Source organism: Sinohyriopsis cumingii, chromosome 10, assembly GCF_028554795.1.
Source record: "Sinohyriopsis cumingii isolate HCF-2022 chromosome 10, ASM2855479v2, whole genome shotgun sequence".
In the NCBI taxonomy this organism is placed as follows: Eukaryota; Metazoa; Mollusca; class Bivalvia; order Unionida; family Unionidae; genus Sinohyriopsis; species Sinohyriopsis cumingii.
The window spans coordinates 24,044,901-24,189,079 of NC_142970.1; the positions used below are offsets into that span (position 1 = coordinate 24,044,901).

Genomic DNA, 144,179 nt, shown 5'->3' on the forward strand with positions numbered 1-144,179 from the left:
AGGACCTACAAACCATTGATGCACGAAGATCGTAATGAAATTTTATTTTAATTATTCATTTGAATTGTGATGTGCTCGTTAATTGCATGATAAAAGAACAAGTTTGGAATTAATGTGAATTGAAATACGTTTTGGATTATATCGTTGTTGGAGTGGAATCTGATGGTTCACATGAAGCGACATACTGGACAAAAACGATTTAGGTGCAAAGTTTGTGATAAAAGGTTTAAACGCAGTGAAAGTCTAAAAAATCACTTGGGATACATACCGGAGAAAAACCATTTACGTGTGAAGTATGAGATGAAATGTTTAGTAAGAATGGAAGTCTGAAGGTGCATAAAAGGATATATACTGGAGAAAAACCATTCAAGTGTGACGTATGTGAACAAAAGTTTAGTCAGAGTGGAATTTTGAAGAACCACGTGAGGATTCATACTGGAGAAAAACCATTTAAGTGTAAACTATGTGATGAAAGCTTCAGTCGGTTAGAAAATCTGAAGATACACACAGGGATGCATACTGGAGAAAAATATTTAAATGTGAAGTATGTCATAAAATGTTTAGTCACAGCGCAATTCTGAAAAGCCATTTTAGAATACTTACTTGAAAAGCGCCATTTAAGTGTGAAGTATGCCATAACAGGTTTAGTCTCAGTGCAAGACTGAAAAACCACATTAGGATACATGCAGGAGAGAAACTATTTAAGTGTGAAATATGTAATGAAAGGTTTATTCGCAGTGCAAGTCTGTAGAAACACATAAGGATACACGCTAGAGAACAGCCATATAAGTGTGAAGTGTGTGATGAAAGATTTAGCCAGAGTCAAACCCTGAAGAATCACATGGGGATATATGCTGGAGAATAAACCATGTAAGTGTGAAGTGTGTGATGAAAGGTTTCATTACCTTGGATATTCGAAGGTACACATAAGGAGACACCGTAAAATAACCATTAAAGGTTCTAAGTAACACAGCAGCTACGGTACAAGACATGTAAGGACGTGGGCGCATGCGATTATTTCAACTAACATTATTTGTAATATTGAATCTTGATTCAAAATTTTAAAAAATAAATATGCAAAATTTGTAAATGTACGTATTGTCTATGTGTAAAGGTATGGAATTATAGAATGATACAAATCACATATTTAAATGTATTTATGCATCATTATGCAAATGATGAACAGTAATTATTGCCAGTGACAACGTAATTCAATAGATGATTAATTGTTTTTCTGATTAATATAAACCTGAAAACTGTAAATGTTCTTGTTGTTATGGGTTTAAGACCAGTTTGCAGCACGTGATAGGCTAGACACGGTGTCCAGTATAATGCTTCAATGGTTTTTAGGTCCTATGCAATATTTACACAGAATTTTGCACCGTCATTTGCATACCAATGAGAATACTTGACATTTGAATGGGTATGTCTCTAGTATTATTGTTATACACTTGCATTTGTCCTAACTTCAGATTATAATGTTTATTAGTTCTTATTTACAACACATTTCTTTACTCCATGATTTCGAAACTTTTTTTCAGCAAAAAATTAAGGCATGCTTGACTTTCTTCCAGGATGTATTCTCATCTCAAATTTCGGATGACCGTACGCTCAATGTTTAATTTACAAAGTTCACATTATCCTGCCCATATCAACTTGGGAATGTCATTAGAAAAGAGTAGTCCTACATGTAAATCTCGATATTTGTTTTGGGCTTTTCGGTCTTATTGTGCTGTGTAGCGTGTTTTGATGTTAACTAACATTGTATCGAAAGTCAAATTTTCAGAATATCTCACACAAATGGTTGCCATAGCAACGCTTTTCTACAAAGTAAAGTTCTAATGTGTTATTCAGATTTAACTTACTCTGATGTATTTTTCTCTAATAAATTCAAATTCTCACAAAAGAATTTTACTTGATTTTCAAATTTCGTTGTCCAACATTTCAGTTGGCTGGAATGCAATGGAAGTTGGAAATGCTGAAATCGGGTTAAGTTAAATTATACTTCTTTAACGAAATGAATAAAACATATATTAATATTGAAAAAAGTGCTTAGATAACTTCATTTGGTTCAAGATTCTTAACATCCTTTTAACCGATTTCGGTATTCTCGGCTTCCATTGCATTCCAGCCATCTGAAACGAAGGCCAATGAAATTTCAAAACATGTCCATTTGCTTGTGTGAGAATTTGAATTTAGTAGGAAATAGTAAGTAAAGCCTGACTAAAACATTATAACTATAATTTGTAGAAAAGCGCCGATATGGGCGCCGATATGGGCTACCAAGCGTGTGAGATAGTCATCAAAATATGACTTGTCTTTCCTATGTTAAACGACATTGGAACACGCTATACAGCGCTGTTATTTGGACAGTAACACCCAGATGCCCAAAACATAAATATCAGCGTCGAGGTCTTAGTGTAGGACATGGGGGGGAAAAAAAAAAAAAAAAAAAAAGAGTTGCAGATGAAGGGAGATGACTCAGTTTCATGGTCATGATTAAACCTTTCCAAGTTGTTTCCCTTTCTTAATTATGTAACTGAGTGAATTCCCTTGGTGGAACTCGTAAAACAAGAAACTGCCAACAACAAGAATGTATAAAGGGGTATGCAACATTTATTTTGAGTTCTGAGAAACTGGAAGGTGTAGGATGAAGTTGTTAACACGAGCAACATGCAATGTTGGTTTAACTTTAAGTTTCTTTCACGTACTGTGGTTGAAATTTCTATCGATGTTGTACTTGTGAAAATTGTACTTACCCTGTGCTAACTAAAATGACTGCTCCTTTAAGCTCATAAAATCAGCATCAGTTAGTCTAAAGTACATTATGTTTAGCAGTTATTAAATACAGAGAATGAATTTTACCAGGCTATAAACACCAGCCTCGGTGTTTCCCAGGAAAGAAATACCAAATATATAAAATAAAAAAATTAAAAGAACAGAAAAGCATCAACAGCAACACAAAACGGTAACTGCTCTTTTTTGTTATTGTTTTTAATAAATTACCTCTGATGTCTCGGAAGCAAAAATGACCAAGCAGAGCTAGTAGCTTTTTTAAAGGAGCACAACTGAAGTAAGGTCAAGCTGTATACTCAATAACACATATTACATGCATCAATCATCCACCAATATAAAAGGAATTAAAATGTTATGAACAATACCTAAGATACACAAAGACTGACAGACAGATAGATAGATAGATAGATAGATAGATAATGACTGTCTACAGTTTCGTATTATCAATGCAGTTAGATTTTTAAAGAAAACAAATTTCCCCGTTTTTCTTGCTGGTTATACTATTTGAAAAACATTGTATATCTTAGGTATTGATCAAAGAACTTTTAATTCCTTTGTGCATCATTGATGTGTTTGATATGGGTCATAGATTAGAGATCTTGGCCTTATACCCGATGTGTACCTTTAAACAAAAAATGCTAGCTCCACTTGGTCCAAAGACTTCTAAAAATGGTACATACAGCTACCTCGCTTGGCGCTTAGCATTAAGAGGTTAGTGTTAGGACTGGTCGGCCTGATGTCAGGATAATGTGACCGGGTGGGACATCATGTTACATGTCTGCGGCATGATGCCCCAGTGCTAGACATCACTATAAATTGCCACACTGCAGACATCCTAGCGATATGACTGAAAAATTGTTAACGCTACGTTAAAAATTCACACACACACACACACACACGCACACACGAGAATTCGGTATGCGTTTTGCTTCAGTATTGGAGACGAAAACCTTAGGTGCGCAGAAATGCCTCACATCATTGTATAGATTACGCACAGGCTTTTATATCCAAGGTTTATGTCACCAATATTCGCACAAAACACATACCACAACAGAATTCAACAGATTGACAAAAATAAAGTACCGCAATGCTTGCCATTCAAAAAGCGGCAGTTGTCACCTGAACATTCTGTTCAAACTGACGCTAATTTTGGGCACACGAGATACGGGAACAGGTCAAAACGTATCCAGACCGAAACGTAACCAAAACGTACTCAAGTCAAAACGTATCCAAATTAAAACATGACGCACACTTGCTTTAAATAATGATATTATTTTAGTGCATTGTGTTTCATATGACAGTAACCGGCCTGATGAGCTTTTGAACTCGGCAGACGCAGAGGAACTATCTTAACCTATGGGGATGCATACTGGGGAAGAAACCCTCATTTGAATTTGAAGTTTGTAGTGTAGTGTTTATTGACAGTGGAAATCCGAAAAATCACATGGGTACGCAAACTGGAGAAAAACCATTTTAGTGTGAAGAATGTCATGAAAGGTTTCATTACCTAGGACATCTGAAGTTACACACGAGGAGACATACCGGGCAGTAGCCGTTTAAGAGGTCATGTAATATATAAAAAAAAGAGTGTCAAAGAAATGCAAAGACAAGGCAGATAGGTGCAGATAGGTTCAAGGAGATGCAAAGATGTGCAGAGACAGTTTCAACTGACAATTGTAGTGAAAGGCGCCACTTTAGCAACAATGACCCCCTGGGCCACTATAGCGACAACAATTTTAAAATCACCCTGGGTTACTACAGCGACTTGACATACGGTTGGGTTCTATATGAATGGAACAGGTGGATGAGGTAATATTACTGGAGATTGGTAACAATGTAACAAAACAACAGTGTTGCAAGTGGCTGATCTAAATACGCGCTACTCTAGGTAGAGACAAATACACGAGAGATAATGGACATATATAACACACTGACATAGGTTGATACTGTAGGGCAAATGAGAACATTAAAGAAAAACAAGCTGGGAACGTACAGGGAGGGACAAGGGGAGTTTAACATGGTTGGGACTATAGCGCGACAAGGGAAAGTTTAGTATAAGTTGTTACTGTATAGGTTCAAGGCGAATTTAACATGGGGAAGTTTAACATGGGTTGGAAATGTATAAAGACAATGGGTGGTAGAGGGCCAAACACAACAGAGACAGAGACAGACATGAACTGTTACAAACCCGAGATTTATATATAAAGCGTTACCTAGACCTGAAATTATGTTGGTGGTGTTCAAACATTTGCATAGTTGTAATGATGCTATAAATAGCTATATCACGATATGACCAACGCAAAAATAGATGTGACTAAAAGTAACGCTAAAATGGCGAAATTCTCTCAGAATTTGAAGGAGACTAAACATATCCTGGAGCATTAGATTACATTGGTTTTGACTAAAATTGACAAACCTAGTAAATAATTATAGTCTCAACGTGTGTGACGGTCGTGGGTAAACACCCTTGTATCTATTTAAAGCTATAACCTGTGGAAATTCCTATGAAATCCCACTATTTATAGCTACAACTTTTGGAAATTCCTTTGGGAAAACCCACTGCCTATTTATAGCCTCAACTTGTGTGTGACATTCCTGTTTAACAACTCTAGAATATATTTATAGCTATCACCTGTGGAAAAAACCAAGTCTATATTTATAGTCTCATAGTTTCCAGCATCAATGACGTCACTGTACTAGACACTAGTGGAATAATGGCAACAATGTTGCAAGTGGCTGACATGAGTACGCGTTGCTGTAGGTATGTAGATAGGTAGAATGTATTTGATACGGATAAAGTGAGTCTTATAACGATACAAACAATGACCAATACGTAAAACCAAACAAACGTACGCGCGCACAGATACACACAAACACACAAACCAAACGTACGTTTGCACACAAATACATACACACAAAAAACGTACAAGTGCACACACACACACACGCGCACACAGATAAGAAGAAAAACAAACCCCAAATATACTATCCACACACGGGAAGGAGCAAAAATCAAGCCCCAAATATAATATTCACACAAACATACGCGCACAAATACAAATACACACACTACTATCCACACAGATGGGAAGGGTAAACATCAATATCTTCTATCAAACATACCACAATATTTACTATAAAAAAACTAATATCAACTATCCACATAAATGTACGCGCTCATATACGAACACAGTATCTATTATTCACACAAACGTATGCAAACGCATACCAACATATTCTCTACTATCCACACAGAAAGTAAGGGGAAAAAAACTACTATCCACACAAACGTACGCGAACTCATACAAACGCACACACACACACACACACACACACACGCACACACACACACATACACACACACACACACACAGGTGGAAAAAGAAAAAACAAACCAAAAATATACTATCCACACAGAAGGGAAGGGGAAGTATCCACAATATCTATTATCCACACATGAGAAAGAGAAAAAAACAAAAACAAAAAAACAACACACTATATGCTATTCATACACGGGAAGAAAACAAAAACAAACCTAAATATACTATCCAAACAAACGTACGCGAACGCATACAAACCCAAAAATATACTATCCTATCCACACATACGTACGAGAACACATACGCACACTATACTATCCAAACAAATATACGCGAACGCACACACACACACACACACACACACACCACAGATGGAAGAAGAAAAAAGAATGGTCTAAATATCTGAGAGGACCTACCTCTGAAGAATTAGCCAGAGCAGGATTTCTCTTCTTGGGCAAAGGGGATAAAGTCAGTTGCTTCAGTTGCGGTGTGTCACTTCACGAGTGGGAGCAGACAGATTCGGCTAACCTGTAACATGCTCGATGGTCTCCGCATTGTAACACCTAACTTTAGTGGGACGACCTCAGTAATCTCTGGATGGATACTTTACAAGAGAACATTTAGGATTTTCCTGTGGAGTTGAGAGAACGCATCTACCGAGAGTTGGTCAAAATACAAGTGAAACGTAAACTCAGAATCATTTCTCCATTTTTAAACTATTATCTTTTCCAAAGAAAACGAAGGATGATTATGGGAGGACACTAAGAGACTGTAAGAACATTACATACTGTCCATAGGACACCTTTGTTACCAAAAACGTGCTGTACAGTGACTTATTTTTATTCCACTCTGTTGTTTTTTATGTGTATTTTATCGCTGTACTTAACCATTTGGCTTTTATATATATTTGTCTTTCGTGTTGTTCAATTTAAACATGTGTTGAAACAAACGTGTTCTGAAAAAGTATAAAAACTCGTGTCTTGTTTATATTCGTGTCAAACGTGATATTCCCTGCACTTTGGATACATCTGCTGTCTCTGCACCCTCTTCCTCTACTTTCAAAGTCATCACGAACACTTAGATCGTGCCAGTTGGGAGGCCTTGTATCTTCGCCATCCCTTTATCATATTAATTGTCGGACCTAGCGGTTCAGGCGAAACCGAATTTATCAAACGAACATAAACATCATTTGATCGATCATCCACTTCAACGGATCGTGTGGTGTTGCAAAGAGTGACAATCTGCGTACAGTCTCTTGCGAGAAAGCCAAGGCGATTCCATCGTGTTTGTGGAAGGAATTCCTGGTGAAGACTACGAGATCGTGTCTGATCCCAGTCAAAACCGTCTGCTCATTTTCAACGACATGTTATTAGAAGACGAAGAAGAAATTAAACTGTGGTTTACGCGCAAAGGACATTATCGTAATGCCAGTGTCATTTACATCAACCAAAATTTGTTTCAACAAAGCAAAACTCATCGCATCATCAGTCTCAATGCTCTTTACGTGGTCTTGTTTAAAAGCCCTAGAGATAAACTACATGGTTTTTTTTGCGACTCCTATATGCGAGGATATCCACATGAATTCAACTATCTGATCAGCTGTGGATAATTCCTTTATCATATAGAAAACTCTAGTCAAGAATTGCTCTCTTGATTTGGTGCTTTGAGATTTGATGGATTCTATTATACTAAGTGAGACGCTGATGATAACTGCTTTTGGAACCTTTTGGTCTTTAAACCATTTTAATGATTCTGTTTTATTGCCCAGAACTTTGTGGCGAAAGTAGAGCAGTGGTCTGGTAATCCGGATCCCATTTGTAAGTTGAATTCGGGAATAACCACTGCAGCTGCTGTTTTGATTGGTCGGTTGTTTTAGATCCGTGAGTGAAAAATTTTACGAAGCCAAAGTAGGTGTCTTATATTTCCATTGCCACGATGGTTTTGAGTTTAGATTATTGTTCCAGTTGTTTCCATAATTGGTTATTGTTGTGTGATGATGAATCTGCACTTGTGTATTTAGTATGGAATACGGCATACATTCAGTCACTTTGTTTCTTGTAGTGTGTTTTTGTTTATATAATTAAGCCTTGGATAGATAAGAAAATGAGCATATAATAAAAAGGGTTATTGCATTTGTATTGGAAAATATGAAGTCGTTTTGTCGGATGGATATACTGCACTATCAAGGTAGGGCAATATTTCCGTCCGAAAAACTCGTTCATATTTTCCCCATACAAATGTAGTAACCTATAAATATTGAAATAATAATCACATTAATTTTAGGTCATTGTCTTTAGATGTTTTCTTATTTACTATTTTTCCCCTCGCTCTTGGCACACTACGATTCCGACCATGGATCGATGCTCCCGTATTGAAAATGGACTCTTCCAGAACTCAGTACGATCATGGTGGATTACTACTATAAATTGCCTAGTCATGTTCGTACAGTAAAAGTTGAATGAGCTAGTGAAAGATGTGTTTGATCTGCGTTGAACAGAAGCAAAGAATGCTAGATACTGGAGAAAAATAAACAAACAACAACAACAACAACTACCCCCAAAAAATATCAACAAAAGAACGTTTAGGGCCTAAGTGTGAAGTATGTGCTAAATTATTTAATAAGAGTGGAAGTTTAAAGCAGCATGTGAGGAAGCATAATGGATGAAAACCATATACATGTGAACTATTTGATGGAATGTTTAATCAGAATGGAGATTTGAAACTGATGATACATAAAGGAGTAAACCATGTTAGTGTTAAGTGCGTGATAAAATGTTTCATCCGAGTGGACATTTAAAACAGCACACGAGGATACATACTAGTGAAAAACCATTCAAGTGTGAAGTATGTGATAAAATGTTTAATCACAGTGGACCTTTAAAAACTCACATGAGGATACATACTGGAGAAAAACCATTCAAGTGTGAAGTGTGTGATAAAATGTTTAATCAAAGTGGACATTTAAAACAGCACCTGAGGATACATACAGGAGAAAAACCATTCAAGTGTGAAGTGTGTGATAAAATGTTTAATCAGAGTGGACCTTTAAAAACTCACATGAGGATACATACTGGAGAAAAACCATTCAAGTGTGAAGTGTGTGATCAAATGTTTTATCAGAGTGGACATTTAAAACAGCACATGAGGATACATACCGGAGAAAAACCATTCAAGTGTGAAGTATGTGAGAAAATGTTTAATGACAGTGGATATTTATATCAGCACAGGAGGATACATACTGGAGAAAAACCATTTAAGTGTCAAGTGTGTGATAGAATATTTAGTAATCGTTTAGTTTTAAACAGACACATGAGGATACATACTGGTGAAAAACCATTCAAATGTGAAATATGTGATACCATGTTTAATATCAGTGGACATTTAAAACGGCACATGAGGATACATACCGGAGAAAAACCATTTAAGTGTGAAGTGTGTGATAAAATATTTAGTTGCAGTGAAAATTTAAAACGGCACATGAGGAGACATACTGGAGAAAAATCATTCAAGTGTTAAGTATGTGATCAAATGTTTAAATATAGTAAAATTTTAAAAATTGCACATGATTATTCATACTGGAGAAAGAAAATTCAAGTGTGTAGTGTGTGATAAAATGTTTAATCAGAGTGAATTTTTAAAGCAGCACATGAAGATTCATACTGGAGATAAAACCATTCAAATGTGCAGTTTGTGTTAAAATGATTAATCAGAATGGATATTTAAAAGAGCATATGAGGATACATACCAGAGAAAAATCATTCAAGTGTGATGTGTGTGATAAAAGGTTTAGTAAGAGTGGAACTCCGAAGAAACACACAAGGATACATACTGGAGAACAGCCATATAAGTGTGAAGTTTGTGACGAAAAATTTAGTCAAGAGTCAAACTCTGAAAAATCACATGGGGATACATGATTTATTGACTGATTGATTGGATTTACGTTGCATGTACCCAGAAGGCCATGTGTGATGGTACTGGGGATGCATGCTGGAAAATAAACCATTTATGTGTGAAATGTGTGATGAAAGGTTTCATTACCTTTGATATTTAAACGTACACATGAGGAGACACTATAGAATAACCTTCTGAGTGGTTCTACATAAATATCAACGATGGTCCAAGATATGTAAGGACATAGGCACATGCGATTATTTCAACTGACATTATTTGAAAGATTGAATCTTGATAAAAAAAATTTAAAAAATATATATTAAAAATGTAAATCCTTTTAGTGTCCATGTATAAAGGTATGGAATTATATAGAATGATATGAATCACACATATGCAGATGATGAATGTTAATTATTGCCAGTGACAAAGCAATTCAAAAGATGATTTATTGTTTTTCTGATTAATATAAACCTGAAAATTATCAATATTGTTGTTATTTATTATGGGTTTAAGACCATTTTTCAACATATGATAGGCTAGACATGGTGTCCAGTATAATATTTGGTGGAGAAAGAATCCAGAAAAGAAAAAAAAAATCATTTAGAAACATTGAGAACCACCAACCCATGGGAAGCATCTGGCAAGCTTTCTCACATACCCACATTGGCCAAAGTCAAGACTCAGAATCTCAGAGGTCTGTACAGGCCTTAGACACATCATGATCATTGCTGCCTGGGGACCGTCTCTGAATGTTGAAGAAAAAGAAAAGTATATTTGTTAGTAAGAACATAGACTGGTAGATGAGCACAGACATTTGGGTTTCCTCTTTTACAAAAATAGCACCTTTACCTCAGCAAAAAGCAATGTGGTCATTACAGCCAACAAAGCATTTTTCTTTTTCTTTATAGAAACACATTTATAATTTGAATATTTCAGTTGATTGTCAGCTTTTTTTTATATAAACTTGGGGAATGATTTATATTTATGTATGTATTACAAGTGTATTTGTCGATCACAAACTCTGTGCCTAAATTGTTTTTTTCTAGTACGTCACTTCATATGGTCCATCAAATTTCACTCCAACAACGCTATAATCCAAAATATATATAAATCAAGTCACATTAATTCCAAATTATTTATTTCATCCAACAATTATTGAGCACCCCACAATTCAAATAAATACTTAAAATAAAATTTCATTATGATCTTTATTATTCAATAGTTTGTAGGGTGTATGCAATATTTATGCAGAGCTTTGCACCTTCATTTGTACGCAATGAGAAAACTTGACATTTGAATCGCTATGTCTCTAGCATTATTGTTATACATGTGCATTTATCCTAACTAGAGATTGCAATTTTTATTGGTTCTTAATTCCATCATGTATCCTGATGTGAAACATTTTATCATATTCACACTTGTATGGTGTCTCTATTGCTGTTTTTCATGTCCATCTTTACACCATGATTTGGAAACATATTTCAGCAAAAAAGGAAGATATGTTTGAGTTTCTTCCAGGATGTTTTCTCATCTGATGTTCTGGGTGACCATGCGCTCAATTTTTAATTTACAAAGTTCACATTATCCTGTCCATATCAATTTGGCAATGTCATTAGGAAAGAGTTATGGGTGAAGGGAGATGACTCAATTTTATGGTCCTGGTCAAACCTTTCTGAGTTGTTTCCCTTTGCTAATTATGTAACTGGTGTAACCTGCCAACAACAATAATGTATAAGGGGCACTCAACAGCTATTGTGAATTTCTGAGCAAGTGGCAGGTGTAAGATGATGTTGTTTACATGAGCAACATGCTATCCTGGTTTGACTTTAATTTTCTTTCATGTACTTTTGTTGAAATTTCTCTGTATGTTGCACTTGTGAAACTTGTATGTAATCTCTGGTAACTAAAATGATTGGTCCTTGATGCTCATAAAATTAGCTTCAATTAGTCTAAAGTACATTATATTTAACAGTTATTAAAATATGGAAAACAGAGTTTGACAGACTAGAAAATACCAGTGTTGGAGTGTGCAATGAAAGAATTACCAAATACAGTGGTCCCCCTCTTATGCTGTCACCCATTCTGCACTGGGAATGTGGCCTTATAAGATGGGTGGCCTTTTCAGAGGGGTACTAAATTTTTTGTGAGAAGTATATGGAATATACATAGTAAGAATGCTACATGCTTCAAAGCATTTAATATCGTTGTTTCATAGTAACATTAATCATTAAAATGTTCTTTTTGTTCTAATAATAGACTTATTTCAACTGAATACACATTAATCACTCTTATTCTTGGCATAAGCATGATATGAGAGTGGGTATTGGTGTCATGCACATTGCAAAACCATTTAAATCTTTCTTATGTTACGTGTTTAGGCTCTAATAAACAGTTACAAAAGAAAGAGTGAAAACAACAAGCTTTGAAAAAATTAACAAATAATTTATTTCCCTGGAAAACACACTAAAAATGAAAAAATAAGAACTTATGGTTTTGAGAATCAAGTCCAAAAATAATCCCAGAATAATCAATGAATTAAATTTTAGCAGTCTTAATAATGAAATGTTCTAATGAATTAAAGTTAGAGTCCTGATGAAAAATCCAAAATGGAAGGCGATGACGTATGCTATAGCCTAAGGGCCTTATAGTACAGATGTGTCTACAGTTCTTTGCAGATTCACAAACAGTATTCCAGTGTTTGAATTTCCCAAAATTTTTTAAAGAAATGTCCTTGTCCATGAATTTGGTATGGCACTCATATTGTTCAAAAGGAAAGAAATAATCTTTTTGAATCGAAATAATTTGAACAAAAATTAAACTGTAACTCCAAACTGGTCACAAACAAACACTTTCCAAGTTAAAAGCCCAGCTGAGATTATTTTTCTATAGACAAAGGTTATTCAGTAAAATTAATGTGCAAAACATACCTGTATGAGGGTCACATGATCACATTCCAGAACTGTTTAGAAGGTATTCACATATCTAAGATCACATATTCCAGTACAACCTCGATTTCACTATTATCATACACACATAAAAAATGAATTAAGAAAGAAAAAAGTTGTTTATTTGATTCTCAATCAAGGCCAGGAACTAAGTTAGCAAAAGATACAAAGTTCAGTGTTTACGACTAAACAGTCAGGTCAAACTAATTTCTGGAAAATATCAAATTGTTAGTAAACAAAATTACATTACTTTGACATGAAATAAAATTAAAAATAAAGATTATAAACTTACAAACAATTGAAATGAAAAATAAACTAAATCAAATATGCATAACATCTTGGTACATACATAATTCTCTTTCCATTTGCTCCATTTTTCCACTGCTGCTGAATAACCCCCATATCGGTTATGACGTTGTTTATTCTTGTCTTTTCAACATGATATTGTTTTATTTGAGTCTTTTTGACAAAATTGTTCGGCAAGTCCCTCTCACCACCTCACCTGATGTCCAGTAGAATAGCCGACTACCTTGTAAAATAATACGTCTCTGCTTACGTTAAGACATGTTAATGATTGGTATTGGTTTGTTAGGATGTTGCTAACTGTATGCGATTTAATTATGCAGACGAAACTTTAGTAGAGTCAACAAAATGCCTTTTTCATAAAGGAAGCCATAAGTCTGTTGTCACGTGATTTTTCGGTCTTTGTCTAGTACCCTGTTTTGTTCAAGGTTGTGTGTGTGTGTGTGTGTGTTAATGCACAAAATCTATTTTTAGTCTATGCTGACCCTGTTATAATCTTGACAATTACGTTCGGTTGTAATCATCAAAGAGAAGAACTAGACAGATGTATGAAGCCCAAAACTCTATCATATCATTGTTGAGCCCATTTCCTGTAAATGTTGGCTTTTATAGATAATTTTAGTGTTACATGTACTTTAGTCAACACTTCTTTCAGTAATGGAAACTTGACATTGGGAGACATGTATCGACAATAGAGATAATCTGATTACTTACTTTACATCACAATATGAATTAATTTTTGGTTCTGGATACATCTGAAATAAAATGTAGCCATTTGTGAGGGAAACATTTTACATTTTTGTACTAATATTCAGGCCGCTGGTTGCGGTGGCCATTCTTGAGGGGTACCTTTGACCACAAACTCATTGGTGCCAAGGCGTTCTGGCCGTAAGAAGCGAGTGGATGGCCGCTGGTCAGGAGTGGGGGTGGGGTGCGTGCAGGAGGATGATTATTGTATATAAATGAAAACAACAACAACAAAAATAAATGGTAACGGCCTAGTTAATGTTGTTTCTAACAGTTTACCACTGAAGTGAAAACGACAAAGCGGAGCTAGCAGCTTTTAGAAATGAGCACAACTCAGGTAAGACCATGCTGTATGCTCTATAACCCACATAGAACGCATCAATCATGGACCAATATAAAGGGAATTAAAAATGTTCTGACCAGTACCTAATATATATATATATATATATATATATATATATATATATATATATATATATATATATATAGATAGATAGATAGATAGATAGATACATAGATGGATGGATGGATAGATAGATAGATAGATATAAAGATAGATATTGGTGTCATGGAATTGTATAAATCCCTTTATTTATTAAATACGTGTACTCGGGTTTGGTTATTTTTGTGTGATGATGATGATGATGTTCATCTATCGGTGTCAATGAGGACCATTTAATGTCATCGATTCACTGGGGGTGGGTCCGGAGATGACTGATTAGTCTGATCCGGGTCCGGAAGAGATGTTGCAGTGGGGACATGAATGTGCAGGTTGCTGACCGCGAGTTGCGGAACTGCTGTTCCTGGATTTGCGCAGATCACGTTTCGACCGCAAGAATGGGATTCCCTCCAGCCACGGTAAGCAGGTCGGGGTAGGTAAAGCAGGCTTTTTTAGGGCACCTTTTATAGCCACTTCCTCAGGCTATGTAGGTAAGCAGCTCAATCCAGAAGAGGTCTGCTTAGTCGATAAAACGGCTGCCGACATCCATTTCTGCTTCAGATCAATAGAAGACGACCATATGTCCTGAGCCGCCGACGTTCAGGTCCGCCACTCCGGCTGCCAGTGCATCCACACCTGCCGTATCGCAGCTCGCCCGTCGCCGCTGGACTTGGGCACGGGTGATGACATAAATGACTTGCGGTAAGCTGGTAGGGGTAGATGAAGCAGGCTTTTTTAGGGCACCTTTTCTAACCCCTTCCTCGGGCTATGGAGGTAAGCAGCGCTATCCTGAAGAAGTCTGCTTAGTCGCTCAAACGGCTGTCGACATCCATTTCTGCTTCAGATCAATTGAAGACGACCGTGTAGCCTGGGCCGCCTGCATGAAGGTCCGCTACTACGGCTGCCAGTGCATCCACACCTGCCGCGTCGCAGCTCGTCCATTGCCGCAGGACTGGGGGGGGGGGGGGGCACGGGTGATGACATAAATGACTTGCGCGTGAGTTGGATTAAAGTGAGGAAGAGTTGCGTTGAGTCAGTCCCACTCTCTCGTCCAGGCTCCACTTTGTCTAGTTGCAAGACGTAGTCAAGACGGCTGGAATGGAGACTGGATGCAGTGAATGACCAAGGCGTCCTACGTGTCTTGCCTTGCTCTTAACGCTCCACATCACTTTGCTGTGTCCCCCTTCCTGCCTGTTGACCAGCTGGTGGTTCCTCCGAGCAGTCTGCCGGTTCCAGTCTTCACATGCAGTGGTCAACAATCCCTGACTCACAGGGGGTTTGAGACCTGTTGGTTACCATCAACCTGGTTTGGCTGGCCAGTCGAAGCCCTTGCCCGTGGTGTGGCCGCTGCGCATGTTACAGCTTCTTGGAGCCACAGGTGTGAGCTGAGCACCAAGTGGAGACCAAAGGTGGACTGCTACCCCCACCAGAGTTACTACCCCTCCATGAGCACCCTTTTTGCGTACAACGATACCCGAGGATGATTTATGTATATTGCACAATATTTCGAAACAGTGAGTTCGGTTCATCCTATCCCACACATGCGAAGTGCTTTCGATGGGAAACAACGGATACCTGCAGCACACAAAAGATGTATGGCTGCATCGTCTGCGTATAAATACCTCACCGTAAAACTAAATCTTCACATTACGATACGTCCTGCCAGTGAGCGGTCTACTTAATGACTTGCACACCTTCAGCTGTATAGGTATGTACTTTATTTATTAATTTCTTAAGTATAATATAAGTTATAACTATTGTACTATGTACTACGTGACCGCTCCGGTGGCCTAGTGGTTAGAGCGTCCGCCTCGGATGCGGGAGGTCATGGGTTCGATCCCCGACCGAGTCATACCAAAGACTTACAAAAATTGTACTAACAGCTGCCTCGCTTGGAGCTCAGCATTAAGAGGTCAGTGTTAGGATTGGTCGGCCTGGTGTCAGGATAATGTGACTGGGTGGGACATCATGCTACATGTCTGCGGCAGGATGACCCATTGATAACATCACTATAAACTGCCACACTGCAGACATCGTAGCGATATGACTGAAGAATTGTTAAAACTACGTTAAAAATCCAATTGACGCACACACTCACACATGTAGTACGTTTAATTTTTGTGTATTTTCTATGTAGCTTCGGCTTACGTAGTATAATGCAAATATTTTCTATTCTTGTTTGTGATTTAGCAAGAGATTTATATGAGCAACATAAAGTTGCATTTTTAAGAAACGTTTAGTACTGTATGATTCTTATTGGACACGGGTAGATTCACGTCTGAACACGTTTATTGCTTTGCAATCATTGTGCTGATAATATAATTTGTATAGCTTATCGTATATAACGTCATTATGTGTTATTATAGATGACTGTGTCATTCATAGTAGATGTAGTAGGTGTTAGATGTATTTTGAGCTGATCGGAGTCAACGTGGTATCGGCTGAAGAGCTAACCATAGAAGTTGATCATATCAGCTGTAAAGCTGAGTGAACAGTGTTGCTGCTCGAGTAGCAGTTAATCGGGCGTTGGTGGGCGCTGATTGCTTGATTGACCAACGAATTGAATGGCGGTCTGTAACTACTTGGAATACTGACTGCTTGATAGACCAGTGTGACTGGTGCCCAAGTGTGTTGGTGACGGAGTGTGTAACTACATACATTCAATCTTTAAACAGTGGGATAAGTTTGGGGTTTTTGTAATACGCAATAACTTTCGGATTGTAAAGACATTTTGTATCATATCTGTCCCTTTCTTTTCATCATTTTACTGTTTGAGTAAAATACCTCATTTTTCACAATTTGAGTGAATTCACTTTTACTATTTCAGTAAAACACATCATTCTTTTCATCGTGTGAAATTACCTAGGACATCTGAAGGTACACATGAGGAGACATAATAGAGAGTAACTGTTTAAGGGGTCATGTAATAAAAAACAGCAAAGACTGTCAAAGAAATACAAAGACCAGGGAAAATAGGCTGAAGGACATCTTTGCATCTTTAAACTAACAATACTGGAAATAATTAATTTTGATAGAAAATGTGTGTGTGTGTGTTCGATTAGGATTTTTAACACAGCTTTAACAATTTTTCAGTCATATCGCCACGACGTATGCAGTGTGGCAGTTTATAGTGATGTCTAGCACTGGTGCATCATGCCGCAGACATGTAGCATGATGTCCCACCCAGTCACATTATTTTGACACCAGGCCGACTAGTCCTAACACTAACCTCTTAATGCCGAGCGCTAAACGAGTGCAGCAGTCAGTACCATTTTTGTAAGTTTTTGGTATGACTTGGTCGGGGATCGAACCCACGACCTCCCGCTTCCGACGCGGAGTTCTAACCACTGGGCCACCGAAGCGGTCCAGAAAATGTGTGAAACTAGATAACACATAATTATTGATGTCTGTAATGTCTATATGTAAAGTTATGGAATTTATAGTGATAATATGAAACACACATATTTAGATATATTCTGCATCTTTATGCAAATGGTACACATTAATTGTTGCCAATGAGAAAACCCTACCGTAATAGAGATATACAGTCCATTAAAATGATTCAGCGCCAAGCAGTACAGGTTATTTAAATGGATTATAGATCTCGTGAAGGTTTTGTACCAGGTGCCAGATGTTACAACTTCTGGAACTCCAGGAGTCATGCTACCAGGTGAAATAGGCGACTAAGTGGCTTAAAATTGAAAACCTCACCTTATTTTGTTAGAAAAGTGAAAACTATTTTGCACATTTGCGATATTTAGATGTATATTTTTGGTGACTGTTGCGTTTGGGATGCTCCCCAGCTGTAGCCGATTTTTTTTTCTCTGTGTTTTGTTTAAACTGAAGGCAAAATATGTTCATTAAACCATCAAATAGCTGGTGTTGATTTTAATTTCACCAACAAACAAGCTCTTGCACATTTACAGGCATGTGTTCTGATGGCTGACTGACCATTAACTCTCTCCAAAGTAAGCAATAGAACAGAAGTCTGACGTTTTATTAATAAAGTATGATTAAATCTCTGACAACACGAACTCACCTTATCGGCAATATAATTTGTGTTAATTTATTAGTACCGATAAGGTGATTTCATGTTGTCAGATTTCATGATACTTTATTGATAAAACTTCATGCTCATGTGGTTCTAGCAGACATGTATTATATATGTCATTGGCTGATTTGCGTTAGTCATCATTTGATGAAAAAAACATACAAAAACCTTCAACAATGGTATGTCAGTAGCAATTTTTTAATGAGAATTGAACTGGTGATCTGAAGATTTTATCTGCCACATGTGCATTATTTTCTTCATAAAATCAGTTGAAACCGTAAGTGAACCTGCCACTGTGTCAGGGGAAATAATGGCAGACATCGCTGTACCAGATTATCTGGTCTCATGAACGTTTGGATAAATATATTAATGAAAATGATAAATTCATAGAAAGAAAAGTCTAAATATTATTTTGTTGAAGATTTACCGTATAACATACATGGAACAATGCTATGCTGTAGAACTCGAAAAGCGCTGTAAGGTCGGAATTGTTTTTACTCATTTTTGTGGAATTTCGGAAAAAGAAGCGACGAAACAAATACTATTTAACCAAAGTCTTATGTTACTGAAATTATATAAACAAATAATATAGTCATAACGTTTGCAATCCTATCAATGTATTGTTGTTACGATGCTGGAATTATGCAAAGAAAAACTCTTTTCTAAAATCAGATGTACTCACATTTTGAATATTTCAATTCATTTTGAAAGAAGGTTTTATTTTATTCCTGTACCTACTGTAAGGCTTTAGTTTTTTATCTACAAATAGTAACGATAATGTTTGTGGACAACGAAGAAACTGAGAAAACGATATGGTATGGAGACGCATGGACATTTTGCTCTCATGCATAGATGATAAAAACTTTTTTTTGTTTGTTTTTTTACCTCGAAAAACGCGTTTTGTTAACGTTTTTTATTTTTTGGCGTTTTTTGTATTTGGTACATCCATTTTTTGTTATCATCGGCCATACAGGCGGTCCTCTGTCATACTCTAGATAACAAATATCGATCAATAATGAATCTATGATGCTAGCCTACGATACTTTACGTAAACATGCTACAACATAGTGCTGATATATGGTAGTGTAGGCCAGGCGTGTATACATTTGTATCACTGAAACTTTAAAACTGGTATGTAGCGTGCAAATAAGTAAAATATTGATTTTTGTGTTGCCTAAAAACTACTGGAACATTTTTTTTTTGCGTTTTTTATTTATTGAGAAAAAGTGCGTTTTTTTACGTTTTTTATTTTAATTTTGACGTTTTTCAACATCTATGCTCTCATGTACGTTATATAAGGGTTGTTTAAAACAAGTTTATAATTTGTTTCAACTGTCGTAATATAGTGAAACTTTCATAAAGTAGAAAAGGAATGATTCTTGTCTAAGAGTAGCTGATTAAGCATTTTTACTAAATTTGAAGAATATGATTCGGTCATACTGATTTCATAATTTGAATAAATTATGGACTAAACCTATAGATTACATAATAACAAATGGAAACATATATTTTAATGGATTTTTATTACTGTTTTAGGCTAAGATCACCTCATTTTGCATTAAGTAAAACTTAAAGAACATTAAACAAACAGCAGATGAGTGTGTGTGCGTGTGTGTGCGTATGCATTTGATTTTTAACGTAGCTTTAACAATTTTTCAGTCATATCGTTACGATGTCTGCAGTGTGGCAGTTTATAGTGATGCATAGCACTGGGGCATCATGTCGCAGATATGTAGCATGATGTCCCACCCAGTCACATTATCCTGACACCAGGCCGACCAGTCCTAACACTAACCTCTTAACGCTGAGCGCCAAGCGAAGCAACTGTTAGTACCATTTTTATAAGTCTTTTGTATGACTTGGCCGGGGATCGAACCCACGACCTCCCGCTCTAACCACTAGACCACTGAAGCGGTCCGCACACCAGATGAAGAAAGAAAAAAACCTATTTCTTAAAAGGGAACATTAAATATGTATAAAGGATAGGTTGGAATTGAGGCATTTATGCAACAGCTGATATTACAAGAGACTTTGTTTATCACATATCTTAAGCTATGGGAGTAGACAAACAAGACAAAACAAAGACTCTGAAATAAACATCTTGAATTATTATGCACCTATTTATCTTTAACTGGACACAAACACAAAGCACACAGATTATGATTGGGTAGAATCTCTTTTCTAAACCAACTGGGAGGTGCAGGAACGGACCATTGCAAAATTTAACCAAAAGGGTAGAAAAGTCCGGACAACTCTGTAATGTGCGCGTTCATTGGGCTTCTTCTACAGTGGAGCAGACCATGTACTAAACTATTTGCCCTATGGCTTTAAAGATTCTTGCTTTCTTTCCTTTATTTGTATCTCCTCTTCCTTTATCTTCTCAAAGAAAGATCTTTTCACCCTCTTGGTTTCATTCATTACTTTGCAAAATAATTTAATGATGGCTTCACGCAGATAACCAATCAGGCAATGCTTTCTGATAATTCCTCTGAGTTGCGAGTTGAAATATTTTTCATCGAATAGTCACGAAAACACTATTTCACTGACATGGCTATCTTTAAACCTTCAAGATGAAAATCACAAATCACGATTTCCCTGACATTGCTATTTTTTCTCCATCAAAAAAGACAATAACCAATCCATACTTCACTGAAGTGTCTATGTTTACAACATCAAAAAGACAATCTCCAATCCCTATTTCACTGACATTGCTATCTTTGCACCATCAAGACGACAATTACCAATCACTATTTCACTGACATGGCTACATTGACACCATCAACAAGACACTCATCTATCTCTATTTCAATGGCATGGCTATATTTACAACATCAAGAGGACAATCACAAATCCCTTTTTAACTGAATTGCTATCCTTCCACCATCGAGAAGACAATCGTGAGTCTCTTTTTCATTGAGAATTTGCAGGAAATAAATTTTGATAGTTGTGTCAAAGTTATCCAAGAAGAACTAAAAATAACTACAAGTGTTTGCAAGGAAGAACATATGGCAAATATGTACAGTGATGTGAAATGTTTTAGTATAGCTACAATTGATACATATCCTGAACATCGCTGAGTACCCACCCGTATACCATAATTAATATCAATGTGTTCCAATGTACCATTATTAATACTGATGTGAACATATGTACCATATGATTGCTGAATACCATATTAATATTGCTGATTACCCATATACCATAATATTGATAAGCACCAATTTACTATAATTAGCATTGCTGAGGACCCATGTACCATAATTAATATAGCTGAGTACCCATGTACCATAATTAATTTAGCTGTGTACCCATTAGCCATAATTAATGCTGCTGAGACCCATGTACCATAATTAATATGGATGAGTACCCATATACTATAATTAACATTTCCGAGTACCCACGTACCATAATTAATATTGCCGAGTACCCATATACTATAATTAATATTGCTGAGTACACATACACTTTAATTATTGCCATCTATGTACCTATTTTAGCGATCTACAGACATTAGGAACTTGTGAGGGAGTGACAGATGTGAGGTGAAATTGCTTGTATTTGCAACATGTACATTGTAGAGAAGTTTGCATACCTTTATCTCACTTTCATGTGCTGTGCCTGAAATTTGTTTGAACATTATACGTGTGGATACTGGAAATGATCTAAGCAAATAGCTGACTGATGCCATGTACTCATAGTCTTTAGCATTTATTAATATAGGGAAACAAATTCAGACTAGACAATACCAGCTTCTGAAAATGCTAAATCAATTACTAAAATATATAAAATATATTGCTTTCTTTCACAATTTTCCTCTGAAATCCAGGATGTCAGAATAACCAAGTAGAGCGAGAAGTTTTTTGATAGGTGTACATTTGAAGTAAGGCCAAGCCGTATACTCTATAACCCACATAACTCCCATTGAGGCTAGGGTGACCCCATTCACTACTCAAGCTGTATACTCTACAACCCACATAACACCATCAATTATATAGCAAAATAAAATGAATAAGAAGTTATGTTCTTTTAATAATGCCTAAGATATACAATGTCTCTTTTAAATAGCCAGTATATCAGTGAGTGAAACTGTTAAAATTTATTTTCTTTAAAGCAACATGCATCACTTTACTCGCATCCATAATTAGTATTGCTTAGTTCCCTTATATCATAACTAATATTACTGATAACTCACACACCATACATAATATCACTGACTAAACACATCTAATTAATGTCAACGAGTACCTACATACCATAATTAATATCGATGAGTACCCATGTACCATACATTATGCAGAGTACACACATCGCTGAGTTCCCATATATCATAACTAATATCGCTGATTACTCGCATGCCATAATTAATATCAATGAGTACCCACATATAATTAATATCAACGAGTACCTACAAACCATAGTTAATATTGACGAGTGCCCATATACCATAATTAATATAGATGAATACCCACATAATATAAAATGTGCAGAGTACACACATATGATAAGTAATATCAATAAGTTCCCACTTAAAACATGTAATATCAATGAGTACCCATATAACATAATTGATATCAACGAGTATCATATGCCATAATTAATATCTCGAAGTACTGAATACCATAATTGATATCGCTGATTCAAGTATCTGAGTTATCAATAATTATTACTAGCTCATTAACTCATGATATAAACAATTAGTGTCTAAGCTGAAAATAACCGCTCCGGTGGCCTAGTGGTTAGAGCGTCCGCCTCGTTTGCGGGAGGTCGGGGGTTCGATCCCCAGCCGAGTCATATCAAAGACTTACAGCATTCATAGGTTAGTGTTAGGACTGGTCGGCCTGTTGTCAGGATAATGTGACTGGGTGGGACATCATGCTACATGCCTGCGGCATGATGCGCAAGTGCTAGACGTCACTATAAACTGCCACATGACAGACATAGTACGACATGACTGAAAAATTGTTAAAGTTAAGTTAAAAATCCAAATCACATCTCATCTTAGCTCAAAATGATTAACTTTTTTCCAATCTTGAAAGAATTGCAACCTGCATGAAATAATATGTCTATGAAGATTGAATATTCATGATATAATATCACTTACCACTTGACACAAATTACCATTGTGTTATCTATCACTTACCATCGTGATATAAATTACCGTGAGGATATACTATAACTTACCACTACACGATATATTACAACTAAAGATATTACCACCGTGACATAAATTGCCTTCGTCATCTACTATCGTGATAAATCATTTGCCACCATACCATAAACTATCATGGTGATATTCTACCTCTTAACACTGTGCCATAAATTGACATGATTATATACTATTACTTACCACCATGCCATAAATTACCATCATATAATTCTAGCACTCAGAGCGTCATGTATATTTTGATCTGTGATGAGTGATAGTCGACTGCAATTCACTTTCTTAACACAGAATCCAGGGAAGCTCAAAGGCCATGTATGTTGTGCCAATGTGGAAAGTATAGCTTCACAAATTCGTGTGATGCGCCCGGGTCTGGAATACATAAACTGTCGAAATCATAAGATACCATAACAAGTCCTGGCAAAAAAACGAAGAGGTAAATACGTATTCCTGGATCTGTGCAATGGGTGACAACACTCCAACATGCCATAATTCACAATTTGAAGCAGATATTATCTCTGCCTTAATTTGTGTACCAACTACTTTGCATACAGTTACACAGCCATTGATAGTAGTAATAGGGGACGATTCAGCGACAATGGGAATTAGCATTACAGACCCACCCCACCCCCAGGACGGTTTAGCGACTATGTAAATTTAACATTAACCACCCTGGGACTGTTTAGCGACTATATAAATTTAACATGGACGAAAAATCGTGGGACTGTTTAGCGACAAGGGGATTTGCACATGGGAATATGGGAATAAACAGGGTGGGACTGTTTAGCGACAAGGGGATATGAACAATGGAAAAAATGTCTTGGGTCACTCTATTTATTTTTTGTTTTAAAAAAAATAAAAAAAATAATAAAAAAAAATAAAAAAATGGGGTAGGCAATGGAAAGTCAATCTCTTTTCGAGACCTATGAGTGGCCATGAAAAGCCCTTTGGCACCGCATTGGTCTTCTTCTTGTCCTTAGGATGCGCCTCACTGTAGGACCGTAAATCAGGACTCTTTTGAGGCATCCTTGTCTTTCTACGTAGATCCTACGTATCCACAGACTGGTGTCTGTCCTGTGGACAAATGTCCACTTGGACCGGACATACATGGGTATGTCCGTCCGGAACATCATCGAAGACACAAGCGTAGAAGATTGCACATCGGTCCACATCTTGAGGCGCCGAGAACAGGTGAATCAATGCAGTGAACTGCACTTATTTATAGGTAGAGGAAGGATTGAAACGGATTGAGTTCACTGACCAATCCAAACACGCGTTACAAAAATTAAGTCAGCCCGCATCCAATCCGAAGAGAGCAGTCTGTGACGTCACGTGGTCTATATAGATTCGCTAGCGCCTGTGTGCAGTCAATCTATGCGACAGTGATTCAACATGACGGAAACTCAGAAAACGATTCATTGGGGTGCACCAGCAGTAGAGACCATCCAAGGGAACCCGGACTTACTTTCAGAAGAGGTAAATTGGGATTTTGTGGATTTTCTTACCTCGCAAGAATTTGTTCCGGAACCTTCGTCACCTTCATTACCGCAAGTGGAGAATTTTAGACAGAGACAGAAAGAAGAATTGGAGAAATTTATACAACGACAAAAGGAAGCGGAATAAGCTTTTCTCCTACAGCAACAGCAGCAAGAAGAAGAGGTAAGAAAAAACAAGAAGAAGAAGTAGCAGCAAAAAAAACAAGAGGGTGAAAATCAAACGGTCACGGTACTGTTGGACATTTTAGCGGAGTTAAGAAGTCTGAAACAAATGTATCAGACTTCTTTATTACGACCGAAGAGAATACGACCTTCCCGAGCTAAACACGTCAACCCTGTGACTAAGCCTACCGTACCACCCTTAGTGATTTCAACCAAATCATCATCAACAGTACGCAGTCCAGAAGTAGGCCTTGGCCGTGGCAAAGGCTTAAGGCAGTTAAAGTTGATTGCTTAAACTCACCCCTACACCAAAAAAGGCCCTTTTCAAGGCCACCCACGTCTCTCGAAAAGAAATACACTTTCAATTGCCAATAACTAAAAAAAAAAAAACAACCCATTTTACCCCTATAGTACGTGTATATGAGTGCGTGAGTGTAGCTTCTTATTTTAAAATCAAAGCTCAAAGACACTTACCTTATATAATTAATTTATTCTTTTCTCAATAGTTACAATCCAATTCACAACATAACACTTTAAAAAGTTCATTGACTTCTTCTATCTCATTGTTTACTCTCTCTGTTTTTTCAATTTCTTCACCGTCACAGTCTTTTCCTCTTCTTCCTCCTCACTTTCTTCCCTTCTTCTTTTCTTCTCCTCATTTCTTTTTCTTCACCTGCCTGCCTTCTTCCTCTGAAGAATCCCTCTCTTCTTCTGAATAATCCCTCTTTTCTTCTGACTCCTCTTGTTTCTTTTTTGCGCAATCTGGAGTCCAATGTCCTTTTTCTTTACAATAATAACAGGTATCTTGACTTTTGTCTTTTCTAGCCCCTGTTTTTCTTTTTTGACGGTCTGGACACTCTGAAGACCAATGCCCTTTCTTTTGACAGATATAGCAAGTATCTTGACTTTTATCTTGAAAGGAAGGAGAGTAGTCCGTCGGCTGGCCTGAAGAGAATTTTCGGATGACCCCTCGCAAAGCTCTGATGAAACGTTCGATCTGTCTAGTCTCTTCCATCGTTGTGCTCGGTTTGAGAGTGAAATGAATAGTGAAAGGACAAGACACACACCCTTTTATATACGCTGGTCTGCCATGCCTATAAATTAGTCTATGGTGTTTAAACTTGAGTCATTTGACGTTTTTCACTCAAGATGAAACGATCCTATTCATTCGAGAAGAAAGAAGAAGAAAGTAAGAGGCAGAAACGTGATCTATCACCTCGTACCAGGGCTGAAGTCTTGGCACAAATTCATGCCAGTGATTTTGAAGAGGACATGGGTGAACCAGAATCCGAACCCTCTAAACAAAGTTCACCACCTTAGTCAACCCTGAAAAGTACTATTCTATTTGAGAGATCGAAAAGCGCTCCTCTAGAAAATTTAGAACCACGGCTTACAAATACTCAGTGAAGTTTAAAGATTTCAAGGCTGAAGTACCGTTAGAGAAAGCAGAAGGGTTCATCACCGGGGTGTGGGATTCTTTGCTCACTGCACTCAAGCGACAATGTCAACCCAAAGAAGACGATCGCTTGAGACTTTCCATACAACACGACGGTTTGAAATCCCCTGTTTGGATCGAGTTTAGCAGACCCGCAGAATTGACTGCTTCCAAAGTCATGGACAAGATTCAACACGTGCAACAATCTGATGACCAGTTTGACATCACCAATGGAAAAGCCACACTGGACATGAACCACGTCTCTCCTCCTCAAGGGACCGGACAACGCAATAAGGTGTTATTGGTGAACGACCTTCGCAGCACCAAAAAGAGTCTCGTCCAAATTCACAATTCTCAAGACCAGATGTGTTTAGCCCGAGCCATCGTGGTGGGACGAACCTATGCCAACAAGAACGACACGGTAGAATGGAAAAGAACCTTAAAAACTATTCAACGATCCGATCGAGCCAAACAACGAAATGAAGCAGAACTCCTGTTACAACAAGCCGGACTGTCCAAAGACACACCCTGTGGCATTCCAGAGATGCAAAAATTGCAAGATGTCCTAGCTCCATTCTACACCTTGAAAGTACACCCTCAAGAAGTGCGCGGACTTCTGTTGTTTCGAGGCCAAGACTTTAAGGACGGAAAATACATTCATGTCTATTATCACGATGACCATTTCGATACCATTACCAGTATCACTGCATTCCTGGGATACGGTTATTACTGTGAGAAATGTGACTATGGTTATAATAATCGAGAGCAATACAAACATTGCGGATTGAAATGCTCAGGATGTTTGGCCTCTCCACCCTGTCTGAGCGAAGGACAAGAAAGAGTACATTGTCCTGCTTGTCAGCGTACGTTTGTCAGCCCTGCCTGTTACCAGCAACATCTGAAGACGCAAGGTTCACAGCAGAAATGTGCTTGTCAACTGCTGAGATTGTGCCCTACGTGTGGAGAAGGCCTACGTACCAATAATGCCAAGGCACACGTATGTTCAGGAAAGAAAAAATGTCACATTTGTCACCACATCGTGGACTTGGAACACGAATGCTACGTGCAAAAATACCAACCCCCACCAGAGAAAGAGGACGGTCACAAGAAGAAAGGCAATTTCATCTTTTTCGATTTCGAATGCATGCAAGAGACCGGCATTCACATTCCTAATTTCTGCGTGGCTCATCGAGCATGCGAGAAGTGCATTCAAGAACCTATCTTCAGTCATTGCCCTCACTGCAGCAAGATTCCCGGAGGACGTGAAAAAATCTCTCGAGGACCGAACACGTTAGCCGATTTTGCCCAATGGGTCTTAGACCCCGTCGACAAGACGTGGAGCCAAGAGGACATCGAACGTTACGGAGATTGTCATCGTCATGCCACAGTGATGGCTCACAATTTCTCCGGATACGATGGACAGTTTCTTTTGAGATACTATACGGAACAAGGCACCGAACGTCCTAAAGTGACTTTGAACAGAGCCAAAATCATTTTCATGCAAGTGGGACAAGTGCAGTTTAAAGATTCGATGAGTTACTTGGCCATGCCTTTGAGTCGAATGCCTAAAACGTTTGGAATGACAGAAATGGCTAAAGGGTACTTTCCACACGTTTTCAATACGGAAGCCAATCAACACGCCGTTCTACCCCATTTACCTGAGGCTCACTATTACGACCCCGACAACATGCGTACCGAACAACGAGAAGCTTTCTACGCTTGGTACCAGGCTCACGCCTCCGACTTTCAGGAAGAAATGTTAAAGTATTGTCGTTCCGACGTGGACATTTTACGGCGTTGCTGTGGAAAATTTCGAGAACTGTTCATGGAACACGGAGGGGTCGATCCTTTGAAAGAAGCTTGCACCATTGCCAAAGCGTGTTCCTTAGTGTATCGATAACGATTCATGCCTGAAAACACCGTGGCTGTCATCAGCCCTCAAACGACCAACTTTGTCAAACGTCAATACTCGGTCAAAGCCCTACGTTGGTTACATTACTTGTGCGAAAAGGAAGACAAATGGATTCAGCATGCCCGCAACGGAGGAGGTGAAAAGACCATCGCAACGCATTCGGTCGATGGCTGGGACTTAGAAAACCCCAAGATCGTGTACGAGTTTAACGGTTGCTTATTTCACGGATGTCCCGTCTGTTACCCTGACCGTGGCACTAAAAATCAGTTTTTACAACGGACCATGGAAGGCTTGTACCCGGACACTTGTCAGCGACGCTTGAAGTTAGAACAGCAAGGATACCAAGTGGTGGAAATGTGGGAACACGAATACGATCACCGTTTGAAAACCGATCCCGAGTTTAAACGTGTCGTGGAAAGTTACCAGTGAGTGGACCCCCTGAACCCGAGGGATAGTTTGTACGGAGGAAGGACCAATGCCACCTGTTTGCTGTACCAAGCCGACGAAGAGAAAGGAGAAGAAATCAAATACTTGGACGTGTGTTCGCTGTATCCCTACGTGTGCAAATATTGTCGCTTTCCTGTAGGGCACCCACAATTGTTGACGGAACACATCGACCTAAAAACATTCGACAATACGAAGGTCTGATCAAGTGCAAAATTTTGCCTCCGAAGGACTTGTACCATCCCGTCTTACCTCACCATTGCCAAGGCAAACTGATGTTTCCTTTGTGCCGTACTTGTGCCGAAACGTGCAACCAAGATCAGCCTTGTCAGCACACCCAGGAAGAACGGGCCTTGACGGGAACCTGGGTCAGCGTAGAATTGTTCAAAGCTCTGGACATGGGATACCAACTGTTAGAAGTGTACGAAATTTGCCACTTTCCCAAGACAGAACAATACCACAAGGGTGACCCCAGTCAGAAAGGCATTTTCGCAGACTACGTGGATGCCTTTTTGAAACTGAAGCAAGAAGCCAGCGGCTATCCTTCCTGGTGTCACACTCCCGAAGACCAAATAAAATTCAAAGAGAAATACTATGAACAAGAAGGCATCCCATTAGATCACATCGAGAAAAACGAAGGCAGGCGATCGTTTGCCAAAGTGATGTTAAATTGCTTGTGGGGTAAAATGGCACAACGACCGTGTTTACCCAAGACGGAATATTTGACCGAACCTTCCCGCTACTTCCAGATGATTCACGACAAAACCAAATACATGAAACACGTGGACGTCGTTCGCGAGGATTTGATCTTGGTCAATTACGAAGAAGATCTGGACTTTGTACAAGACGACCCCTTTGGAAATGTCATCATTGCGGCTTACGTGACAGCCCATGCTCGCTTAAAATTGTACGAAGCTTTAGAACTGTTAGGGGAACGCGTCCTGTACTTTGACACGGACAGTTGCATTTACATCCATCACCCGAGTCAACAGCACCCTGACATCGAAGGAGACCGTTTAGGAGCCTGGACAGACGAGCATCCCGACGACAAGATTCTAAGTTTCGTCAGTGGTGGTCCCAAAAATTACGGTTACGAATACCGGGACAAACAAGGAGAAATGCACACTCAGTGCAAAGTGAAAGGATTGACTCTGAATTGTCGTACCAGTCGAGTGGTCAACTTTGGGGTACTGAAAGAAGCCTTGCAATCCGGAAAGGATGAACACTTTAAAGTGACCACCTATTAACCGAACAAGATTGTACGTTTACCCACTCACCACATCGTCAGTCGACCCTTGGAAAAAGTCTATCAAATCGTGTACCAGAAGCGAGTGCGACTTCCCAATCATTTCACCTTACCGTATGGACACGTCGGTATTGGTCTGTATATAAAAAGGAACCCTAGGCAAGATCGATAGTTCATTGTGACTACCAAGACCAAGCGAACAAGATGAATACTTTCAGAGAAACACAGAACAAGTTTAGACAGGCACAATTCAAGTGTGGGGCTTCGGAAGTGGAATGCGATTGTGAGCCTTGCGATGGGTACGATGCCGTACGCTGTGACCTTAGCGATGCCGTAAAGCATCGTGGGAACTTTGTTCTTACTACCCCTATCATGGAAAGTGATGCTGTGCGTGTCAAACCTGAGGGATGCGAAAGCGATGCCGCTCGTCCTCTTGGACATTTTACTGGGTTTCGTTTCAAAGGGGAATGTCGACCTTCACGTTTACCTCCCTACGGATGTCATCCAGCCCTGAGCAAACTCCTCTTCATGTCACCCAACCCTCATCGAAGCGAACCTGTGAAAGACGAATATTCGTTTCCTGTGCGTTTGTCGGAATACTGCGACTTTGAAAATCGTCTTCAATCGTTCAAAGGAAAATGGCCTAAGTATCTGGGAGGACCGACCCCCGAAGAATTAGCCAGAGCCGGATTGTTCTACTTGGGCGAAGGAGATAAAGTCAAGTGCTTCAGTTGCGGTGTGTCACTTCACCACTGGGAACCACAAGATTCGGCCTACGTAGAACATGCTCGATGGTCACCGAATTGTCATTACTTGCCTTTAGTGGGACCGAGACATTGAAGTAACTTACCATGTCGTTGACGAAGAAGAAACCAGATTGGTTAGGAGCCAAATGTTGGACATCACCGAGACAAGTATTTAAACTTCATTTCAAAAACGATATTGAATCATTACCTAAAGAACTGGAAGAGAAGATTTGCAAAGAAGTTTGCTAGGGGTTTGCCAGAGTGAAATCTCAATGGGTCACTGTAGAACTTTTGTACCGAGAAATTCACAAGAGGAAAGTAAAAAAAGTCAACCAGTGTGTTAGATTTCTTTGGGTCAAGTGTGCATTCGTTCTATTATATCACTCTAGACCATTTACATCAAAAGAGTTCACTGAGATTCTTGGACGTTACCCTGAATGGCAGTGGTCAGAAATTACTTACAATGTGGATTACTTTTGCTCTAGAAGAAGATTGTGAATTGTACGGACTGACCTATTCATGGATACTTTGCTAGAGAACATTCGTGCTTTAACTGTGGAGCTGAGAGAACGCATTTACCGAGAACTGATCAAAATACAAGTGAAACGCAAACGCAAAGTTATTCATCCGTTTTTAAATTATGCTCTGTTCCAAAGTATAAGAAGACTGATTATGAGTGGATATCACATCAGCCACAAAGGTAAACGAGGCTATTGGCCACCACCCAAGGATTCCAAAAACAGTGTATATACTTACGCATACTTTACAAGAGAACATTTTGGGCTTGCCTGTGGAGTTGAGAGAACGCATTTACTGAGAGCTGGTCAAAATACAAGTCAAACGTAAAGAACAGTTGCATCCGTTACGTCACCAGATCTTTAACCACTGGTACCTGAATGGTATAAGAGGACTGATTCGTCAGAAATTGTTTCAGTGGTCAGACCTTGTTGAACACTTTCAGTTAGTGAATGAACTAAACGTTCGTAATTTTGGTTACTTCGAGATTCACCTACTGCAACGTATTGAGGAAGACGAGTTAAAGGATTACCAACATATTTTACGTGGAATCTGCTTAGCGGAAGACGAAACATCTAGACAAACTCTGACGTTTCGGTTACAGTATGCAAGATTTAGATTCCCTACTGGAGAACGAAGATGCCTAGTTAGAAATTACCTTTATTGCTTCCGAAACAAAGAGACTATAAAATCAGGCTGCCATGCCACGGATTATGTCACATGTTATTGAACAGATTCCGTGGAAGGAACTCAATGACCATATTCAAACCGTGGATCATAACCATCGATTATTACAAGAACTGTATCCATTCAATTTGGGTCGACAAGTGGTGTGTGTATTAGTGACTTGTTTTCTGGGATTTCGTTTACCAGCCGATTCTTTGTGGACTCTTTACGAACAGTACTTACCACCCCAATGGCCCTAAATGGTCACGAAAGACTCCTTTTGCTCAAAGCCTTGCGTTTTCATCTGGATACTTCTCGATCTCTACGGGAAAAAAAAGATTCGTCAACTTTTCGCTACCCAAGACGTGTATGACGATGTGTGTGTAGCTTGTGACTTACACCCCCACTGGACAGATATCCGTGCCTGGAAAGAATGGGATTTTGAGGCTTGGACCCAAGAAGTGTCCCAGTATGCACGAGAGTTGTTCAAGGAAAAAAGTTACTTTTCGACCAGTGTTAGTGACGGTGCCAGAAGAACCCGTCACCCAGGACAGGACTGTCGTGGACAGGCCTGAAAGACCGTTTCGGGAGGACACTTGTCTGACCTTACCCTCTATAGAACTGGTCAGAACATTACCCAAAACATGTTGTACAGACACTTGTGTTTATTCCACGTTGATGGTTATCATGTGCCTTTTATCCTTGTTCTTAAGCCTTTGGCTTTTATGTATTTTTGTCTTTCGTATTCATGTTTAAAACATTCAATAAACGTGTCCTGAAAAAAGTATATAAACTCTTGTCTTGTTTGTTTTCGTGTCACAAGTGACATTCCTAACACTATGGCTACCTCTGCTGTCTCTGCTCCCTCTTCCTCTACTGTCAAAGTCATCGACGAACACTTAGATCGTGCCAGTTGGGAGGCTTTGTATCTTCGCCATCCCTTTAACATCCTCATTGCTGGACCTAGCGGTTCAGGCAAAACCGAATTCGTCAAACGTTTGATCGAACATAAACATCATTTGATCGATCGACCACCTCAGCGGATCGTATGGTGTTACAGAGTGACAATCGGTGTACAGCCTCTTGCGAGAAAGTCAAGGCGATTCCATCGTGTTTGTGGAAGGCATTCCTAAAGAAGACGACGGCATCGTCTCTGACTCCCGTCAAACCCATTTGGTCATTTTTGACGACATGTTTGGAGAAGACGAAGAAGAAATTAAACTGTGGTTCACGCGCAAAGGGCATCACCGTATTGCCAGTGTCGTTTACATCACCCAAGATTTGTTTCAACAAAGTAAAAAACATCGCACCATCAGTCTCAATGCGCATTACGTGGTCTTGTTTAAAAGCCCTCGAGATAAATCGCAAGTGCAAGTCTTAGCCAAACAGTTAGGAACGCCTTGGCTGACTCAGGCGTACGACGATGCCACTCAAACCCCACACGCCTATTTACTCGTCGATTTGAAACCTACGACCCCCGATGATTTGTGATTTCGTACCCACTTGTTTCACCACTGGTGCCAAGACGGAGGGCCTGTCCTGTACACGTCTCCGTCCTCGACTTAATTTCACTCCACAAAAAAATCTATAAAAACATCAGACCCTTTTCGTCTGTCTCACACACATTTTGAACATGACGTCCCTTCAGTCGCATCTTCCCGTCAAATTGATTCGTGCCTTGTATGGCATCAGTCGAGAAAAAAATCCACAAACACGAGCTCGTGTCTTAGAAGCTAGTCTCAAAGAAGTCTTACGATGGTTCACGGTGACGGCACGTCAATTACTCCAAGGAATCATTCAGATTCCTCATCAAACCAAACGCTTTTTTGATCGAAACAAAGTCGCTTTGACCCAACTGGCCGATCCCCGCATCGACACTCAAACCAAAAAACAAATCATTTTGAAACCTGGAGGGGTCATCATTCGCTTTCTCTTAAGATGGGATCCTAATGCCCCCAAACTTCTCCCCAAGAAAAAAGTCAAACGAAGCCCCAAGAAGAAGAAAAAGACCAGGTCCCCAAGGAGAACTTCTCCAGTGGCGGGACCCTCCTCTTACCAGACACCACCCCGGAAAAAGAAAAGAAGCCCCCAGAAAAAGAAACAGAGAAAAAGTCCCCAGAAAAAGAAAAGTCCACAGAAGAAAACTAGTCGCAAGAGAGGCACTTCGGCCAGGACGCAACCTTACACTCGCAAACCACGACCTGCCACGGCGGTAACCGCATCTCCGGCAGCCTCACGTTCATCCACTTCCCCGTTGATGACACCAAGAACTGAAGAGTACTTGGAGACGTTGATCACACCAAGAACTTCTCCGTTGATGACCCCAAGAACTTCCCCAGTGGCAGGACCCTCCAATTTAGTGACAGTGGCTGCTGCTCACAAAGTACCTGCTCCCAAAATCAAAGTTCAAGAAAGATCGGGCATGTTACAATGTTTACTGGATTTGTCCAACAAGAACTGGCTCGATTTAGTCCGTTGCGTACCCCTGCACGACGTGTCATGCCTGTCCTCAAACTGATACGACGTAAAGACAATCAGTGGCGACGCGTTCCAGTATAAAAAAAGGTGTGTGACCAAGTAGGGTATCAGTGTTTTGGTGCTCCTGAAGATGTCACCCTCCAGAAAACATCCCTCTTCTAAACAACCACAAGGAAAGAAAAGAAAAGGAATGCCTCCTCGTTTAGTCAAACATGGGGACATGTTGTCTGTCCTGTCCAAAGCTTCTCCACCTCTACGAAAAAAACTCATTCAATCAGCCTCCAAAGAGGTCATCGATACCGTGTGCGAATGCTGTTTGAACGTCTTGAAAGGCACGATCCCTTTGTCCAAACACCAGAAACAATGCTTAAGCAAACATCGTCACGTTCTTCGTCAAATGGTTCAAAAGAAAATTCCCATTCGTCAAAAGAAGAAGATGTAGGTCCAACGTGGAGATGTCCCAGTTACAACACGAACTGCAGTCCTTGATGGATCGCCAAGATTTGTCCGAAACAGAAAAATCGCAAAAGTACGGTCAACTCTTGCAACGACTGCAACTCTTTCACCAGAAAGCTTTAGACGAAACAGATCTACCCACTCTGGAAGATTTTAAGACCTTGATGAAAAGTCCATCACCGTCATCACTAACACCACCATCACTATTACCATCCCCAGGGGTCACCAGAGATGCTACCCCACGAAGACCTGAGGAGGAAGAGATGCGAGAAGTGTTGGGTTAAAAAGATGATGTCCACTCCTCCTTCGACAGAAGTGGAAAAGAAAGAAGGGAAACCAGAAGTGAAAAAAGAAAAGAAGACCAAAGCCATTCCATTGCCACCTCCACCACCACTACCTTCGACTTCTACTCCCGTAGCCCATCGGACACGTAAATCCGTTTCTAAACCACCCTTTCGTCCCACCCAAAGTAGCATCACCGAAGAGTGGGTGACTTATTAACACACAAACAAACATAAAAAATGGAAAAAGTCTTAGCCAGCATTTACTACGATCCCTCCCATCCTGCAGGTTACGCAGGAGTTCAAAAATTGTATCGTGCTGCCAAAACTCGACTGAAAAGTCTCCGTTTACCTCAAGTGCAACGACGGTTACAAGAACAAGCTACCTACACTTTACACAAACCCATTCGACGCAAGTTTGCCAGAAGTCTCACCCGAGTAGAAGGCATCGATCATCAATGGCAAGCCGATTTAGCCGATGTCTCTCATTCGGCCAGCTACAATCGTGGCTACAAATATTTGTTTTGTGTCATCGACGTCTTTTCCAAATTTGCCTGGGTCGTGCCCTTGACTTCCAAATCGAGCAGCGAGTTAGTGCGAGCCCTGCAACGAGTGTTGAAACAAAGCGGTCGTCACCCTCTTCGATGGCAAACGGACAAAGGCACCGAATTTCTGAACCAAGCTTTCCAAAAAGAATTAAAGAAACGTGACATTCATTTTTTTACCACCGAGAATCCCGAAACCAAAGCCAGCATCGTGGAACGTTTTCAACGCACTTTGAAAGAACGCATATGGAAATATTTTACGCATCACCACACTCTGAAGTACATCGACATCTTACCGCACCTGGTGCAAGCGTACAACCAATCTTACCATCGAAGCATCGGACGTGCCCCGCAAGAAGTGACTCCCGAGAACGAAGTGTTGGTGTTTGAGCGCCTGTTTGGTAAATCCCCGACGAGGGCTGTCCCCATGAAAAGTGGAGAGTTGACCGTATGAGATTGGGTGCGCATTGGCAAAACCAAACGCACTTTCGACAAAGGTTACTTACCTAACTGGACGACCGAATTGTTTCGTGTCACTGGACGAGTGCACGGCCGTCATCCTGCCGTCTATAAATTGGAAGACATGAACGGAGAAGTGCTCAAAGGAACGTTTTATTTGCCCGAGTTACAACGTGTCACCAAAAAAGAAGACGACGTGTACGACATCGAAAGCATTCTCGAACGCAGAACCCGTAAAGTGGGCAAACGACGTGTCAGAGAAGCCAAAGTACGTTGGAAAGGATATCCACCCAGTTTTGATTCTTGAATCGACGCTTCGCAAGTCATCGACTATAAAAAGAAGTGACCATCATGCCCTTTCACACAGACGCAGCTACGTCGACCACTCCTTCACCTAGTTCTTCTGTGCAAGATTTACAAAAACAACCCTTGTGGGTGTGGTGTGGAGAACGTGTGCCTAAAACGCAAATCGTCTTTTTCTGCCAAATCTTCGTGGTGTATTGTGTCATCGGGGCAGCCATCGCCAATTTGAGTTTGCAACAAGGAGACAAACAATTGTGGACCATTTTATTGAGCAGTTGCATCGGTTACTTGCTTCCTAATTCCTCCCTGAAATTCACCTCGAACGGGAACCACGGGAACCTTGTGTCCAGTGCCAGTGCCAGTCACCACTCCAACCACAACCAGAACCCCATTTTGAGCGGAGACACGCCTCTGACGTCCAGTAACTCCTCGGATAGCCACAGAACTCTGGAATTATGAGTCACCAAAACCAATTTTACTTAACCTTACCCAGTGACAGTTCCATGGAGGTGTTTGCCCACAACACGTTGTGCTGTTACACGGCTAAATTACCTCAGGCCATCCCATTAGATCACGAAGCCCATTGGGAAGTGGCTTTGGTAGAAATGATTTATCCAACACAAATCAAAAACATCACTGAAACTCAAAACACTTTTTTGACGTCGAAATTCTGGACCCAACAGTGCAGCAAACCATGACGAACACTCCTCAACATAGATCATTTCTTGCGAAGGACCCATTACCCCGTAACAGCAGTGACCCTTCTCCTCCTTTTTACGTTTATCACTTTAAAATTAACTCAGGGCATTATTTTAGTGGTCAACATCTGGTGGAGGCCATCGCTGACAAATTCTATGCAACATTTGACAAAGTTCTGACAGGACTAAAAAAAACGTGTCACCATTGAGTACCACAAACTATCTCACCGTGTACTCATCAAATTTGAAAGTGAGGAAAAAAGTATACGTATTAAATTTTGCCCTGAATTGTATGACATTTTGGGTGGAGACCTCAATATGGTCACGGATAAAAAGACCAAAAAAATTCACATGGTAGACATTGACAACAACGGGCATTTTGCGAGGTATTTTCGTTTCCCGGTAGAACTGAACCAGGGACTCTATTTGATGTTTGTGTACTCCGATGTGGTGGAGTACAACGTGGTGGGACACACCTCCGTACCGTTACTGCGTGTCATTCCTTTCAAAGTAAATTCTGCCACGGTCACTGACGAGGAAGGTGGAAACACTTACCACGTCCACCGCGAATTTGTACATCCTCACTATTTGCCGGTCAGCAAGTCGTATTTGGACACGGTCAACATTGGTATAAAAGGAGATTTGGGACAAAATATTCCATTCACCAAAGGAAAAGTCACGGTGAAACTCCATTTTCGAAAACGGTTCTCTCACGACTCGTAAGTCATGTATCCAGTGTACCGAGGGATTGCTCGACAGCGAGGACACGGTTTAGGAGATATGTTGAAATTGGCCTTTCGTTCGGTGGCTCCGGTGTTCAAACCGATGGTGACACGCGGATTGCACGCCTTGAAAGATGCGGAACTGACACAAGGCAAAGAATTTCTCCAAAATGTCATCATCGACAAACAAAACCCCAAAGAAGCCTTCATGAGGGCAGGCAAAAATGTCTTGCTACAAACGGGTAAAGACCTTTTGGGCCGACGAGACACACCTATAAATGCCCTGCACACTACCGAGTCAGGCATTCAGCAAGGACAAGGCAGAAAGAGACGACGAAGAAAACACCCTTTCACCAGACTTCACACGTCTAAAGCTAGAAAGGCAAAGAAAAGAAGAACCGTTCGAGACTTAGACGTTTTCGATTATTGAGAAACAGCAACAAAAAAAAAATGATGCACCGAGAGTCTTGCGTCTGTTCCAAGTCGAAACTGGATCTGTTTGCCATGCCCCCCACCATGATGACCATGCAAGAATCCCAGTGGGTGGAATTTCACCCCGTCTCCTCACTGACAGATTCCGCTCCCATCGAGTTTGAAATCAAAGGACAGCCCGAAGATTACATCAATCTGAATAGCAGTTACTTGTACTTGAAAGTCAAAGTTCTAGATAAGGATGATGGTGGAGTAGAAGACACTGAGAATATAGCTCCCGTCAACAATTTCATGCATTCCTTGTTCAGCTCATTGGACTTGTACTTGAATAACAAACTGGTCAGTAGCAGCATGGATACTTACCCTTATCGTGCCTACCTGGAAAATCTCTTGACGTACGGAATAGATGCCAAGAATACTCATCTCAATGCTTGTGTGCTATGGGAACCTGACGATGCGACCAAGTTTGACATAATAGATAAAAGCAATGACAGCTTTGAGGAAAGACGAAAGAAAATCTTAAATAAGAAGAGTTTAGAACTGATGGATCGTTTGCATTTGGACATGTGGTTGCAAGAGAAATATTTGCTGAACGGTGTCAATGTTCGCTTGAGACTGAATCGTAGCAGTGCTGCTTTCCATTTGTTGGCTGATAGTACTGCCAAAAGCAAAATAGAGGACGTCAAACTCTACGTACGACGCGTGAAAGTGTTACCCAAAGTTGGAAACGACATTAGTCAGGCATTGAGCAGAACGACCGCCAAATATCCCATACGACGCGTGGAAGTGAAAACCTTCACCATTCCCATTGGACATCATTCCATGATCGAAGATCATCTGTTTCAAGGACAGTTACCCAAACGTTTAATCCTTGGTATGGTCCTGAATTCAGCCTTCAACGGAGCCTTCACTGAAAATCCTTTCCACTTTCAACACTTCGACGTGAAGAAAATCGAAGTCAGTCGCGATGGCAAGACCTTGTGTACCCGACCTTTCGAACCTGACTTTAGTGCCACGAAGATGAATTACTTGAGATCGTACTTGTCCCTGTACGAAGCCAACAGCCAGTTAGGAACCAACACCAGTCACGGTATTACGTACGAAGATTACGCAGGAGACTATGCTTTGCGGGCTTTCGATTTCACTCCAGACCAAGGCAGCGACGAGGGACATTTCCACCCTATAAAATCAGGCCAGATTCGTGTGGAAATTCAGTTTGCAGAACCACTGGACAAGACAGTGAACGTCATCCTGTATGCAGAATTAGATAATACGATAGAAATCAACAGTTTGAGAGAAGTCATTCTAGACTATTAGAAGCTATGGAAGACTGTTATCCCTCTTTACCTAGTGAAGAAACTTTAGACATGGAATGTGAGGAGACCGGGGAAGAAGAATCTCAAGACAAAGACGAAGAAGTTATCATGATGAAGTCAAGATCACCAGAACAAGAAGCCCATTTAGTCTCCTGTTTTGCCAAACACTTGGTCGATAAAATGACGGAATTGATCAAGAAAGATTGCTATTGATGTCAAAACGATCATCCCAGTCAAATTCAACACGATAAATGCCTGATGCTGAGTCAAGAAGAAAAATTGGACGAGTATCTGGACGAAGCTTGGAGTCTCATCTCGGATAAAGTCGTGTTGCACCAGTGGTATAAAGACTTGCTTGAACATTCTTGTCCACCATTAACCACTCAAGAGATCCATCGTAACGAAGCTCTCCTGAATCAAAGTGAGGAGACGAAACGAAGAAACTGTTATTTGTCAGACATTTTCAAGCAAAAAGTTAGGATCGAATTGATGACTTATTATTACCTGTGAAGAAGAAAAAAAACAAACAAACATGGATACCTGGGAACTTTATTACCTTTTGAACCACAGTTCGTATACGGCTTCTTGGTATTCTGTCGTCTGTGCTAAAGATGAACTCCCTCATCGCAAACCTCAAGACCATCTAGCTTATGTGATCAACACGGACGACAGTCATCTCCCAGGAACCCACTGGGTAGCCGTCTACTTTCCTCAAGAAGGATGTGTGGAATATTTCGATTCGTACGGATTGCCCCCTTTGGAAGACGATATCATTAACTTTATGAGAAGAAATGCTCAGACCACCCGATTCAATAATGTGAAATTACAAGGCACAGATTCCTTGGTGTGTGGACAGTACTGTGTGTATTTTCTGCATCATCGCAGCCTGGGCTATTCCTTAGAACATTTAGTGACTCATTTTGATCCTCGTTCTTCTTCTAGAAATGATGTGAAAGTAGATCGATGGTTTTGTGACCATTATGCTTATCTTTTGTCTCAAGATAGGAAACGTAGTGTCCATCAATGGCCTAATGACTTCCAACAGTGGAAATCACAATTTCATTCACAACGTTGTCAGCCCTGTTTAAAGTAGAGTGTGAATTGAAAAAAAATGTTTGAGATTTGAAAAAAATGTTTGATGTTATATTGTTGGATTATTGTTAAAAATGTTAGAGTTGTTGGTTAGTGTTAAGTAATTTGGAATAAAAAATGTTGTGTTTTGAAAAAAAATGCCTTTGTCTTTTGTTTGGCTATAAGAATGTTGATTCATGCTCTTTGACTTCTTACTATCCCTCTCATGACACTCATTGAACGTTGCGGCTCGAAAACCGTGGAAGGATGTTTTCCTTCACGTCCGCGCTTTGACTTTAAGAACCGGGGTAGTTTCCAGTCTAACCATCCATTGTCGACTCATCCTCCTACGAAGATGTGCTCCAAACTAGCTAAGCTAAACGAAGCCTACGTGAATTTGCATAGGGTCAGACACAGTCTGATACCGAAGCCAGAAGAGATAGAGAATGTGAGAATGTTAAATGTCACTGAAGACCTGATAGAAGAGCTTTTCAGAGAAGAAGTGAACAGGGAGAAAGAAGAATGGACAGAGAAGTACAGACTTCAGAGACAGCAGCAACAGCAACAACAACAGCAGCAGCAGCAACCTGAACCTGACAAAGGCTTTGTCGATTGTCGTATCGACACCAAAGAGTTCTTCTTCTCTTTCCGAAGAAGCAGACCTATCGTCAGAAAGTCTATCCTCAGAGGACGTCGCATTCTTAGAAACTAAAAGATTGCCATAGCAAACAAAAAAAGCCCTTTTCAGGGCTACCCAATACTCTAGAAAAGAAATAACAATCGATTTGCCAATGTGTGTAGGTAGAGTAGTGTGAATATAAACACTGACTCTTTTTTATAGTGTGGGTGTATGTGTTTGTGTATAGGATTGTGTGTTTGTAAGTGCTCACGTACGTTGGTGTGGATAGTAGATTAAGATCATGTTTTTGCTGTTTGAGGTGTGGGGAGAGTAGATTTGGGGTTTGATTGGATTGCTTTGCGTATGTGAATAGTATATTATTTGTTTAATAAATTTTTTTAGAATAGTGATGGGCAGTATAAAAAAGTGATGGGCAGTATAAAAAAAATGAGCGAGTGTTTCTTTTAGGTCCCCGCGTTTGTTAGGTTATGATCTAGGTAAGATCAATTTTGTTTTAAGGGGATGTTTTCCATCACGTCCGCGCTTTCATTATAAATTGAAACTCGCTGGGCAGTCTAGCTACCCTTGTTGATTGATCAAGAGAATGAACACCAGACTAGCAAAACTGCTTGAACTTCATGTACACCTGGAATATGCCAGGCGTATAGTGAATGAGCTGGCTGCCGAGGCCCTAGTAGAAGAGGGAAGGATGAAAGAGGAAGAGAGAAGAAACAAGGAAGAGTTGGAGAGAAGAAACAAAGAAGAGGAGGATAGAAGAAACAAAGAAGAGGAGAGAGAAAATTTCAGAATCTCAGAGACAGAAAATTGGGATTCTGAAGCCAGTTATCCCGCCTCTGCTCTCCCCCTAAAAAGAGTGAAAAGAGACTGGGGAAGAAGATGTGTGTGTAGTGCCAGGCATGGAAGGTGCCATCATTAACCAGGTGTCATTAAGTTAAAAAAAAAAACAGCCCTTTTCAGGGCTATCCAATACTCTAGAAAAGAAATAACAATCCATTTGCCAATGTGTGTGTAAGCGCTCACGTACGTTTGTGTGAATAGTAGATTATGGGTTTGTTTATTGTTTCTTAGCGTATGTGGAGAGTATAGTTTGGGTTTTGTAACCGCTCACGTACGATTGTGTGGATAGTAGATTATGGATTTCGTTTTAATGATTTGCGTGTTTAAATAGTAGATTTGGGGTTTGTTTATTGCTGGTTAACGTATGTGGATAGTAGATCATATGAAATGAGAAAAGTAGGGGATGTTTTCCTTCACGTCCGCGCGTTGTTTGGTCATGATCTAGGTAAGATCAATTGTGTTTTAGGGGGATGTTTTCCATCACGTCCGCGCTTTCACTATAAGAACCCACAAAGTTTAATGTTGGAACCATTCTAAGGAATAACTGAGACAAAATGACTCAAGTATCAGTTATATTTAATCTATTGAGAGACATCTATTTTTGGATAATGGATGTAGAATATGTTGTAGGAAGAAAAGAAGAGGAATGGAGGCATGGAGATATGAAAGACTTGGTAACCAGTCAAGTTCAAGGCCTAAAGACAGCAAGAGATGTCATAGCAGGGATGATAGAAGAAGAAGTCAATAAGTCAAGAGGCTTCATTAACCCACCTTACTTCAGAGTGGGAAGTTTGAAGGAAGCACTGGATCATGTCATCCAAGTCCGGTGCTTCCTAGAAAAGATATTGTACTGGACAGAGTGGAGGAATGTAAAATGGGGGTTGGACAAGGTGAAGAAAAGTGAAGATCTGATGAGAAAAGTAATGGAGGAAGAAGTAGAGAAGATTAAAGAGAGATGGAGGGAAGAAAGAAAAGATGAGGAAAACAAAAAGAAAAAGGAAGAGTTTGAGAGGCTTAACAACAATTGGATGAAGATACAGACGAAGTTTAGAGAGTTGGGCCATCCTGACTGGTTACCGGAGTCAGATATAAAGAAGAAGAAAGGATTATTAGAAAAGATAAGGGGATGGATGAAGAAGTGGAGGAAATAAAAGAAGAAGAAGAAGAAGAAGAAGAAACCCAAAGGCCCTTTTCAGGGTCACTCATAGGTCTCGAAAAGAGATTGACTTTCCATTGCCTACCCCATTTTTTTTTTTAAATAAATAGAGTGACCCAAGACTTTTTTTAACCATTGTTCATATCCCCTTGTCGCTAAACAGTCCCACCCTATTTATTCCCATATTCCCATGTGCAATTCCCCTTGTCGCTAAACAGTCCCACGATTTTTCGTCCATGTTAAATTTATATAGTCGCTAAACAGTCCCAGGCTGGTTAATGTTAAGTCGCTAAACCGTCCCGGGGGGTGGGGTGGTGGTGGTCTGTAATGCTAATTCCCATTGTCGCTGAATCGTCCCCTATTACTACTAGTGATGTTTCGGACTATACTGGCGCGAGCTACTCTGCATAAACATTATCGTTATCAAAGTATATTGACCCTGACGGTGCAGAACATACATACTTATTAAGCCATGCACACAGACACACCAACATGGAGCCGTACGCTTTAAAAAAATCTAATTTTTTCACCCACTCCCTTCCACGACACCTTAGTGTGGGAGAGAAAAAATAAATGACAGAATGAATTAAACATGTCCCTATCATGCGATTTACATAAATTATTATATAATAACAAGCAAATGTGCATTTATATTGATGAATTATGTGTAAAACTCTTGCATTACTGATTTTTATTGTCACCAGACATGGAAGAACACTGACAAAGTGGTATCATTAAGCTTCCTGTACAAGCTGAACAGACAATTAAGACGTTAGAGATCAGCTGATTGAAAAATAACTTTACTGTCAGCGCTGTAATGCTTACGTTTTAGCACATTTAGGTGAGTTTTAGCACATGGGCTCTTATCGTTGCCTTCAATGTACCTGTCATACATGTATTATATAATAACTACAAGGGAGGGCACTTCTTTCATTTCTCGCCCGACCTATTTAAGTATGAATGCTGATAGCTCAAGCTACATTGCGTGTAGCGTAATAAATTTGGCACCGATGTTTAGCTCAGGCATTCAACTTTGTATGCGTATCCTATCCGAAGCTTTTCTTACTATCACACATTTAAGGAATGCCAGACCATTTTTTCATGTTAGGTTACTGCTCGACATGGATATGATCGCGACCGCTTAATATGCAAGTCAAATCGCGCTGAATGGAATACCGTCCTCTCACTGGTTAAAAGAAAATGACGTCCTGCATTTATTCATAACTTATTTTTAGTTGGCCAGTGAGAAGGCAGGATTCTATTGATCACGTTGTTCTTGCATATTAGGCGGTCGTGAGCATGGCCATGCATTAAAACATTTGAGTAAAACCTTGCAAAATCACACTATGATGCATGCTTTGACAATTTAGAAAACAATTTAAGTGCGAAGCATGCGATAAAATATTTAGTCACCGTTGAACTGTGAAATATCACATGTGGATACATACTGGGTAAAAAACCCGTATAAATGTGAAGTAAATGATAAAAGATTTTGTGACAGTGAAACCTTGAAAAATGTTATGAGGATACATACTGGAGAAAGCCATTTAAATGTAAAGTATGTGCTGACATTTAGAAAGTCACATGGGGGTACATACTCTGGAACAAGAAAGCGTTTAATGTGAAGTTTGCATTGGAATGTCACCATTCATATGCACCTTGAATGTTTTTGGATTTTGAAATCCATTTTAATGTCCTTGCATTTTGACCCAAATTGTAACCGTATCTTTGAATATACTAGAATTTTGTTAAAATGGGAACAACAATTGGCATTTATATCCTGTTGCTGACAGCTAGTGAACGTGTCATCTACTAATTTTCGTGCGAGTGGCTTCCCTTTTTTAGCATATCGCGTAACAGTGTGGGCAAGTTGTTTCCCTTAAAAAGCATCCAGTGGAACATATGCATTCCTGGTGCACCGTTTTTAAGTTCATGAATGCTATACGACATGATTAATAAAACGGCTGCTTATAGAAGGTAAAGAAGTAAAACAACATGACTGATATATCGTGAGCTGTTACTATGAACGGGGTTTATGTTGCTTCAGCGAAGCGTGGCTTGAATGGAAGAAATATAGAGACTGGCTTCGACAAGTGAGAAGAAAAACAAATAAATAGAAAAACATAAGTACATTTCTTTCATGCAATAAACGCTTTTGATATTTTGGAAATGGAGAGTCAGCATTGATCAGTCATGCAAGCAGAATTAAAAATTCGGCATTAATAAACTCAAGTTGGCCAGCTGATCCAATGACAGACTCTTTTATGTTACAGGAAAGCTAAGTACTGCCACTGTTCCAACAAGAAAATCTAAAGCTCGCACTGGCGCAAATTTGACCAATTTGAGACTTTTCCCTGAAAATGCATCAGATGTTCTTAAAGTTGAAATTTTGATGACATTAAAACTTGTCACAAGCCATTTCAGTTGGCATTCCTGTACAGACATTTATGAAATTTTCATGTTTATGCCATTGCTTAGCAGTGTGTTTGTGGAGAACAGAAATCTACATATCTTGCCACCTTTGGTATAGCGCATTGTTCTCTTTTAGAGCAGAAAATCAAAAGGAAACATTCATGCAGTTGCTTGATGAAAGCTAGAAAAGTCATTTTCAGGAAAAACAAATCGATATTCACATCAGAGTATAGAGTGATAGTTATCTTTTTATTACACCTTAAAATGTCCTTGGTCATACAGCAGCAGATGATATTTACAGACAGCTGAGCGATTTATTTGCAAAGTTTGGCTACAAACATCCACTGCTGCTTTCTATGGTTGGCCCAGTGTTTAACACTAAGTTTCTGAAAGTTCTTACAAAAGAAATGGAGCTGCAGACTAGTCGGAAAATTGTGAATGTTGGAACTTGTGGACTTCATACACTGCACAACGTCTTTCTAACAGGCTGCATTTCAGATGTATGAGATGTGGAGAATCGTGAGTGTCTAATTTGTATTCCATAACGCTACAGCAAGAAGACAAGATTTTCGAGACGAGACTGGCTATGCTCTCTACCCTTTGAAGTTATGCAAGCATAGGTTAGTATTAACTTAACATTACCGTGTCATTGATACCATAATTTCGTGTAAAATCAAGCCTGCGATTTAATTTTGTAGATTAATACATGCTGTTGAAGCAAGGAACAGAATGTAGCAATTTACATTTAACTTTTCCAAAACAAGAGCCAAGAACCAATTAATCTTACTGGCATGGTCCTACTGTTATGGATGTACTTTTTGAGGCTGCATATGGCATGTGTGTTACTGATCAATGTTGCATGCAGAGAGACCCGTATTACTGATTGTAACTATACTGTATCAACAGACGTTCCATATTGATCTTCTCTGCAGCAATGTCCAAACAGTGAGGTATAGTCTTTAGCATTAATAATTTTGTACTGGCAAAGAAATATAGAGCTGAGTTGTGACTATTTTGTATTGAAGAAGAAATGCTGTGGTGATTATATACAAATATCAAACAATAGTCAGGCAGTTGGCTCTCAGGGTATTTTGACGTACTCACGTCCGTTTAATTTTTCGCGCAAGCTCAATGTTATTTAGAGTATTACTTCCTGTTTCGGGACTTCTGCATTCCTTAAATTGAGACCCTTGAGTTGGTTGCAATATTATAATGTACTGGTAATAAATAGAAAGTCGTCTGATAACAGACGAAATCCACACCGTAGAAATAATCGCTTCTTACACTAGCTACTTCTATGTGGGAAACTATTCACCTAAGTAAATAGACAACATAAAATCTGAGTGAGACAAATAGAGATTTTATTGTAGTCTTCAAATGTCTATAAATGAATAATTATAGTAAAATGTACATATTCTCTTTCTAGTCAATGAATAAATTAAAATAAATAATAAATGTAACCAAATGTATGCTTAATGATAACCAACAAATAGTATTAAATATTGATCGAAATAGAATTTACTATTGTTTCGTATATCTGATTTAATATATATTAATTTTAATTTAATTGTCTGTTTTTTAAATTATTACATGCTGCTGTAAAGCTGTCCAGTATAGAGTTCAGATATATATATATATATATATATATATATATATATATATATATATATATATATATATATATATATATTCAAGACGTAAACAACGTGAATGGCTAATAATAGTTGAAACTTTCCATTTAAAGTTGACCTAGGTTCTGACCTGATTCGGAATTGGTAAACACTTTTTAAAATTTCTTTCCTGGAATGAAAAATCATTGGTCGTACTCAAGGCCATACTGGGTGTACGTGATTTTTTAACAAGTAAATAATTTCGATGAGGTTCTAGAATATGATAACGTGACCCTCAGACGGGGATCTGTTTTATGCAGTAGCTATGGTTTAATACAGATGCTGTGGTAAGAATTTCTCAGTTTTGGGCTTTTTACACTTGATGTTAAGTTGATCTGTTGTGATCAGTTTTCGAGTTATGTTAATTTTTCTTCAGATCATTTGAAGTTTTAAAGATTAATTCTTTTCTCTGAAAATATTTGATGTGCTCATACTAAATTCCTGAACAAAGAAAGTTTATCAAAATTTTATTCGGGTTTCCAACATCGGAGTGTCATTAATTGTATTTTTACAAAGAACTGTAGATAAGCACAGTACTGACTAAAGCATAAGTTTTCGTCTTCCATCTTGGATTTTCCATCAGGACTCAAAGTTGAATTCATTAGGACTTTTGCAATTTAATTCGTGGATTATTCTTGAATTATTTTTTAGATTTGATTCTTAAAACTGTAAGTTCTTTTTCCATTTTTACAATATTTTTCCAGGGAAATAAATTATTTGTTAAATTTTACAAACCTTGTTGTATTCACTTTTTCTGTGTTACTGTTTATTAGAGCCCAAACACGTAGCATTATTACGATTTAAGAATATGCAATTGGGTAACATTAAAATCACAATAACAAACGGAAACAAATAAATAGAATTAACAAAAAAAAAAAAAAAAAAAAAGACGGACTACCATTTCTGTTACGATAAAAATATAAATTCATACAAATGTACTGAAATAGCGTTATGGAGGCCCTATATCCCTATGTAAAAGTACTCTATGCCATTTCTTTGGCCTTTATTATTTTAGTACCGAAATTTATTATATATTTATATTGCAGAAATTAATGTATATTTTCTCATTTGATTACCTTCAATTAATTTCTATTTAGAAAATGATGACATTTCCTAACTCTGTTGGAAGCCGATTATGTATTGCATTTGCATACAAACCCCGTGCCGGTTGAAGGAAAACTGGTGTGCACGACACCGATAGGGTCTATTTATATCCTTCGGTTGTACTACCCAGAGTAACACTCCGCAAAAACAGTACATTATTTATTTAAGAAACAATAACTATTAGATATCGGTAAAATACTGAGATTCAAGACAAATATTGAAAGCTGATTATATTATTACACTCTTAATTGCAGATGTATGACCAAACACTAAAATCATTGAGTCAGCCACATGAACAGTACAGGACACATTGACCTCCAAACGAATTGGGGGTGCGGGAAAATTAGGACATGCACTTTCTGGATGCATTATCCTTGCATGAGATGGTAAAGTGCATTATTTTATTGTTGACCGTAACTTATCCTACATAAAAGCTAGTTATATCAACGGTTTATTGGTGTTCAATAATGGTTGTATAAATCGCATAGTGAAAATATGAGGTGCCTCCAATAATTCAGTTGCTTCCAATGCAAAGATGGCGGACATTGTAGTTGTTGGTGTTGTAGGGTTAAACGCCATTTTTCAGCGCAAGGCAGACCATACATGGCGGTCAGAATAACTTGTGGAGGAAAAACCTGGAAAATCCCCGGAAACACCACTGACCCAAGAAAACCTAATGGTATGCTTTCTCTCGTACCCACGTTGGCCGAGTCTGACACTCGAACCCACGCTGACAGAGGCGAGATAGCAGTGATACGGAACGGTATGCGCTTTAGACCACTCGACCACTCGGAGCCCCGCGAACATCGTAAAATACAGAGAACATTGTAAATAATATCAATCATACAGATCATTTGTTTTGTAATTCTTTTACTTATTTCTTCTACTTTTTCTTCTTCTTCATCATCATCACCATCATCATCATCATCAGCAGCAGCAGCATCTTATTCTTCTTCTACAAAGTACTTTACTTTGTATTTCCTTACATTCAAATATTGATTACATTAATTTTAGGTCATTTGTCCTTGGATGATTTTGCCATTTTGCTGACACAGATATATTAAATGTAAACAGAATTATAATTAAAGACGATGCAGACTATGCTCACAAGTGACACACTAAAATTCCAACTAGGTTCGGAGCTTGAAAACTGAGTCTTCCAGAACTCAGGACGAACATGGCCGATATTAAAAATAAGCCATTATCATTATCATATAACCTTGTATCGAAACATGGAATGTGGGACCCATTAGACAAGAATTATTATTGTTATTATTATTATTATTATTGTTGTTGTTATTATTATTATTATTATTGTACAAATCACATTACTCTGCATCTCTTTATCTTGAAATACTGATTGCATTAATTTTATTTTAAGCCATTGTCTTGAAACATTTTTATTTTCCCCTCTTGGCACCCTGCGATTCGGACTAGGAACTGTGCTTGAAAATGGACTCTTCCAAAACATGGCGGATATTACCAATAAACAATCGCGATTATCATATAAACTTGTATCAAAACAGACAAGAAATATTATTATTATTAGTATTATTATTATTATTAATGGTGGTTGTAGTAGTAGTTTTATTGTTGTTGTTGTTGTTGTTATTATTATTATTATTATTATTATTTATTATTATTATCATTATTATACAAAGCACATTACTCTATATCTCATTATATTGTAATACTGATTACATTAATGTTAGGCCATTGTCTAGACATTTTTTTGCCTCTTGGCACACTACGATTCCGTCCAGGATCGCTGCTCCTGTATCGAAAATGGACTCTTCCCAACATCATGGACATGGCTGATTACTACAATGAATTGTCTGGTAATGTTCGTACGAGTAAAATTTGAATGAGCACATTGAGTATATGCTAGTGAAAATTGGTGTTTGTTCTACATTGAAAACCACAAAAGCACAGAATGCTAGATACTAAAGAAAAAGCCGTTTAGGGCCTAAGTGTGAAGTGTGTGATAAATTATTTAATGAGAGTGGAAGTTTAAAACGGCATGCGAAGAAGCACATTGGAGAAAAACCATGTTAAGTACGAACTGTTTGATAGAATATTTAATCTGAATGGAGATTTGAACTGAGGATACATACAGGAAAAAACATTTAAGTGTGTCGCTGGTGACGTTGAACAGGAGTGAGATTTGAAACTGCGGATGCAAAAACATACTGTGAAAAACTACTTAAGTGTGGTGTCTTATGAAGTTACGTGATGAAAGGTTTAGTCAGAGTGGAAATTTAAAGGTGGTACATACTGGAGGAAAACCATATAATTTTGAAGTGTGCTATACACAATTTAGTGATAGCAGACATTTAAAAAGGCACATGATGATGCATATTGGTGAAAAAACATGCAAATGTGAAATAAAATCTTTAATGAGAATAAAGATGTGAAAATGCGTGCTGGAGAAAAACCATAAACGTGTGGAATGTGTGATAAAATGTTTAGTCAGAGTGAACCTTTAAAACAGCATATGAGGATACATAATGGTGAAAGACCATATAAGTGTGAAATATGTGATAAAATGTTTGATCAGAGTGGACATTTAAAACAGCACATGAGGATTCATACTGGAGAAAAACCATTCAAGTGTGAAGTGTGTGATAAAATGTTTAATCATAGTGGACATTTAAAACAACACATGACGGTACATACTGGTGAAAAACCATTCAGGTGTGAAGTGTGTGATAAAATGTTTAATCAGAGTAGAGATTTAAAGCAACACATGGGGATTCATACTGGAGAAAAACCATTCAAGTGTGAAGTGTGTGATAAAATGTTTAATAAGAGTGGAAATTTAAAAATGCACACGAGGATTCATACTGGAGAAACACCATTCAAGTGTGAAGTGTGTGATAAAATGTTTAATTGTAGTGGAGATTTAAAGCAGCACATGAGGATTCATACTGGAGAAAAACCATTCAAGTGTGAAGTGTGTGATAAAATGTTTAATCAGAGTGGAGCTTTAAAAATGCACATGAGGATTCATACTGGAGTAAAACCATTCAAGTGTGAAGTGTGTGATAAAATGTTTAAGCAGTGTGGAACTTTAAAAATGCACATGATGATACATACTGGAGAGAAACCATTCAAGTGTGAAGTGTGTGATAAAATGTTTAATCAGAGGGGAGCTTTACAAATCCACATGAGGATTCATACTGGTGAAAAACCATTCAAGTGTGTAGTGTGTGATAAAATGTTTAATCAGAGTGGAGATTTAAAGCAGCACATGAGGATTCATACTGGAGAAAAACCATTCAAGTGTGAAGTGTGTGATAAAATGTTTAATCGTAGTGGATATTTAAAAGAGCATGTGAGGATACATACTGGAGAAAAACCATTCAAGTGTGAAGTGTGTGATAAAATGTTTAATCGTAGTGGAGATTTAAAGCAGCACATGAGGATTCATACTGGCGAAAAACCATTCAAGTGTGAAGTTTGTGAAAAAATGTTTAATCAGCGTGGACATTTAAAACAGCACATGCGGTTTCATACTGAAGAAAAAACGTTTAAATAAAATTGGTGACAACATGTTTGTTAACTTGATGAGAAAAAGAAAGATTATTTTGATACATTTTTTATCAAATTATTTTGAAATAAAAACAATCATTTCAAATTGAATTGGTTTGAATTTTATTCATCAATATCATTTACAATATAAATACATTCTAGTCTTTTCTTTGTTGACTTCACATGACTCAGTCAGACTTTGTGTGACTTTGTCAGGCTTTGTTAGGCCTAGTAGTTTTATAAGAACTTTAGATGAAGCACATGGATCACTCGCTCATTTCTTCCTGTTCATGATTCTGTTAGACAAAAACTTGAAGAATCTCAGATAAAATTTGCAAAAGGAAAAAAACAATTATTTAAACCCATCACATAAGCAACTGAAAAAGATGCAGCAGTTACTGAAAGTCTCCGCCCAACATTAGAACAGACTGCTAAATGTACTAAGAAAACAAAAAGACTTTTAAAAGAACTTCAGCCACAACAGTGGCTGCTCAGCCTCCTCCTGCAGAAGGTGGAGATGAAGAAAAAATAGAACCAAAGAAGATAAAAATAAAATAAGGAAGAAAAAGAGTTAATTTTAAGGAAAAATTTACTGAGAAAGGTATACGAGTAATACAGAAGATTGATGTAGGTGAATTAGGAACTTTTGCTGCCGGAACTTATGCTCACAGACATAGAAATTAAAACCTGAATATATCGATGGCAAAATTAGATTTTTTGTATACATCAGAATTGTAATCAAGTAGGTACAACTGATATTTTATATATGGCTTATGAAAATCAAATGCAACAATATCATGCAAGACAAGGAGAAAAACCAGCAAGAAAGACAAAGAAGAAAGAATGTCCTGTGGAAGAACCTCCTGAACAAGAACCTTCCTATCAACTTCCTCAACCGCAGCAACAAATAGAGTGAGAACAAAAAGAACCACAATCTCCCGGGTCACGAATTCCTTGGTCACAACAAAAAACACAACCTCTTCAGCAAGAGCCTAGTTCTTATAGAAACATATTTTATGAAAGAAGTCATATATTACTTAATAATTGAGCATCATCAGAAGATATTGCTGCTTTTTTTGGAAATAGAGGAAAATATTTGAATAAAGATTTTATTGAACAGATAGAACCTGAAAAATGGATTGCTACAGTATATGCCACCCATAAAAATTGAGATTCTTTAGATGCTACTAGACAGGATTTTATTGACTTTGAGCAAGAAGTAATGAGACATAGAGAGGGAAGACATAAAAGACTAGCCAAAGAAACAAATAAGACAGCTGAAGAATTTAAATAGCAATATAATGACCCTGGTGAAATTTACGAACCTGAGTCGGGTGCTACTGGAAGTGGTTTTTACTCAACAACACCAGGAGTAAGTGGTCTTATTGCTTGTCCTAACAATATTCTTTCTGACATAGATTAGAAATTTTTATTGGAGGAAAATGTGCTGGAAATAATTGGCCAGAAACAATTAATGAAATATCTGATATTTGTCAACGATTCTTTACAGGAGGCATCATGGATATCAGCGTTTATTGTTCTCTTATTGATGAAATTGATGATGACAATCACAGTGATTAAATAAATAAATAATAAATAAGATGATTATACACAATGCTCAACATGGACCGATCATGGTCAGGGTAGTATATTTGTGATTACCTAATTATAAAGCGATCTACAAAGATGGACTTGGTGATGTTGTTTAGAAGGATAGGTCCAAAAGCAATACCAATTGCAAAACAGTAATGACAGCTATTGACATTGTTCGTGAAAAAATTCCTAGTGCAGTTGTTAATGTTGCTAGTAAGGCATTCTCAGCAATCAAGGACAGACTAGCATGATTAATTTGACAAAAACCTCAGCCAGTACAATTACCCAGCACTGAAGTTATGCCTGCAAATGTCAGTAAAATAATACATCAAGCTGCAAATAAAAAACTTTGATAGCATAAAGTGGTCTTCATATTAGAAGATAACAATTATAATAAAATGTTCAAACGTGTATCCGATCCAGCATTTGATATGGATGCACCAGTTCTTAAAGATGAATCTATACATGATTATCAGTATTACTCTTATGACGCATGACAACAAAATCAACGTGGACAAGTTGAATTACAAGTTCAAGATACAAGCAGATATTTCTTACCTGCTGAAGCATTCATCGAAGTAGAAGGTGAAATTATAAAACATGATACTGAGTACGCAGCTGATGCCAGAGTTGGTTTTGTCAACAATGGTATCATGGCATTGTCTGACAGTTCCATGTATATCATCGATGGAAGAAATATTGAATCAATTCAGAAGGACGTTGACGTTGCCACGACGATGATAGGTCTAGGAAGATATTCAGATGATTATACAAAGATGGCACTGACTTTCCTGACAATGGAGAGCATAATATAAGATGACCAAGAAACGATACCGACACTGCTGACGCTGCAGTGTGGCCAGTGTCTCATGGTGTTTATCAAGTTTACAACTTAGGATTTTTATCAGGACGATCAATATTGAAAGGTGATCATAGAAGATTTTCATGTGCAGTTCCACTATCTCACATCTTTGGATTTTGCAGAAATGTTCGAAAAGTTATCTTCGGGGCTAGTGATACAGTTGCACTTGTAAGAAAGGTTACAGACGATGATGCAATTTTGCGACCTGCTGGTGATGCTGGTAAAGTATTACTAACAAAACTTTTGTTGTGGATGCCAGTAATGACTCCAACGATTGGTGAAGAACAAAAACTACTTTCATTTATGGATCAGGGTGGTATATCATTGTTGTCATGGTTGACAGTGACCACGGACAGTGTTCAGACTAATGTTAATAGCTTATTTACATGGCATATAGCATCACAGCAGGGTGTTTCTGTACCACGACAGATATTTGTTGCTTTTCAAGATTTTGCGCGAGTAAATTCACAAACATGTAGTCACATGATATTTGACAAACTTGGAGTTAGTGAATTTTCTTTATGGATAAACAGACATCAAGGACCAGCTGAGGATATATTATTAAATTTTTATTAAAATCATGAGCGCATGCATATCATTGATTAATAACGTTTATGGGACGCGATTAGAATATAGACACAGGGTTGCAAATATCACAGACATTACGATGCTGTATCCGATTTATTACTTTTCGCTGGAGCATCTTGATTTATCTTGACAATCTGTCGATGATACTCACTTTCGAGCTCAAGTAACACAGCCTCCTGTTGCTGTAGTTGGTCCACCAATTATTCCTGGTGCTTACAGAGCAATTCCAGCTATTCTTTCAGATAATGCAATGTTACTTGAAGGTGTTGGTGGACGAATGCGAGCTGTTGTTGCACCAGTATAAAACATGTAATTAAATCACTTTTATAAAAATGTCAAATAGTCACGTTAATGTCACTCTGACTTCCTGTCCTTGTGCCATACTTGCGCCGAAACGTGTAACCAAGACCACCCAGGAAGCACGCGCCTTGACGGGAACGTGGGTCAGCGTGGAATTGTTCAAAGCTCTGGACATGGGATACCAACTGTTAGAAGTGATACCCTGAAGGAAAATAAGCGATTATTAGGTGACAATTTGGAGGCTCGCCCTCCCTGCTGCTATGAATTAAAAATTTGTATGCCAAATAATGGTACACCAGGAATCCTATACAGCTAGACTAGCTAGAGAGCGACTAGAAGCAATCAAAAATTTTCTTCCTGTCAGAGATGATTTTAGAAAAAAATTGCAAGCGCGTCAAGAGGCACAGGTTAAATATGCAGCGGAAACGGAGCATTCATTTAAGGCCGTCACTGCGGTTACTGGAGCGATTTTAATTGCTATTAGGGGACCTAAAAAAGAACCGGGCGAAAAGGAAGAAAGTTTAATTCAGGTATTAAAACAGACTGTTGAAAAAAAAGCTACAGCTCAGCCTCAACCCAAAGAAACATCTGAAGCCGCTGTTGGTGAACCCTCCCCCTCCAAAAAAAAAGGAATTGATTTTAGGGAAAAATTCACTGAGGGGGCTATACAAGAAATTAAAAAATATAAATTGAAAACGAGAGAGGATAAGTCCAGGTTTGCTGAGTTTGCTTCTAAAAGTTATCATTCCAGAGATCAATTTTTAAACCCTAAATACACTAAAAAAGTAGATAGTAGTACTTGGAATGATTGGGTGTTTAAAATAAATCGAAATGTTAATTCTATAGACCAGGAAGAAGATGTTGATTATAAGATTTATTCAGCAGGAGCAGAAGCCTATCATCATAAACTAAAAGAACAAAGAGAGCAAGAAAGAGAACCAAAATAAAGAGAACAAAAACAAAGAGAAAGGGAACAAAAACGAGAACAAAAACAAAGAGTCAGGGAACAAAAACAAAGAGAAAGAGAACAAAAACAAAAAGAAAGGGATCAAAAACAAAAGGAAAAGGAACAAAAACACCAGCCAGCCCCCCCCCACCCCCTCAACTTCCTCTGATTGTTGCAGCGGAGGAGGAAGAAATGTATCATCCAAGTGATGTTGAACCAGATGCTGAACCAAAATGCGCCGATGGTTTGGGAAGTGGTTTTATTCCCTGTCCTGATAATATTTTCAGTGACGTTTCGCGGTTAGAAGTTCTCATAGGAGTAAAACGAGCTGGAAATAACTCACCAGAAATAATTAATGAAGCCGCTGATATCTGTCGGCGATTATTTCAAGGTGGTGGCATGGATACTAGTATTTACCAAGAGCTCATTGATGAATTCCTTGATGATTACAGCGATTAAACAATAACAAATAGCATAACATGGTCATATACAATAGACACTATACGCCCATGCAGGTCAGAGTAGTGAACTCACAATTACCAGTCTATAGAGCAACCTACGGAGACGGACTCGGCAACGTGGTTCAGAGGGTATTTGCGGGGTTAGCACCAAAGGTTGGCCCTCTTGCAAAACAATTATGAAATAAAGCCATTAATGTTTTGGTGAAAAAGCTCATGGTGCAATTGCCAACGTTGTTGGTAAGGCATTCTCGGCAATCAAAGAAAGACTAGCACGGTTAATAAGATGAAAATCACCACCGGTGAAATTACCAAGCACCGAAATTATGCACGCGGATGTCAGTAAGGTGATAAATTAAGCTGCAAATCAGAAACTAGCAGCGTTGATGGATCAGGAATCTTAACAAGTACAAAGAAATATAACAGCGAATTTGATAGCAGGAAGTGGACTTCGTGTGCAACGACGATAATCACCATTTGAAAAATAGGTAATTGTATAAGATGTTCAAACGCATATCCGACACAGCATTTGACATAGATGCGCCGGTCGAGCGAGAAAATTCAGTGCGTGATTATCAATTTTATTCCTATGATGCAGTTAAACCAGATCAACGAGGGCGTATCGAACTTCAAGTTCATGATACAAATAGATATTTCTTGCCCGCTGAGGCGTTTATTGAAGTAGAAGGCGAACTTGTAAAGGCGGATAATACTAACTACGGCACCAATGACCGAGTTGGTTTTGTCAACAACGGGATCATGGCATTGTTTAGTAGCGCCACATATATGATTGATGGAAAAACTATCAAATTGATTCAGAATGATGTTGATGTTGCTACAACAATAATTGGTCTAGCAAGATATTCTGAGGACTTTACAAGGTCATCTGGGCCATCGATGATGTTTGTTAAAGATGTTTCCGACCACGCCGATCATATTAAGTATATCAGGTTACTTACGGCAGCGGGTACTGGAAATCTTGATCAGCAGGAAGCTGCCAATCCCGACCGCGAAGCTAAACCAACTGCTAATTTTCATATTATAAAACGTGCTAGCGGGACTCACAACTTAGGATTTGCAACACACAAAGACATGTTGTTAGGGGATAGAAAAAGGTTTTCGTGCGCGATTCCACTAACTCACATCTTCGGATTTTGCAGAGATGTTAGAAAGGTCATCTTTGGAGCTAAACACACAGGTGTGCTTTACAGAAAAGGCGATGCCAATGATGCAGTTTGGCGAGGAGCTGGTGTTGCTGCTGCTGGTATGGTAAATATAACAAAACTTTCAATGAGGATGCCGGTATTAACTTCATCGGTTACAGAAGAACTCCGATTACTCTCTTTTATGAATGAAGGTGGTAAATCATTGCTATCGTGGTTAATAGTAACCACAGACGCCATTTAAAGTTCTGTCAAAGATATATTTACTTGGCATATAGCATCACAGCAGGGTGTTTCTGCACCACGACATATTTTTATTGCGCTGCAAGATATTAGTCGGGTGACTAACCAAACACGGTCCCATATGATATTTGACAAACTCGACGTTACCGAGGTTTCTTTGAGAATAAACGGACAACAGGAACCATCCGAAGATATAACATCAAGTTTTACAAATAATTATGCAGCACGCGCATACAATCGCTGGCTGACGTTTCTGTCGCGTAATCTAAATATAGATACTGGAACGTTAATATCACAGTTTGATTTTACAAATCTGTACCCAATTTATTACTTTCCGCTGGAGCATCTTGATTTATCCAAACAAACTGTCGTTGATATACACTTCCGAGCTCATGTAGGTGCATTACCTAAAATTGCAGATGGTCCGCCAATTGAATATGGTCCTTACAGAGTAATTGCTGTCATACTCAGCAACAAGGAAATATTACTTGAAGGTGTTAGTGGTCGAATGAGAGTCGTTGATGCACCAGTGGAGAACATGTAGACAATTAGATCAATGGCGTTAATTATAACAATGTCATACAATCACGTCAATGTCACTCTGACTCCTGGTCAGGTAAAAAAAAATTACATTCAAAAAATGCAAAGAAATGTGGGACAACGATAACACTAACGCAGGATCAAATCGCTAGCGGCGGCCCAAACAAATTATCGTTGACTAAAACTCAACTAAATCACCTCAACAAAGCAAAGAAAGCAAGTACTGGAGTTCAACTTAGTTTTGCTCCAAAAGCCGTCAGTGACATGGTTAAAACTGGTGGTATATTTCCTCTTCTCGCAGCAATACCAACATTAATTGCTGCTGCTGCCCCAGCTGTCGCAAAAGCAGCCGCGTTAGGAGCTGTTGTAACAGCTGCTGAAATGACATTAAAGAAAGCAACTGGGCAGGGATACAAAAGAAGGAGCGGCTCTAAGACTTCCAGGAACTCCGCCCAAATGGTACGGAAAGGGTCTAAAACTTCCAGGAACTCCGCCCTCATGGTACCCCGACGCCATTGACATCGATGTCAAATTTTGATCTACTCGATGCTACTAAACAACTTAAAATAAAAAATTTCAGCAGTGTTTTTATGAGAGATCAGTTACCGAGACAACCGAATAATCCAAAAACTGAAATTATTAATCTCGATAACAGCGATGGTCCAGGAACTCACTGGGTTGCTTACGCGATCGATCCACGTGGAAATGTCTATTTCGATTCGTACGGGTTAGCGCCGCCAGTTGAATTTGTAAAATACGTGCGCAGAGTACAAAGTACTCCCACTTTCATTCCAGTCTGGTACTCAACGCTACCAACACAAACACTAACCGATCCACCAATATGCGGCCGTGAAGTAATAAATATGCTTGACGCGTTATCAAAATCAACCAAACCACCCCACAAAGTCGTGCACGAGTAAACCCGGCCGATTTAACATTTTAAACAATCCCTAAAGAATAATGGTTGATATTTACGGAAGGTCTCTCATCGAAACAAAGACAAAAAAACGCGGTGATGTAGATTTATCAATATATGCGACCAGAGATGAAATCAACAATCTTTTAACGTTATCAGGGATAGACCCAGATGAGGTTGTTATTTTTCAGGACCGATACTGAAAACTAAAAACCAGGAATATTAAATGGAATGACATAGTTCGCAGGGTTCTTGGACCTACCCCGGATAACATCCCCCTGTTTACTGAGAGCGGAAAAATCAGAGACTCAAATATATCGTTTACAACCATCAGAAATGAAATTGCAAAAAGTGTGACTAATCGCTTAAAAAATACCGGTGACACAATGACAGGTGAACTCAACATGAACGGAAATAAAATAGTGGTTTTAAGAGATCCAACATCCGACGAAGATGCCGCAACGAAAAAATATGTTGATGTAAACTACGGCGTCGTTGACTATAAAATATCCACATTGCGGTACGAGTATGACGTTCACGTAAACGCGTTTGCAAATCTTCGCAGAAACTTTAGAAAAATTAATGAAACCGCAGAAGAATTCTTTGGCACTCCGCTCACCGTTGACGCAAAACTTTCTGATATCAAAACCAACATTGACACGATCAAACAAACACAGCAAGATATCGTAAGTGGGATTCCAGAGATCGTTAATAAAACTAGTTTGATTAAAGTCCCACCTGGAGTTACTCCCGGGCACATTACCAATATCGTATACACGGTGTCATCTGGATTTGCAGCATGGTCAAAACAAAATAATACTATCAAATATACCGCAACAGTCACTGGAGTGTACAGGCTGTTTGTGTTCAGTGCTGCAAAATTTGAGATATTTACAATATATCCCTGGCAACATTCCACCGACAAGTTTTCCGGGGTTGTGACTATCATATTAAATAGCGGGACTGAAGAGGAATTTATACTGGAAACCGCCAACAAGACATTAAACGCAACATCTTACTGGTGGTGTTTGGAATTTGTAGCTGAAACACCTCAATAGGTTACTGCATAAAATAATAAATGGTATTGACGAAGTCAACGACAATGTCAATGACAGCGTCAACGACAACAGAGTTAAATGTCCAGCAATATAGATACGATCAGGTACGCGAACAGCAATCAGAGTTAAAAACCCTCATCGACAAATACACAACAAAAGTAGAGAAATATAAGTGACGAGCAGTCATTGTAGACGTTGCAGGATACTCAGTATCCGCGTTAGTTGCATCCACCGGATTAGTATTATCAGCACTAACGCCAGTAACAACTGCAATCGCAGTAACAATATGCGTCTCTTCATCAGCGGCAATTGCAGGTGTTTATAATATAATCGCGAAAAAAATATCCTCATGCACGAGCACACAATTGCACGATTATGTCATACAACTAAACACAGCAACAGCAGCATACTCAAAATTATCGTCGCTGATATCATCAAGCTTCAGCGACAAAACAATATCAGATTCCGAATTCACGAGCATGGCAAAGATATACGAAGACTGCAAGCAGTCCGAGTCTCACCATTTAAATACAACAAACATAAATAATGACAGAATTACTTCAACAGATAGCCGAAAATACAAGCCCCAAGGCAACTTCAATGATAACAGTAAGCTCGACTAAACCAGAATTCAGTATGAATTTCCCAACTGCGATTCTGGTGAATGAAATCGCACTAGCACAATTACGAGTATATCACAGTTGGCCCAATATCAGATCAAAATCATTTGGTGGATTGCCAGGGAATAATTCGTTTGTTTGCACATAAAAATAAACCAGATGGCACTCCTGACTGGAACATCATTGGGATACCAATTGGAAGCTATCAAATCGAAGAAATCAATGAGGAATTACAAAGTCGAATAAAAAATGTCACCGGGAAAGAATCCAAGATAGAAATAACTGTTCATGAACCAAAGTTCTTTCTGTGATCGAAATAAGCACCCCCGACTACGCCGTTGATATATATCAATCTTCGATCAGAACAGTATTAGGATGGCCTGAAATTCCACCCGAGGCACCACCGATACCACCAGAACCGAAAAAGTCTAATTATGTCACGGACACGCGGTCACATCACGGAATTACCCTGTCATACAAGAATAGATTATATTGGTTAACAGATACAATGAAAAGTGAATTTACTTTCACTGATAAAGACAATATGTCGTGGTATTTTACTAGACTCAGCCCCTTTGCTGGAAGATCTAGATATATGATATTAATCTTAAATCATTTATTGAGGATTTTAAAGAAACTAATCAGGAACACAAAAAACATTTGGAGAAATTACGGCAGCTCTTCCAAGAACATCTTTTTGATATATCAAGTTCACGCGACGAAATCATCAAACACCTAGAAATATTAAATCAGCTTGTATACGACATGGGATATCTTCATCATAGAATGCTTCAGGGGGTAATTAATCACATTGACAGCGATGAAAATAATTCTAAACAACGATTTTTAACTGCATATTCGTTAACAGAAGCTACGCTGCCGAATTTTAAATTTCCCGGGTTTAACGCAGACGAACTAAGGAATTATGTTAATGATATCATTGATGAGTTCTTCCCTGATATAATCGCAGAATGGAGAAAAACACTGCCACCGGCAACTATTCTCCGACACAACAATGACCGAACGGGGCAAGGCCGACATGTGTCCCCGGAAATCGTAAATATAACCCATGTGGTCGCGGTCAGTCTTGTGTGTGATGGCAGCTATAGCACGGACACGACAGTATCAAATCAAGCCCAGCAATGATTTTTTCTTTATTCATTCACCCAGAAAGAGCCACCTGGATTTCTGATTGTGCAAGAGCCGATCAATCCGGTTTATTTGCAGTGTCATAATCCACTGTTATCAAGAATAAATTTCAAACTAACATACCAATCAGGCCACCTTCTGGATTTGAGGAGTTGAAATAGTTAATATTAACTTATTTGTAAGATTGTAAAGATCTCATCCTATGGATTTTGTCTTAAGACTTTTATCCTAAGGATTTTGTCTTAAGACTTTTATCCTAAAAATCTACGATTAGATTTTCTCAAGCGGATGTTACATTTTGCACGATTCGGAAAGTGATTACTAGTCAAAATCGTGCACAAACGAAAATAAAAAAAGAAATCTGCAAGTGCACAAAAATATTTATTTTTTACTGACAGACCCTGATTTCAAATTAATCAAGCGAGTATTATATAATGTACCAACATGTGAAGGTTTTCATACACGACAAGCAAGTACTTGAAAACTACATCAAAAAAATATTTACACACTTTCTAGTCGGCCCAGTTGATCTGGTTATTGATGTGTACGGTAACGAGGATTTTTTATCGACACAATCGCAGCTGGATAAACTACAGCGAGAACGTATTTCTATGGTCACATGTGATAAAGATCAGATTCTAAATTATGCGCATTCTTGCATTAAATCTGATCGACTAAGGGAAATATTATCTAACTCATCAGCTTGATGCAGGTCAGATTGCTACAAGTAAAAAATATTATCTAACTCATCAGATTGATACAACTAAAAAAAATATTATCAAACTCATGAGATTGATGCGGGTAAAAAATATTTTTTTTTTAACTTTCGATTTCATTTCCACGTACTGGACTTCATTTCCAAGTATGCTTGATGAAATCGCCTTGATGAAATCCCTTGATTTCATCAAGGGGTCTAACTTTCGATCGTTTCAGAATCTGACATAAAAAAATTTAGTTGCCTTACGCGAGTATTAATTTTTTTAAATTCATATTCTTGAGATAATTGTGATCTAATTTTTTCAATTGTACGAGACAAGGAAACAAATTCATTTATTTGTGCTTCTTCTACCGTAGCTAGCGATTGATACATAGCCGTTTGATTTTTTTTTTTTATAAATCTGTACTGAGCCGGCAAAATATACCGCCCTTCGCATTTAGCCTCATGCAGTGTTTCGAAATCAGAATGATTTTTTCAGGATTTAATTCATCAGATATATTAATTCCGTTTTCTTCCAATTTTTTAATAGCAACAATCACATCATTTTCGTAATTCATATTATTATATATACCGATATTATATATCTAAAAGAAAACTATTTTAGACGAAAAATAAACAGTAGCCATGATGAGCGGTTATCAGTCATGGGCCCTCTGCACTGGCCTATGTGTCTCCACGAGGTCCTTTCAGACGTTTGTCTTGAGACTTTTGTCTTACAGAGACCTTTCTTATGGCCTTCTAGGCATCCCCGTGATCGTTTCTTCCTTGACGTTGTCAAGGGCCACATTCTTTCTGACTGTTTTGTTTTTGTGGGGCCCATGTGACTTAGAGCTTTATGCATCCAAGGCTACTGTTTATTTTTGGGGCGCATCACAAACATACCTGTATTGCATTCATGTACATTACCCCCAAGAACAAATCCCAAGGGTGAAACACCCAACGATTTGACGTGGGTAGAGATGTACATGAACGGCTTTGGCTGCTGCCCCCATTTATAAATCATATTAATTGGTACCGTAGACAATATGCCTGTTACGAGACTCGAACCACTGGCATTGACAGAGTCGGGGACGAGAGTCAGCCGACCTACCACTGCACCATAGTCTAATCTAATGATATGGGAATTAAAAATTATCATATAGGTAACTGTTGACAGACAGTTAACAATTTGCAGCTGAATTTAAGTTCTGAAAAGGATTTTAATTCTAAACATTACCGTAAAAAAATAACACCCACCTATACTGACAATTTTTGATTTTATCAAATGCGGAAGTGTTAATGTATTGAAATAGACTGTGATGCAGTGTGTATACAATAAGACGGTTACGCCACGAACTGTATTGGTTGTAAAAAAAAAAATAACTGTATACAGTTCTGCTGCGCTGGATAATATATTACCTGTAAAGTAATGACATTGTGTTGTGCAATCTCCTTGAACAAATCAAGGGGAGGGAACTAATTGCATGACATATGCTTAACGGAGGTATCTCCCTTAAATAATGCTAAATTTACATAAAAACCTCGGATTTTAGCGAAGTACAAACAAAAAAGTTAAGTAAAACACATCTAACAATAATGAAAATTAATCATTTGATTATATTTTTTAGATAGTGTGGATTTATATATATTTTCTGCGACTTTTTGTACTGAAGCACTGCAAATATCAAAATATTTGCCATCTTCACACATCGATTGAAATATTCTCTCTTCGTCAATATCTAAATTTATGGATACAACTGCTTTGGCTCTCTTATTGTTACAGCCAGTTTATCCAAGTTTACAATTCTCGCTCTGCATGACAGCTCTCAGATTGGTTAAAGAATTGTCGGTTTTGATATGGTTGATGTGATCCATCACAAGACCGTCTTTGATCTTTCCGTGATAAACCTTAAATACGAAATGAAAGTAATATTTTTTCTTCCCAAACGCTAGATAGCCATGGTTATTAACAAAACCAACTGGTTTTTTTTCTAACTATTCCATCACGAGACGCTTCATAATTCTTGATGATAGGATGTGGGGCAAATTCTTGATTCATTATACAATAATAATGTCATTTGTCTAATTTATAATTTGTCTGAGAACTTAGTTATATAATCATGCTCACATTTCAGTGCATCATTGTTATTTTTTTAATCATAATATCTTTTAAGTTTTCCGCACAACTTGTGCACAGCTGTGTTTTACCCCTGACTCCAGTACCACATCACAGACATGGTATTGGTCCTAAACTCCCCCTTCGAACATTTTTTGAATATTCCCCGCAGAATTCTTTTCTGCAGGATTTATTACAAGGGGTTACAGATCGCACTTTAAGCCACTTGCACTGACTGGTTTGAGGCATTCTATGTATATAATATTTTTTTTATTTAAATGTTTGTCTTAAATATAATATGGAGGAGTCTGAGAGATTATCCAGAATCAAGCCCTGGAAAGCTTATAGATTCGATCTTGACAGACTAACTCCTGACTCGCGGAGACGAGCTCTGGTTGATCTGATTGCTATTATCAGAGATGCCAAAAAAAGACCTTCGTGATGATGGAGCATCTCACGTGTGGTCTACATTCAAAATTATATGCGACACTGACGAAGTTAGCGTTGACTCTGTCATTGATGCTACAATGAGCTATGCACGAGCGAAAGCGATTATCGATTACCTCAATCAGAAATATCATTTCAGAATAAAGTTTATTGTGCAGGCGGATTCCGATACGTGGATTATCCGTGACAAACATGACCCTGTCCTTGCTAATGGAAAAACCGCTGTGTTAAGTAAAGATTCCAAACGAGAAATGTTGACTGGGATTGACATACCATATTACGCTCGATCGTATCCTGTGACCGCGGTTGTTTACGGAATTTATCAGCTAAATGATAGACCTAACATTAATGATCTTGCCCCGATGAGATTTTCAAAGCTGAATTGTGTAGCCAAGCGAGTAATCGAACATTTTACAAATGCGAAGCGTGGAAACGGTTTAACTGATCTGCGTCGTGAAAAAATAGCGAAGTGGGCTAAATCGGTCAAAGATAAAGGAGCGTCAATAAACGATATCGCTGAGTTATCAAGTAAATTAAAATTTCCAATGGTAGTAAAAACATTAACCGGAGAGGTCTTATATGAATCAGCGAATAAGGGAAATGGAACACCAATTGAAATTATTGACCATAACGCTCATGCTTGGACCAACGCAGTAACAATATTTCCATGAGATCGTGTTGTGAGATATTACTCGTCAGAGAACTCTTGGGGTGGAATGTTTGATGCTATCAGCCGGATAAGCAAAAACAACCCCGTGTCAGTGTGGTTGTTTAAAAGTTCCGAAGATGGCGAGTATGATCAATTTGTAAGACCTAAAAGCGAATTATATCGTAAAGAATCTCTTCATAAAGAAATGAGAAAACTCGCACTAAGATATTCAGAAAATACTGAGCAATTATTAACTACTTGTTTTACAGTCCTGTCAGTTGCTGCCCATGTCGCGAGAGAGAGAAAGTCATGGAGACCAACACGCGCTGAGTTTCTCGAAGATGTTCAGGCGAGTTGTATTGAGTATGGACATGGCGGTTTGTGGAATGCCGAATATAACCACAAGGATGTCATTTCTGTGGATATGGTTGCATGTTATCCAAGAAGTTTTCTCGGGACGGGCGAGTGTACTGGATATTTTAAAAGATTTGGTCATCCTTGCCATGAGATGGTAAGAATATCATTTAATGGTCCCATTACCCAATTTTGATCTGACAGGATTTGCTCCTGTAGTGTCGTTTGAATTCGCTATGAATCTTCATGTTATTTGTTATGTTTGGTTTGGTAGACACTTCTCGGAGAAACGTTGGGCACCAATAGTGTTATTACGATATATGCTTGACAGTAAAATATTGATATCGTTGGTTGTCAGTGAAGCGATTATATCATATCGGCCGCAGACTTCGGTTTGGTTACCAACACGGGATCGTATCAGTCTCGATGAAGTCATCGAAGAATATACGCGGAAATGTCCAAATACTCCTGTTGATGTCGTTGTTAATGATGCTCCTAATATTCTTAAGATTAAACTCAGCAACAGTGAAAAAACAGCAAAGGATCTCGGTAGAAGAATAGTCGGTAAATTTACTCAAGGTGGTGCACCTGATCATAAACGGCATCACGCAAGATTGATTATGGATGATGTTGAATTAGATTTTATAATGACTGATGCCACTGCGAGAAATATATTACGTAATCCGGAAGATCCTTACTTGTCTGACGGAACACGATTGGGCACAATTGTTAGTTACATTAATGGAGAATCACCTCAGTACACACATCTAAGATCTTCGATGCTTGCTTATGTTTCTATAAATTTGCTATTGATGATAAATAGATTTCCTCACACTGCAGTTAGAGTTGCAAGGATTCATTTTATGTCGATAAAAGATATTCAGAATTACTGGCTCATTTCACAAGCAATGATGAATCATGGGGTTCGTGGAGAATAAAACAAGAAATGTTACATTGTTATTGTGAATCCGCTGTTGTTGCGGTTAAAGATAGTTATTGCAAATCAGAATTATCAGAATTGTCGTTGGCGCCATCTGTGTATGATCCAGTATCCAGATATAAAACCGTTTATTTGAACGGGCCGGGAGGTTCTGGTAAGACAACTCGAGTGATCAAATTATTTCAACAGAATTCAGATATGATTGTGCTAACACCAACACACAGACTTGCCAGGGAGATGAAACAACGAGGAGTCAATTCTTGTACTTATCACAGCTTTTTCAAATACAGCGGTCGTGTGTGGACTCCAGACCGAATGGGAGAGAAATATATTCCAAAAGTTATTATTTGGGATGAAGTGTGCACAGTGCCGCTAGAAACATTCAAAACATTTCTTAATTGGCTATTAACAAAAAATACTGCAGTGGTTATGTGGGCGATCACGGTCAGCCACCTCCATTTGTTGGACCATTTCCACACAATTGGTTGAAGCATTTCGTTGATTATTATTCGGAGATAACTGATGATCACAGATCTCTTGATGCAGAATTAAAGGAATTTAAAACATTATTCAGACTACTACCGAATAAAATTCAATGTGAAATAATGCGCAAGGTGATTTCAGAAACTTCCTTGAACGACTTTTGGAAAACGTGGAAACCAAACGATTTGATAGTGGCAAGTAGAAAGATAGTCAGAGACACACTTCAACAGCAGTTATTTCAATTACACAAGAAAATATTTCCAACACTGCCAGTGCCATTGTGTTATAGACCAGCTGATTCGCGGTTACAGAATATCGACGTTGATATACCAGGACCCTTGAGAGAGCTAAGGAGGAAGCAGAATCTTGTGTTGAATGATATTGTCGCAGTTGATGTCAGTGTTGTTGAAGATGCGCTGCACACTGACCAATCTCCGTGGACGCTAGGATACGCAATGACAATTCATTCATCTCAAGGACTGACTATTACTGATACAGTCGTTTGGATTGTTGATGATCGCATCGAATGGTCGAACTTAGTTTATCGTGCAGTGTCTCGAGTTAGAAAAAATATCTCAGTTGCGGAGATTCGTCATGGACTCGTCAGAAACCATTAATGATGACATTGACAACGATATAATAAGAAAAATATTAGCCGGTTATAAACAAAGTGACAAAAAATAATCGCGACTTTGATCTTGACACTGATTTCATCAGCGCGCTGAAACAACAGCCGAATAATCACTGTGCAAGCTGTAATTGCATAATGTTGTGGCAACATTTGAGTAATAGTCCAAGACAGTTCACCGTAGATAGAAAGGATAACAGCCGTATTCATACACGTGAGAATGTGATGCTGACCTGTCTTGAGTGTAATCGGCATAGGGGTGCTAGTTAAGTGATCTGGGCGGTAATTGTGTTTCCCTGGGAATTACTTGTAATTGTTCACGTGTGAATCCACGTTGAGGAGCAGTCGAATTCAGCCTGTAGATTGCTGGTCTACCAGTAGATCTTGTTATGTTAGATATATTGTGTTTAGTGATGCTCCAGATAGGATCAGTTGCTCTTTTTTTCACCCTTTTCAAGTTCACCTGGTTCATGTTAATATCTCACAGTGACATTACCCAGTATTGCTTGTGCAATAAAATCACGTCGTTGTACGGGTATATTTTTTTTGGTAATTGTGTTAATAGGTTTCATGTTGGTTGTTCGAGTTATTTCATTATTTAATGCAGTTATCACACCTGGCAATCTTGTAACCCATTAACGAGATCTCTTGTCCTGAATGAATTCCTTCGCATATTGATATCCAAGTAACACTCAGCAAGAGTTCGATTAAATCGCTCAGCAATTGCCTGATGACGGTGAATTTCAGTATGTCCTCGTCTGAATGTTGACATTATGTTGCTTCATCAGCGATGAGACTGCACCCTGAAATTCTTTGCCAGGATCAACTTGTAGCAGATTTGGCAATCGTTCCATCTCGTCTTAACCCGGCAAATATGCAATCGGAATATCCACGGTATTTTCTGTCAAGTCGTTTCGCTGTTTCGATCGTTACAAGAGCTCAAGGCTAAGTGACATTTTCCGGGAAAATGGATAACAACATTCTTGACATGTTTTTTACATTTAATTTTTTCTTAGTGCTTTCTGAATAGCTATATAGGTGATCTCTGGTTGTGCGTGAAGAAAGATTTAAAAAAAAAATATTTTAGACTTATTTAATTAATAGTTAAGTAATTACTTAAATTTCAACTGAGATCTTATCTACATAATGTTATAGATTGCTTTGTAAACATTTCTCTATATGTCAAATAATATCAATCTTACTTAAATTTCAACTGAGATCTTATCTACATAATGTTATAGATTGCTTTGTAAACATTTCTCTGTATGTCAAATACTATCAATCTTATATAGGATTTACACTGTCAAGAAAACTAAAGGATTGGTTTAATTCTTGTGTAATTATTTGTCACTACTTTGTAAAAAATTTAGTCATATAAAGGATTTACACTGTCATGAAAACCCAAGGATTATCTTGATTAGTTCTTGCGTAGTTATTTGTCAAAAATATGCATACACAAATGCAAAATTGAATCTTGTATAGGATTTACATTGTTAAGAAAACAAAAGGATTAACTTGGTTAATTCATGTGTAATTATATGTCACTAGTTCTGTAATAAAAGCTATTAGGAAAAAAGTCAATGCTATATCAGACTTTTCACATATATAAATATAGCAATATTGTCATATTTTGTCATTGTGCTTTTTGACTTTGGTTACATACACTAAACTTATATGCACTTGTTTGTAAAAGGGAAAACTAATGACAATTTATACTTCTATATTTATGTTTCCAATATACATAATGACATTAGCTGCAATGAATATGGTTTTCCATATCATAGGTAAAATTGTGTTTAAATTATTACATCATATATTCTAATTATTCGGATTTTGGATTTCAGTAAGAGCATCTAGATCAGTGATGGTAAGGATTGCCTTGTCTCACATCTCTAGATTTGCTTCCAATAACAATAATAACATCAGTTAAGATAATTATACAGCTGTTTGTAACTGTTATGTTTTGGAATATTTATGAAAATTACTGCATATACTTCACTGACCCAGATGTGCCTTTGCATGATATGCTGGCAGATATGGGTCTTTGCAATTTATTAGGAATAGTAAGTAGAACCACATCAACCATGATCTGCAGGAATATTATGCTACAGCAGATCAGGATATGTCATTTATAGTTTGACTGAACTTATAGGTGAGTAAATATGGTACAGTGATAGAACATAGATGTACATGTATCTGTGTGAATTTTGAAAGCTAAATGTTATGTATACAGTTACCAAGTCTGATATAAGCCCTATAATGAACAAATCAAATATGGATTTGTTTTGTTCCAAGTGCATAATTAAGCCTTTCTCAGTGCACTAATTTATTTGAATACCACACCTCATAACAAAATTTTAAATTGATACTGGTTGAATCCACAGAAGCTATAACTTGTCTTATTCTGTCAGTTTGCCCAAACCACAGATTTTGGTAATATTAATGTTGCTTCAACATTAACCTCCCAAATTAGTGTTTTATATATTAAGGATAAGTGTTCAAGTTTCTATTTTAAGTTGTAAATAATTAAAAGGATGGCTTCATCAAAATGTAGCCTATTATCCCCAGTCTTTGTCTTCATTCCTTTTCCATTATTACTTTTAGATGCTAATTACTTTTGCTGTCCTACCACCAGTATTGCCCCACTCCTGTATTCCATATTGAATAGGTCAAGGTTGCCTGGCTCATACATTTCTTTAAGTGCCTTCTCATCTATTTAACTATATAAGTTGTTTTAGTTTATAGGTAATGCAGATACTCTAGTGTGATGAAAAATTACATATTGTGAACATGAGGTGTAAAATAAGTCAACATGTATTCAGTGAGTCAATAGTGTCTTCTCATCTATTTAACTATATATATATATATATATATATATATATATATATATATATATATATATATATATGTTGTTTTAGTTTATAGGTAATGCAGTAGTATGATGAAAGAATACATATCATGAACATCAAAGTTTATGATGACAGTCTACCTGTATTCATTAAACCAATGGTATTGTAAATGTCATTGTATTGAGAACATGAAGTTTACAATGATAATCTACCTGCATTGAGTTAGCCAGAAGTATCATGAATGACTACAAATTGTGAACATAAAAATTTAAGATGACAATCTACCTGTATTAATTAAACCATTAGTATAATGAAAAACTACATATTGTGAACATAGGGTTCAATAGGACACTCTACCTATATTGAGTTAGCCAGTTGTATGAAGATTGACCAATGCTATGATGAGAATTTGGATACAGTATATATACTGCTGATAGGACATTGAAATGGAATCCAACCACTTATAGTAAGTTGATATATTTTATTTTTATTATATTGGGGTGAGTGTAGTGATACAGAACCCACTAAATACACCTATTCATTATCAAGTAAAAGTTATAAAGTGAATTTTGGTATTAATGTATATATTTGTCTGGTATCAAATGTTACTGTTAATGTATAATCCAGAGTATTTATACAATATTTAAATTAGTATCAAATATTCTAAAGAACAATTTTTGAAAAACACAAATTAATATGGAGTGGGCTGAATATTGAAACATTTACTTGCTTTATGAAAAACAAAATAAAAGAAAAAAAAAACATTTACATTGAAAACTTGAAAGAAATGACATTGCATATTATAGCAGCATTTATTTATAGATAAATATGCACTAAATTCAGGTTGTTTTATAGGTAATTATCACTTTTGAAGGCTTATATGTAAACAAAATGTTATAATTATTGATTGAAACAATCCAAAATCAATCCACACTATTTTCAAACACTTGTACAAATTCTGCTGGGAGAGTAAAGTAGCTTCAGCATCAAAACTGAATTCAGTAGGGAACATTTTACATGTTTCCATACCAACAGTTAGTAGATCACCAAAACTATTTATCTTTATCTATATATATATATATAACCTGAATATTCTTATTGTCAATAGCGACTTCTCGGGATTACAATATTTCTGTAGTAACTTTTTTCCTATGCTAAGTAACAACTTCTGTAACATAGCTCTCCTTTATTAAGCTTGCATTAGCATAAATATAATAACAATGAAAGTATTCTCTCTTCATAGATATTTTGTGCCTCATGTAGTAGAAAAGGTGTTTTTCCATGTTTCCCAGGTATCACATACATGATTGGCTTTTAAACTGAAGAGTAGCTGCCATGTGTTCCCCTTGAATCAAATTAGAGTACTATTCCCTTTCAAATAATATGCCAATTTTTTTTATTTGCATGACCTCTAAAACAGCATTTTGGTTGGACATATTTTCCTTTTAATACTTTTCATGATGGATTTAAATTTTTCCTGTGCATTTTGTTTGTTGTTCTTATTTTTTTTATAAATGTTAGCATTCCTTGGGATCTCTGACTTGATGGTATTTCATGTCTGTATCTACATCATTTGAAGAAAACTGCATTGTCTTCCATCAGTAAATCATTTGTCTATTCATTCAGTGATCCGGTTACAGAAATGATAGCAATGAGTCAACAGTTTTTGGAAAGTTTAGTTGACCTTGCAGCTGCATAAGGTTCAGCATGCATTTCACCAGAATTTGATTTGCGTGAAATTGCTGCTTGTCCTAACACTATGGAATTTATTCCTGTACGATAGGTTAGTAGCAGCACCATGATACAAAGACATCTGTTGGCAGGACACATTTTCAACAATGTCACTGTTGATTCTGGAAGGAACAATGCTTTGACCTGTTTTTGACACACACAACTTTGTTAATGACATGAAACCATGATACATGAAATCAAGATCCTCTCTTGTTTCCATTGTCATTAAAGTCTTATATCTCTTATTGACACTGTCTGAATTGGCAACTTGTTTCTCCCAGGACTTGAACCAGTCATATGCTAAAGTAAGTCTTCTTAACCTTTCATCCGTTATATCTTTTACAGGTCGACTGTCACTGAAGAATGAAACTAAAAAACTTATATGCTGCAGAAGATTAAGTGCTGCTGTTAGTTCCTTCTGTGCTGGCTCAGACAGACTGTTTTGGTACATAGTCATCAAATTCAACATGTCCTGGTTTAGAGCTTCAAAAGCAAGTTTGTTTCTCATCTTATGGAAAAATATGCTCATCAGAAAGCTTCTGATGAACTAGGATTTGTACTGTGGTCCCACTTATAGGCATCTATCCACATCTTCCAGATGATAAAGAAGCCATCAACAGTGAGAAGTCTGTTATGAAAGTCCTCAAAACCACTGCTTAGAATACTTTCCTAATCTTCTTGAGTAAATGGCATGGGTCCATCATGAAGATAATTTCTCTCATTGTATTTCTGTAGTGTTTGGCAACCATCTTTGTCTGTATGGGATTTTTGTGCAGAAAGTGCATTTTTAAAAATACACAGTTATTGCTTGACCCATCCATGCAGCAGCATATTGCCTTAAAACCATATTCATAAAGGGCATCAATGCATTTCCAGGTTGTAATAAAAAGATCACTTGGTGATGCCTGTGTATTTGGATAATTGGCAAATGGCCACCATGAAATATGTATTGCAACACATGATTGGCCATTTTACTTTCTACTTTAACCATGCTGGCAGCATGCATCATCTTTATCTCTGGACCAGAATCAGTTAGACCAACCAATGTGCTACCAGATTTATAATGAACAATTTGTATGTCTTCATGAATTGACATTTCTTCCAAGATTAAACCTCCAAAATAACCCTCTTGTGTCAAATTTTGTCTTTGTACCTCATTCAACATCCATTCCATCATTTTGTGGTATTATTCCAGGACCCTGACATTCTGCATTTTTATATAGTGATAGTAACTGCTCAGATGGGAGATGTAACCAACCATTTTTAGTCACATCTCTGTAAGCTGAGGGATTTCTGTTATACAAAGTTATTGCCATACTGATCACTTTCCTCGGTCATCTCATACCTTTACTATTTTGTAGATTAGAGGCCATGATTTGGGAACACATGAGTGTAGGCTGATTTTCAGTCAGATTTGGTGCAATGTTTTTGAAAACTGATATTATATCTTCAAAATGTTTGCATCCAGGCAAAGGATTTTCATTTTCTTTATCTTGATACAAATGTTGTGCATATTCTGATTGCTTATGTTTCATTCTTTCATTACTTCAGCTTTTACACATTGCTCTGCTGATCTCTGACATGTATGAGAAACATTGCCTATATGAACTGCTTTATAACAATTGATATGTCTGATTACACATTTTGGTTCAGTATCCTTCTGCACTATGCATACCTCTTTCACATATTTATTACTGAAAAATGTAAATGGCTGTTCCTTATTCTTGTCATGGTATCCATGACATACAGAAATAATTCTGAGACAACGAAATAAAGCATTTATTGAGTTGGCCTTGAATACCAGCTTTGAACTGATGTAGAACTGAGAAAGGTCTATGAATTTTCCAGCTACACACAATTGTACAATACCATCCTTACTGATGCTGATTTCTATCATCATAGGGTTACCATTAAAAGTCTCCTTTGACCTACAACCAAGCTTGCAAACACATTCAGATTTGTCAAGCAGAAACCATTCTGATGGCTTCATGGTATGCAAAGCTTCAAATGGAACAGGCTGACTTTTACCACTTGATGAATCCATACCATGTATGCTCCTTATCTGTATGCCATTAACTCTCACACAAGACTTCTTCACATTTGGAAATATTTTCATTATTATTATTTTCATTATTTTCATTATTATGAAAGTCAAGATTGCTGGATTGCACACATCCTTAGAAGCTGGAATATCCTCTGTCAACCTAGAAATAATGTCATCAAGGCTTGTGTTTCTGTTACTGTCAATCATGAGATTCTCAGACAGCCTTAAGTATAATGGAAAAATCCTTTAAGAAGTGTGGTCTGTTACTCAGAATGAGATGTCTTAAAATGTAAGATATATGTATTTATGTGAATATACTATGACAGAACTGAAGGACTGGTTATCCAAGTACACACACACACACACACACACACATATATATATATATATATGTTTCTAGTAGTTTTCAGTTTAAAATTATATATTTTACTCAATCAATTTAGGGTTTTCTTTCTGGAGGAGTGGTGGTGTAAGGTTCTAATTATTTTACATGATTTCATAAACTCACATCCTCTCTCTCTTTATGGGATGAAAATATATCAGGTAGGTTGTCTTTGTCTACATAGTGATTCGTTGAAGTAATTAATCATTGAAAAAATATATAGGTTATTATGGCATGAAAATATAATGTCACAGTATCCCTAGAAATATGCATACCAATGATCATTTGTCTACTCCTGTATATTTTGCCAAATTAAGGAAACAATGTATTTATTCAAGAATAATACAAGTCCAAACATGTACACTTGTGCCATATTTAAATTTAGGTGATTTGGCTTGAAAATATATATTAAAGTCATATTCACATACATAGAAATAGCTATATCAAATATATGATTTTATTTCAATCATGATAATTATACTTTGTAAAAAAAGGGCCCAGTTCAAAAGTAAGTAAATGAAGATATAATTGTTAACATATCAGGGCAAGAAATATTTTTGAATCTGTTCGGAAACTTGAAATTTCATTAAAAAAATGTGAAGACCTTTTCCCCACCCTGTATTTTAAACACAAAATTAATACCATTTGTATACTGGCATTAGATTGGGGGGGGGGGGGATATGATAAGCCAATTAAGTGGTGTGTTATCATTAGTTTCCTCCTGAAACAAGTATCTGGACATTGGCGGGGGGGGGGGGGGGGTATGAACCTAAATATAAATGTCTTGCCAGAACATACCACGTAGTAATTGTAATTTCTTCCATGTTCGACAGTATTACACTTTTGTGTCTTATGCTTTATTGATGCTAAATAGATTTACATGACATATGTCTCATTAATTTATTTTTCGAATTTCCCTCCTGTCATAAAATATCTCATTTGGAATGTTTCTTATTTTATGTAAATGTATAAGGGTCATGACCGCTACGATATGCGTACAATATAGTACATGAGCAGATTTGTTGAGATAATGTACGTAATTTTATTTTCCAAATGAGCGTGAACGAAAATAATAATTACATTTTAATTTTAATATGGATGTTTCCTATTTTCGATATTCATTTTTTGTAGACGTAATGCCCATTAGCCACATTCACTCCGAAGTAGACCGGAAGTAGATCTTTAAAACGGTCGCCCATGTGTGGAATTCACTAAGCAACGGATAAACATTTTTCAAAATTGGCCTTTCAGAATCAGTACGGTTGCTTAAATGGTAAGGGATAAAAGGTGTGGAGTGTCTTCTTTACAGTGATATACGTTATTAGTGACCGACTGCACAGATATTATCGGAAAATTAGATCGAAGTCATCGAGGGGTATGATTGTGACCGGCGAGAGTTAGTTACCTTGTGTTATATAGTAAGTGTACACATTAGTTTACCCAAGAATCAAGTGTCTTTGTAGAACCCCCATCCCTTGATTCATGGACGCATACTCCTAATTTTCGTTGTAACGAGCCCCTGTGATTTAAGTGTGTAGTTTGTGACGTTGAACAGGAGTGAGATTTGAAACTGCAGATGAAAAAACAGAATGGTGAAAAATCATTTAAATGTGTCCGCGTGGAATATTAAAGGTGGTGCATACTGGAGAAAAACCATATTTAATTGTGATGTGTGCCATACAGAAATAGAAAATGTAGTGATAATATAAATTTAAAAAGGCACACGAGGATGCATCCTGGTGAAAAGCCATATAAGTGTGAAATATAATCTTTAATTAGACTAGAGATTTGAAACTGAACATGAAAATGCATGCTGGAGTAAAACCATTCAAGTGTGAAGTGTGTGATAAAATGTTCAATCAGAGTGGACATTTGAAACAGCACATGAGGATACATACTGGTGACAGACCATATAAGTGTGAAATGTGTGATAAAATGTTTAATCAGAGTGGACATTTGAAACAGCACAAGAGGTTACATACTGGTGAAAAACCATATAAGTGTGAAATGTGTGATAAAATGTTTAATTATAGTGGAGTTTTAAAACAGCACATGAGGATCCATACCGGAGAAGAACTATTGAAGTGTCAAGTGTGTGCGAAAATGTTTAATCAGATTGGAGCTTTAAAAATGCACATGCAGATTCATACTGGGGAAAAACCATTCAAGTGTGAAGAGTGTGATAAAATGTTTAAGCATAGTGGCCACCTAAAAGAGCACATGAGGATACATACTGGTGAAAAACCATATAAGTGTAAAATTTGTGATCATATATTTAATCGGAGTCAATCTTTACAACAGCACATGAGGTTACATACTGGTGAAAAAGCATATAAGTGTGAAATGTGTGATAAAATGTTTTATCAGAGTGGAGGTTTGAAAATGCACATGAGGATTCATACTGGAGAAAAACCATTCAAGTGTGAAGTGTGTGATAAAACTTTTAATCAGAGTGGAGTTTTGAAAATGCACACGAGACTTCATACTGGAGAAAAACCATTCAAGTGTGAAGTGTGTGATAAAACTTGTAATCAGAGTGGAGATTTAAAGAAGCACATGAGGATTCATAATGGCGAAAAACCATTCAAGTGTGAAGTTTGTCCTAAAATGTTTAATCAGAGTGGACATTTAAATCGGCACATGAAGATTCATACTAGAGAAAAATCATTTAAGTAAAATGGTTGTCAAAATATGTTTGGTAACTCATTGAGATAAACAAAGATATGTTATTTTTTATTCATGCTTTATCAAATTATTTTAAAATGAAAATGATCATTTCAGATAGAATTGATCTGACTTTTCTTCATCAGTATCATTTACAATGTAAATTCATTGTAGTCTTTTCTTTGTTGACTTCACGTGACTTGGTCAGGCTTTGTGTGGCTTTGTCAGACTTTGTGTAGCTTTGTCAGGCCTAGTAGAACTTTAGATGAAGCATATGGAGAACTCACTCCATGGAGAAATTGCCTTTTTGCCACATAGAGAAATTTTACCTGATAACAATAGTGCATCATAATCGAAGTTTTTAATTTTACAAGAAGTTATAGTACACTTACTTTATCATCTGCTAATCAACTTGTCAACCTGTTGCAAGATCGAGATTGTCAAGAAGTTCTCACGTGTATATTCAGTTTAAAAATTTGCAGTAATATTTTTGCTGTTAGGAAAATTAATGGATGAACAGATAGGGTGAATCCTTCTGATCTTCCGCAGATATATCACTTATTTTAACCCAGATTTGTTTCTATTAAAAGAGATATTTGATGATTGAATTTAGATTTTACTATAATAAGAGGCAAATATTAAATTCCATAAAAAATAGTGGGGTTCAATTACAATAAATAGGTAAATTCTTAAAATGAAGGGTCTGTTTCTGATGGAGACAAAATTTATGAGGGAAATTAGGAAAGTATAGAATAGTCTCATATATGATGTAATAAATGGAGCTCTGCAGAAATTTTGACCTTTTTGGACACCAGAGATCGTGGTGACTAAACAGCATCAATAACAGCAAACTGCGATTCCACAGTGGCTGTAAATAATGGTCTGACATATACAGGAGCAGCAGGAAGGGCGAACAGACCAAGGATTTCGACGGACCAAAAACATCTCCACGGAAATCTCATCCGGAGAAAGATTCTATTTACCGAATTAAGGCTTCCTGAAAGAGTTACATCGTTATTGATCCTCAATCCGAGAATAAACATTTCGTTTGAAGATCTAGCTGCAGAATAATATGTTCATGATTTTTTTTGTGTTTTTGATTACATTTCGTCAACCGACCATACGGAGACGCCCTCCCTGCTGCTGTCGTATTTAAATGAATTTTAGAATTCTGATTCATTAAAATATTCTATCTAGGCCGACTCGATATCTGGTTCTTGGATCAGATAAATTCACTGTAACGAATCCATACGGCGTAGATTGAGCTCGTCCAAAAAAATTCTTAAATTTATTTATATCCATGTCGGCGCTACACTAAGTCTGATGAATATTTCTTAATGTATGTATATCCATACCGTTGAAGATCGCCAACATGTTGCAGTTATCTCTGATCACCTTTGGAATTTGTGTATATCTCTGCGTTACATAAATAACATCAGTATTTTTATATCGTCCACGTGAAAAGATTCTAGCAGGATTAGATTGTTTATCTAGCATGACATCATCGTAAACAACAAGATTGTTTATTGAACCATCTAGAACATCAACTGATGGTGCTTCTTCAATGTCGGTGATAAAATCAATTATGTTCTCGCCGTTATTTAACAACGCTGCATTTTCATTAAATTCCTTCAATACCTGATAACATCTCTGATCATCTACGGATGGTGCAACTAAATATAATTTGTCCCATTTCAACCATCTCATGATCAAATTCAACAATAACTGTGTTTTACCTGACCCTGATGGTCCTATTATGATCATTCTGATCGAATTAGGTAAAGCAGCATGATGTTTCACATGGACAGATTTTTTTGTAGCCGAAAAATCAATTACACTGGACAACAAATTTTTACAAAAGTCATGTTACTGAAATAAAATTAGTCAATTCTTATCAATTTTTATGTGCTGAACACGAATGCATTCCAATAGTAAAAGGTCAACTGTAATAGCCTACCTATAAAAAATCAAGTCATTGACTACATCTTAGATTTCTTCGCCTGTCTCTTGTACAGCTGTTCGGGAGCATCTCTGAGGAGTGTCCAGCAGTAGTCAGCTTGCATTGTAGTGGACCATTTTCCCTGGTATCTTTGTTCCATTGTTGCGATATCTTGATGAAAACGTTAGCCGTGTTCATCACTAACAATACCACAGTTGCTAGGAAAGAAATCCAAATGGGAATGAAGGAAGTGAATCTTTAGAGACATATTGCAGCCAAGTTTCTTATACTTCATCAACATGTCTTCTACTAGTTCCTTATAGTTTTCTGCCCTAACATTTCCGAGGAAGTTTGTAGAAACTAGGCGAAAAGCATTCCATGCTTGTTTCGCGTCACCTTCCAGCAAGTTGTTGAACCGGTCATCTTTGAAAAGCTCTCGAATCTGAGGACCCACAAAAACTCCCTCTTTAATCTTTGCTTCGCTGAGTCGAGGGAATTTTTCATGCAGGTATCGGAATGCTGGCAAAGTCCGGTCAATGGCTTTCACGAAGTTCTTCATCAAACCTAGTTTGATGTGAAGGGGTGGTAGCAAGATTTTCTGAGCCTCAACCAGAGCTGGGTGTTGGATATTCTTCTCTCCAATGGCTACATTCTGCCTGTGAGTCCATTCCTTCCTCATGTAGTGCATTTCCCTTGCTCGGCTATCCCACTCGCATAAGAAACACATGTATTTTGTATATCCTTGCTGCAGTCCCATTAAAAGGGCAACTACCTTCAAATCACCACAGAGGTGCCAGCTGTACTTGTTATACTCAATGGAATTCAGTAGCTGCCTTAAGTTATCATATGTCTCTTTCATGTGTACAGCATACGCTACTGGAATAGATGGAAGAATGTTTCCATTGTGCAAAAGCACAGCCTTGAGACTCAGTTTCGAAGAGTCCACAAATAGTCTCCATTCTTGTGGGTCATGAGTGATTTTTAAAGCATTCATGAGGCCCTCAATATCGGAACAGAATATCAGATTACTTTCCTTTCTGAAGAAAGGCTCCAATTGCTGGTGGCGCTTTCGATATGCAGTAATTGTGACATCTTCTTCTAGAAGATTCCATTGTTGGAGTCTTGATCCTAGCAATTCTGCCTTGTTCTTTGATAAGTCCAAATCACGAATCAGGTCATTTAGTTCTTCCTGTGTTATTCTGTGTGGGGTTGATGATGCACCACAGTGAAATTCTGGATCACTGCATGCTGATGGACCAGGAGAAGAACAGGTCGACTCACCTTTGTCTTCGTCAGATGAATCAAGAGAATATTCTGCTGGAGGTTCTGGAATAGGAAGTCCCTCACCATGTGGAACTGGTCTCAATGCAGACGGAATGTTTGGGTAGACTATTCTCGACTTCTTTCGCTTCGTTATTCCACCGGAAAGAGGAGGAACCAAGCAGAAGTAACAGTCATTTAGGTGGTTGCTTGGCTCTCTCCACACCATTGGGACTGCAAACGGCATTGATGACCTTTTGCAATTCAACCACTGTGAAAGCTGTGTTGTACATGTAGCACAGCATATATGCGGAGCCCAAGGCTTGTCTTGGTCACCAACCTTGCATCCGAAGTAAAGATGATATGCCTTCTTCACTTGAGAATTGATACTTTTCTTCTGGTTGGCAAATGTCACTTCCCCACAAATATAGCAAAAATTGTCTGCGGTATTAACACACTTTCGAGGCATTACTGTTCTTTATTGTACGTAAATGGATAAAATAATAAGTTTTATGTAACAGTAGCTTGAACTGTCTCGCACAACGTCTAAAATATTTTAAATGCTGAACCTATCTGATTGGGCTTTATATAGTACACTGCTTACGTCAGCTTCAGCAGCCGCCTGGCATTAGTATAATAGGCCTACACATGTATAGTACACTGCTGACGTCAACTTACTTCAGCAGCCGCATGGCATTAGTATTGCATTGCATCAGAAAATGATGCAATCAACTGTGGATGATGTGAGCATGATGGTATTATGCAATGTTACATCATTATTCCGGATGTTGCTGCAGTCCTACTGGAGAAATTTACACAGTGAAACATAGAAAATGAGGTATATGAATATCTTCAAAACGAGAGCCAATACAAATTTTTCACGGTTATATTCGTGTTCGGCACACCAAAATACTACAGATTAGGGCCTTTTCAAGTCAGTAATGATTTCACTGTTGACCAGTGTTACATTCATAATATAATTATACCATGAATTTATATTGTGTGCGGTGAAAACGCGAACTCCAACTGTGGACGTAGCTACTGTCATTACAAAAAATAATAGATCGGCCGTTACTGGTAAATGCGAAATATGTGGCACAAAAAAATTTAGATTTACTTCATCTGGTGAAAAACCGATTAAAGTGAAATTGGTTAAAAAAATACGGAGGTGACGTCACAGCAAAGTTATCGTCGTTACCCGGATTCTTTTGGTCCAAATACCCCGGAGAAAAACATCTACCCGGATACAGCTACTGCGGACCAGGTACCAGACTCGATATCAGATTAAACGATCAAGATCAACCGAATCCCGGTGAAGATCCTGTGAATGCGATTAATCGAGCGTGTTATATTCACGATCTTGCATATCGAAGCAAGGATCTACAACAATGGCATCTAGCCAATATTAAATTAATTCACGTAATAAATTCAGTAAAAAATAAGACTTTCAAAGAAAAATTAGCCAGCAGGGCGATTAATGCCGCGATAAAAGGTAAATTAGCTTTTGGCGCTGGTAGATAATATACGGAAGAAATTTACTATTCTCCTGTTGGATTTTGGAAAGGTAAATCAGCGATCAAGAAATTAGCAAAAGCTGCTAAGGTAAAACCATCAGTAGCTGCTGCGTGGTTATCTAAACAAGCTATTTGGCAAATATATCTACCGCCGCCCAAACGAATAGAATACGCTCACTTTGATGTTAGCGTCCCAAATGAGGTTCATCAGGCTGATATAATGTTTCTACCACACGATACCGTTAACGATAAAACATACAAATACTTACTAACCATTGTAGATATTGCTAGCAGATACAAAGAAGCTGAACCACTAGCAACGAAAACAGCAAATGAAGTAGCTAATGCGTTTGAAAGAATATATCATCGTGGTCCGTTAACGTGGCCAAGGTTATTACAGGTTGATCCTGGACGAGAATTCCTCGGCGCTGTTACTCAGTTAATGAACAAGAAGAATGTAGCAATACGACGTGGAAAAGTAAATATTCACAACGATCAGGCAATTGCTGAGCGATTCAACAAAACACTAGCTGAAAAATTATTTGGATATCAGTACGCGAGAGAATTCATTCAGGATAAAAGATCTAGCGACTGGGTCATTAGGCTACTGAGCGTTATCTCAGCGATAAATAACGAAATAACAAGAGCTATAAAAATGAAACCAGCAATGGCTATACAAAAATATTTTATACCGATCATCCGGAAAGATTTTTCAATTCGACCGGTACTTGGTGATGTCGTCGTTAGGTATTTATATAAACACGGTGAGGCTGAGGATGGGAGAAAAAGAGCAACTGATCCTATTTGGAGTGTAACAACACACAAGATAGCATCTGTAACGAGATCATCAGGTAGACCAGCAATTTACAAACTTGATGTTTTCGCCCCTCAACGAGGTTTTACTTGAGAAGAATTACAAGTAATTCCTGCTGATACTCAGTTACCGCCTCAGTCACTTAAATAATCAATTCCACGTCTATTACACTCTAAACAGGCCAAAGTGACATTTTTTATTTTGCCCTAGATTGTTATTTATTCTGTCCACGGTAAATTGTCTTGAATTGTTCTTTTGATACGTCCATGTCATAATACAATTACAGCCGGAGCAGTGATTATTTTGTTTTTCTTTCAGCGATAAGATAAATTCGATATCCAGATCAAATTCGTGATTATTTTTCTTATCAGTTTGTTTATAGCTGAATAAATTTTTTTTAATCACATATTCGTTCATTTCGTCGTTAATGATAATTCTATCTAAGACGATTCTACCCAACTGAGATATTTTTCTCAATCTAGATACAGCTAAATACACCAAATTGGACCACTCGATGTTATCATCTACAATCCAAACCCGACAATCTGAGATAGTTAATCCCTGAGGAATGAATTGTCATGGCATATCCTAGCGTCCACGGCGATTTTTCTGCATTTAGCATATCGTTAACGAAATTAATATCAACAAAAACAATATCATTTAACACAAGATTCTTTCTACCCCGTCCTGGTATATCGACGTCAATATTTTGTAATCTTGTATCGATTGGTCTATAACACAACGGAACAGGCATCAGAGGGAATTTTTCCTGATGTATCTTAAATAATTTTTGTTGAAGAACATCTCTGATTATTTTTCTGCTAGCTACTATCAGATCATTCGGCGTCCACATTGATAAGAAATCTTTCATTGATGTTTCCTGAATTACTTCTCTAATCACGGTACACTGAATTTTATTTGATTTTAATCGAATTAGTTTCTTAAATTCACTTAATCTGCCGTCGAGAGATCTATAATCAGTATCAACCTCTTCATAATAATCAACAAAATCCTTTAGCCATTCATGAGGAGATTCCCCATCAATAGGATTGGGTTGACAGTGATCACCACACATAATAACATTAGTATTTTTCGTTGATGGCCACTCCAAGAACATTTTCAATGTACCAGCAAATACTGTGCAAATTTCATCCCATATGATATTTTTGTTTATATATTTTTCTCCCATCCTGGACGGACTCCACGTACCACCATTATACTTGAAGAAACTATGATACGTACACGAATTTACTCCTCGCTGTTTCATTTCACGCGCTAATCTGTGTGTTGGTGTCAACACAATCATATCGGAGTTCTTGAATAATTCTATCATTCTTGTTGTTTTTCCTGATCCACCAGGTCCTTTTATGTATATCATCTTGTATCTCGCAGTAGGATCATAAACAGATGGTGTTGTTGATGTTTCTGATACGCTATCTGAGTGATATTTTTCCTCATCAGCTACGTCAGCGTCTTCACAATACCATAGGATATGTTCATCTTTCACTCGCCATGTACCCCATGAACCATCTCCGGTTAGTTTTTCTAACTCCGGTAGGTATTTTTTGTCAATATAAAACGAATCAGTAGCTACTCTAACGGCGGTATCAGGAAATTTATTTATCATCGATAAAAGATTTATACTCGCATATGCCAACATCGACGATCTTAAATGAACATACTGAGGTGATTCTCCTTCAAGATCATTGACCACGGTACCTAATTTCGTTCCATCAGCGACATAAACATCTTCTCTGGTACAAAATATACCTCGTTGTGCGGTATCAGCGATTATAAAATCCAATTCAGCATCATCCATAATCAATCTGCAACTGCGTCTCTGATGATCATATGCGCCACCCTGAGTGAATTTCCCAATAATTTTTCTACCTAAATCCTTTGCGTTGTCGTGTTCGGTTGGTAGCCAAACATCAAATTGCTTCCGATACGAAATAATTGCTTCGCTGACCTTTAACGACGTCAACATAACAGAATCTAGCATATATCTCAAAAATACTATCGGAATCCATCTCTGTTCTGATAGATGCCGTCCAAACCAAACGTAACATATTTTATGTAATCCTGTGGCGAATTCGAACGATGTAACTTTAGCGAATCCTGTTAGGGGGAAATCCGGCAACGGACCGTTAATTGATACCCTTGTCATCTCGTCACAAGGATGACCAAACTGAATGAAGTATTTGTTGCATTCTCCCATTCCGAGAAAACTACCAGGATAACACGCTATCATGTCGAACGAGATCATATTGATAAAATCATACTTTGTGTTCCATAATCCACCATGACCATACTCAACGCAACTCTGCTGAATAACTTTGAGGAAATCCCTTCTAGTTGGCTTCCACAAATTTTTCTCTCTTGCTGCATGAGCAACAACAGATGGAATCGTGAAGCAATTAACCAATAATTCCTCATTCACTGAGTATTTTTTCGCTATCGATATCATTGAATCATGTAATTTTTCACTTCGATATATATCCCCGTTGGGCCTGACAAACTGATCGTATCGATCATCGTTGGAAAATAACCAAACTGATACAGGATCCAATTTACTTATTTTATGAATAAAATCGAATATATTTTCAGAATAGAATTTAATATTACGTTCTCGAGGAAAAACAGTTACTGATTTGGACCAAACATGAGAATTGTGATCAATTATCTCCATGGGAGATCCTTTGGATTTATATGCAGAAGAATACAATATCTCACCCGATATCGTTTTTACCGTGATGGGAAATGTTAATTTCGCTGATAACACAGCAACGTCGTTTATTGATGCACCATCAGCAACTGATTCCGCCCAGTCGTTTATTTTTTCTTTCCCTAAATCAGTTAATCCGTTTCCGCGTTTTATGTTTGTGAAATGTTCTATTACTCGTTCAGCTACACAATTGATTTTTACTGACATTTTCATCTTGGCGAGATTCTCAACGGCGGGTTTATTCAGCTTGTAAATGCCATAAACAACAGCCGCTACAGGATAGGCTCGTACGTAATACGGTTTATCTATTCCTGTTAATAATCCTGGTCTAGAATTACTGCTGACAGTAACAGATTTTTTTCCATTTATCACAGGATCGTGTTTATCACGAGTAATCCAAACATCATTCTCGTTATTCACAATAAATTTTATTCTAAATATGTATTTATCACCGCCGAGTGAATTAATTATCTTTTTGGCTCTTGTATCGTTCATCGTGTTATCAATATCGGCCGCTTTCCACGTCGACCATACATGAGCTACTCCATCATCGTAAAATTCTTTCTTAGCCTGATCTAGCTCAGGAATAATATATTCTGCTTCGTCGAGGTCAAATACCATTTTGTTATATTTTAAACAAGTATCTAAATAATAATAATGATGAATAATTGTAAATGGCTGATGGTTGGTTCGTTCACTTGCTGTGATAGATTGTGCTGAAAAGAATACTGCGGGATACATTTAGCTTATATGAGGCGAGGTGGAGTTGGTCCGACGAGATGCATCAGATGCAACATCGGAATTCGGGGGAAAACTCGTATTTGTGCAGAATGTGGTGGAAAAAGATACAGAGAACTAAAAAGACATTACGATAAAAAATCACCCAACAGTGATATCGCTATCAGGTGTGAAGAAGATTATTTAAGTAGATTCTCGGACAAACTTTCATTTAGATAAATGGTATATTGTATAATGAATCCACAATACAGAAGACATCCAATCATTGATAGATACGAGGCATCAGCTGATGGTACGGTTAGAAATACTAGAACGAGAAATAAGGTTGGTAACGTTGGTAACTCTGGTTACCTTATGTTCAGGGCTGGCGATAAAAATTGTTACAATCACAGATTTGTATTTGAGTGTTTTCACGGACCTATCGAACACGGATTAGTGATTGACCATGTTGATGGAGATAAATTTAATAATTCCATAGAAAATCTACAAGCAATAATACAGGGTGAGAATCTGAGGAAGGGAAATACTAAATGTGGACGAAGAATTTCTAAGGCAGTAAAATCAGTAAATACGGAGACAGACGAAGAGATATATTTTTCATCAATGAATTTGGCTGCAAAATATTTTAGCGTCAATTTGGGTTCGGTGCGAAGATGTTCAGAAGGAATAATTAATTCAACTTTCTCGTACAAATCCGGTAGCTGGATTAAATTCAGTTATTTTCCTCTTATATTAGATGAATAAAATTATTATGAATATGAATCAAGAAAACATCAACGAAGTAATCAGATATATTGAGGCGCTAAAAATCAAAGAAATATCGTTATCAGACGATCTAGATTCTGACAGAATCATCGCTGATTTTGATACAATATTACAACACAAACAAGAAAACAGGTACACGCTGTCGTCCGAATACAGACTCGTAAAAAAAATACAATCTGCGATGTACAAATCACTCATCAACGTTGATGAATCTGGCATAGGTGATTTTGCTCCATTAGCACGTGTCGTTGAAAAGATTCGATCATCGCTATCTGATGAATACGAGTCAAAAAAGACAATAGATACACGCGCACGACAACTGCGGAGATTGATAGATAGTGAAAATCAATGATATATTTTTATTTTCTGCAGAATATTTTATTTTTTCTGTAGATATTTTTTTTCTGTTATTTTCTTTTTTTTTTGACTGTTTTGGTTGACTTTTTGACTGTTTTGGTTGATTTTTTGACTGTCTTGGCCAATTTCACTCATCAGTTTGGTTGAGTAAGATACCCGATTCTCTAAATGATTTCAATTAGAAGAGATACAGGAGTCAATAAAAACCATTGATTTTTTATTGTTTTGCTTGCTTTTTGGTTGTTTTCTGAGTTGATTTTGTTTGTTTTTGGTTGATTTTGGTTGATTTTTACTTGTTTTTGTTGATTCTTGTATCTCTTCTAATTGAAATCATTTAGAGAAACGACCAGGTTGGGTAACTCATCCAGGGTAAAAACAGTCAAAAAAAACGACCAAAATCAACCAAAACAGTCAAAAAAACGACCAAAACAGTTAATTTTCACTGAAAAAAATAAAAATATACAGAAAATCTACAGATGAAAAATATTTTTTATTTTTTCATGATTTTATCAATAAATTTATACGCAGTGTTTCTCCGCGTTTATCTAGCAGATGCCCGGATTGATCAGTCAGGGAAAAATTTACCTGCTGTAATAAATTATTGTTACACCTAAGATAAACGGGGTTGATTGGTACTTGCACGATCAAATGTCCTGGTGGTATATTTGGTGAAAATGAATACAAAATAAATCCTTGTTTCGCCTGATCTGACACTTCTGCATCGGCGTTATAGCTATTCTCGATAATATCGCAATTAAGATTAACCGTGATAACATTTGTTATATTAACCACACCAGGTGAAATATGCCGTCCGGTACCATCCTCAGCGTTATTGCTCTTGAGAATAGATGGTGATGATGGTAGTTTTCTTCTCCATGCAGCGTATAATTTAGGAAAATTTTCATCAACAGAATCAACAAGGGCTGCTTTCGTCTCACTCAGGTCCAATCCGAGAAATTTATAATTTGGTAACGTTGCCTCAGTTAGCAAATACGCTGCCATAAATTTTTCTTTGTTTCCTGTTTTATCATCGATTATCGCCTTAATCAACTGCGTGTTAAGATATTCTGCATCTGCCGCTATTTGGTTTATCATCTCCATATTTTTGATGAGATTATCGCACGAAGCCGATACATCAGAGATACACTCATACAAATACCTGTCGTGATTTATTACAGCCTTACCTCTGATCTCATCGATCATCTTTGTAAGATGATTAATACCAATGGTACTGAAAGATACCATCTCAATTCTTTTACTACCTCCAGAGGAATATTCCTCACTTTTAATAAAATTCCAGTGTACATCATCTTTTTTATCAAATCTGAATTCAGTCCTTATTGTTGGTCTTGATCTCAGAGCAATTATTCTATCAAATCCATCTCTGAGATCAATATCATGACAGGCCGATTTATCCGTGATAAAATTCTCTCTCCGTGGTTCTGGTGGTATTGGTTGTTCCGGTGGTTTGATTACTGGCCAACCCAACACCGTTCTTATTGAGCTATTGTAAATATCAACCTGATAATCAGAGCTGACCTCGATAATTGAGGTTAGCGTTGGTTCATGTGCGGTTATTTTTATTCCAGAATCTTTTCCTGTTATATTTTTTATTCTTCGTGTGAGTTCATCATTGATACTAACAATACTGTAACTACCTGATGGTATTCCAACCACATTCCAGTCTGGAGTACCATCGGGTTTGTTTTTATAAGCAAAAACAAGAGAATTATTCGATTGTAATTCACCAAATGTCTTTGATCTGATATTTGGCCAGCTGTAATAAATTCGTAACTGAGCTAATGCCATCTCGCTGATGTAGATGGGAGTAGGAAAAATTATGTTAAATTCGGGCTTAGTTGAACTAGCTGAGATCATTACTGTCTTTATCGCTGTCGTGTTCGTCGCAATCTGCTGCAGTAACTCGGTCATTATTCATATTGATATCTTTAATCGCTTGATTGTAAATCTTAGATATCAGCGCGAATTCTACGTCGGATATAACGCCATCATTGAGACTCTCTGACAGCAACAAAGATAATTTAGAATACGCTGCTGTTGCTGTGTTTAGTTTATCCTTATACGAGATTAATTTTGTGTTGGTACACGAGGATATTTTTTTCGTTATGATACCGAATACACCAGCTAGCGTAGTTGTTGTTGAAACAATTACTGTGATGACAACGGGAGCGGTCATCGTTAACGCGGATAGGATTATTCCAACGCCGGTGATGACCGCAGATACAGAATAAACAGCAACATCGATGATAACTAATCTGCGTTGGTATTTTTTTATTTTTACCTGATAAACGTCGATGATACTCTTCAACGACATCTGCCATGCGCGAGCCTGACTGTATCTATATTCCATATTTTAACTAAGTATATTTAACTAACAATTCTATCACGTAATTGTAGCTTGCTCTGTATATGACATCGATCGGTTGTAATTCGAATATCACTTCAGCATCTTTCATTAATGTGATCGTCATTGTATTAGGTGTATCAATTGATAATTCGGATACAACCACCCTAAATTTTGTTTGGCTGATTACTGTTAATCTGTATGTACCAGCAACGGTTGTCATATATTTTATTGTGTTATCTGATTGTGTCCAATTTACACTCAAGGACGATGCTACGACCTGGACTGTGTTATTAAATAAATCTTTGAATTCTTGGTTTTTTATGGTGATTGCGGCTGGTCTTCCAAAAAAATCAACTGCAGCTTTGTTTGCATCCAGGGTGTTTCTTCTGAAATTTGTGAATGTAACTAAATGAGAATTATATTCTTCGGACAGTTTCAGTAATTTTTTTTTATATCATCGACGTAATTTTTGTGTGTAGCATCTTCACCTGTTGTTGGATCTCCCAGCGAAGTTATCTTATTTTTATTCATGTTAATTTCTCCTAACATTGTATCGCCTGTGATTTTCACACGATTGTTAATATTTTCGTTAATTTTTCTAATATCTTCTTTGGCGGTATTGAGATTATCTACGTGCATACTGTGTTCATCTCGCTTAATTATATCAGTTATTTTGATGTTGCTGGTTTTTAATTTATCATGTTGATCCTGAAAAACAACAACCCCATCAGGGTCTACTCCGGCTAGCGATGAAAGGTTATCAAGATCATCTTTTGTTGCGTACTTGGATAAATCCACATCGATGTCAGATGACGAGCCAGGCCTACTGTAGATATCAACCATATACCTATTCACCTAATTTAATTTATCTGACGTGTACTCGTGAACTGCCTTATGATACGATCTGGATATCGCTGATAAGATATTTATTGCCTCATCGCCACATATCGGAGGATCGGTCAGTGTTTGTGTTGGTAACGTAGAATAACACGTTGGAATATTTAGCTGACCTACATAATCTAAAAACTCTCTAGGTGGGGCTAATCCGTATGGATCAGCATAAATAATCTCGCGCGGATTAATAGCGTACGCTACCCAGTGAGTACCAGGTCCGGTACTGTTATCGAGATTTATAATTCCTGTCTCGTATTTATTCGGACGAGGCGGTAATTGATCTCGCATAAATACGCCTCTGAAGAATTTTATTTTTTGTTTTTTAGCGGGGTTAATTAGATCGTAATTTGATATTGGTGTTATATTGTTCGTCGAAGACCCCGACCGTATCGTGTTCCTGGCAGATAGAGTCCTCGTCCTTTTTTTTTACTGTATCTACCGCCGATGGCTTTTTCCGCTAGTTTATGACCCGCGTATCCTACCGCACCTAACGAGGCCGCCTTTGCTACAGCTGGAGCAGCAGCAGCTATTAGCGCAGGTATCGCAGCTAACAGCGGGAAAATACCACCTACCTTGAACATATCCTTCAACGCAGCTGGAGATAGCGCAATTTGCACTCCGGTGTTAGATGATTTAGCTGCGGTAAAATACCTATGTTGTCTTTTTGTCAAAGATAATTTATTTGGACCACCCTGAATCTGATCGTGTTTTAACGTCAATTTTGTCCCACATTTTTTTGCTAACTCTGATTGCAACTTTTTTTATCTGACCCTGAGTCAGAGTCACGCTAACATGCTCATACGACATTTATAAAATCTAGATTGAATCTAAATCACATTTTTTCCACAGGAGCATCGATGATCCTCATTCTGCCTTCGATACCCTCGAGGATCATGGTTCTATCGCTGAGTATAACAGCAATAGCTCTGAATGCATCAGCGGCATTTTCTTTGTTTATTCTAGCTTTAAAATGTATATCAACGACGGATTGTTTTATCAAATCCATGTGTTCCAGTGAAAAATAATATATCGGATAAAAATTTCTAAAATCTAACTGAGATATTTGCAATCCGGTATCTATATTTTGATCTCGACCCATAGAACTCCACAATCTGTGATAGCCACGTGCTACTGATCCTTCCGTGTAATTTAGCTGAATGTCTTCAATTGGCTCCTGGTGTCCATTTACCCTCAGTGACACATCACTAGCTCTAAAATGATCAAAGATCATATGGGTTCGAGTTTGATCACCTACTCGACCAGCTAGTTGAAGAGCCACAAAGATATGTCGCGGTGCAGATACACCCTGCTGAGACGCTATATGCCAAGTAAAATTGCCATTTATGTTACTTTGAACGCTATCTGTGTACGTTGTAGGCCACGACATCACCGATTTACCACCTTGATTCATGAACGATAACAAATTTGTCTCTTCGTCTAACGATGGTGTCATCGAAGGCATCCACAACGTTAGTTTTCTAATACAACCTTGCCGTTGTCAGCTCCAGTCCTCCAGATAGCGTCGTTGCTGTCGCCTTTTCGATAAAAGACAACCGTGTGTTTAGCTCCGAATATAACTTTTCTAAAGTCTCTACAAAAACCAAAGATATGTGACAGCGGGATAGCGCATGAAATTTTTTTTATCGTTACCCGTTAACATGGCTACACGAGCAGTGAATCCGAGATTGTAATTTGGATTAGGATCATAAGCCACTGGGAAGTCCTGACCTGGTTTATCTATCGTTACTCCGGCTACCGCATTAGCAGCAGAACCAGTAGTCAATTGCACGAATCTAAATGGATTAGTATCAGCAGCATTTGAGTTATCCTTGGTAAACATCATGCTAGGACCAGCCGATCTAGTGAAATCATCTGAATATCTCGCTAAGCCTATGATCGTGGTTGCTACATCAACGTTGTCACTGATTGTTTCGATCTCTCTGCCATCGATCATGTACGCAGCGCTCTTGAATAACGCCATAATACCATTGTTGACTAATCCAACCTTGATAGCTGCACCGTAGTTAGTATCATCGTTTTTCACAATCTTGCCAACAACCTCGATGTACGCCTCACATGGTAGAAAATACCTTGTTGTATCTTGTACTTGTAATTCAATTATACTGGGGCTGTTTGGTGTTATCGCGTCGTATGAGTAATACTGATAATCCCGTACTGAGTCGTCTCTCTCTATTGGTTCATCTAATTTGAAAGCTTCATTAGATGCACGCGAGAACACGTTTTTATAAAATATCTTTATCGTCTAAAACGAAGACGCCCTCCGAATGCGCTGGTACTGATTTCCTGTTGTGGTTGTTCCAATACCAGCGATGCTAGTTTTTGATTAGCCTCGTCATTTATGATCTTACTGACATCACCAGGCATCTCAGCCGTGACGTGTAGTTTATCCGCGGGTTTCGGTTTTCCTTTTACCAATCGCACTATCCTATCCTTGATGGCGTCATATGCTTTACCGGCAACATCACCAACGGTACCTATGACCTTGTCGCGAATAACCCCTATGGCCTTTGACGATAGTTGCTTAGCTAACGGACCAACCTTAGGAGCTACTCGAGTGAAAAATTTAATTATTGAATCACCTATCCCCGATCCGTACTTGAGTTTATACACAGGTAACCTCGAATTCATGATACGAGCTTGTATCGCTCTCTGATGACTTTTATGAACGATCATTTTGTTTTATAATCCAATTATTCAATCACTGTGATAATCATCTACGAGCTCATCAAAAAGATCACGATAGATAGCTGCGTCGATGATTTTTCCCTGAAACAATCTGCGACAGATATCTGTTGCTTCGTTGATTATTTCGCGTTAATTATTCCCAGCTCGTTTTCCACCAAGAAGAACCTCAAGCCGAGATACATCATTGACGACGCTATCGGGACAGATGGTGGTATATCCGCTGCCGGTAGGAGCAGGACCTGCTATTTTATGCAGCTTTGATACTTTTTCAGAAAATTCTATATATCCCGGATCACGAGAATCAATATCTTTATTTTTATGTACAGAATATATTATTAGTGGCCAGCTAATTGGATCCAGGTTTACTTCTTTCTGAAATTCCGGCTTAATGTATATTTTATTCATTTTGTAGTTAGCTGCGATTACCATTGCATTTTTTTCGCTGCTTTGAATTCTCTGAACATATGTATCATCAAGCATTTTTCTTGTAAATATGCAAGGGCGGCGCCGTATAATCACCATATAAAGTGCTAGTTTTTTGAGACAGGGGTAAAGAGGTATTTTGTTTTGCTTCGTTAATTTTTTTGAGAAAATGTTTAAAATCTGGATCGCCCGGTTTCATTTCTTTATTTTTATAAATAGAATAAATCACTTGATTCCATAAATGTTCTGGCACTAAATCAACATATTCTGGTTTCAAATACATTTTTTTGATTTTGTTATCAAAAGCCGCTATATCAACTGCTCTATCCTCACTGGAGCGAATTGCTTTGATGGAAATATCTGAAAACATCTCGGAGTAATTTTTCGGTATTCCCTGAGTAAGGGGTTGATATGGCTCCAAGGGAACCAATTCTATTTTTTCTTCTTCTTCTTCTAATTCTTTTTGTTCTTTTTCTAATTCTTTTTGTTTCTTTTCTAATTCTTTTTGTTCTTTTATTTTTACCTCCTTTGGTTTTTCTTTTTCTGTATTTTTTCTTTTTTTTTCTATTTTTTTCTGTTCTTTTTCTATTTTTTTCTGTTCTTTTTCTTTTTCTTTTTGTTCTTTTTCTTTTTCTTTTCTTTCCTCATTTAATCTTTTTTCAATTGCCTTAAGTCTTTTTTTGTTTTTCTTTTTCTTCCTTTATTTCTTGTTTTCGATATTCCTTCTCTTCCTCCAGTTCACTCTCTCTGCGTTGAAATCCAGTGATATACGCAATATATTTTTTATCAGTTACACCTGGTTTACTGGTGAGATTTTGTTTCGCCTTGAATAATAGATCTCTCCAATCTTCTCGAGTCTTAACATAATCCTCAGGACGTAAATAAAGCCTCCTAAATGAAAATTTTTCACTTACAATTCGACCAAACTCATATGCATCTTCTTCATCGTCTAATGGTTCTCCTAGTCTCCATTAATCTATTCCCTGATCAGTGAATTTTTTTACAGGTACAGCAGGTTGTTTTTTTCAGTCCTAACCACTGCAGGTACAACAGGTGCAGGCGCAGCAGAGAAACCTTTCTGTTGTTTCAGTTACTGGTTTAAATAATTCCTGAGTTTATGGTCGGTCGACGAAATGTAATCAAAAAAACAAAAAAAAAAATCATGAACATATTATTCTGCAGCTAGATCTTCGAACGAAATGTTTATTATCGGATTGAGGATCAATAACGATGTAACTCTTTCAGGAAGCCTTAATTCGGTAAATAGAATCTTTCTCCGGATGAGATTTCCGTGGAGATGTTTTTGGTCCGTCGAAATCCTTGGTCTGTTCGCCCTCCCTGCTGCTTACAGGACCTGACTTAGTAAACACTTACTATTGAAAAAGAAGGGGGCTGTATTAAAATTTCAGTGAGAATGTTAGTCGCCATGAATTATAATCTCAGTTAGGTAATTGAATAATTTAAGAGGTGATACTAAGTGATTACTACCATGGGGCGACATACCCAAATTAGAATCTTGTGGTAGAATGGGGCGACTTCTTCAACCTCCATGGGTCATCTTCTCCTGTACCTTGGGTTCATAACGGATCTTTCAATGTGCACACAAGTTTGCTCACCAGAAGAAAACATTTTTTTAATGGGATATATGCGATTGAATTTGAAATTGGAATGGACCTCTAAGAGGCTTATGAAGATTTATGGTAGACAAAAAAAGATTAAGCATGAAATGAGCACATACACAGGAGAAAAAAATATTCAATTGTGAAATGAGGATGCATGCTGGATAAAAACATCATTTAAGTATGCAGTCTATCCTCAAACGTTTAGTCAGAGTGGAGATTCAGAATTGTACCAGAGTAAACATTGTTGACAACAAATTGAAATGTTAAATTAATGATTTGATGTTTAGTCATGGTGGAAACTACCGGTATAAGGTACACAAAACAATACATACTGCAGAAAAAAGACATGAAGCTGTGATACAATGTTTGGTGCAGGTAGAAGTCTCCAGATGTTTCATACTGAAGAAACAATTGTTTGATTGTGAAGGTTTATGAGGAATTGTCTCATTAGAATCTACATGTTCAGTTTTTTTTACAAATTCACTTGTCTAAATCCTGGGGTAAACACAGTTTGGGCATGGGTAAGATCAAGATACTTGCCCATGGACACGTAAATGCAAACAATGTGAAAGAGTGAGATCAAACATTTTTTAATTAACATGGGCTCTCTGGGTAACATATATAAAATCTATTGTAGCTTTGTTCACGGTCTTAAAAACAAATTCAAATTTGTAATGCTTTCTCTTCTGCTATTTTGTATCCAGAGCATGTAATCACCTGTATTTAGTGTTAATATGCACCATGTTCCTTCATTACACAACCTGCCACTGATGAATTTGTCTATATTCATCTATGATATATATTCTTATGTCACTTGTTTAGGCTCGAATAAACAGTAACACAAGAAAGAATGAAAACAACAAGGTTTGAAAAATATAGTTTAATTCCCTGAAAAAATTATGTATCAATGAAGAATATGAACTTAAGGTTTTATAGAATCAAATCCAAAAATAATCCAAGAATGGTCCAAGAATAATATTTTATTATTTTAGTAGTCCTAATAACAAATTGTTATTCGATTTCATGTTAGAATCCTGATGAAGCATCCCCAAAAGAAGATGATGACATATGTAGTGTTGAAGTCTACAGTTCCTTGTAGAAACATTTACAAGAATTATCACTCTGGTTTCTGATAGCTGAATAAACTTTTGTAAAAAAAACAAGCTGTTATTGTTCCACACTATTACATGAGCACATATATTTTCCAGAAAAATAACAGAATTAATCCTTTTGAATCCAAGAAATTTGAATTAACTCCAAACCAAGTAATTTGAAATAACTCCAGACAGCACAACATACAACTAACAGTTTAACAGCTCAGCTTCTAATGATATTAATTCTCCAAAACATGGGTTAAATTGTATTCTAAACATAAACAAGGGATCACATGATCATCTTCTGGAAGCTTATAGAAACCAAGTACCTGTTATAAGTCACGTACCCCAGTGTGACCCTGACGAAAACCAATAATTTTAAAATAAACTAGAACTTGCTTACGATGGTTGCTACAAATTTTGAAACAAGGTCATGATTTAGATTGACACCTGGTGTTTATAAACTAACAGTCAAGGTTAAACTATTTTCTGAAAAAGTATCGGCTCTAATAAATAAATTTACATTACAATATCATATGTAAGCTCAAAGTACAAGAAAAAACTGTAAATGCAAAAAATGTGAAACAATGATATCCAACATTTTTTATTTAACATGGGCTCTCTGGGTAACATATATAAAAATCTACTGTGGCTCTGTTCAATGTTTTTATATTAAAAAGAAATTCATATTTTGTTTGTAATGCTTTTATTCTGTATCCTAAAGGTTAACCTGAGTATGTAATGACCTTTATTTAGTGTTTATGTGCACAACAGTTCTTCTTTACATAACTTGCCTCTGATGAATTTGTCTTTGATGTATATAAAGTATGTAAATTCCTTTATGTAGTCCAGGTCAGCCACATTTTACCATGCAGACGTGATAATGGAAACATTTACTATTTAAAGCAGTTTTGACAATTAAGTAGTAAATATTAATATTTTAACTTCTCAGTTACATTTTAGTTTTACTATCTGGAACTTGGCAACCTCGTTGCCTCCTGAAAGCAGTATTTATCATGTGTTGTTATAATATGAACAGTGTGTCTCTAAGGCTAAATTCCCCAAAATACCATGCAAGTATCATGTAACAACTTGGAATAACCCTCATAGCACTGTAATATAACCCTACTGGGTAATAACAACAGTCCATTGAGATTTTTAATATCTTCCAAATATTCATTTTATGCATCAACACTGTTCAAGACCTTTCCTGCATTTAATTTTGTCCTTCTTGGACTAAAGGTTAAAAAATGGCATTCATCAACTTGGAATAACCTCCATAATGAAATACAAGTCTTTGGGGCAATAGTAATGCCACTTATAGAGTTTTAAAATGGAATAACCACATTAGTGAAAAACAACTCTTTATGGCAATAGTAACAATACCTATAGACCTTTAGTAGGGTATAACCCCCATAGTGAAATATAACTGGGGCAATAGCAGCCAAACCTACAGACCTTTAATGTCTTAAATATATTATTTTTCTGCGACACCCAGCTTGATGATCTTTCCTGCTGTAAAATACAATAACATGTATGAATCATACAGTATATTGGAATAACCCCCATAACTGTGAAAGACAAGTTTATGGGGCTATAGTAAAATTCACTTTAGACATTTAATATCTTCCTACTAGTCATGTTACGCAACATCTCTTATCTATGTATCTCCTTCAAAATAGTCTTTTTCGGACTAAATTCCCCCAAAAGGCACGCAGGCATAATCCAACAACTTGGAGTAAACCCCTTAGGCTGTGAGATATAAACCTATAGGACAATAGTAGCAATCCTTTGAGATTTGTAATATGTTCCAAAATATACATTGTTCGTGCAACATCTCCTATCAAGACCTTTCCAGTCTTTAAATCAATAATTGTAGGACTGAATTACAAATTATTACTTGCAAGCATCATGCAATAACTTGGAATAACCCCAACAACTTCTTTGGGGCAATAGCAACAAGATCTTTAAACCTTTAATATCTTCCAAATATTCCTATTTTGCAACCACTCCCTCGAAGACCTTAACTACCTTTACAATTGTCCTTACATGATTATATTTCCAAAGAATGGTGTGCATATATTGTGAAACAACTCCCATAACTGAAATTAAAGTTTATGGGGCAATAGTGAAAATCCCCTTAGATCTTTAATACCTTCAAAATATTAGTTTAATGCAAGCTCCCACCCCAACCATTCCTGCGTTTAAAATAGTCTTTTTAGGACTAAATTCCAAAAATATGACATGAAAGCAAAATGCAACAACTTGGAATGCCCCCCATAAAAGTGAAATATAATTCTATAGGCCAGTATTGAAAATCCCTTTTATAGTAATTGTACCTTTAAATGAGTAAATTTCGATAAATTGCATGCATACATCATGCAACAACTTGGGAAAAATCGCCATGGCTGTGATACAATACTCTTTGGTGGATAGTAATAATCCCTTAATATCTTTAATACATTTTAAATATACTTTTCATGAAATGACTCTCTGTTTAAGACATCAGGCAGCAATCTGAACTAGGATTCAGATTTGTGAATGTTTGTCAATTGTCACATTTGATCTTTCCTACATTCAAGCTATTCTTTTAGGACTAATGTCTGAAAGTTTCCTTAGATATCACTGAACTACTAAGTGTAACCTTCATTATTGTGAAAATATGAAAATGTTCCTCAGTGACTATCTATTTTTTTAAATAGTTATGTGCAACACTCTTAAGCAAAAGGTATTGATTCACTCTTTTCCAGCAATTCAGAATCAAACTGGTCACAATATAATACAAAGAAATAATATCAGTGCTTAAACGAATGAGAAGAAAGAAATCAAAATTTTTATATTTTGTTACATATTTTTTAAAATATAAATCTCAAGTACAAATATTACAACCGCTCCAGTGGCCTAATTGGTTAGAGATTCCACCACGGATGCAGGCGGTCACTGGTTTGAACCTCGGTCGAGTCATACTAAAGACTGAAAAAAATATCACTAGCAACTGCCTCACTGACTGCTCAGCTTTAAACGGTTAGTGCTAGGACTGGTCGGCCAGGTGTCAGACATTTTTTCTAGCCAAGGCTCCGATAACCCTATCTATAAAGCAGATATTTCTAAGCTTCGTGTCTGGGAATTTCACTGGATGCGTTGGCAAGCCACCTCATCCAATCACAATTAAGTTGTTCAAATTTGATTACTGTTCTTACATGATTTAGACAAGTGCAGCAAACAACTTGAATGGACTAATAAATCTTCAATTTTCAAGTTTCGGACCGTGTTTGCGACAATTACTTTTCTCTTAAATACATCTGTAATGGCTTCGCTCTGGTATATAGTCATGCTTTCAGTGTTAAGCTTATAAAGTATCCTTTTTAAGTCAGTTGCAACCACCGTTTTCGGCGCATGTAAAATGCACCAAGCTATTGGTTACTTGACAATATATACTAAGGGAGGCAACACATGAAATCCAATAGATGTCGCTAGGACAAAGTACCAATATAGCTGTTCGATCCGTCAAGGTGTATATATAAATATCGGAACCATGTCTAGCGAAGATGGGTATCAGGAAGGATAGTGTGACTGTGTGGGACATGATGTTACATGTCTGCGGCATCGTGTCCCAGTCCTAGACGTGACTGCCACACTTCATATATGAAAGCGATATGACTGAAATTTTTTATAGCTTCATTAAAACTCCAAATCACATACATAGATACATACATACATACATACACTTTATATATATATATATATATATATATATATATATATATATATATATATATATATATATATATATATATATATATATATAATATGAAATATACAGATAGAGGAGTAGTGCTTATACAGACTCTTTATTCTTAAACTTAATGTAATTTCAAAGTATATAACACACATACCAACACCCGATTAATAACTATGAGAATTTGAAATTGCAAGTTGTTGCGTTCAGTTTTCGAGAAATGGCTTGTTCCAAGTTGAAGCCAACGACCGTGCAATGTCTCGAGAAAGAACGCAACAGTTTGAAATTCCAAATTCTTGCGCGCAATTTTTAGGGAAAGGGAGCGAGGCATTACTATGCCAAGAATATTTCCAAGACATTTAAACCCCAAGTCATTTTTACCCCAGCCATGGGACAATTCGACTCCAATTCATGCACTTTTAAAACACTAATTAACACATTGCTAATGGTCATTATCACTAATCACATGATTATTCATTGAGGTCTGCAATTAAATAAGATACCAGCTCAACGCTAAGTCACCAAATACAGATGTCAACAGTTAACTATAATTTAAGCCACTTTTAATAAGTGAACAAATGCACGCTAATTTCAATAAAAAGAAATCAAATGTACTGCCTAATGTAAATTTGTATTAAATTAATCCGATTTTTACACAAGAAAATGTATCACACTACTAATAGTTATGCCCACTAATCACACGGTTATTCGTCGATGTTTGCAATTAAAGAATCAAAACAAAACGCTTAATTGCCGAAAAAATCTCAACAGTTAATTGTAATTAAAATCACTTCTATTAAGTTAGTAAATGCGCGATAACTTGAAAGAAAAGGAAAAGGTATGCAAATTATGCGTACCACATGTTGTAAATTGGTATAAATGAGCCGACAATTTTAATTACATGCCAATTTTTATCTTAAAATTTAATAAAGGTGTTTATTATATTTTTGTGTAAATTACGGATTAATTTATAGTAAATACAGTTTTTATTATGACATTTCGATCGGATATATTTGGTTATGATACTAATTGAACTGTGTTAATTGTGACAATGCTGTTTTATCCTTGTGTAAAATGCGATATGCATGTTTGGCTTCGCCAACTTGCTTTGTCTAGTAATAGATGCGGGAAATGGCAGCATTTCATATGCGATACAGGTAAGTGTGATGATGCATTTTCCTTTTATTGTTTGCCATTCTTCCTTTCTATATAAGTATTTATTTATTTATTTCTCAATTGAACTTACTGAGTAGCATTGATGTGGCTTGTATAGTCATACATTTTAGATATAAAATACGTATAAAATGATCATGTTCCTTCAAGCTTACCAACTAAGCATGACGTTAATAGCCATTTCTGCTTTACAATAAATAAATACTACGATTACAGATACATATAAATTCATATTAATATTTAACTTTCCTTAACACAATATATATTTTATAATTAGTAGTATATAAAAGAAAGAATACAAAATTGATTCAAATGCTTCAACATATAATTAAATCGTTTGTAAAATAAATCAAATCTAATTCTTAAAACATTCAAATTATTCCACTGTGGCCTTAAAAGACACTCTTTATGATGTAGCATGCAACTTCCTTTACCCGTAGGAAAAGGAAGGCGAACAATATGAAGCCTTGAACCAAACTATTACCAACGACTTGGGTGGCTTTATTTATATTGTGATCTCGGGCAGCGAGGAATGCAAGTTCGCTCACATATACGTGTATATCGGACTGGCTGAGCCGACATTTTAATTTGCTGAATCAGCTTGATATGATATTTTGTATCATGTTACTGAATTAGCAAACGTGGAACACCGGAGGGATTTTTGCTTGATTTTTATTCAATGTTAGACTATTGCTGTATTTAAGCAAGAATCACAATCTCTATTAAAATGATAAAAAATTAGATCATAACAATAAAACACTTGCATTTTGTAAAAGTTCATTGAAAATTCAATCTTCACTCGTATATTAAGTATACAAATGTGTATAAATCATTTATCCGTAATGCTTAACATGTTGATTACCAACATATATAAAAGAGTATGACTGTTTCCTTTACATATTACAGTTTTTCCTTCCAAGTTGACATTCTGTTCCTTGGCTTAATGCATAGTATTCGATCACTTGGGTCCTTAACGAGACAGGAATGACACAAGCGATTAAATACCTTTTTGTTTCTTAAACCTTGTAGCCTGTAGCTAGTATATTTTTTTCGATAGAGTTATTTTAATTTGTTAAAAGAGCGATAATCCCTTTGGTACTAGAACTGCAACGTAGTTTTCCTATTTTAATTATATATAATAAGCGAATTTAATTCTTCTTTAACCATTATCATTATTGATGTAAACTCTAGTTAAAATCCTCACAGTATGCATGCTATGACGTAGGCTTCTTTTTTGTGCAAAAATTGAACGGCTGACCCATTGGTTTTCGTTTATTTGACTAATCTTGTTTATACAACAAAAAACGGTCGCTAACCGTGTTGCATTATTATAGCTAACTCGGAACACAGGAAAAATTATGCACAATAAGTTCAGCTGGGTTCGAATTGCTTTGGGCTTGAATTAGCCTTGGCGTCAAAATGTCCGGGCCGAATTGTCTTTGCGGTTGACTTGTCTTGGGGGCGATATGTCTTGGTGTTGAAATGTCTGAGAGACTCCAGACTTGCGTTCCTACTTGACACCTCAAAGTGAGACATAGTCAGGCAAGGCAAAGCAAAGTCAGACAAATTCATTCAGATTAAGAAAAATTCTGTTTATGTTTGCTTAATTTGTATATATTTGTGTGCATTGTGTTATATTAAACTTTATTTTAACAATATTGCAATTAAACTATGCTTGTTTTAATGATGTTTGAATGTAAAATTGGTACAAATGCACTCTTAGTTTTGTTCCTTTATTTTACATATGTCAAGAAGTATTAATAAACGTTCGTTAACGAGTTATTTAACAAGTAATTACATTATTGAGATACGTGCAATATCATTATTTACTCTTTTTTATTTTCATTAACTTTACATGGTCAGAATCGTTCAGTATTCTACGGTACTGAACACCTTGATATTACAAGCATGTACAGGACACATGCAATAAAAATAGCATAGTGAATTATGAACTACTTTGTAAACAAACTATGTACACTCATGTTATAGACTTTAGGTTTCAGTTTATTATAAATTTTTTCGTTGATAAACTAAAACAGCCGTTTCGTCAATTTAAAAGTATTGGTGATAAAGTGAACAATATGGACGAGTTTACTGTCACAAATGAAACTTTAAAACATGCAAATGAATGAACGTGACATTCGCAATGTCCACAACAAACGTGAGAGACGTAGTATTGAAGATACCATTCTGATCATTAAAACAATTATTTAGCAGGAATGTTCGCTACTTTTCGTTAACGGAATGGTTCAGACTTGTATCAGTGCTCTCTTGGGTATAAATAAATTGCATCGAAAAAGATTGAGGGTAAGGGCTATCGCATATATATCAGATACGTACAATTTTCTAAGTGAAAGTTAAATTCGTGGGGAATATGCAAGTGAAGGTTTTCGAAGAAAATAAAGGGTCTCAGAGCCGCACACCAGCTTCTTTGCAATTTTGCGCGTTAATTTTGTTCGTACAATGTTTCAGATTAAGGCTAGCCAGAGACGACATACATGACACAGGTCATAATAACTAGGGGAGTATGCAAGTGACCAGGCATATACTTACATTTTTAGATCTTGAATTTCCTCAAAATTCACTTTCTTAGTTCTACAAATCCGAATTACTTGAGCTGTGTCATGGACTCTAAAGCTTGATTACACATTTCGAAACTTTACTATAATTTCGACTATACATTCCAAGTTCAAAAAGTCCTACTTACTGCACTCCAGATGAATTGAACGTTATCTTCCATAGCGTCCTTTTGATAATTATAATTGAAAGAGTTGATATTTTCCGCACATTAAGATCCCAAACATTCAATGACAGAACAGAAACATACATGCTGATGAGTCAAGACCCTTCCCTCCCTGCTCAAATCAGATGTTCTTTATTTAAAATTGATACACCATAAATACAGTCCACATCACGAGATTTAATAGAATCGACAAAGAGAACAAAATCTATTCTTTCCAGACCAAAAGGGAAAAGTTGTCGCAAAGCGCGTTTATTCACGATATGACTCTAAATTTCAATTTTAAGTAGATCAAAACGACAGTTCCTTTCGAAAGTGCTGTCGAGCGCGCGACTAAGTTCATTTTTCACTGGGCGGAGTTATGTGCTCATTAATATTTTTTGTGTGTACTGTTGAATGTAATTTTAATAAATACATACAGTATAAATTTAATTACGTTGTTTTTGTAGTGTATCTTTGTTTGTGTAATGAAAGCTTAGGTAGAATAACAAAAAATAGTATTTAGTATTAACAAAAGATTACAGCATTTGATTGGGGAAAATATGAAACTGTTTTTTTTTTTTTCATATGGATATATTGCGCTCCCATATTCGTTCAGGATTCAACCGAAAAGCTCGTTCATATTTTCCCATATAAATGTAGTAACCTATAAATGATATGACACTTTTATATTACATAAGAATAATATAAACATTTAAAAGAACAAAGACAAATAGAGTATGCCAGTCGTATAAGCCAGATTATGATGAAGCCAGAGTCAGGTGACCAAGCCAGATTTGATAATTGTATACAACTTTTATCTTATTGGGAGACAAAGAATATAATATTATAAAAGTAATATACTGTATACATTTCATATAAATATTTAATGGAGCAAAGGTAGATAGAGCTTGGCAAAGACTAAAATTAACCAGATATCGGATGACAAAGTCAGATTCATTGTGACAAAGACAGATTTAGTAATTCTTTTGTAACAATAATACAATTATTGAGAGACTCATAATAATCAAAAGTTGTTTATGATACATACGTTTAATATAATAATGTAATAATCTTGATATCGTATGATAAAGACAGATTCAGTGTGGCAAAGTAAGATGTGCTAATGCTTTTCTATTACACAATAAGCACTATCAAACCCAGCTGAATATAGAAAATATTATATTTAATTTAATTTTATTTTGCATGTGTGTTTGTTTGTATCAATAAATATTTATTAACATTTGTAGTCATGTATATATCTGATGTACTTTCATCGAAAAAGATCAACTATGGAAAGATGTATTTACACTACAAATGGTGAACGTAGTTTCACATGTAAATTCGCTAATTTATTTCATCGTAATCATTATAGGATCTTAATAAGAAATAAAATTGTCTTTTTCTAAGCTATTTATGTTTGTGGAATGTGATGAAACGAACCGATGTAGCGATGTAATTGGTATATTAAACTTTTTCTCAAATAGAAAACCCGTAGCAACGCTTTGAAAAATTCCAGTTAATTTACTATTTTTGTCAGTAACTATGGTAACTACTCCGTGTATCAATTTCAGGGAATATTTGTCAGTCCATATCACATATGCAATAGAATTAGGATTATTGTATTGCTGTTCTAATATTGTAATTATTTATTTGCCTTATATCTATATACATCTCTCCCTTGAGAACTCGCGTAAAACAGGGTCCACAAACATAGACCGAACATTAAGGGAAGGCGCCAGTTACCGCGGGACCTCCAAAATAAATATTTATTAACATTCGTAATCATATATATTTGATGTACTTTCATCAAAACAGATCGACCATGGAAAGATTTATTTACACTACAAATACTGAACGTAAGTTTACATGTAAATTCGCTAATTCGTTTCATCTTAATCATTCCTGAGCAGCAGGGGGGGGGGCGAATCCGACATTTTGTCCAAACGTCATTTGGCTTAATTAGTACTTTCTGCACTCAGCGGATCCGGTGTCGTCAGCGCCTGGTAAAAAAAAAACGACGTCGTCGTCGAGGGGATCGTCCGGAACGTCATTTGGTTTAATTAATACCTTCTGCGCGCCGATCCCAGCGTCGTCAGCGCCTGGTAAGCACATCGACGACCGCGTCGATGTCATCGCCCCCCCTGCTGCTATGATTTAACCGAATATTTGGTCAAGTCCATATGTAACATTGACCAGCATCGATGGGAAACTGTCCCCCATCAATGGAGGAAGTGTCATAGTTCCTATAAATAATTATTATGACACTTCCTCCATATGTGACGGATCAGTTTTGCAAAACAATTAATAATGACAGTTTCCCATCGATGAAGGAACTGTCATAATTCCTATAAATAATTATTCTGACATTTCCTTCATTACTTTGTCATGGGGTATTATTGTTGTTGTTGTTGTTTTACAAAATAAAATTTTTTTTTATTAAATAATGCCCCATCGGCGGATTTTAACCGACGAGGATACCAATGAAATAATAAGACTCCGTGGGAAAACACCAATATCGGAAATAGCAGATCGGTACAAAATCAGTTACCAGCGCATTTATAAAATTTGGAAAAATGAGCCTGACAACGATATCAGAATGATTGACCTCAGCATCGACGATGAAATAAACCAAATTGTTGATGCGCCCAGTGATGCGAATTCATCCATGGACGCCATCGTGGATAAACAAACAATTCAGGACTTGCAATGGCGACTAAATAATTTGACCAACGAGAATAAATCATTGCAACGACAGTTGAAAAACGCGTCAAGCACAGCCGATTATAATCGAGTACAACGGCGTTATGATTATTTGCAACAGCGTTATGACGATCTGCAACAGCGACATGATGATATGCAACGGCGTCACGATGATGCGCAACGACGTCACGATGATGCGCAACGACGTCACGATGACATGCGACGCATCATTGGTGGGCTTCAGCACGAACTCGGAAATGTTCGGAAGGAATTGAATGAAGCGCAACACGATAATGCGCTACTGATTCAGCGAATCACCGAAATGACCGCTGCCCCCAGCGAGCCGGAAATAATCAGAAAAAAGAATAAATCCCCCTCGGACAGACCTCGCGAGGACAAATTTACGATCGACGAGATCCCCGGTGTGGTATCTCGCAAGGATATCAAGTTTGTAAACCGCATGGACAAGGCTCTTCAAGATGGCGATTAGGCCTTTCGTTCGGTAATTACCCATCGTTTGACGTCATGGTTTGGAAACATTTTTTCATATTCTCGTTGGTAATATTTGTCGCGGAGACATAACCGAGCTTTCGCTGAACGACTTTCAAATACCATACAATTGTATTTATCCCCGCTGGGAAATTTCTGAACCGCATGAAATCTTCCGTTCTTGAATTTTACATTGATTGGCATTCTCGGGCAGGACTTTTTATAGTCGCTGATGACGCTGTTGAATTTCACCGGATGATATTCCAACAACGACATTATAATTAAAGCCGTTATTTAATTAAATATTAAAATGATATCAGGTGGACGATCCTGGATGAACAGTTGTGCCGAAAACTTTTCCAGACAAGCTAGTCATTTCGTTGACGATGTTGCCTCGGGGCGAATTAAACTAGCACCACCGAAATTACCATTATTTCGGTACGACAAAACCAGAATAATTTCCCCGGCGAAACAATTTTACAAGGACACTAGAGTCAATACTATCTGTTTAAATATCAACGAGAAAAAGATCATCGAATTTGATTCCACCGCAGAGACGTGTAAATGGTTTAACCTCAATCCGGACACAATTCAACAACCCTTTTTTCAGGCCCGAGATGGAATATTATGGATCGTGTTGCGCGGTGATATCGGCGCGGAAAAGCGGGCTTGGTTTGATGACGTTGATACTCTATTTGATAACGCGATTAATAGTCTTCCAGGAAAAATATCGGCTGCGGGTCAATTATTTACTCGAGTCCGGAGAAAACAAAACGAAATACGGCCTCAACCCCAAAATACCCACGGTTGCTGTTAATTTAACTAAACGAACAATCCTGCGATTCAGTTGTATCAACGAAACAAATAATTACTTCCATGTCGGTACGTCACGAAAGCCGTTTTTTAAGTCAGCGGGGGATTATTGGATTGTAATTCGCGGTGATAAAAAACATTGTACCACCGAGGAGATAATTTCCGACGCGATTGAGAATTTAACACCCGACCAGAAAAACGCGATGGAGGAACTGTCATAGTTCCTATAAATAATTATTATGACATTTCCTCCACCGATGGGGGCTGTCTCCGCTGATGGAGGAACTGTCATAGTTCCTATAAATAATTATTATGACACTTCCTCCACTATCGGGAAAACCATCCATTAACCGACCACACATGAAATCGTAACATTGTAGTGTGCTCGTCCGTCGCGGTAACATTTCCCCCGGCGAATCCAACATCATCGATGGTCTCGTTGATCCACGCCGGATCATTTACAAAATCAGATTCGGGCCAGTCGGGATAATACAGCACGTAGTCGGATCGACCTGAGTGCTTAGTACCGTCCGATTGTAATCGACCGCCGAATCCCTTGTAGATCGATTTGATTTTTTCAACGATATTTTTTAGCGTCAATTTACCCCTTCTGAACCTCATGTCCGGAAATATATCGCCGAAATGTTTCAATAGCGCGTTGTACTTGTCAAGTCGGTCTGGTTGCGCCAGCATCTCAGAAATGCTATTGATTAACCTGGCGCGGCTCACAGGAACGCTCTTCACATCAAGTCGATTCGGAACCACATCGGGGAGACTTAACGCGCCAAGAACGTTTCTAACGATGTTAAGTTGTTGCCGGGGGTTGATTTTATCGGATCGACACGGCGTCGTTGCCACAGCGTTACCGTTATTATGCTCGTCGACGAGAACGCGCTGATATCGCTGCAGCCGCGGAACGTTTTTATTCAGATGTTCTATCCGGTATTTATCTAGTTTTCTCACGTCGGTCTGAAACACGTAATTGAGATACGTCAATGCCTTTTCGTATGGCTCCAGCCGCTGTTCGGGGTCGTATTGGTAGTATTTATCACCAGTGATTTCATCACCAGTGATTTCATCACCAGTGATTTTATCGCTGATTTTACTATTAGCCGCAGCAATTCTCTCTCCGATGGACGATTTTAAAAAATCATCTACGCGTGGATCGCTATTGAGTACCGCGTCGCTGACTCGTTTCTGCTTTTGTTGTTTTTTTTCCTTCCATATTTCGTATTCATCTGGTAATTCCCATTCAACTGAATAACCGGTTCGTTTCATCATTTCAACAAGTCTACACGTGAAATAGCGTTTTGAATTGTTCTCGTCAATAATCGTGCTAATAAACATATATCCGTAACCGGTATGTACGTCACAGCGGTTGGGCGTTCTAAACAGCAACTCCGTCGACGATAAATCCCTTTCATGTGATTCGATTGCGGAAATAATATCATCGCGGGTCAGTGGAAGCTCTGTGCGGCTCCGTTTTGTTGCTGAATAATGTACTTCCGAAATATTTCGGAAACGATGGATAGCTTGTTTGGTCGCCTCTACAGAACCTAATTCTTCAGAAAACACCGTCATGTACCTGAATCGCGAGTCCACAATGGATATCCCGGCCTCGACGGTACAATTATAGATCACCACGTCGATGTTTTCAAACGCCACAGTTGTACCAGCGAAATCTCGCTGTTTTTCGGCCTGGTCAGTGTACGCATGATAGTACTTTACTCGGTATCCTAATTGCTGTAACAATTTGGCGAGCTTCTCCACAGAATAATTTCCGCGTCGATTGTGAGTGAATACAACTACACGATTTCCTCGTCGTAACATGTCCAACAGTTTACTGTAGTTGTCTCTGTGAGATTGTTCCACAATAAATTTTTTACCATGATCGGGCCGATATTCGTTGGTGATGAATTTCATGTCCGGGCGATTCAAGTATTTCCTGAATAATTCCAAGTCGTCATTGTTAGCATCCGCGTCAAGTACAATTACCCGTTTCGCGGATGAAATCAGCCATGTCAGTGTTCCCCAAATCTGTTTACCGCGTCTTGACGAGACTATCTGTCGAAGGATTCCGTGCCACTCATCCAGCAATAGAACATCGGGAATTCCCCCGACTCGTACAATTGATTCTATTTGGGAAATGACTTTACGAGGCTTTTTAACGTTGAATATAATGTCTCCATGGATACTTTCGTACGATTCGAGATTGTAGTCAATGGCGGTCTTTCTAGTAAAAGTCTTTCTGTATGAGACGCACAACACAGACTGATCATCTCGTATTGATTTCCACGCCGACTCTGACTTGCCGAGTCCACAGTGGGATCCGTCCATGTAGTCGTCGTTGAGAATAATTTTACATCCCCGTCCACCTTCATGAACGGGCGACTCGCGGTAGGTGTAATCGGGAGTCCTCTTGGGAAATTCACCGCTGTAGTCCTTGCGGCGATAATTGAAACTCCTCACGTATCTTTCTTAGAGGGTTCTATCGTCATCACCAGTGATTTTATCGCCGGTGATTTTATCACTATCACGCGGTATTATTATTTTTTGCGCGCTTCTGTAACAACCGATCACAAACTGATCAGAGTAAACGCGCACAAATGCGTCAATGGCCTTTCCCTCAATGAATCCACCGATCTCATTGTATCCGTGACGTCGCTGACATATGTTGCAAAATGAGCCCGCAACTCTCCCCAGCGATATTATGTTGCCGAGTCGATTTGTAGTTCCGGTGATTTGATCGGGTTGTCCGGACAACAACGTGGAAAATTGCCGAATTTGTTCAGCGGTGATTTTATCATCAGTGATTTCATCACCAGTGATTTCATCACCAGTGATTTCATCATCAGTGATTTCATCACCAGTGATTTCAGGTTCCAGTTGTTCGTAACACGGCTGAATAGAAACAGGACAAGATAGCAGCGTGCCGGTGAATCCAACAGGATAAATCAATCGCTTATCAACGCTGTTTGGTTTCGCCGACCTGGTTCCGGACAATTTGATGCTATACAGTCCAGCTTGCGTATCAACATTCCATGCTGGTCTATCCGCGGCGACTTTCTTCAACAGCGATTGATGTTCCTCGAAATCCACCGGGATCGTTTTCAACATAATGTGATAACCGCCGCTGGTTTCAAAAACCAAAACATCATTAATGGAATCAACTAACTCGTGGAAATACGACAACAACTCGGCCAGCGATGGCGTCTTGGAATCCACGTCGATGGTAGGATATCTGCATCGGTGTTTCGGAATGATTTCATTGACCGCGGAATATCCCTGAAATTCCCTTATGTCCGGATCATCTACGAATACATAGAATTTTCCCATTTGTTGGATGATTACTCCACGAAACCGATAGTTTGCAACGGTGAGGAGTTCCATTGCGGTCTTTTTACTGGAAACACTCCAAGATGGACCCAATTGTCTTCGGTAGTATTCTCGCACGTCGTGATACGTTTCCGGGGACGTAAAAAAGTCATCCGGGGACTCCTCATAGTAAGATGTTCCGCGCCCCAATTCGTCGATAAAGGTGTTATTGGAATAATGATTATCCATTATACTGTATACTTTTTAATATTTAATTGAATGTTTAATAATGGTTAATAATAATGGTTAATCCGACGCTTGCTGTCAACAAATGCAAATGGCTTCCCCAGGGATCAAAAGCCCCATGTGGAAAAAACTGCTACGGTGAGTTTTGCGGGGTGCATAATAGTAGATCAAAACAGGGGAGCAAGGACGGTCCTCAGCCCTGTCTTGGATGTGGCACGGGAGTTCGAGGAAAGATTAGAATTTGTATCGGCTGTGGAAGCCCACAGTATCGGTCCGCGGTAGAATACTGCCAACGAAAGAATAAACCGATACCATCCCCGGAAGGGTTTTTAAAATCCCGGCGGGGGTTGAATGGAATTAATGACCCGCCACACATGGGAGAAAGTGTCTGACCGATGAAGGAAGTGTCATAATTCCTATAAATAATTATTCTGACATTTCCTTCATCGATGGAGAGTCCAAATACCACAACCCCACTTTCCTACTACGCCGACCAACGGAATAAAAATTCCGTGGAGGACTTATTACGTCGTGAAAATGGCTCTATCATCGATGGAGGAACTGTCATAGTTCCTATAAATAATTATTCTGACAGTTCCTCCATGGCGGAGGCATTTAATGATTCACAAGTAAATTACTTATCGCGGCGATGAATTACAAAAAAATATCGCGGCAATAATTACAATTAATTTTTTTCTTTGCGGTAAAATATATCAGTTGTTTTTTATTGTCGTTGTTATTGACCCTAAGCAGTTACTACTAGTAGTGACCTTGCAATAATAAGTCCTCCACGGTTACCGTCATCGCGGGCGGGGGGGGGGGGGGTAACTATTGACATTTTCTCCTGCGAAAAAAAAAATATTTATCCTCCATTAATTTTTTTTTGATATTTATGCCGCAATCACAGTTTTTTACAAGCCAGTCCTTGCTGATATAGGAATAAACACTTCCACCATTTTTTTAAGCAACCACTTGCTGACACGAGCATGTTCGTTGAGGCGGACACGTAGGGCAATTGCATACGGGACATTCTTGCTTGGGCGGGCACTCAGGGCAATCACAGTCCCGGCATCTTGGGCAATTTCGACTTGATCTACCATACCAACTATGCGGGGTTCCTGGTAAATATAACCCTGCATGCGCGGTGGTAGCAACCAGCAAAATCAACAAATACGTATGCATGGTAAGACTACTAGTATGTACTGTATTACAATTTCAAATTTTTATTCCGTTGGTCGGCGTAGTAGGAAAGTGGGGTTGTGGTATTTGGACTCTCCATCGATGAAGGAAATGTCAGAATAATTATTTATAGGAATTATGACACTTCCTTCATCGGTCAGACACTTTCTCCCATGTGTGGCGGGTCATTAATTCCATTCAACCCCCGCCGGGATTTTAAAAACCCTTCCGGGGATGGTATCGGTTTATTCTTTCGTTGGCAGTATTCTACCGCGGACCGATACTGTGGGCTTCCACAGCCGATACAAATTCTAATCTTTCCTCGAACTCCCGTGCCACATCCAAGACAGGGCTGAGGACCGTCCTTGCTCCCCTGTTTTGATCTACTATTATGCACCCCGCAAAACTCACCGTAGCAGTTTTTTCCACATGGGGCTTTTGATCCCTGGGGAAGCCATTTGCATTTGTTGACAGCAAGCGTCGGATTAACCATTATTATTAACCATTATTAAACATTCAATTAAATATTAAAAAGTATACAGTATAATGGATAATCATTATTCCAATAACACCTTTATCGACGAATTGGGGCGCGGAACATCTTACTATGAGGAGTCCCCGGATGACTTTTTTACGTCCCCGGAAACGTATCACGACGTGCGAGAATACTACCGAAGACAATTGGGTCCATCTTGGAGTGTTTCCAGTAAAAAGACCGCAATGGAACTCCTCACCGTTGCAAACTATCGGTTTCGTGGAGTAATCATCCAACAAATGGGAAAATTCTATGTATTCGTAGATGATCCGGACATAAGGGAATTTCAGGGATATTCCGCGGTCAATGAAATCATTCCGAAACACCGATGCAGATATCCTACCATCGACGTGGATTCCAAGACGCCATCGCTGGCCGAGTTGTTGTCGTATTTCCACGAGTTAGTTGATTCCATTAATGATGTTTTGGTTTTTGAAACCAGCGGCGGTTATCACATTATGTTGAAAACGATCCCGGTGGATTTCGAGGAACATCAATCGCTGTTGAAGAAAGTCGCCGCGGATAGACCAGCATGGAATGTTGATACGCAAGCTGGACTGTATAGCATCAAATTGTCCGGAACCAGGTCGGCGAAACCAAACAGCGTTGATAAGCGATTGATTTATCCTGTTGGATTCACCGGCACGCTGCTATCTTGTCCTGTTTCTATTCAGCCGTGTTACGAACAACTGGAACCTGAAATCACTGGTGATGAAATCACTGATGATGAAATCACTGGTGATGAAATCACTGATGATAAAATCACCGCTGAACAAATTCGGCAATTTTCCACGTTGTTGTCCGGACAACCCGATCAAATCACCGGAACAACTAATCGACTCGGCAACATAATATCGCTGGGGAGAGTTGCGGGCTCATTTTGCAACATATGTTAGCGACGTCACGGATACAATGAGATCGGTGGATTCATTGAGGGAAAGGCCATTGACGCATTTGTGCGCGTTTACTCTGATCAGTTTGTGATCGGTTGTTACAGAAGCGCGCAAAAAATAATAATACCGCGTGATAGTGATAAAATCACCGGCGATAAAATCACTGGTGATGACGATAGAACCCTCTACGAAAGATACGTGAGGAGTTTCAATTATCGCCGCAAGGACTACAGCGGTGAATTTCCCAAGAGGACTCCCGATTACACCTACCGCGAGTCGCCCGTTCATGAAGGTGGACGGGGATGTAAAATTATTCTCAACGACGACTACATGGACGGATCCCACTGTGGACTCGGCAAGTCAGAGTCGGCGTGGAAATCAATACGAGATGATCAGTCTGTGTTGTGCGTCTCATACAGAAAGACTTTTACTAGAAAGACTGCCATTGACTACAATCTCGAATCGTACGAAAGTATCCATGGAGACATTATATTCAACGTTAAAAAGCCTCGTAAAGTCATTTCCCAAATAGAATCAATTGTACGAGTCGGGGGAATTCCCGATGTTCTATTGCTGGATGAGTGGCACGGAATCCTTCGACAGATAGTCTCGTCAAGACGCGGTAAACAGATTTGGGGAACACTGACATGGCTGATTTCATCCGCGAAACGGGTAATTGTACTTGACGCGGATGCTAACAATGACGACTTGGAATTATTCAGGAAATACTTGAATCGCCCGGACATGAAATTCATCACCAACGAATATCGGCCCGATCATGGTAAAAAATTTATTGTGGAACAATCTCACAGAGACAACTACAGTAAACTGTTGGACATGTTACGACGAGGAAATCGTGTAGTTGTATTCACTCACAATCGACGCGGAAATTATTCTGTGGAGAAGCTCGCCAAATTGTTACAGCAATTAGGATACCGAGTAAAGTACTATCATGCGTACACTGACCAGGCCGAAAAACAGCGAGATTTCGCTGGTACAACTGCGGCGTTTGAAAACATCGACGTGGTGATCTATAATTGTACCGTCGAGGCCGGGATATCCATTGTGGACCCGCGATTCAGGTACATGACGGTGTTTTCTGAAGAATTAGGTTCTGTAGAGGCGACCAAACAAGCTATCCATCGTTTCCGAAATATTTCGGAAGTACATTATTCAGCAACAAAACGGAGCCGCACAGAGCTTCCACTGACCCGCGATGATATTATTTCCGCAATCGAATCACATGAAAGGGATTTATCGTCGACGGAGTTGCTGTTTAGAACGCCCAACCGCTGTGACGTACATACCGGTTACGGATATATGTTTATTAGCACGATTATTGACGAGAACAATTCAAAACGCTATTTCACGTGTAGACTTGTTGAAATGATGAAACGAACCGGTTATTCAGTTGAATGGGAATTACCAGATGAATACGAAATATGGAAGGAAAAAAAACAACAAAAGCAGAAACGAGTCAGCGACGCGGTACTCAATAGCGATCCACGCGTAGATGATTTTTTAAAATCGTCCATCGGAGAGAGAATTGCTGCGGCTAATAGTAAAATCAGCGATAAAATCACTGGTGATGAAATCACTGGTGATGAAATCACTGGTGATAAATACTACCAATACGACCCCGAACAGCGGCTGGAGCCATACGAAAAGGCATTGACGTATCTCAATTACGTGTTTCAGACCGACGTGAGAAAACTAGATAAATACCGGATAGAACATCTGAATAAAAACGTTCCGCGGCTGCAGCGATATCAGCGCGTTCTCGTCGACGAGCATAATAACGGTAACGCTGTGGCAACGACGCCGTGTCGATCCGATAAAATCAACCCCCGGCAACAACTTAACATCGTTAGAAACGTTCTTGGCGCGTTAAGTCTCCCCGATGTGGTTCCGAATCGACTTGATGTGAAGAGCGTTCCTGTGAGCCGCGCCAGGTTAATCAATAGCATTTCTGAGATGCTGGCGCAACCAGACCGACTTGACAAGTACAACGCGCTATTGAAACATTTCGGCGATATATTTCCGGACATGAGGTTCAGAAGGGGTAAATTGACGCTAAAAAATATCGTTGAAAAAATCAAATCGATCTACAAGGGATTCGGCGGTCGATTACAATCGGACGGTACTAAGCACTCAGGTCGATCCGACTACGTGCTGTATTATCCCGACTGGCCCGAATCTGATTTTGTAAATGATCCGGCGTGGATCAACGAGACCATCGATGATGTTGGATTCGCCGGGGGAAATGTTACCGCGACGGACGAGCACACTACAATGTTACGATTTCATGTGTGGTCGGTTAATGGATGGTTTTCCCGATAGTGGAGGAAGTGTCATAATAATTATTTATAGGAACTATGACAGTTCCTCCATCAGCGGAGACAGCCCCCATCGGTGGAGGAAATGTCATAATAATTATTTATAGGAACTATGACAGTTCCTCCATCGCGTTTTTCTGGTCGGGTGTTAAATTCTCAATCGCGTCGGAAATTATCTCCTCGGTGGTACAATGTTTTTTATCACCGCGAATTACAATCCAATAATCCCCCGCTGACTTAAAAAACGGCTTTCGTGACGTACCGACATGGAAGTAATTATTTGTTTCGTTGATACAACTGAATCGCAGGATTGTTCGTTTAGTTAAATTAACAGCAACCGTGGGTATTTTGGGGTTGAGGCCGTATTTCGTTTTGTTTTCTCCGGACTCGAGTAAATAATTGACCCGCAGCCGATATTTTTCCTGGAAGACTATTAATCGCGTTATCAAATAGAGTATCAACGTCATCAAACCAAGCCCGCTTTTCCGCGCCGATATCACCGCGCAACACGATCCATAATATTCCATCTCGGGCCTGAAAAAAGGGTTGTTGAATTGTGTCCGGATTGAGGTTAAACCATTTACACGTCTCTGCGGTGGAATCAAATTCGATGATCTTTTTCTCGTTGATATTTAAACAGATAGTATTGACTCTAGTGTCCTTGTAAAATTGTTTCGCCGGGGAAATTATTCTGGTTTTGTCGTACCGAAATAATGGTAATTTCGGTGGTGCTAGTTTAATTCGCCCCGAGGCAACATCGTCAACGAAATGACTAGCTTGTCTGGAAAAGTTTTCGGCACAACTGTTCATCCAGGATCGTCCACCTGATATCATTTTAATATTTAATTAAATAACGGCTTTAATTATAATGTCGTTGTTGGAATATCATCCGGTGAAATTCAACAGCGTCATCAGCGACTATAAAAAGTCCTGCCCGAGAATGCCAATCAATGTAAAATTCAAGAACGGAAGATTTCATGCGGTTCAGAAATTTCCCAGCGGGGATAAATACAATTGTATGGTATTTGAAAGTCGTTCAGCGAAAGCTCGGTTATGTCTCCGCGACAAATATTACCAACGAGAATATGAAAAAATGTTTCCAAACCATGACGTCAAACGATGGGTAATTACCGAACGAAAGGCCTAATCGCCATCTTGAAGAGCCTTGTCCATGCGGTTTACAAACTTGATATCCTTGCGAGATACCACACCGGGGATCTCGTCGATCGTAAATTTGTCCTCGCGAGGTCTGTCCGAGGGGGATTTATTCTTTTTTCTGATTATTTCCGGCTCGCTGGGGGCAGCGGTCATTTCGGTGATTCGCTGAATCAGTAGCGCATTATCGTGTTGCGCTTCATTCAATTCCTTCCGAACATTTCCGAGTTCGTGCTGAAGCCCACCAATGATGCGTCGCATGTCATCGTGACGTCGTTGCGCATCATCGTGACGTCGTTGCGCATCATCGTGACGCCGTTGCATATCATCATGTCGCTGTTGCAGATCGTCATAACGCTGTTGCAAATAATCATAACGCCGTTGTACTCGATTATAATCGGCTGTGCTTGACGCGTTTTTCAACTGTCGTTGCAATGATTTATTCTCGTTGGTCAAATTATTTAGTCGCCATTGCAAGTCCTGAATTGTTTGTTTATCCACGATGGCGTCCATGGATGAATTCGCATCACTGGGCGCATCAACAATTTGGTTTATTTCATCGTCGATGCTGAGGTCAATCATTCTGATATCGTTGTCAGGCTCATTTTTCCAAATTTTATAAATGCGCTGGTAACTGATTTTGTATCGATCTGCTATTTCCGATATTGGTGTTTTCCCACGGAGTCTTATTATTTCATTGGTATCCTCGTCGGTTAAAATCCGCCGATGGGGCATTATTTAATAAAAAAAATTTTTATTTTGTAAAACAACAACAACAACAATAATACCCCATGACAAAGTAATGAAGGAAATGTCAGAATAATTATTTATAGGAATTATGACAGTTCCTTCATCGATGGGAAACTGTCATTATTAATTGTTTTGCAAAACTGATCCGTCACATATGGAGGAAGTGTCATAATAATTATTTATAGGAACTATGACACTTCCTCCATTGATGGGGGACAGTTTCCCATCGATGCTGGTCAATGTTACATATGGACTTGACCAAATATTCGGTTAAATCATAGCAGCAGGGGGGGGCGATGACATCGACGCGGTCGTCGATGTGCTTACCGGACGCTGACGACGCTGGGATCGGCGCGCAGAAGGTATTAATTAAACCAAATGACGTTCCGGACGATCCCCTCGACGACGACGTCGTTTTTTTTTTACCAGGCGCTGACGACACCGGATCCGCTGAGTGCAGAAAGTACTAATTAAGCCAAATGACGTTTGGACAAAATGTCGGATTCGCCCCCCCTGCTGCTTCCTGAATCTTAATAACCAATACAATTGTCTTTTTCTATGCTATTGATATTCGAGGAATGTGATGCAATGAAGCAATGTCGCGATGTAATTGGTATATTAAACGTTTTCCCAAGTATAAAACCCGTAGCAACGCTTTGAAAAAATCCCAATCAATTTATTAGATATATACACACCAGTCCCTCGAGAACTCTCGTAAAACAGGTTCCACAAACATATTCCGCAATATAAGAGAAGGCGCGAGTTACCTAGGAACCTTCAAAAATTGAAGAAAAAAAAATCGCTTTGACATTGAGAAAACCGTGGGAGGGGGGCGGCGTTAGGGAACTGGGCTGTATAATGACTGAATCCTCTTGTTACAATCACATCGATAATAATTTTTAATAACGCACCTTTTTAGTGATGTTGTTCGTTATTCTTTTTAAATAACATTTCTTTTCAAAATGTTCAACATGTGAAAGATCGATCCAACTGTTTTAAACATCCATCACGTGTATGCACAAAATCTGTTTATTACGTCACTGCATTTTATTTTCTTGATGAGTCTGGTTCCCCTAGTGGTGTTTAATAGTATCCTGCCAAATCGGGAGAACACAGAGCAGGGAACTGGAACAATTGTTGATACACTACCAAACAAGATTAGTATTTTCAAAAACACGCGACATCTATTTTGTGAGACAATCGTCTACTTTGAAACCCAAATTTTGTATTGTTCAATTAGTACAATATTGATGTTGTGATTTCATTGGAAATATAATGAAATTTCTTGTCATCCTTGAGGATATCTCTGAGTTCAAGAATTCTCTGAAACTCGCTTGCCCACAATGGTCACTATATGTGAAATAAAGATCTTTATTTTACGATGTATTCATTTCGCTTCGCTAGTTTGTTATCTTTGATCACAGTTGTGAAAGAGCCGGTTTATTTAGGGTAGTTTATAACATTTTACAGTGTTCGATTGATCAAACGAAGTGAGTTCACCTGACATACGACCAGGCCGGTAGATTTAAGTTTGCAGGATTTTCTTGCCTTTTAACTTTTTTTCATTCCATCTTTTTATTTGATTTGAAAGACATAATTAACGTGATAATACAAAACTGCCAGATTCTAATTCAGTGCAACAATACAGCAAATACTTCCGAAAGTCATTTTTCAATTAGGTTCTCAGAAAAACGCTGGCGGACATACCTGTTAAGGTAGATTGACGCATTTTACGGTTATTTATAAGATGACACATTGCATTTATGACGATTACACTTAAAAAGAACTAAAAGATAGAACTAGACCTTACATTTCAATTGATAAAAAAATTATTTAATTTTTATGTATTTATTAAAGTACTGCCTCCACTCTGCGTAAGTGACATTTTCATTGATCGAAATGTCCCTACATATCGTTAATTGCGGTGTACAGGAATGCTGTTTGGAAAGAAAATATAAAAAATGCATGTCCTTTTTATAAATTTGATATTTCATAATGTTGATTAAAATTTCCGGGTCCTATCTACCGTTTTCATCGATAAAACGAGCGATATATCAAAGTTCCCGTTACCAATTTTGATCGCGATTTTCTTCAAGTTCAATAAATTTAGATCAATTTTTGGGGTATTTTCTGGCTTGAAAAATGGGATCCACGCATTAAAAGCGTGTTCGCGAGTTATCAGGGCGCGTGTTATCGAGGGAGTGCTATCTATCTATCTACTATTTATCTATCTATCTATCTATCTATCTATCTATCTATCTATCTATCTATCTAAAGGTATTTGATAAAATCCGCTTTCTGCATCAAATTTAGAGAAGACACTGGAACCTATGAGCTTCGGTAATATATCATCTAGAGTAGGGAGCATATATCTTTCCCGTGTGACAGCCTGTTTGAGCTTCTTCAAGTCAACACAAATTCTGACTTTGCCATTTTTCTTAGGGACTGGATACCATAGGTGCACATGATCATGTGGGTTCAGTTATTTCCTCAATGATGCCTTCCAGCTGCATACGGAGCAGTTCTTCTTTCACCTTAGACAACAGAGGAAATGTTACACGCCTGGTTGCACTTATACTGTATGGCCTGGCATCATCCTGTAGTAAGATCTTTACTGGCTCACACTTCAACGGACCAAAGTGCCCAAACGCTGTTTTGTTGATCTCTTTAACTCTTTACACAAGACCCAATGCATGTGCAACTTTAAGTCCAAGGAGATTATTGGCACGTGCCCCCTTGATGACAAATATCCGAAACTGGTACGATACTTTCTTATAGTTAGTATATGCCATAAACTCGCCTCTTGAATCCAGAATCCCTTCAGGGCTGCACAACTTGGATTCCGATTGTTTCAGCTTTCGTTTTGTTGGAAGAGAGTTGTATTTTGCTTCAGACATATTTGTTGCGTCTCCTCTAGTGTCTATTCTGAAGTGAACTGAATCTCCACAAGTGTTTAAAATCACACGCCATGCCTCATTATCATCATCGCACTTAGTTACCGAGCCAAAGAAGAATGCTTCTTGGTATTGTGCATGACCTGTTGCTGGTGTTTCATTGAATGGGACCTCATTTACTCTTTTTGAGTGACAGACAATGGTAAAGTGGTCAAGCTTGTTACAACTTCTGCACTGTTTTCCTTTAGTGGGACATCTCTCACCACTACCATGCCTCCTGTTGCATTTGTGACATGTTTGATGTGCTGTTGTTTGGCCAATCTTATTTAGATTTCGTCATTGACGCTTTCGATTTCGGTTTAGTACTTGATGCCTTGTTCTGTTTAGAAATTTCATCACTGACCGTCTGACTTTAGTCGCGTATTTGACTTTTTACCAGTTCTGACTGTCTCGCTATTTGTATGGCTTTCACTAAGGTAAGGTCGGCCTCCATTTCTAGCTTTTCCGAATCTTCTTGATCCTGAATTCCAATTACAAGACGATGCCTTATTGCTTCATCCTTTTGTGTGCCAAAGTCGAAATGATCGGCAATTTCATACAGCTTTCTTACGAATTCCTCCAGAGACTCTCCTGGTTTTCGACTAAGTTGGTGACAACAAGCTCTTGCGTCATTTACATGGGAACGAAGTAATCATCAAGTTTCTGCAAAACCGGGGCGTATTTGTCGGCATCTACGTCATTAGCAAACTCAAACGATTTAAATATTTGTTCTGCTTCTTTCCCTTTTACATATATTAGTGAATGTACTTGATCTGTCTCATCTTCCTTATTTAGTTTGGTGGCAATCATAAAGCGCGCGAAAACGTTTTCTATCCGGCCACTCCAATGGCTTCCCAAAGTTAAAGGTCTCCTGGCATTGTGCCATTTTCAATCACTGCAAAAGGTCAGGTATCTCACGCCATGCTATTTTAGGAAGTTTCAAGTCGTTACACACACAGGGTTCAGTGACGCAGGTTCATTATGCGCATCAGACATCTTCCATGATCGATCGCGGCGTTCCCTGCCTTCCCTATCTAATGTTTCAGCTTCTAAGGGGAGAAGTTATTAGTTGGTGGTAAAAATGTTTAATCAGCATGGACAGTTAAAACCACACGATGATTATACTGGAGGAAAATCATATAAGTGTGAAGTATGTGACGAAAGGTATACTCAGAGAGGGAATTTAAAACTGCACATGGGGAATATATACTGGAAAAAACCATATCAATGTGAAGTGTGTAATGTGCAATCAGACTGGAAGTTTAAAACAGCACATGATAATTCATAATGGAGAAAAGCCATATAAATGTGAAGTGTTTGATAAAATGTTTAATCAAAATGGACATATAAAACTGCACGAGTATTTATACTGGAGAAAAACCATATATGTGTGAAATGTGTGCTAAAATATTTAATCGGTGTGGAAATTTAAAACTTCACACGAGGATTCATTCTGGAGAAAACCCATGTAACTGTGAAGTATGTTCTAAAATGTTTAATCAGCGTGGACATTTAAAGGGGCACATGAGAATTCGTACTGGGGAAGAACCATTTGAGCAAGGTGTTTTGTAACTCAATTATCTTTCCATATTTTATGAAATTAACACATATTTGATTTGTCTGAAGTTTATTCATCAGTAGTCATTTACAATAGAATGCACCTCTCCTTTTTGACTTTGCATGACTCTGTCAGGCTTTGTGTGACTTCGTTAGGCTTATCTGTGTTTATCAGGACCCAAGAGAAACCATTCAAGTGTGTGATGAAATGTTTTCTTGCACTGGAAATCTGAAGGTGCACATGAGGATTCATACAGAGAAAAAGTCATTTGAATACGAAGTATGTAAAGTCTAAAACTGCACGTTAACATTTATGCTGGAGATAAAACTATTAAAGTGTGAAGTGTGTGATTAAGTGTTTTATATGAATGGTGATTTTAAATTGCAAATGGATACATGGTAGAGATAAACCTTTTAAGTAGAAATGCGTGTGATAAAATGTTTAATGAGAGTGGAGCTAAGAACAAATGGTGGAAAATCATTTGAGTATGAAGTATGTCATACTCTCAGAGGAAATCTAAAAAACCACATGATGAGACATACTGGAGAAAAAACATTTATTTGCCAAGTATGGCATAAAAAGTTTACACTCAAGAACGTCTCAAAAAGTAATTGATGATTCATAACGGAGAAAAGCATTTAACTATGATGCGATAAAAGGGTCTCCAGAAGTGGATGTCTGAGGAATCACGTATTAATACATGCAAGCAGAAATCATTGAAGTGTTAAGTATGTGGTCAAATGATGGTGAGCTGTAATGGGTCGATCAAAGGTGAACACTAGTTTGCCTATGGAAAAAATGTTGAAGTTGATACATGTGATCGAAGGATGAAGTGCGGTCCCATACTGGATAAAAAACCCACATTTAAGTATGAAATATATGCAGAAACGTTTGGTCGGAGTGGAAAAATTGCACAAGAGGAAACGCAATGTAGACAAAAAAGAGTAAGCGTTAAATATGCGATCTGTTGGTTAGTCACAGTGGAAACTATAAGGTACGTATGAAGATATAAACTGCAGCCAGAAATTAAAGCAAGAAGTTTATGATAAAATGTATGGTATGGGTAGAAGTTTCACACTGGACAACAATCGTTCTATTGTGACGTTTTATGAGGAACTGTCTCATCAGAGTGTACATATTCAGGCATTTACAAATTAATTTGTCCGAATTCCCAGACATACACAGTTCTGGCATGGGCAAGCTCAATTTACTTGTCCATTGACATGTAAAACAAATGCTGAAGAGTGAGATCCAACATTTTCTATTTAATGTGTGCTCTATGGCTAAAATATATAAAATAAATCTACTGTAGCTCGGTGGAACCTCTTTTACAACAAGGGGTCATATTTATTTTCTAATGATTTATATTCTGCAATGATATATTTCTGAAATCTCATCACAATATATAAGCACCTTTAAACCTTTAAACTGCCGCAGAAAATATTCTTTATTAAATCTATGTGTCATTGGAACAAGAACTCCCAATATATATATATGTGTGTGTGTGTGTGTGTGTGTGTGTGTGTGTGTGTGTGTGTATCTTTGTTCTGCGTGTGATGTCAGAGCTGCCCGTAAGATGAGATTGGTGATTGTATGTTGTTCCTGATGAATCTTCTTCTGAAAGTGTATATGTACAGTTGAGTCTTCTTGTTGATTCAGTGGCTGCAACACCATCAGCTCGTTTTTCAGATGATACGTCTGTGACTTGTGCCTCGCTGGGCAAGTAGGAATCTGCTCTGTTGGCAGATATGTTTAATGTGCCACACATACATCTTCCAGAGCCATCAGGTTGATGAATGTGTGTTGATTCAGCTCGCCCTCTGAAAAAAGCCCCACTTCAAACGGCATTTGCATGCATAGTTATATTCTAATGAATGAATGTCCATACTTAAAGCTCAAATGCTTTCTATTTTAGTAATTTAAGGACTTCATGCAGTCGTGGTGATAACATAAACAGAATCGTATGATGAGAATATAAGGACAAGTTTAATAATCAAAGAAATAATATAAAATTATTTTGCATACAACATATATGAAGTAATTACTTTAGATCAACTTTTTGTTTATAAAACATTGATTAATAGTGCAAATTACACAGATTATTTTTCCATGGATCAAGTCACTCCCAACCTGGAAAATTCCATTTAGAGGATACAATAAACAATGTGCTCTGTATCAGCAGTGGGGGTGAATCCTATAATAAAATAGTGGGTTTATTTCGCGAAAGGAAATCTTCCTTCGAAAAATGTCACCGAAGCCTCTAACCGATCAAACTGTTTGCGTGCTCGTGTACGTACCCGGACACTCACTGTTTGTCGTCAGCCCCCCCCCCCCCCCGCCGCTCCAGTGTGGTGTAATTAAATAATTATTATATCAATAATAAAACTAACCATGGAATCTGAAATAGCTAAACTAGCTCGACAGAGACAAGAGGTAATTAAGTAATATCTTCCAGTCCGTGATTCTGTCAAACAAAGATTACAAGAGCGTCAGGAGTCTCAGGTTAAATTTACAGTAGGTGAAGAACAGTTATTTAAATCGGTTACAAAGGCAACCGAAAGGGTTACAAAGGCTACCAAATGTGTTATTCCCAAGTTAGAGCAAACTGCTGAAGGAACTGAAAAATAGCAAAAAAGCAGATTTTAATGTGAAATATGTGCTGCTCAGCCACAAACACAAGAATACTTGAGGGTATTGACCAGTTTCGTTATAAAGTAGCCAATATGAAGGATCGTCTACCAGAACCAGACTCGAGCCAGAAGCAGAACAAGTAAGAGGTAAAAAGAGCGCCGCTTTAAAAACATTACCGAAGAGAGTATTAACTATATAAAAATTTGGCAGATCGGATGAATGGGCTGTGTTTGCCTTGAATAACTTTGATCACAGACATTAAGTTTTGAAACCGGAGTGCCATGATTATAATGTAGGTCGTGAAATCTGGTACAATGGATATTTCGTATACACCACCCTTTTCATAAGGTACTAACTAATGACGCAATATATATATATATATATATATATATATATATATATATATATATATATATATATATATATATATATATATATATATATATATATATATATATATATATTAAGTTTATCGATGAAATATATACCTATCTTTGATAGAACATCCACATTTTCGACAAGAGTTACAAGAATCGAAGAAAACACAATTATTACATAAACAGCAACAACAAACCACAATTATCACAAAACAACAATTACAACAACTACAATTACAACGATTACATCAATGAATCAAAACAAGTGATAAAGGGGAGAACGGTATGTACAGATCCTACCTCTCTCGGTACCACTGGAAGTGGTATTGGTACAGGTACCGGCGGGGGGGGGGGGGTGAGTGGTCGTATTACTCGATGTCCAAGCAACGTTCTTCCTGATGTTGAACGATTAGGAATTTTGTTTGGCTGCAAAAGAGCTGGCAATAATTCCCCAGAAATCGTCAATGAAGCAGCTGATATTTGTCAGAGATTATTCACAGCCTGTATCATGGATATTATTTTTTATGGGTTCCTCATTGATGAAATTGTTGATGCTTACCTCGACGATGAAATTGTTGATGATTGTTGCATTTAGTTCAGTGATAAAAAAACAAAATGGTCATACACAATACTCAACGTGAACCAATCATGGTAGGGTGATAAATTCACGATTACCAACACACACAGTTACCTACGGAGATGGACTCGGTGATGTTGTTCAGTGTCTATTCAGACGGATAGTCCCAAAAGCAAAACTTATTGTAAAACAATTATCAATGAAAGCTATTGATGTTGATCGTGATAAACGTATTGGTGTTGTTGATGATGTTGCTAATAAAGCATTCTCAGCAATCAAGGACAGAATAGCACGATTAATACGCACGCCACCGACAGCAGTAAAATTACCTAGTACAGAAGTTATGCCTGCAAATGTTATTGAAATAATAAATCAAGCTGCGAATCAAAACTGGCAGCGTTGGCTGGTGTAAAAGTAAAAATTATAAACGTTAGTCCGATAGCAGAAAGTGGTCTTCGTGTTAGACAATAACAAGTATAATAAAATGTTCAAAAGTGTATCTGATCCAGCATTTGACATGGACGCACCAGTTCTCAAGCATGAATCGGTGCGTGATTATCAATATTATTCTTATGACGCACGACAGCCAAATCAGAGTGGGCGAATTGAGCTGCCAGGTTAGGATACAAGCAGATATGTCTTTCCAGCTGAAGCATCTATTGAAGTAGAAAGTGAAATTTTAAAAATAGATCATACTGAATATGGAGCTGGTGTTAGGGTTGGCTTTGTTATTAATGGCATCATGGCGTTGTTTAACAATGCCACGTATATCACCGACGCATGAAATGTTGAATCAATTCTGACAGACGTTGACGTTTCACGACGATATTGGGTCTAGCAAGATACAGCGACGATTATTCAAAATCAGCTGGTCCGTGGATGATGTTTGTGAAGGATACTTCTGACCACCCTGACAATAAACAGTATAATATAAGACGACCAATAAAGTTCGCCGACAACGCTGATGCAGATTCGGGTTCGGTGGTTCATGGTGCTAATCCAGAATTCAACTTAGGATTAACAGCACGTCGATCAATACTGAAAGATGGAAGTGGAAGTTTTCATGTGCAATTCCACTGTCACATAATTTTGAAATTTGTAGATATGTCAGAAAGATTGTTTTCAGAGCCAAGCATACAGTAGTAATTGTACGCAAGGCTAGTGACGGTGATGAAATCTGGCGCCCGTTGGTGATGCTGGTAAAGTAATAAAGAGAAAACTTGCATTGTGGATGCCAACAATGATACCAACACACGCTGAGGAATAACGGCGGCGGTCTTTTATGGAATTCGGTGGTAAATCAACATCATGATCTTTGAGGACGACCATAGATAGTTTTCAGAGTAACGTTAATGGGTTATTCACACGGGAAATAGCATCACAGCAAGGTGTTTCTGCATCACGACATTTATTTTGTTGCTTTCCATGATACCCCACGAGTAAACTCACAAACACACAGTTAAAAGATATTTGACAAACTTGGCATTACAGAGGTTTCACTGAAAATAAATGGACATCAAGGATCATCCAAAAATATATTCTTGAATTTTGAAAATAGTCATGTAGCACGAGTATATCATCGTTTGATGACATTCATAGGACGTGATCAAACTATTGATTCTGGTCTACAAATATCACAATTAGATTTTACAACGCTGTAAACGATCTATTACTTTTCATTGGAATACTTGGATTTATGTAGACAAGCTATCGTTGATATACACTTTCGGGCTCGTGTTGCAAAAGGGCTATTGTCTATTACAGAGCAATCGCTGTTATACTCTCAGATAAAACAATGTCGATTGAACGAATGGACGAATGAAAGTCAATAATGCCCCAGTGCAAAACATGTAATTAAATCGCTCATGATATTATAATGTCATATAGTCATGTTAGTGTTACTCTGACTCCTGGTCAGATTAACAAGCTACAATCAGCATCAAAAAAGTATTCTGGAATAAAACTATCGCTGAAATCAACACAGATTGCAGGTGGTCCAAATAAACTATTTTCATCCTCTCCAGACTGAAAGGGTTCTTTCAATACCCCAAAGGTTAGCACTCGACTGGTGCGATAATTGAGAGTCAATCCGTTCACTTTACACTCGGTGTGCACTTCTCCTTGTTTGTCTCGGTATTCGTAGTCGTACTTTTTAGGACCGCCACTTCCAAAACCTATAATCTTCTCGTCGGGGTGTTCGTCTGTCCAGGCTCCTAAACGGTCTCCTTCGATGTCAATGTGTTGCTGACCCGGGCGATAGATGTAGATGCAACTGTCCGTGTCAAAATACAACACGCGATCATCTAACAGTTCTAAACCTTCATACAATTTTAAGCGAGCACGAGTTGTCACGTAAGCCGCAATGACATTTCCAAATTCGTCGGTTTGTACAAAGTCCAGATCTTCTTCCTAACTGACTAAGATCTAATCGTCACGAACGACGTTCACGTGTTTCATGTATTTGGTTTTGTCGTGAATCATCTGGAAGTAGCGGGAATGTTATGTCAAATACTCTGTCATGAGGGAACACGGTCGTTTTGCCATTTTGCCCCGCAAACAATTTAACATCACATTGGCAAACGATCGCCTTCCTTTGTTTTTTCTCGATGTGGTCTAAAGTGATGTCTTCCTGATCCCATTATTGCTTTTTGAATGTCATTTGGTCTTCGGAAGTATGGCACCAGGAAGGATAGCCACTGGCTTCTCGTTTCAGCTTCAAAAAGTCATCCACGTAGTCGGAGAAAATGCCTTTTCTGAGTCTCGTCGCCCTTGTGGTATTTATCTGTCTGGGCAAAGTGGTAAATTTCGTACACCTCTAACAGTTGGTATCACTTGTCCAGAGCTTTGAACAATTCCGCGCTGACCCATGTTCCCGTCAAGGAGCGTTCTTCCTGGGTGTGCTGACAAGGTTGGTCTTAGTTACACGTTTCCCCAAAAGTACGACACAAGGAAAACATCAGGTTTTCTTGGCAATGGTGAGGTAATACGGGATGGTACAAGTCGACGGGAGGCAAGACTTTGCATTGAATCAATCCTTCGTATTGTCGAATGTTGTCCCGATCGAAGTGTTCCGTCAGCAATTGCGGGTGCCCTGCAGGAAAGTGACAATATTTGCACAAGTAGGGATACAGTGAACACACGTCCAAGTTTTTGATTTCTTCTCCTTTCTACTCGACGGCTTGGTACAACAAACAGGTGACATTCGTCCGTCCTCCGTACAAACGGTCCCTCGGATTCAGTGGGTCGATCAACCTGTAACTTTCCACGATGTGTTTGAATTCAGGATCGGTTTTCAAACTGTGATCGTATTTGTGTTCCCACATTTCCACCTCATGGCATCCTTTCTGTTCTAACTTGAAGCGCCGCTGACAAGTGGCCTGGTACAAATCTTCCATGGTTCGTTGTAAAAACTGATTTTTAGTGTTACGTTCATGGTAGCAGAGGGGAATCCGTGAAATAAGCAACCGTTAAACTTGTCTTCCTTGTTGCACAAGTAATCGAGCCAGCGTTGGGCTTTGACCGAGTATTGACGTTGGAGAAAGTTGGTCGTTTGAGGACTGATGACAGCCAGAGTGTTTTTAGGCATGAATCTTTGACGATACACTAAGGAACATACTTTGGCAATGGTGCAGGCGTCCTTCATAGGATCGACCCCTCTGTGTTCCATGAACAGTTTTAGAAATTTTCCTCGGCAACGTTGTTAAATGTCCACGTCGGAACGACAGTACTTTAACATTTCTTTCTGAAAGTCGAAGGGATCCGAGGAATGAGCCAGATACCAAGCGTAGAAACCTTCTCGTTGTTCGGTACGCATTTCTAGGGGTCGTAATCGTGAGCCTCAGGCAAATGGGGTAGAACGGCGTGTTGATTGGCTTCAGTATTCAAAAAGTGTGGATAATAACCTTTAGCCATTTCTGTCATTTCCAACGTTTAAGGCATTTGACATAAAGGCATGGCCAAGTAGCTCATCGAATCTTTGTACATGTCCACTTTCGGACGTTCGGTGCTTTATTCCGTATAGTATCTCAAAAGAAACTGTCGATCGTATCCCAAGAAAGTGTGAACCATTACTGTGGCATGGCGATGACAATCTCCGTAACGTTCGATGTCCTCTTGGCTCTACGTCTCGTTTATGGGGCTAAGATCCATTGAGCGAAATCGGCTAGCGTGTTCGGTCCTCGAAATATTTTTTTCACGTACTCCAGGAATCTTGCTGCAGTGAGGACAATGACTAAAGGTAGGATGTTGGATGCACTTCTCGCACGTTCGATGAGCCATTCAGAAATCAGGAATGTGAATGTCAGTCTCTTGCATGCATTCGAAATCGAAATGGAAAAAAAATTCTTTCTTCTGGTCATCTTCGTCTTGTTATGGTTGATAATTTTGAATGTAACATTCGTGTTCCAAGTCCACGATTTGGTGACAAACGTGACATCGTTTCTTTCCTGAACATACGTGAATCTTGGCATTATTGGTACGTATTCCTTGTTCACAAGTAGGACACAATCTCAGGAGTTGACAAGCATTTTCCTGCTGCGAACCTTGTGTCTTTAGATGTTGTTGGTAACAGGTTGGACTGACAAAAGTACGTTGACAAGCAGGGCAATGCACTCGTTCTTGTCCTTCAGACAGGGTTGAGAGGCCAAATATCCCGCGCATATCGTTCCACAATGCTTGTGTTGCTCTCGAGTATTATTGCCATAGTCACATTTCCCACAGTAATAACTTTATCCCAGGAATGGGGCGATAGTGGTTGTTGTTTTTGTAGGGTTTAACGCCATTTTCCAGCACACGATAGGCTATACATGGCGACCAGTATTAATGGTGGAGGAAGAACCCGGGAAATCACCGGAAAGAACCACCGACCCACGAGAATCTACTGGCAAGCTTTCTTATATACCCACGTTAGCCGAATCCGAGACTTCAACCTACGCAGACAGAGGTGAGATGGCAGTGATCCGTAACGGAGAGCGCTTTAGAGCACTCGGCCACTCGGGGCCCCGACAATACTGGTAATGGCATCGAAATGTTCATCGTGATGACAAACGTAAGTGTATTTTCCGTCTTTGAAATCTTTGCCTCGAAACAACAAAGGTCCGCGCACTTCTTGAGGGTGTACATTCAAGGTGTAGAGTGGAGCCTAGACGTCTTGCAATTTTTGCGTTTCAGAAAAATCACAGGGTGTGTCTTGGATAAGCCTGCTTTCCTGTAACAGGAGTTCTGCTTCATTTCGTTGTTTGGCTCGTTCCGATTGTGGAATAGTTTTCCAGGCTCTTTTCCATTCTAACGTATCGTTCTTGTCGGCATACGTTCGTCCTACGACGATGCACGAGATAAACAGATCTGGTCATGAGGATTATTGATTTGGACGAAGCTACGCTTAATGCTACTAAGGTCGTCCACCAATAACACCTTTCTGAGACCTTTCCCTTGGGGAAGAGACACGTGGGTCATGAACAGTGTCGCTTTTCCATCGGTGATGTGAAACTTGTCATTGGATTATTGCACGTGTTGACTCTTGTCCATGGCTTTGGAAGGTGTCAATTCTGCTGGGCTGCTAAATTCGATCCAAACGGTGGACTTCAAACTATTGTGATGAATGGAAAGTCTCAAACGATCGTCTTTTTCGGCTTCTCATTCGTGTTTCCGTGTGGTTAACAAAGAATCCTACACTTCAGTGGTGATGTCCTTTGCTTTCTCCAGCGGTACGTTGGACTTGAAATCTTTAAACTTCACGATGTAGGCGTAAGCCAACGTTTTAAATTTTCTCAAGGAGCGCTTTTCCGTCTCTCGAATGAGGTAATACTTTTCAGGGTTTACTAATGATGGTGAACTTTGGTTAGGTGTAGACTCTCTGGGTCTGGATTCTGGCTCTCCCATGTCATCTTCAAAATCACTGGCATGAATTTGTGCCAAGACGTCAGCTACTGTACGAGGCAATAAATCACGTTTGTGCATCGTACTTTCGTCTTCTTTCTTCACTAATGTATGCGATCGTTTCATGTTGACTTCCAAACGTCAAATGACTACATTCTAAACGCCATGGGGTACTTTATATATATGGCAGACCAGCGTATATATATATAAAGATATATATAAAGGGAGTGTGACTTCCCTTGCAATATTCATTTCACCCTCAAACCGAGCAGAACGAAGGAAGAGCCTACACAGATCAAACTTTTCATCAGAACTTTGAGCGGTGCTATCAGAAAATTTTCTTCAGACAAGCCGACAGACTACTCACCTTCCTTTCGAGATAAAAGTCAAGATATTTTCTTTATCTGCAAGAAGAAAGGACATTGGTCTTCAGAGTGTACAGACCGTCAAAAACGCAAGACAGGTGCTAGAAGAGACAAAAGTCAAGAAACCTGTTATCATTGTCAGGAAAAAGGACATTTGCCTTCAGAATGCCCTAAAAACAACAGGAGCAAGAAGAAGAGAGGGATTCAGTACAGAAAGAAGAAGAGTTAATTTCCCCAAACGAAGAATCCAGACACGTCAAGAAAGAAAGAAATGAGAAGAAAGAGGAAGAGGGGAAAGTGATTAGGAAGTGAAGGATAAAGCTGTGAAAGTGAAAGTGAAGAAAGTGTTAACACAGACACAGGGGAAGCCTATGAACGTTTTAAAGTGTTGTGTTGTGAAATGAATTGCAAAATTTGTACAAGAATAGACCAGGCATAAAACGTGTCTCATGGTTTTAATTTTTTTGAATTTGAACCTACACTAATGCACTAACTGAAATATTCACATACGTACATGATGGGTAAAATTGGTCTTTTTAAATTTTAATTAATGTTGGCAATTGAAACAGTATCTCTTTTGGAGAGAAGTCAGTGGCTCTGACAAGGACCGTTGGGTATTTGTTTGTTTACAAACACCGATGGAACTGGACGTAATCTGCTTCAACTGCCTTAAGCCTATGCCACGGCCAAGGCCTACTTCTAAACTGGCTCCTGACGAGGATGATTGGGTAGAAATCACCAGGTGTGGTATCGCAGACATAGTAACAGGGCTGGGTTGTTTAGCTCGGGAAGGTCTTTTTCTCTTGGGCCTTAATAAAGAAGTCTCTTCTCGCTGTTGTTGTTGAAGGGGAAAAGCTTGCTCTGCTTCTTTCTGCTGCTGTAAAATTTTCTTCAATTCTTCTTTCTGTATCTATTTAAATTTCCTCCACGCCTTGTAAAGTCGGGGAAGGTGGCAAAGACATTGGTGCCGGAACAAATTCTTTCGAAGAAGAAAGAAAATCCACTAAATTCCAATTAAAATGAACATCTTCTGGAAGTAGGTGCGTGTTGACTTTGGTAGCCACTGCTATACCATCGCTTCTCGTCTCCACGGCCGGTGCACCCCAATTCCTTGTCTTCTTAGGTTCCGTCATGTTTGAAAACTGTGTCGCATGGATTGACAGCACACAGATGCTAGCGCCTCTATATAGGGAATGTGAAGTAACAGAGTGCTGTCTTCGGATTGGAAGACTGACTCCGTGTTGTGACTGAATTTTGTAACGGGTGTTTGGATTGGTGAATAATCTCAATCCGTTTCGATCCTCCATTCCCCTATTAATAACCGCAGTTCACCGCATTCCCTTCACCTGTTCTCGTCACAAGATGTGGACCAGTGTAGAATCACCTACCCTCGTTTACAGCCCCACTTAACTACTCTTGGATTTACGTCGCGTGTGCCCAGAAGGACATGTGCGACGGGTGTATTTCCACACAGCGGGATGCTAAATGTTCCTGATGTAAGGAATTAGTGCCACATCCCCAGGCGTGTACGTGCTTAAGAAGCACTGCTAATTTATCTGTCAGGTCGTTGGACAATATGTCCCTAACGACCTGAATGAAGGGCTTTCATGAGTTGGAATAGTCCCAACACACACTCATGTTAACAAAGAATTGATTTCAGTCCGTTATTGACTGTATTACGTGTCGACCCAAGCCCGCTGCGGTCGGTCGCAACGATTACGTCACACCGGGACACCTAGCTTCATGCGGGTGGAAATTATTCCACATCTCCGCCGTTATACGATGTCTGAGAGAGGCAAGAGGGCCAGAAACTCGGCAAGCCAGCCATGGATGCCGTGCACTCCCAAGAACGGCAACCCGTACTTAGTTAAATTTAGTCTAGTTGTACTAATGGACAATACAAATGCAAATAATGAGTTAGCCACGTGTGCAATTGGGTCGAATCAAAACAAGTTATAAAATTTTCCTACGTCCTAACAATTGGAAAAATTCTAGTACAACGTGTACTTGCTATGGAATTGCTGTCATTACAAAGAACTCCATGATCAAATGTCTTAACCACACCACAACATTCAATTACAACCACAAATATTTTGAATTAGTCCAAACCACACTCACAATGGAGCAAAGGTCAGTTCATTTTTTCTGCCTATACCGCCCTCCTCCTAGTAGAAAAAAAGCTGACCAAATCTCTCTTTTTGGAGCAGTTACCGAATCTCCTGGAGTATGGACATTCGATAGGTGGCAACCTGATTATTCTTGGATATTTCAACTTTCGCTTTGACTGTCTCGGAAACCCAAACACATAAAAGCTTCTAAATTTCATTAATGTTTTCAACCTCAAACAGTCAGTTAATCAACCCACCCATAAACATGGTAACATTTTAGACTGGATTCTTCAAAGATCTGATGATAACATTCTACGGTCCTCCCTGGTATTCCATGAACTTGCATCAGATCACCTCTTCATTATATGCCACCTTGACGTATCAGTCCCTAACCCTCCACCTTTATCGGCTACTAAGAGAAACCTCCGTATGATAAATAGAACCAAACTAATGCATGACATCAAAGCAAACCTAGCAACTTGCTTACCTCCTACAGCAGAACAACTCGACAACTGCCTGCGTTCATTGCTCGACAATCATGTCCCAGCTATCAAGAGCAGAGTATGAATTCAGAAGTGTTCTCCATGGTATAGCAGTGTTAGGGACCATCTTCGCACTGCTAAAAGAGACCGCCGTAAGGCTGAGAGGGTTTGGCTTTCCACCAGACTCACTATTCATAAGCAAATCTATGAAGCCTCTAAGAAGAATGTCACAAATATAGTCCATGCAGGGAAATCAGCCCACTACACTACTAAGATCATGGAAAGTTTCAGCTGCAAATAGCACTTTGAGATTAGTAACAAGTTAATGTCAAGGAACAAATCTACACCACTTCCAACTACCTTCTCTCCTGTCAACCTTTCGGATATGTTTGCAAATTTCTTCCGTGACAAAGTACAAACCATTAGAGATTGCTTGACAACACAGTTTCAACTGAGTCGTCGTCGCCATACAATTGGCATACAGAATTTGAGCGGCAACCATTAGCAGCATTTGAACCTGTCTCTATGGATTTCGAACATACAATCCTCATGAAGAGTGCATCAAAGTCATGTGAACCTAATCCAATTTGAACATCACTGCTGCTTGAGTGCTTGGATCCAATATTGCCTTCACTAACTGATATTATTAATACCTCTCTATCATCAGGGGAATTCCCATCATTTTTCAAAACTGCCATTGTAAAGCCTCTGCTGAACAAACCAGCACTAGACCATAACGACTTAAAGAACTACCGCCAAGTTTCTAATCTCCCTTTCATATAAAAATTCTTAGAAAAGGTTGTTCTATCCCGGCTTGTATCTCATCTGAATTTAAACAGTCTTCTTAGCAACGTACAATCTGCATATCGCCCTTGCCACAGTACTGAAACTACTCTTCTAAAAGGAGTTAATGACAGTCTCTCTGCTTTGCATAGCGGAAAGATTACAGTCCTCACCCTCCTTGGTTTGTCTGCAGCATTTGACACAATAGACCATGTTAGATTACTTCACCGTCTCCAGCATGTATTTGGCATTCATGATACAGCCTTACTGTGGTTCAAGTCCTTCTTGGTCAACAGGACACAAATTGCATCTGCAAATGGAATACACTCCAACCCAGTTGATCCATGTTGTGGTGTTGCACAGGGGTTTGTTCTAGGACCTTTTCTCTTCATTCTATACACTCACCCACTCTTAAGTGTCATAGATCATCATCCAGTGTCTCACCAATTGTACTCTGATGACACCCAAATATACAGCCACCCAACTGAAGTTGATGCTACCATTCAAGGTGTAGAGAGGTGCATTTCTGATGTGAAATCAGGGATGATATGTAACAAGCTGCAGATGAATCATGATAAAACTGAGGCCGTTCTGATCACAACACAAAGACTTTCTCATTCATATCCTTTACCTCAAACAATAAATATAAACAGCACCAATATTAAATTCACACAATCAGTACGAAACCTAGGTGTTACTCTGGACAGTACTCGCACATTGCACCAACATGTCAGGAACACATGCAAGGCTATATATCTTGAGCCGTGACGCATCAGCTCCATTCGCAAATATCTTTCAGTTTATGCCACTAAAACACTTCTTTGTTTAGTAGTACTTTCAAGACTGGACTATTGTAACTAAATTCTGCTTGGTTCATCTCAATATCTACTCCAGAAACGTCATAAAGTTCAAAACACAGCTGCTTGGATCATACTTAGAGTACCACGATCAGAGCACACCTCCCCGCTTCTCTTTTCCTTACACTGGCTATCCATTCGATCGAGAATCAAACACAAAATTTATTCTCTGTGCTACGTTTCACTGACGGACTCTAGTCCAACATATCTATCCGACCTCACCTATGTGTACACACCAGCAAGATACTTACGCTCCTCTTCTGACAATCGTATACTCATTATTCCCACTATGAAAACAAAGTCATATGGACAGCGTTCTTTTGCATACCAGGGCCCAGCAACGCGGAATGAATTGCCCACTGAACTAAAGCACAAAGACATTGTGATCCAATTCAAGAATGCTCTCAAAATTCACTTATTTTGACTGCAAGAACAAGTTTAAAGACCTAATAATGTTTCCTACCTCAAATATTCTCAGCATGTGGATACGACGTGTGGAAGTGAAAATATTCACCATTGCCTCTGGACTCCGATCTAAGATCGAATATCATCTGTTCCAAGGATTGATACCCAACGTTTAATCGTTGGCATCGTGAGCAATGCAGCACTCATCGGAGCCCACGGTCAAATTTATTCCATTTTAAGCACTACAGAATGTCCAAAGTCTAAATCAGTTGCGATGGCAAGGCCTTGTGTACCAGACGTTTCGAAGCTAACTTTACCCAGAAGAGTTACTTGAGGTCCTACTTGTCCCTCTACGAAGCCACGGGACAGTTAGGGACTAACACCAGTCACGGCATTTCGTACGATGATTATACAGGAGGTTACACTTTGTGGGCTTTTGATTTAACTCCAGACCAAAGCAGTGACGAGGAACATTCCACCCTATGAAATCTGGCCAACTGCGTGTGGAACTTCAGTTCCACCCCAAACGGTGAACGTCATCCTGTATGCAGAATTCGATAATACCATAGAAATCAACAGTTTGAGAGAAGTCATTCGAGACTATTAGAAGCTATGGAAGACTGTTATGCCTCTTTACATAGTGGAGAATCTATGGACATGGAATGTGAGGAGACCGTGGAAGGAGAACCCCAAGACAAAGACGAAAAGGACATAGTGATAAAGTCCAGATGGCCAGAACAAGAACAGCATTTAGTCTCTTAATTTGCCAAACACTTGGCAGAAAAAATTACGGAATTGATCAAGAAAAATTGCTATGGATGTCGAAACGATCATCCCAGTCAAATTAAACACGATAAATGTCTGTTGCCTAGTCAAGATGAGAAATTGGACGAGTATCTGGAAGAAGCTTGGAGTCTGATCTCGGAAGAAGCCGTGTTGCATCACTGGTATAAAGGCTTGCGTGAACAGTCCTTTCCTCCATTAACGACTCTAGATATATATCGCATCGAAGCTCTCTTGGCTTAAAGTGCAGAGACAAAATGAAGAAACGGTTACGAGTCAGACAAATTCAAAGAGAAAGTCAGGATTGAATTGCTCACTTATCGTTACCTGTGAAAAAAAACCACAGAAATGAATAATGCATTACCTTTTGAACCACAGTTCGTACACTGCTTCTTGGAACCCTGTCGTATGTGCTAAAGATGAACTACCTCATTGCAAACCTCACGACCATCAAGCTTATGTCATCAATACAGACGACAGTCATCTCCCAAGAACACACTGGGTAGCCGTCTCTTTCCCCTGGATGGTTGTGTGGAGTATTTTAATTCGTATGCTTTACCCCCTTTGAAAGACGATATCATCGACTTTATGAGAAGAAATGCTCAGACAACACGATTCAATAATGTGAAATTACAAGGCACAGATTCATTGGTGTGTGGACAATATTGTGGGTATTTTCTTAATCAAGGCAGTCTTGGATATTCTTTAGAACATTTAGTAACTCATTTTGATCGTCACTCCTCTAGAAACGATGTGAAAGTATATAAATGGTTTTGTGACGATTATGGTTATCTTTTGTCTTTAGCTAAGAAACGTAGTGTACATCAATAGCCCAATGACTTCTGACAGTGGAAGTCTAACTTCAGTTCACAACGTTGTTAACCTTGTCCAAATTAAATAGTTATTAGAAAAAAATATCTGTTGTTTATTGAATTTTTAATCTAAAAAAATTATTAATTGGTGATTGTGAGTTATTTGAATAAAACATGTTGTTTTAAAAAAATTGAGACTGTCATTTGTTTGCCATTTTCATCATGAACCATGCTCTTTGACTTCTCCTTATCCCTCAAATCAAACTATTTGAGCCTTCCGACCCTAACAGTGTAGGGATGTTTTCCATCGCGTCCGCGCTTGAACGCTATAAAGCGGAGCAGTCTCCAAACTACAGAAATGTCGAATGTATGTGGATACCATCGCATATAAGAATCCCTGGAAACAAACAAGCCGACCAAGTCGCAAAAATTAAATTAGGAGACCCTAGCCCTGCCCAACTAAAATATAGTACCACTGAGGCCCAATGCTTTGTTAATGGCTATATTGAACAAAACTGGCAGGAACATTGGAATAACTCCACCAAAGGTATTAAACTATATTCACTCATAAGAACTTTAGACCACCCAAGTATAAACTGGAAAATTATCAACCGAATAATGAGAGGAAAGACTAGATTAGCAGTGACCTTTGGCAAATTTATCAGCCCCAAACCAGAAAACATAAACTGTCATAACTGCCATACTGTTGAAAACCTAAGCCATATATTGAATGATTGTATCAAATTCAGGAGAGCAAGGAACAACTTTCAAAAAGCGCAAAAAATTAAATCACCTCATAAATACCCAGACTTTTTATTAACATCAAATCCTACTGACAAGCTTTCTCACATACCTACATTAGTCGAATCCGAGATTCGAAACCACGCAGACAGAGGTGAGATGGCAGTGATCCGTAACGGAGAGCGCTTTAGACCACTTGGACACTCGGAGCCCCAGAGCCTGCCTGGAGAAATTGCTGAAATACAAGATAACGGATAACAAGATATCTCCGAAAGCCAGAGACTCAGCACGAGGTAATTAAGATCATAAAGAAGAACAAAGGAAAGCGGGCAGCAGCAGTAGGAACAAAGGAAGGCCAGCGGTAGCGAGACTGGTTTCAATTAATTATTAGCTCAACCTACTATTTCAACAGTAAGGTAAGGAATCATTATTTCACTACTATTTAGATTTAAATCCAAAGAAATATACATTGTGCCTCTTTCCATCATTCATAACTTTATATTTAATATCACTAACATTATAACTAACCTTCATTAACTCGTTAGACAATATAATTTTACTTCGCGTATCTAAATCTACTAACTGTAACTTTATTAACTGCAAATAAAACAATAACAATAATAATATCAATTTAACCACGCTGACTACTATGGCAACAAATATTAAAATCAAAACTAAATATCTATACTGTTCAATATACTAAAATAGTACAGTAGAATAATCAAGCAACCAATCAGAATTGACGTTGCTTAATTAGTACGGGCATACTAGAAACTCAAAAAGACAAAGCGAATAATTCAACTGCCAATAGAAAACACCCTTTTATATCATACACATGAACAATATAAATTTTTAAATTTCATCCGAACTATTCAACTACCAATCAAAGCTTGCCTAATATAATAACACCACTACGATAGCAAACAACCGAAAGTATTTAACTTCCAATCAAATTTGACCTTATTGAAAGAATACACTTTAGAAATAAAAACCGAAAAATCAAATCGAAGAATTCAACCTCCAGCCAGATCTGACTTTCTAAAACCAATACAAAATAAATAGAGATATCACATTTACTAGGAATACTAGACTACGACACTATAACTTACTGAACAGAACACAAACAGGTGTTAGGGTAAAATACACCAGCAAAACCTGGGTGAAATCATTATAAACAAAAACAACAAAAACAACAAGGCAGTGTTGTTATAAGATTTTTCAAGAAAGGTCTGTTCATAACAAAAGACAGTGACATAACATAAATTAAAAAAAAATTCACCAATATTCTAAGAAATAGTTTACAACATAGACTAATAACTAATCCGTTTAACAATTATAACAACTAATACTAATACTTTCTATTATCACTAATTATAATTATTTGACAAAATTTAACTCAACATCTATTACTATGACACAATTAATAAAACAGGTAAATATGTCACAAGGAACCAGGAACAAAATCACTCTCCTAAACAAAAACAGGAAAGAAGTAACAATACATAACAAACTGAAACAAAAAATGCAAATAACCAACCAAGCACAAAGCAATCAGAAAACGGATGTAATTACAACAACACAGAAAGAACCTCCCACGGAAACACTAGTGGGAACGTATCTCACCTCTCCAACAACAAAATAAATAAGGAAACGAAAAATAACAATCCAACAACCATGCTCACCCAGGGTTACAAGGGCAAATGGAAAAAAAGAAAAGAAAATATAACAACATTGGATGCAGCTATACAAACCCTGTCAAAAAAAGGAAACCAATCAACATACAACTGAAATCCAAAGAAGAAAAACAAACTCAAATCCAAGACCCTCAAAATGCAGCAGAAAATGAGGAAATAAACACTGGAACAACACCAACAACATTGATACCCCTACAAGTAGATAACGCTGACAGCAATACAACAGCAACAGCAACAGCGATTAACCTACAAGAGGACAATACTAACAACAATACAACATAAATAAATACAACAACAACAACAAAATATAATCCAGATAATAGACACTCCTAATCAGCAACAAGAGCCTCAAGACAACAACTCACCCCAAAACTAACAAGAAAACAACAAAGAGGAACCTGCTAGTAGTTAAGTGGGCCACCATAGGGACAATGGGACTTAGCATTAAAAACACCCCTGGGCAACTCTAGGGACAATGGAAATTTAACATGGAGAAAAACGCTGGGCCACTTTAGGGACAATGGGAATTTAACATAGAGTTTGGGTCTGTCTAGGGACAAGGGAAATTAACATGGGAATAGAGTTTGGGTTTGTCTAGGGACAATGGGAATTGAATATGGGATTTTTTTTGTTTTTTTAAACAGTTTTTTTAAATTTAAATTTAAATTTAAATTTAGAAAAGGGGTAGGCAATGGAAAGGCTATCTCTTTTCGAGAAATATGGCTGGCCCTGAAAAGGGCCTTTGGGTTTATGTTAATGTATTCATTAACATAAATGGTCTTCTTCTTGTCCTTAGGCCACGTCTCACTGTTGGTCCGTAAATCAGCACTCTTTTCAGGCATCCTTGTCTTTCTACGTAGATCCTACGTATCCACAGGCTGGTGTTTGTCCTGTGGACAACGGTCCACTTGGATCGGACATACATGGGTATGTCCGTCCGGAACATCATGGAAGACACAAGCGTAGAAGATTGCACATCGGTCCACATCTTGAAGCGACGAGAACAGGTGAATCAATGCACTGAACTGCGTTTATTTATAGGTAGAGGCAGGATTGAAACGGATTGAGTTCATTCACCAATCCAAACACGCGTTACAAAATTCAGTCAGCCCGCATCCAATCCGA

The 144,179-nt window shown here is 38.2% G+C and overlaps 1 protein-coding gene across 1 annotated transcript; it reads left to right on the forward strand.

Moving 5' to 3' along the window:
• The first annotated feature begins 8,495 nt into the window (after positions 1-8,495).
• LOC149789729 (uncharacterized) lies at positions 8,496-79,407 on the forward strand. The gene is made up of 7 exons (XM_089973108.1): positions 8,496-9,627; positions 11,980-12,136; positions 51,299-52,384; positions 54,965-55,062; positions 74,063-74,212; positions 75,620-75,708; positions 77,923-79,407. Exons 1-7 carry the CDS (start codon positions 8,889-8,891, stop codon positions 78,817-78,819), a joined length of 3,216 nt encoding a protein of 1,071 aa, XP_089829234.1. The 5' UTR covers positions 8,496-8,888; the 3' UTR covers positions 78,820-79,407.
• The last annotated feature ends 64,772 nt before the right edge of the window (positions 79,408-144,179 follow it).

Bases quoted from the DNA above. Each gene is read 5' to 3' on its own strand.
- LOC149789729 (XM_089973108.1), top strand. From the start codon at position 8,889: ATGTTTCATCCGAGTGGACATTTAAAACAGCACACGAGGATACATACT. The intron at 52,385-54,964 runs GTTTAAATAAAA...TGGATTTTGCAG, and splicing joins TTTCATACTGAAGAAAAAAC to AAATGTTCGAAAAGTTATCT. The intron at 75,709-77,922 runs GTATGCAAAGCT...ATCTTTAATTAG, and splicing joins ACCATTCTGATGGCTTCATG to ACTAGAGATTTGAAACTGAA.